Source organism: Mixophyes fleayi, chromosome 2 (genome assembly GCF_038048845.1).
Source record: "Mixophyes fleayi isolate aMixFle1 chromosome 2, aMixFle1.hap1, whole genome shotgun sequence".
Lineage (NCBI taxonomy): Eukaryota > Metazoa > Chordata > Amphibia > Anura > Limnodynastidae > Mixophyes > Mixophyes fleayi.
The window spans coordinates 78,628,926-78,773,104 of NC_134403.1; the positions used below are offsets into that span (position 1 = coordinate 78,628,926).

Consider the following 144,179-nt stretch of genomic DNA (forward strand, 5'->3'; position numbering starts at 1 on the left):
AATTTGACCAACGGCTATTGGCAGGTATCGTTTACTAACAGCCCAAAAGAAAAAACTGCCTTCTCTGTTCCAGAAGGGCTCTTTCATCAAAAAGTCCTGCCATTTGGATTACATGGAGCTCGAGCAACCGTTCAGCGGGTAATGGATAAGTTGTTAAGACCCCATAGACCAGGGGTCAGGGAACTTTTTTACTTTTTACCCCAAAATATATTTAGATACGCCACCGTTACCTCATTGATTTCAAAGGAAGGAAATCATATATTATTAATTATTGGAATTAAAAATATTATTGAATCTATTCAAAATGTCTTTGAAAGCTTCAACTTCAAAACTTCAGGTTTTGGAGAAATGATGTTGCTTCATTTTTGATACGAGAGCATCAATATTGGGGCATTTTGATGTCGGAGCAATTTGGATACAGTCTTCAGCGTCCAATCGGTTTCTCTGCTTTGTTTTTATGTTCGCAAAGGTAGATTGTTGCAAAAGGCAGCAACTTTTTGACTGCCTCCTTATGTGCAATTTTGAATGCCTTTGCAGCTGTTGACATCCAAAAATAGGACAGATCTGCTTTGTTTTGCAATGCAATACGTGCTTCATTATTGCATCGAAGCTCAAGAAGTGCCTCTGCCAACCCTTGAGGCTCTTCTGGTACAACAGCAATTTCACATTTAAAGGGGTCTACAATCCAACTGACAGCATGTGAATAGGCAGCAGTACCCCCGGGAATTTCATTTTTACCCCATTTGGGGTAATTTACCCCTGTTCCCTGACCACTGCCATAGACAATACACAGTGGCCTATATAGATGATGATGTGATCCACAGTCCAGATTGGGATACTCATTTAGATAGAGTACAAGCAGTGCTGGACTCACTTAGAAAGGCAGGGCTTACTGCCAACCCGAAGAAGTGTTGTCTGGCAATGGAAGAAGTCAGATACTTAGTCTTTACCATAAGAAGAGGTTTGGTTAAGCCCCAGTTAAATAAAGTTTAAGCTATCCAAAACTGGCCCCATCCTCTGAATAAAGAGCAAGTGAGAGCTTTTAAAACCCCAGGAGAATGTGTGTTTGTAGTAGCTCTGAGCTGCTGCAAGATTAAAGGCTTGTGGAAAAGACAGAAGGGGTCCTGTGGTTTATGGATGGAAAGAGTAGGGAGGGCTGCATCCATTAAGCTTGTAGCAGGGTCTTTCAAGTCACCTGCTAACCTGCTGCTAATTAGGAGGTGCACCTGAACAGTGTAGATAAAAAGCAGCTTCTCAGCACAGTCTCTCTCACTGCCTGGGGACTGAGGCTGGTAAGTCTCAGTGAGAGGAAACCTTGCTACTTTGCCTGTGACTGATCCATACTGTACTGTTTGTTTTGTTTTGGTTTGGCAGTCAGACTTGACATATGTTTAGTTAGAGCCGGACGGCAAGGTCTTTATTTTGAAGCTATTTTTTATTTTTGTTGCTTAATAAAACTGGCTGTGGCTAGTTGTGCTAAAATTCCTGGACTTGTGTAACATCATTGCTGCTGTTTACCTCCATCTACCCAGGGGCGGATCTAGAAATCTACAGTACCCGGGGCGATTTAGGGGGGGGGGCAATTTAGGCCCCGCCCCTTTCTAACATCTTAGGCTGCCGACGGCTGCACAGTATGTGCAGGTCAGTCCAGCCGTGACAGGCAGGGACAGTGTGCTGCCCGGCTGCTCTGATTGTCAGAGCAGCCGGGCAGCACACTGTCCCTGCCTGTCACGGCTGGACGGACCTGCACATACTGTGCAGCTGTCGGCAGCAAGTGTCTGCTAGGGGGGGGCGATCGCCCCGATCGCCCCCCCCCCCCCTGGATCCGCCACTGCATCTACCCCAGGTGATGGTATCTGATCCCCTCACACAGTCACAGCACTTTTATTTTTAATTTAAGTGTTTGAAGGGAATTGTGCAGAGGGAGAATATCAGCGTCTGCTGTTTATAGTCTATTGTTGAAACATCACTACTCTACCATTATTATCCCACTATAGATGGCTTTAGAGGACTGACACTATTTGAAGTGCAGTATATACCATATAAGCTGACCCGAATATAAGCCGAGGCACCTAATTTTACCACAAAAAACTGGGAAAACTTATTGACTCGAGTATAAGCCTAGGGTGGGAAATGCAGCAGCTACTGGTAGATTAAAAAAAATAAAAATATTGAGGGGTGGCTTCTATGCATTAGATAAATACATATACAGCTAGTACCATAACAGTGCGTATTGATAAGCACATATTCCCTGAAAGTACAGCCCAACTCAGGCTCCCAAAATGTCTCTAAGTGTACCAAAAATCATTAAATACCCACATCAGCCCACTGTCACACTGGTGTAAATGCGTCCATATTTATAGGAAGCACATGAGTTTGTGTGTCAATGCAGCAATATCTGTGCTACAGAATATGCTGGAGCTGTATAAATAAATAAATGTATATATAATTCCTGTTCCTGTTAAGTGCACTTTGCACGCTATTACCTGTGTCTAATGAGGAACATATCCACAGGATACCAATGTACCCACATTCATAATTATAGGAGTGTTTCTGAAAAAGAAATGAAAATATATAGATTCCCCAGAAGATTACAATAGAAACATATGCATTTTTTCCACGCAACTAATCAAGGGGCTATTAAACCAGAATGTTTCCCATTATGAGAGAGAGAGATCAGCCTTTTACTTACCTCCGCAGTGGAATGCATGTGCGTTCCACTGACAGGAATTTCGGCATTTAGAACGCAAATTTGCGTTCCAAATGCCGAACTTCCTATCAGTGGGACGCACATGCGTTTCCAGAGGACTGCTAAAGTATTGGATTGGAGGGGTTTCGGTCCTGAAGAACGCTCCTGGATCAATGCTTCTGATATTAACGCTCCTACGAAGGTTTCATACCAAATTTCCACACAAAATCTCTTATTGGCAGATACACGGGACTCATTAAATATTCACCAAATTTCGTGACAGGGTCGTGTCACTCAAAAGCTTCCAAAAACAACTGTTGATATCAGGTAGAGCAGGCTGAGCAGAAACACACAAAGACTGGACACTGTTTTTTTCCAGGGTTGTTTATGTCACATCTTTGCTTTAACTTACATTTCTTCATGTGTTGCTTCAAGTATTTGCTTTTTTTTGTAACATTTTATTTTTGCGAAATAGTTGGCAATTGACATTATGAGTACACAATTGAAAATAACAAGAAAAGCGACCAGCGTAGAGATGGAACTGAACACATCAACCATATATTTATAGATGAAAAAAGAGAGTGACCAAGAGATTTCCATACAGAGGGAGGAGAAGAAGAACAAGGGAGAGAATGAATAGGATATAGAGAGAGGGTAGAGAAAGGGTAGCGTTAAAGGGAGGAAGTGGGTAGATCCAATGTGAAGGACATAAAGAGCTAGGTAGGAGGATCCATTAGTTGGGTCTGCTAACCTGTATTAACTATGGTCTGCAGGGAGGGGGAGGCTGCTGTCGCCAGTCCATTGCTATTTGGCAAGTAGCCTCCAAGAGAATGTGTCTAATTAGTTTATTCCAATGACAGGTTGCCGAGGGGGCCCCAAGAGGAACAAGAAAACATTTGGGCTCCAGGGGGATATCCACCTGAAGAATTGATTGTATACATTTTTTGATCTCAGTCCAAAAGTTTGTCAGTTTTGGGCATGCCCAACAAATATGAAGGAATGTGCCCTCGTGGGAGCACCCTCGCCAGCACCAATCAGAAGAGTCAGGAAGGATTCTATGGAGTCACAAAGGTGATCCCGTTCCCAGGCTAGTTCGAGCAGGTCCTGAAAGCCCAAAATAGAGGGAGCAAGCTCATATTACAGTGTAGAGATAAGACCTTTTGTTGAAGATTAACATAGACAGAGTTGCTTCAGGTATTTTCTTGCAAACATGTTGTGTGAAAAGTTGCCTCTATTCTGAAGATGTGCAAATTGCATGCGCCTTTCCTTCGAGTATTTGAGCCCAGACAACTTCAGTCTCATTATGGTGAACATGCGCCATATGCCGGGCTAGTTTGAAACAGATTTCTTACAGTACAGGCAGTAATGCGTTTTGCTATAGTCTCTGGATCTATCACTTTTTCTGGAAAGTGTTTGGATGGACACTGTATCAGATTTTTAGCCTTCTGTGTTTAAAACACCACTAACATTAGGTGGAGAATTGTATGCAGAACAAGTTTCGTTGTTCTATCTTTTTGTTCCGTTACCCCGCAATGGTACATAACTGCTGCTGTTGCTGGTGTCTGAACCACTCTCTCTGAAGGATCAGGGACATACTCGTCTCCACTGCTCTCCAGGCTATAATAGGAGCCACCTCCCCTGGCTGTGTCATACACCTTTGGCCTTTGTCCCTACGTTCCTTGCAGCAGGAGAAAGCTGCGATAATCACTCACTCTGATTCCCGTTATGAGTAATAAAGAGGGAAAGCTGTGATCCCTTTTTCTTCTGGTGCACCGAGGACCCTGGTGATTCTATGAAGCATAATCGAATGTCAACTTAGCTTTAGAACTTAGCCCGATTAGCAATGGCCACATGACCAAGTACAAGAGAAATAATTAATATATTCAAGTTGAGTTTGTCCCATGTACCGGGATACAGTAGAGGTACTTATATGACTGGGATCTAATAGCAATTAGTAGAGCTACAAAGGAATTCTGCATAGGGCGGAACTCCAATAAACATGAAATCGTCAGTAGTAAATACAAGAGATAGCCGATTGTTCACAGAGCAGCTGGCACATTTCAACTGTGGTTCCAACGGCCAATTTACTTACAGGAACAATGAGTTATCAATTTTTCCACAGACTCTCTATGTCAGCTCCTGTACTTGTAAGTTATCTGATCCAATCACAGTAATTAAAAGTTTTCACTATGCAGTGAACGAGCATAAGATCAAATTCTCCTCTAATTGTATTCAATAGTTGCATATTTTATCAAAGTCCAGTTAAATGTAACAATTTGTATGACTAAACGATTCACACTAACTAACGCATTTCTTCACTAACATATAATGATTTCCTTAAAAGTCACTCTACTAACCTACAGAGAACTTCCTCTAATGCCCTGCAGTATCTCACTAAACTGAGAAGGCCTTTCTCCGCCTCTTGAGCCTCTTTTAAATATCTCATCCCACAAAATAAAATCATGAATTTAAATGTGAATGCTATAAGAGACACATACTTCATCATCTTCATCACCATTTATTTATATAGTACCACTGATTCCGCAGCGCTGTACAGAGAACTCATTCACATCAGTCCCTGCCCCAATGGAGCTTACAGTCTAAATTCCCTAACACACACACACACACAGAGACTAGGGTCAATTTTGAAAGCATCCAATTAACCTACTAGTATGTTTTTTGGAGTGTGGGAGGAAATTCTCAGTGAATCACGCCATTTTGGAGGGCGGGAGGGGGCGGGGCGAGGCCAATCGCGTCATTTTGGCCCCGCCCCCGATATGCAAATTATGGGGGGGTTTTTTGGGGGGGTGACGCGCTAGGCCTCGCCCCGCCCCCTCCCGCCCTCCAGCCCTGCCCCCTCTCCCGGGAGTTATCAAGTATGATGTATTTGCAATCAAAAGCAACTGTAAAAATTGATTTGATGCATATTAGACATTAATAACATCATGATAAATGTATTTGACAGAGAGAAAAAATGTTTTTTAGCATTAATAACTATATTATTAATAAATAACAATATTTGATTTTTTTTTTTTTGTGGTGGTTCTTCTGGGACTATAGTCCACATATTAGTTGTACGTATCCTGCAGTGTATCTGTCTCAATACGGCATATGCAGAAAGTACTTAGACCCTTATTCAACAGAAGATGCGTCTTCAGATCTGCTTGTTGTTGAATACAGACGTGCGTATGTCTGATTTATGTGTATTTTTCAAAAAACGCACAAAACATTGATTTTAATATTTTAAAATTAAATGAATCAGGCCTCATGTGAGCAAATGGGCCTTTACAGAGAAACACAAACTTTCTATAAGCATTCACTTTGATTACTTTCTTTGCCATTCGCACTTCCCTGAGTCATGTCACCTCATGCCTATAGATGCTTATGTGATAGACCTTCTCTGGCTCTTTCCTCTGGTGTGTGCCCACCAAAAGTGTGGTTACATCTGCACCTCATCCTTGCCTACTTTTTTGTTTTGGGTTCCGGGAGGTCCAGGGGCAGATGGGCGTGTGGGAGCCGGGCTCAGAAAATTGTATCACTAAGCCCCACCCACCAAGCGGTCATAGCCATTTTACCAGCAGGGGGCAGGCCGAGATGACGCTTGATTCGTGTCACTAAGCCCTGCCCCATCCATGTAATTTACCAATCTGTCCTGGTTCAGGGAGGTTGCTCTGCTCTCTTAGGAGTCCGGGAGGATTCTCAGAAATTCGGGTGTCTCCCGAACATTCCGGGAGAATAGGCAACTATGCTGTACCTGATTGCTGCTTGGCTGGCAATAGGAGGAACCTGACTTGTATCTCCAAGCTGCTACTGACAATCATATGCCAGGGAAGGCTTAAAGTATGCTCTTTATTTTTATGTTGTTAATATTATTATGTACAGTGTAACAGTGCCTAGTTGTTATGAGTTATAGCCCTGTTGTTGTTCCTTGTTGTATGGAATGAATGATACTGTATTTCATTGTATAGGTATATTGTGTGAGTTAAAACTAAGTACTTGTATAATGTGTGGTCTGCTATACCCATAATACTTCTATACAAATATGTAAAAGAGTTTACTAATTTACCACATCCTTAATTATTAAATCCATGTTATAGATTTTGTGCTTATGTTATAATTAGAGATGCTCACAGACCCCCGTGTCTTGGTTTTAGTTTTGGTTTTGGATCTGGATTACCCTCGTGTTTTGGTTTTGGTTTTGGTTTTGCCACACCGCCATTGCGTGTTTTGGTTTTGTTTGGTTTTGTTTTGCAATTTGTTAAAATTACATTTTTTGGACTAAAATAACATAATTTAGGTATTATTTTGTACCTACATTATTATTGACCTCACTAGCACTAATTTCCAGTCATTTCCATTTAATTTTGACCACCTCCTAGGTCACAATATGATTTTCGTACACTTTCAAAGAGAGATTGCTGCAGTTCTTGCCAGTGATAAGAAAAAGGCCATTGTCATGCATGGGCATAAGACCAAAAATCCACCTGTTAAGTGTGGAATTATTTTTACACAAATCCTGACAACAGTTGTTTAGCCATTTGTAACGTTTTTAAAGCCACACTCAGTAGAGGTAGGGACCTTAACCATCTGGGATCCTCAACCATGTAACGTCTTTTTTCAGCAAGTTTTTTGAAAGCTGTTGGGAAAATCAGAAACTTAGGTTAAAAAAAAATAACAACAAGCAGTCCAGTATCATCTGCCTCCCGTCTCTCATCTACATCCCAGCACCTGCAATCTACCCCCCCACCCAACACCTTCATCATCAATATCCCCAGAACCAATAATTTACAGTTAAACAATCCTTTGCAAGAGGAAGCAAGTATGAAATCTGTCACCCAGTCGCAAAGCGGTTCACAGATGCCATAAGGACTATGCTAGAATTAGATCTGCGTCCAATGTCCATTATTAATGCAGATGGTTTTAGACAGTTACTTGAGGTGTTCTGTCCCTATTATCAAATTCCATGATGACCCCATTTTACTCGAAAAGCTATTCCTCACCTCTACCAGAAAGTTCTTAAAAATTTAATTATTGGGCTACAAAATGACATTCTACCCACTGTACACTTAACCACAGATATGTGGTGTCACACGCCGGACTCCCGCTGCCTCCCTGGGAGCCGGCGGGTGTACCCACTAACTACAGAGGCCATCCCCACCAAGACCCGCTATTTCTTTCACTTACCTGGTCCACGCTGCTGCAGCTCTCCAGCGCTGTCTCTCCCCTTCTTCCGTTCAGCGCTCAGTGGTTCTGCGCATGCGCAGAACCGTCTAACTGTTTTATGTGTTCTCACTGCCCTCTATTGGCTGTCCAATTGGAACTGCACTATATCTACTTCCTCTGACCAGAACTCAATGCTGGTTCTTTCAGTCAGTCCCTGACTTTAAGATTGGAAACAGCTCCTGTGTTTTTAGCTATTCCCTCAAGCTTCCAAGCTACGTCTCTCCGGGGAACTCACCTCCAGGTGACTACGCTGCTAGCATTCCGGTAAAGCACTTCCAAGTGGCGACACTATCTTTTCCTGCTAACCAGCTCCCTAGTGACTACTTCGCTGAACATCCCAGCTATATTTCCTCTCTCGAGTGACAACGCTGCCAAGCCTCCCGGCTAAACACCGCTATCAAGTGACAGCGCTACTTCTACCTGATTCTACGCTCCGTCTGCTGTGTTCGCTGAGAACTTCTCCAGGGGACCGCGACCTGCAAGTGGAAGCCGCAAAAGCCCATATTCCCTTGCGGGAATCTCTGGTGAACACCTTTCACTTGTTAGACTCCGCGCCCCTCGCTGAAGTAACGTCAATCTCGGCTGAACTATCAGGATCCAGTTGAAGTCTCTTTGGTAACGTGACACTAAGAACCAGCCATGTCAGATCCTGATAGAGAACCTTCCGCCAAGGACATGCTTCAACACCTGGTTGGAAGAGTGGAGCGTCAGGATGCAGTTCAGATGCAACTTCTGCAAGGTTTGCAAACTCTGGCTTCCCGTTTAGACGCCTTACAGGAGACCCCGCCTCAGCCGGCTGCTCAACCACAAGCAGTCGAAGTCCCTGCTGCAGCCGCTTCCTCTCTGCGTTTGCCTACACCCTCCAAATTTGATGGTGATCCTAACTCTTGCCGAGGCTTTTTAAATCAGTGCTCCATCCAATTTGAGTTATTACCTCAGAATTTTCCTACTCCCAGGTCAAAAGTCGCTTATATAGTCTCCCTCCTATCCGGAAAAGCCCTGGCATGGGCCTCGCCTCTTTGGGAACGTAATGACAATCTCCTCAATGATGTTTCCGCCTTCACTTCGGCATTCAGGAGGATTTTTGATGAACCGGGACGAGTGACGTCCGCTGCTACTAGCATCCTAAGACTACGTCAAAATTCCCGTTCTGTGGCTCAATACGTTATTGAGTTTCAGACCCTAGCTTCCGAGCTCCAGTGGAACGATGAGGCTCTTGTTGCTGCCTTCTGGCAAGGGCTGTCAGATAAAATCAAGGATGCCCTCTCTTCTCAAGAATTGCCACCCACCTTAGATGCCCTAATTTCTCTCTGCAACCGGGTAGATCTTCGGCTTCGGGAAAGATCGTCCGAGAAAGACCTTCCTAGACGGTCTACCTTTCGTCTAGCTCCTCGTTTTCAACCACCAACATCTACGGATGAGCCTATGCAACTGGGGCGCTCCCGTTTATCTCCGGATGAAAGAGAGAGAAGAATGAAGAATAAACTATGCCTATATTGTGGAGATCCTGGTCACCTCCTGGCTTCATGTACCCGGCGTTCGGGAAACGACAAACCCTAGCCTGCACTGGAGAGGTCAGTCTAGGGACTCTTACTTCCTCTCCAACTTCTTTTCCAGATCTAACATGTTCTTTCCCTGTCACCTTACATTTGCTTTCAGGGCCCCAGTCGTCCAAGGCCTTGTTGGATTCTGGAGCAGCCGGGAACTTTATGTCACAATCTCTGGTTACTAGGCTAGCGCTGCCCACTGTTCCGCTGAAAAAGCCCTTGGCTACTACGGGCATTGACGGTTCCCGTCTCCCTAATGGTAGTATTCTTAAACGAACAAAACCCATCTCCATGCAAGTTGGGGCTCTCCACTGGGAAAAGATTTCCTTTCTCGTTCTCCCACTAACCATCAGTATAATCATTCTAGGTCTACCATGGCTTCATCTACATTCACCCCATCTGGATTGGCCTTCATCACAAATCATTGCGTGGGGCCCTGCCTGCTCTCGCCAATGCCTAACACCAGTCAAACCTCTCGGCTTCACACAGATTCCTTCAGAACCCACCACAGTTATGTTACCGCACCAGTATTCTTCCTTTTCGGATGTCTTCTCTAAAGCCTCCTCTGAGCGTCTACCACCCCATCGAGCTTGGGACTGCCCCATCGATCTCATTCCGGGGAAAATTCCTCCACGAGGTCGAGTCTATCCGCTCTCACTGCCCGAGACAGAGGCTACTACACTCTACATCAAGGAAAATCTGCAACGTGGTTTCATCAGACCTTCCTCCTCACCTGCCGGGGCCGGGTTTTTCTTTGTGAAAAAAAAAGATGGAGCTCTCCGTCCGTGTATCGACTACAGAGGCCTGAACTCCATCACTATTAAAAACCGCTATCCCATTCCATTAATCACCGAACTCTTCGATCGCATTAAAGGTGCGAGAATCTTCACTAAACTCGATCTACGCGGAGCTTACAACCTGATCCGGATTCGCTCTGGGGATGAGTGGAAGACGGCTTTTAATACACGGGACGGCCATTACGAATATCTAGTGATGCCGTTTGGCTTATGTAACGCCCCAGCCGTTTTCCAGGGGTTTGTGAATGAAATCTTTCGCGATCTGCTATATTCCAATGTAGTAGTATATCTGGATGACATCTTAATTTTCTCCAAAGACCTTCCCAATCATCGTTTACATGTGGCTGAAGTTCTTTCCAGATTACGTACCAACCATTTGTTCTGCAAATTGGAGAAATGCATATTTGAGGTCCCTAAGTTGCCTTTCCTGGGCTATTTGGTTTCTGGATCCGGTCTACAAATGGACCCGGGAAAAGTTCATGCTATAATCAACTGGCCCCAACCAACTACACTCAAATCCATTCAACGTTTTTTGGGTTTCTCCAATTATTACAGGCGCTTTATTGCTGGTTACTCATCTGTGGTGGCACCTCTGACAGCTCTCACCCGAAAAGGGGCAAACCCGCAAAATTGGACCGCAGAAGCATTGGAAGCGTTCCAATTTCTCAAAAGAGCCTTTTCATCTGCACCTATCCTCCAGCAACCCGATGTCTCTCTTCCTTTTTTCCTAGAGGTGGATGCATCTTCCACCGGTGTAGGAGCAGTTCTTTCGCAAAAAAGTATTCAAGGCAAGTTCCATCCCTGCGCTTTCTTCTCCCGCAAGTTCCTGCCAGCAGAGAGTAATTACGCCATTGGGGATAAAGAACTCCTGGCCATGAAGTTGGCTCTAACTGAGTGGCGTTATCTTCTAGAGGGGGCTCGTCACCCGGTTACGATCTTCACGGATCATAAGAATCTACTCTATCTCCAGTCAGCCCAATGCCTGAATCCACGTCAAGCCCGCTGGTCCCTCTTTTTTACCCGCTTTGATCTGCGGGTCACCTTCAAACCCGGTATCAAAAATAAGAAAGCGGATGCATTATCCCGGGCTTTCCCAGAAAATTTGGGATCAGACACCTTGCTGGAACGTCCCATCCTGGACTCCAAATGCATTAAATTATTCTCAACTTCCTCAAACCCCATTCCCCCCCCAGGGAAAAACATTTGTTCCTCCTCATCTACGGAAGAGCCTTCTTCACTGGTGTCATTCTTCACGATTTACAGGTCATCTTGGCTCTCGTAAAACATCCGAACTACTCTCTCGACAGTACTGGTGGCCCAAATTCCACTCCGAAGTTAAAGATTTCGTGGCTGCCTGCCCTACCTGTGCCCAAAACAAAATTCCTCGCCAGGTTCCACAAGGGTTACTTCAACCTCTTCCACTACCTACCAAGCCATGGACCCATCTTAGCATGGATTTCATCACTGACCTACCTCCAGCTAATAAATTTAATACCATCTGGGTTATTGTGGACCGTTTCTTGAAAATGGCACACTTCGTTCCACTCATCGGCCTTCCATCCACAGCATGTCTAGCTCAACATTTCATTAAGGAAATCTTCCGACTACATGGCTGCCCCGCTGAAATTGTCTCGGATCGTGGGGTACAATTTGTCTCAAAATTCTGGAGATCCCTTTGTCATCTTCTGGGTATCCGTCTGAAATTCTCCTCCGCATATCATCCCCAGACCAACGGCCAGACAGAAAGGGTCAATCAGGATCTGGAGACGTTTCTCAGGATATTTTCTTCAGCCAACCAGAGTAATTGGGTGGATTTGCTACCCTGGGCAGAGTTTGTTCATAACAATTCCTTTCACGAATCCACATCAACCACTCCGTTCTCCGTGGTATTTGGAGGCCATCCGCGTATGCCAGAGTTTTCAGCCCTCCCTCCCACCCAAGTTCCAGCAGTTAACACTCTTCGACAGGACTTTCTATCCATCTGGTCTCGAGTTCGAAAGGCCCTTCAGAAATCCTCTACTCGCTACAAGCTGGCAGCAGATAAAAAACGCAGAGCTATTCCTCTTTTGAAGGTTGGCGACAAGGTGTGGTTATCTACAAAGAACATCCGTCTTAAAGTGCCCTGCATGAAACTTGCTCCTCGCTACATTGGTCCTTATAGGATCATTCAAGTAATCAGTCCCGTGTGTTTTAAGCTACGGCTACCACCCACTCTACGTATTGCCAATGCCTTTCATATTTCCTTATTGAGACCACTCATCATTAATCGGTTCTCGGTTCCTGTCACATCTACCACTCCCCTTTCTCTCCAACAAACTGATGAATTCGAGATCAACCATATTCTGGATTCCAAAAATTCTAGAGGAACAATCAAGTATTTAGTGGATTGGAAGGGGTACGGTCCCGAAGAGCGCTCCTGGGTACGGGCTGCAGACATCCGTGCTCCTCTTCTGCTGAAAAAATTTCATTCCAAATTTCCGAAGAAACCAGGTCCTAGGTGTTCGGTGCCCACCTCTAAAGGGGGAGGTACTGTCACACGCCGGACTCCCGCTGCCTCCCCGGGAGCCGGCGGGTGTACCCACTAACTACAGAGGCCATCCCCACCAAGACCCGCTATTTCTTTCACTTACCTGGTCCACGCTGCTGCAGCTCTCCAGCGCTGTCTCTCCCCTTCTTCCGTTCAGCGCTCAGTGGTTCTGCGCATGCGCAGAACCGTCTAACTGTTTTATGTGTTCTCACTGCCCTCTATTGGCTGTCCAATTGGAACTGCACTATATCTACTTCCTCTGACCAGAACTCAATGCTGGTTCTTTCAGTCAGTCCCTGTGTCACGGGCACTAGGAGTCTTTACCCAGGGATCACCAGATGGTAGGCTTACCAGAGCAATGTAGATGGTAATCGAGTACTCTGGTAGCTAGGTGATCACGGAACATGAAATGATGGCCGATGAGATGCTCAGGGAAGTCTATGACTAGCAACACTGGTAATAATGAGGTAATAATACACAAGGAACTGTATGGACAAGGACACGTGAAGATAGTCAGTGGTCTGCGATAGCAAGTTGTACCACTGCTATAGGGAGGAGGAATGTCCAACAGAAACAAGGAGGTGATGAGAGTCAGCGGTCTGCGGGTAGCAAGTTGTACCGCTGTCTGAGTGAAGGAATGGAATCCAAGTGGAGGTATCCGGGTAGTCAGTGGTCTGCGGCAGCAAGTTGTACCACTGCTATGTGAGAGGATGATGGAACAGGTGATACCGGAAACAGGGATCAGTGGTCTGACATCAGCAAGTTGTACCACTGAATATATATGTGAGAAGGTGCACAGGGGAAGACTGCAACACAGGATATACACAGGCACCTTATACACGATCCACAGTAATATGCACAATATAGATATACATATAGATATAAATGACTGAGCAGGTCTGCAATCTAGAAAGTCTCTTGAAGTAGTCCAGCACAATTATAACACAGTCAATGATGGCAATAGACTCAGCGGATAGCAGACTCCAGAGAGAACCAAACACAGTCCAGCAAGATATGCAATACACAGCACAGTCAATGAGAAGTATGCATACCGTGGTTCAGCAGTAGCAGTCAGATGGGATAGCAGCGGTACCTGAGCGGCGGGAGGCCGCCTGGATAGGAAGTCCCTGGATAGGTGAGGCAGCGGTCTAGCAGGTGCAGCGCACAGGTGAGTAGACCAACAGGGACACGAATTCACAGGAGTCAGCAACACGTGGAACTGGACTCATAGGAGACCCAGGAGAATGGAGATGATCCAGCAGAGGGTAGTAGATGAGATACAAATCAAATGCTGACAGGAGGGTAGAGACCAGTGGAACACGTGAAGGCGTGGAGAGTGGATCAGCAGGAGATGGAGGATAGCGCTGACCACAGCAGCAGGACTCAGCGGCACACGGAGGTAACCAGTAGCAACCACAGGAACCAACAGCGATGGGAAACAGGAGTGCAGCGCAGGGCAGGAGCTGTTGATCACGAAGTGTAGCAGATGGTAATGAAAGCGGCAGGCTCGAGGAAGTCACAGCAAAGATGAGATGAGACTGTAGTGCACGGAGGCAGCGGATAGTAATCAGCTGGCAGTCACGATGTTGAACACAGGCGAGTTGAAAGCAGGAGACTGTAGTGCACGGAGGCAGCGGATAGTATTCAGCTGGCAGTCACGATGATGAACACAGGCGAGTTGAAAGCAGGAGACTGTAGTGCACGGAGGCAGCGGATAGTATTCAGCTGGCAGTCACGATGATGAACACAGGCGAGTAGCAAGCAGGAGACGGAGGCAGCGGATAGTAATCAGCAAACAGACTTGATGAGAAGCAGGTGAGTGAAGTAAAAGCTGGAGTGCACGGAGGCAGCGGATAGCAATGAGCAAACAGTCACATAGATGTAAAATAACGTAGAAGTGGTTTAGAAGACTGTAGTGCACGGAGGCAGCGGATAGGAATCAGCAAACAGTCATGATGATACAGTTGATGGTAGAAGTGGTATGGAACCACAGTAGTAGAAGTGGTTTGGAAACCACAGGAATCAGCAGCGCTGAATACACGAGTAATACAGGAACACCTTCAGAGACTCATGAGGAATGAGACTCCAAGATCAGGCAACGTGGTGTTGACCACAGGTGCTTAATATAGGGAGGTTGCCTGATCTGCCAATTGAGTTAAAGGGGTATACACTGAAGTATAGAAAAGGGCTGCGCATGCGCAGACCCTCAGGATGGTGGACGACCACGGTTCCTAAATGTCCGGGAAGAGGCACTCACGGTCCGGTGAGTGACAGTACCCCCCCTTTTAAAGGTGGGCACAGAACGCCTGGAACCGGGCTTGTCCGGATTTTTGGAGTAAAACTTCTTCAAAAGGGCAGGAGCATTAAGATCTTCAGCTTTGATCCAAGAGCGCTCCTCAGGACCAAAGCCCTTCCAATGAACGAGGAAGTGGAGGACTCCTCGCGAAATTTTTGCATCTAGTACCTCGGTAATCTCAAAATCCTCCTCCTGATGAACTTGAACTGGCTGCGGCGCTGAGGGAGGAGTTGAAAAACGGTTGATAATAAGAGGTTTGAGCAAAGATACATGGAAGGCATTAGAAATCCGAAGACTCTTAGGAAGAAGGAGTTTCACACATACTGGATTGATAACTTGAATGATCCTATATGGACCAATAAAACGAGGGGCGAATTTCATGGATGGGACCTTCAAACGAATATTTTTTGTGGATAACCAGACACGATCTCCAATTTTTAGTGGTGGAATAGCCCGCCTCTTCTTATCAGCGAAAGATTTATATTTGACAGATGTCTTCTTTAAACAGGTTCTGACCTGAGACCAGATATTTTTAAAGGTCTGACAAACAGTTTCCACCGCAGGAACTTGGGTGGGCGGGAGGGCAGGAAATTCCGGAAAAGACGGATGGTGACCGTAGACCACAAAAAATGGAGTTTTGGATGATGACTCATGGTACATGTTGTTATGGGCGAACTCAGCCCAAGGGAGTAACTCTACCCAGTTGTCTTGATTGGCTGATGAAAATATCCTTATAAAAGTCTCAAGATCTTGATTGACACGTTCGGTTTGTCCATTGGATTGCGGATGGTAAGAAGATGAGAGTGCTAATCGTATGCCCAAGGTTTTACAAAGGGCTCGCCAGAATCTGGACACGAATTGTACTCCTCTATCAGACACAATCTCAGATGGACATCCATGGATACGGAAGATCTCTTTAATGAAATGTTCAGCCAGGATAGACGAGGAAGGCAAACCAGACAGAGGGATGAAATGAGCCATCTTCGAAAATCTGTCCACTACCACCCAAATAGTGTTATGGTTCTTACTAGGTGGTAAGTCAGTAACGAAATCCATACTAATATGGGTCCATGGTTTGGACGGAATGGGTAGTGGTCGCAGCAACCCTGCTGGGGTTCTGCGAGAGGATTTGAATTGCGAACATAATTCACAGGAAGCAATGAACTCTTTGACGTCTCTCCTCATTGAAGGCCACCAGTAACTTCGGGAGAGGATCTCAAAAGTCTTGTGTTCACCGGCGTGTCCAGAAAAGCGAGAGGCATGGAACCACGAAAGGATTTTCCTCCTTAGTATAGGAGGCACAAGGGTCTTCCCAAATGGTAGCGTTCTGGTGGATGAAGCAGCCAGTGAGATACATTTGGGGTCTAGAATGGCATGGTTGGAAACCTCTTCTATATCAGAGGACGTAACAAAGGCTCTAGATAAGGCATCAGCTTTTTTGTTCTTGGCAGCTGGTTTGAAGGTAATTATTAATTCAAAACGGGAAAAGAAAAGAGACCATCTTGCTTGACGAGGGTTCAAGCATTGGGCAGACTGGAGATATGACAAGTTCTTATGATCCGTGAAGATCGTCACCGGATGGCGAGCTCCCTCCAACAAGTATCTCCATTCCTCTAGTGCGACTTTGATAGCCAGTAGTTCCTTGTCCCCGATGGTATAATTTTTCTCTGCGGGTAGGAGACCCCGAGAATAGAAGGCACAAGGGTGGAATTTTTGCTGTTCCGAGCGTTGGGAGAGAATAGCTCCTAAGCCCACATTAGAGGCATCTACTTCTAGGAAGAAGGGGAGTGTCACATCAGGCTGTCGAAGGATTGGAGCCGAAGAGAAGGACTCTTTTAATGTTTGAAAGGCTTGAATAGCCTCAGTTGACCATTGCTTAGGATTAGCCCCTTTTCGAGTCAGGGCCACAATAGGAGATGCAATGGAAGAAAAGTCTTGAATGAAGCGTCTATAGTAATTGGCAAAACCTAAAAAACGCTGGATCGCACGAAGAGTAGTTGGCTGGGGCCAATGTAGTACAGCATTTACTTTGTCAGGATCCATCTTCAGGCCAACTCCGGAAACTATATACCCCAAGAATGGAATCTGGGGCAATTCGAATGAACATTTTTCTAATTTACAGAACAATGAATTTTTCCGTAGCCTGGAGAGGACTTCTGCCACATGTTGGTGGTGAGAGGGCAGGTCCTGTGAAAAAATCAATATGTCGTCCAGGTAGACGACGACACATACATATAATAAGTCCCGAAAAATCTCATTGATGAAGCCCTGAAAAACAGCGGGGGCATTACATAGCCCGAAAGGCATTACCAGATATTCGTAATGCCCGTCTCTGGTGTTAAACGCTGTCTTCCATTCGTCACCGGAACGAATTCTGATTAAATTGTAGGCACCACGAAGATCCAACTTAGTAAAAATACGGGCTCCCTTGATGCGGTCAAATAGCTCAGTGATCAACGGAATGGGATACCGATTCTTGATAGTAATGGCATTGAGTCCACGAAAATCTATACAAGGGCGTAATGATCCATCCTTCTTTTTGACAAAGAAGAACCCAGCTCCAGCGGGCGAGGTGGAAGGTCGAATGAACCCACGCTGGAGGTTCTCCCGTATATATTCAGATGTAGCTTGAGTTTCAGGTAACGAGAGTGGATAGACCCGGCCCCTGGGAGGAGTCTTGCCAGGAAGAAGGTCAATCGGACAATCCCAAGAACGATGAGGAGGAAGACGTTCAGACTGAGCTTTATCAAAAACATCGGTAAATGAAGCATATTGAGGAGGGAGTCCTGGTGAAATAGCTGAGATGGAAGCTTGCTGTACCTTGAGAGGAATGACTTGGGAAAGGCAATGATGGTGACATTCAGACCCCCAAGACGTGACTTGAGGGGTGCGCCAGTCAATCTGGGGAGAGTGACACTGAAGCCATGGAAGGCCTAGGACAATCGGACTTGTCGTAACAGGAAGAATTAAAAACGATATCTCTTCATGATGCAGAGCACCAATCTGAAGGGTTACTGGAGACGTACTCTGGGTGATGAGACCATTGATGAGACGTGATCCATCGATAGCCGTCACAGTAATGGGAGTTTTTAAGGTAATCACTGGTAGGGACCATTGATTTACTAACGATTTGGAAATAAAATTTCCTGCTGCTCCGGAATCAATCAATGCCTGTGACTCAAAGGTTTTGGTAGCAAAGGAAATAGTCACATCAAAAGCGCAGACTTTAGATTTCATAGACGATGGAGAGGACTCCAGGGACCCTAACTTCACCTCTCCAGAACTAGTTAGGGCCTGGCATTTCCCGATCTCTTAGGGCAGGAGCTGAGGACATGAGTGGAATCAGCACAATAGATACAGAGTCTATTCTTGACTCTTCGTTTCCTCTCCTCAGAAGATAACTTGGAACGTCCTATCTCCATGGGAATCACAGCGGGTGACACTGGACGAAATTGAGGGTTAGAGCGAAGAGGTGCTTTAGCAGAAGTCGTTTTCTCAGCCTCTCTTTCACGAAATCTCATATCAACACGATGGCATAGAGAGATCAAATCTTCAAGTGACGAAGGAAGCTCTTGGGTAGTCAGTGCATCTTTAATTTTATCGGAAAGCCCCTGCCAGAAGGCGGCAACTAGGGCTTCAGTGTTCCACTGAAGTTCAGAGGCTAAGATCCTAAATTGAATGACGTACTGGCCTACAGTATGAGATCCTTGTCGCAGACGGAGGATGCTGGAAGCAGCGGAGGTCACACGACCTGGTTCATCGAACACACTTCGGAATGTAGAAATGAATTTGGCACTATCTTGTAATATTGGATCGTTCCTCTCCCACAGAGGGGAGGCCCAAGCCAGGGCTTGTCCTGAAAACAAAGAGATAAGATAGGCCACTCTGGAACGATGGGTAGAAAAATTTTGAGGTTGGAGCTCAAAATGGACTGAACATTGGTTAAGGAAACCCCTACAAGTTTTGGGGTCTCCATCGTACTTTGACGGAGTAGGCAGGTGAAGCGTGGAAGCTGTAGACACCTGGGATGGCAATGGGGAAACGGAGGAAAGCACAGGAGCTTCAGTAGTAGCTGTCACAGTCTGTCCAGATGTTCCTTGGGAGGTTAATGACTGATAACACTGAAGTAACAGCTGTTGGCGGGCATCCTGTTGCTCCACACGGCTAACCAGATGTTGCAGCATCTCTTTGGCGGTAGGTTCCACATCTGGGTCTGTCATGGCCTGATCTTACTGTCACGGGCACTAGGAGTCTTTACCCAGGGATCACCAGATGGTAGGCTTACCAGAGCAATGTAGATGGTAATCGAGTACTCTGGTAGCTAGGTGATCACGGAACATGAAATGATGGCCGATGAGATGCTCAGGGAAGTCTATGACTAGCAACACTGGTAATAATGAGGTAATAATACACAAGGAACTGTATGGACAAGGACACGTGAAGATAGTCAGTGGTCTGCGATAGCAAGTTGTACCACTGCTATAGGGAGGAGGAATGTCCAACAGAAACAAGGAGGTGATGAGAGTCAGCGGTCTGCGGGTAGCAAGTTGTACCGCTGTCTGAGTGAAGGAATGGAATCCAAGTGGAGGTATCCGGGTAGTCAGTGGTCTGCGGCAGCAAGTTGTACCACTGCTATGTGAGAGGATGATGGAACAGGTGATACCGGAAACAGGGATCAGTGGTCTGACATCAGCAAGTTGTACCACTGAATATATATGTGAGAAGGTGCACAGGGGAAGACTGCAACACAGGATATACACAGGCACCTTATACACGATCCACAGTAATATGCACAATATAGATATACATATAGATATAAATGACTGAGCAGGTCTGCAATCTAGAAAGTCTCTTGAAGTAGTCCAGCACAATTATAACACAGTCAATGATGGCAATAGACTCAGCGGATAGCAGACTCCAGAGAGAACCAAACACAGTCCAGCAAGATATGCAATACACAGCACAGTCAATGAGAAGTATGCATACCGTGGTTCAGCAGTAGCAGTCAGATGGGATAGCAGCGGTACCTGAGCGGCGGGAGGCCGCCTGGATAGGAAGTCCCTGGATAGGTGAGGCAGCGGTCTAGCAGGTGCAGCGCACAGGTGAGTAGACCAACAGGGACACGAATTCACAGGAGTCAGCAACACGTGGAACTGGACTCATAGGAGACCCAGGAGAATGGAGATGATCCAGCAGAGGGTAGTAGATGAGATACAAATCAAATGCTGACAGGAGGGTAGAGACCAGTGGAACACGTGAAGGCGTGGAGAGTGGATCAGCAGGAGATGGAGGATAGCGCTGACCACAGCAGCAGGACTCAGCGGCACACGGAGGTAACCAGTAGCAACCACAGGAACCAACAGCGATGGGAAACAGGAGTGCAGCGCAGGGCAGGAGCTGTTGATCACGAAGTGTAGCAGATGGTAATGAAAGCGGCAGGCTCGAGGAAGTCACAGCAAAGATGAGATGAGACTGTAGTGCACGGAGGCAGCGGATAGTAATCAGCTGGCAGTCACGATGTTGAACACAGGCGAGTTGAAAGCAGGAGACTGTAGTGCACGGAGGCAGCGGATAGTATTCAGCTGGCAGTCACGATGATGAACACAGGCGAGTTGAAAGCAGGAGACTGTAGTGCACGGAGGCAGCGGATAGTATTCAGCTGGCAGTCACGATGATGAACACAGGCGAGTAGCAAGCAGGAGACGGAGGCAGCGGATAGTAATCAGCAAACAGACTTGATGAGAAGCAGGTGAGTGAAGTAAAAGCTGGAGTGCACGGAGGCAGCGGATAGCAATGAGCAAACAGTCACATAGATGTAAAATAACGTAGAAGTGGTTTAGAAGACTGTAGTGCACGGAGGCAGCGGATAGGAATCAGCAAACAGTCATGATGATACAGTTGATGGTAGAAGTGGTATGGAACCACAGTAGTAGAAGTGGTTTGGAAACCACAGGAATCAGCAGCGCTGAATACACGAGTAATACAGGAACACCTTCAGAGACTCATGAGGAATGAGACTCCAAGATCAGGCAACGTGGTGTTGACCACAGGTGCTTAATATAGGGAGGTTGCCTGATCTGCCAATTGAGTTAAAGGGGTATACACTGAAGTATAGAAAAGGGCTGCGCATGCGCAGACCCTCAGGATGGTGGACGACCACGGTTCCTAAATGTCCGGGAAGAGGCACTCACGGTCCGGTGAGTGACACCCTGACTTTAAGATTGGAAACAGCTCCTGTGTTTTTTGCTATTCCCTCAAGCTTCCAAGCTACGTCTCTCCGGGGAACTCACCTCCAGGTGACTACGCTGCTAGCATTCCGGTAAAGCACTTCCAAGTGGCGACACTATCTTTTCCTGCTAACCAGCTCCCTAGTGACTACTTCGCTGAACATCCCAGCTATATTTCCTCTCTCGAGCGACAACGCTGCCAAGCCTCCCGGCTAAACACCGCTATCAAGTGACAGCGCTACTTCTACCTGATTCTACGCTCCGTCTGCTGTGTTCGCTGAGAACTTCTCCAGGGGACCGCGACCTGCAAGTGGAAGCCGCAAAAGCCCATATTCCCTTGCGGGAATCTCTGGTGAACACCTTTCACTTGTTAGACTCCGCGCCCCTCGCTGAAGTAACGTCAATCTCGGCTGAACTATCAGGATCCAGTTGAAGTCTCTTTGGTAACGTGACATGTGGGCAAGCGGAACTGGGAAAAGTATAGATTATATGACTGTGACAGGCCACTAGGTTGGTCATTCGCCTTTACCAGCAGGGACAGCAGCCGCGTGTACCCAAGTACGTCACATTTTTCAGAAGTAGGCTACTTTGTGTATCAGCAGCTTCACTAAGATGCATACAGCTGACAATCTGTTCCAAAAACTAAGGGATGTAATTGAAAGATGGCTAATCCTGCTTGGACCCTCCTGAGGATATGTAATTTCTTATGACGACCCCAATATTGTTCAAGCATTACAGCGGGGTTGAATTCCATCACATTTCCTGTTTTGCACACACAATCAACTTGGTGTTACAGAACTTTTAAAAAATGACATGCAGGAGATGCTGTTTTTGTCCGTAAAAATTTAGGGGCAATTTCAGTTATCTGCAACAGCATGTAGGAGAATGCAGCAGCTGCAAGAAGACTAGCATTTGAGGGGAATGTACTTTAGTCCAGTGAAATAGTCACCTGTGAAGAGAGTGCAGACACGGTTAGCCTGAGTCAAGTGATTGCCTTAATAATACATTTTGACAACGAGCTACAGAAATTTAACGTGTGACATAAAACAAAGTAAATGTGCTAACTATATTTTAATTGTAGACAAAATACTTAATTTGCTTCGCAAGGATCTAAGACCTATCGACATCTTGTTTGTTGTACCGAAAATTGCTTTCCCAAGGCACCCAGTGGTGATGCAAATGATTCCGCACAACATTTAGATATTTGCTCTGCTGTAAAAGAATTGCCCAAAAATCGTGACAGCTCTGCCTTAAAATGAACTACTAATTCCATTTTGAAGGACATTATCGGCAATTACATCATAATACACAGACTTCTATGATGGTGGGATGAATTAGTATTGTTTGAGGAAGATTAGCACTGAACCCTACCACCTCTCCTGTTTCTGAGTGAGCTATGGTACAATAAAATGTAACTGCAGAGTGTCAGCCCTATTATTTCTATTTCAGCAATTACAATTAGCAATGGAGCAATGGAGCTCTTCTCTTTGGGTGTTACCTATAGAACGCAGTAGAATTTGCCTGCAAATTCTACAAACAAGCCTGCTTGTCTTCCTCTTCATCAATGACTCTTAGCAATTGAGCACTCAACTTTGGGTGTATATTACACCCAAACCGTGTTAGTGCAAATTAGGAAAAATACAGTTTAATCCCTGCTAGGCCCTCCGCCATCCTTTGCATGTTAATAGTAGGATTGGTTGCAGTCATGGGCAAGGTCACACATTTTTTTGTCAAATCCTTCAAACCAGCCCAGATGTCAAACTGTTGTGGTCTGCTACCTGCGTCATCTCTGCTTGTGTTTGGAAAGTGCAAACTGGTGCCAGAACCTCACGTGCCAGAACTGCTTCCACTGGTGCCACACTGCTGCCACTGGCGCAGGACTTACACAATCAACCGCATCCTCATCAACGCCCTTGTCGGCTACCCAAATCTCCCCCTCATCCTCTTCTAATTCCAAGGTGTCATCCTCACTTGGTGTATCACCGGCTACACTCGGGCTGTTCAGGCACACATCATCAGAACTGCTGAAAGGGCCCTTCTTTATGGGTACATTATCAGAATACTCACGATTAGACATACCACTGGTGGATGGACTCTCCACAGGGATTGGTGTCATTTCTGATTCTGAGCATACATTATCCTCTAATGCCTTACTGTTTTCTTGCAGCTCGGCTTTGACGCGTAACAGTAGTAGTGCACCACTTTTAGACTCCAAATTACTTGGTCTTAATTGCTCACGAGTGACCGTACAAGAAAAAGGCTTGGTAAGATTTTTAGATCTGCCACTAATAGAGAAAGGCGAAGGCCTCATTCTTTATTTGCCACTGCGTGTGTAGAATGGCATGTTGGCAATTTTTGTTTATCGGCACTTAACTTTTCCTCAGTTACACTTCTTTTTCGCTTCAACACGGTAAATTTTTTTGGGGTGTGTGTGTTTTTTTGCCTGATTTTAAAAGACTATGTAGTTTGACATCGCCTTTCCCAGATGACGTACTGGGAACATTGCCATCAGGACTGGTGACAGAACCTGGTTGCTGATTCTGCTCATATGTGGACTGCTTTGAATCCATTATAATGAGGCCAAAGCACTTGTAGTGCTACAAATAGTTTTTTATACTGCTGAGAAATATTACTTTTGGCAGCCAGATAAATTACAGTAAAACACTGGGGAATATGAGACACCCCAAAAGCACTTGGAGTGCTACAAATTGTTTTTTATACTGCTGACAAATATGACTTTTGACAGCCAGAAAAATTAATGCAAAAGAATGGGGAACACCCCAAAAGCACTTCGAGTGCTAAATATTTTTTTTTTAGACTGCTGACAAATAGGACTTTTGACAGCCAGAAAAATTTATGAAAAATGATGGGGAACGCCCCAAAAGCACATGGAGTGCCAGAAATTGAACAAAAACCCTCCACTATCCTCCTCTTACTGCTGTAACAACTGGTATTAAGATTAGAATGGTAATGAATAGAAACAATAATGTGTCCAATTACTGCTCTGTCCCTGCGCTGATATAGCCTGTGTGACCTAACCCTGCTTTCTCCCTCTGTCAAATGGCGATGGATTACTGTGGAGGCTGGTATTTATGCTTTTCAAATCTCGCGAGAACCGAGCTCAGAAATACGAATATGTCACGATGACGTTTTGCCTCAATTTCGATTCCGAACGGGCGGGAGAGTACCGAGCGTGCTCTGCTCGGTACTCAGATAGGCTGAACTCGGATGAATTCGGATCTCTGGGAACCGAGCCCTCCCATCTCTAGTTATAATAAACATTTGTCCGTACAATAGGTCATTATAACTGGATTTACTTGTGCGCCTTGCACAGCCCAATCTTAAAAACAGAAATACTTGTATATTAACCCTCCACTGAAAAGAAGTAACATAACATTAAAAAAATAATCTTAATATAATATTGTGACAGGATGGACCGCCTATGCCACACTGTCTGTTGTTGCTGGAAAACGACTGGGCTTTTTTTGCCACCGTCCTCTTTCGTTATTCCAAATACGCCCCTCTTGCCACAGTAAGAGGAGCCTGCTGCCACCACTGGGCTCCTTTATTGCGCCCAGAACCATGTTCCTTCTGGGAAACTGTCGCTGCTAGTGTACTCCCGCGCTGGTACACTTTGGTTGGTACTCCTGACTGCTTACTATGGATTAGGGTGCTGTGGATGGATCCCCCCTGGCCTATCACACTGGCCAAAGATGCTGGAAAGCGGCAGAGCGGTGGTACTGGAGAGTTGGGTCCAACCTCAGAAACAGCCGGAGAACGAATTAGATTTAGGGTCTAATCTGCAGGTCACAGGATTACAGCAATATTGAAGAAGTTGTCAAGCAGGGTCTTGAAGCAGAGTAATGTTTATTGCTCAGGTGCCCTGACAAGGACAGTTCCACTGATTAAAAGTATCAGTGGTCAGGTCAGATGGAACATGATACATTTCACTTTACAAGACTGCTTTTTATACTGATTTGGACACAGACTATTTTTAAAATCAGGATGCAATGTGTTTACACAAACATGGATTTATGTACATTTCAAAGCTAACAATATTTACGCTTATCTGTGATATCTTAAAAATTCTGTGATGTCCTGCATCTTGTTTTTAGACACAGGAAATCTAGTAGCAAGGTCTTCATTACCAGTTGCAGAATACACATTTGCTCCAGAGAATTCCCCTGGAAATGTTGTAAACCCCAAACAAGATATTTCCTTACACCAAGATATACAAAAGGCTTTCAAAACAAAGGCTTATTGGATCAGATATATTCATCAGAAATAAGGCATTTCCTTTAGCAAGGTTAAAACAGAAAAAGCTAATTTTCTACACTGGTCTCAGAAATAACTATTTCCTTTAAATAAATTTCTACCAAAAGTTATTTGTAAGTGATCCAGTCACAAATATGATTTAAATGAATCATATTAACATATGCTTAAAATTAAACATAGTTATAGTGTCCAAATGGTAACTTTTATTACACAAACCTTTCAAAACAACATAAAGATAAAAATACATTTATGACGCAGATTACTCTTACAGTACATTAAACTGTACTTTATGACATTGACATTATGTATTATATAACTCATAGAGCAGGAGATCTTAACGTGTGGTCTATGGGACCCTTAAGTGGTTGGATAGGCGCACAAGCTATAAGAAAGGATCCATATGCGTAACTAGACTGCCAGAGGGGTCCAGGGCACAATATAAATTAACATCCCTTTTTCTAGAATAATTGGGAAACTCCAGACATTTATTTATTTCCCTATAATTTGAATATAAAAATGTAACGGTTTTCACTCACTTCCAATCATATGCACTAGATGTAGAGACTTAAATTACATTGTATGTATACGGTAGGTATACAGCAGTAACAAGCAGAAATGATAGTTCCCTGCTCCAGAGGCCTTATAATCTAAATGGTTTAATGGAAAAACTTACAGACACGAAAGAGAAGATTTGAATCTAATTTTAAAGAAGTGTTCATTCAGTGTTCTAGAATTAGTAAGTGCCGGATTAAGAGACCAATGGGTCTGCAGCTGAAAATGAAAAGGGTACGTATTGATATAACTCACATAATATATTGCACAGATACAACTCCAATTGTCAGTTATATTTTATATATAAGAGAATATATCAATTGCCAATCATACATATATTGCACAGGAATAACCCCCATTGACACCACCCTTATTAGGGTGAACAATGTCATGTGTGCACTTACATACAGACAGCAATTATATGAGCCCTTGTGTTACTCCTCAATGAGTACGTTGTATGACATAATGGTCAGTTTTGCACTCCCTGCAGTATCTGCTTCGCTTAAATTGACGAAGCTAAGGGGTATGTGGCAGAAAGAGCAGTTGGCCACAGGCCTTTAAGGGAAAGGTAAAAACTTCTCTTGCAGTCTGCAGCCTCATGCTGCAGACAGGGCTATGTCTCCATACTTCTCCACACACAAAGCTCAGAATCACAGGTGGAACACATGGGTGTGACTAATTATTTAATGGTTAAGTTAGTTAGTGGTTGGGTGGAAACTTAAATAGCTGGACTTGTGTTGTAGGCGGGGCAACCAACGCAGCCAGTGGCCGGTGACTTGTCAGGGGACTGTGTGTCTAGTTAACAGCAGGGTTGCATGGAATTGCAAACACTTTGGTTTGTTTTTGTGAATTGCTAGAACTACAAGAGATGCTGTTTCTACCATCCTGACATTCCTGAATATTATACAGTAACGTGGTTCAGCATACCTGTGTCAGCATTGATTGCTTGGCGTGCTTTTCATAGTTGATATATATGGACGGTCTAATTAATAGTATATCATTTATGTGACACCCGTCCCTTAGCAAGTGGGTGTTTTTTTCAAAACATGTGTGTGCCAGGGAGTGAAGAATTTCCTCTAACCTTGAATATCTATTAGTGCAGTGCCTCCACCTTGTTCAAATTTAGTAGGCTCTTCGTCGGGTAATATCCCTTTGTCAGTGACACCAGAGGGAAATCAAAGAAACCCCCTGCCACCTACTTTAATGCCACAGGCGCACAATAAAAGCAAAGGCAATACTACATGGTGGGTTTTGAAAGCCACGTCGGCACATTTATTGTTTAGCGCAGACCTTCAAAACTGGGTTTTGTGTCAAGTTTGACTTTTATTGCAAAATTAAAAGCTGTATTAAGAATATCTACTATAATCTATTTCTAAGAGTTACTGTAACCAGCAGACTAGCATAAAATAAGTTTCACTATAAACAAGTCACAATTTAAACTAGTTTGACAAAACCGGGCTTCTGTAGGACCCTCTTTGTTCCATCATAGAGTACGTCTCTTTAGCACTCTGGAGGCCATACTTTCCCTCCTCCTATATTTTAGAATCCCAATGAGACAGTGGGCAGGTAAACTGTGCAGCAGACGAGGCCCCCAGAGGTCTAGACCATCTGGTGACCCGACTCTGCTTCTTGATCTACCCTTGGGGCACTTCTTCGCTCATTTGCCTTTTTCAGTAGAGGGCCTAGAGCTGATCTCCACCAGACCGTAAGTTAATCCAGCACTAAAGTTAGAGATAAAAGTGTTCTCGGACCTGCCAGAATATGATATCCACTGTCCAATAAACAGTTTTCGGGAGCTGTAAAATGCAGTAACCATAGTTGAAGCCACACAGTATTTTATGACCAATATATAATTCATCTACCTAAATTTTATGAGTGTAAAACCCTAGGTTCCTGCCTAAAATTTCCCCACGAGTAACCAATACAGCACAGTTACACATTAAAAGTCAAGGAACCAAGTTCATAACATGTTATACCAACTTTGTGAGTAGACATGGTAATAGATATGTAAACATAATAATACACAGAATAATATAATACACATACGTATTATTATAATTATATACATTATAAATGATATCTTTATGTCAAATATTTAAATGGATACAATGGTTTCAGTTCCACTGCATGGACAGTTTCTCTCTTCATGCAGTCGGATGATGCTGACTGGTGGCTCGGTGCAAGAAACAGTGGGACTTCCCCAAGAGAGAGGCTACATGAAGAGGTAGCTTTTAAAATGGGGAGGTTAGAGTGGATTTATTTATTTAAGATGTTTGTTGTTTGTTATTTACCTTCTTCATCATCCCTCTCCCTTACTGGGATCTATACCATACAAGTGCCATTATGTTCAAAGTTCCTGCAAGCAGGAATTGTATTTTAAAATTATACTTGCCAAAGTAGCTATTTGAATGAAAATGTGTAACACTGATACTGTAATATAAAGTAAAAATAATAGGACAGTAAAATATCAGTCATTCCAATCTTTTGTGTATCGTTTCTATACATTTTAATTTGTAACAAGTTAATACATGCATGTAATAAGTTAAAATTATGTATGTTCTAAAATGACAGGCCTCAGTTACTGCACAAGTGCATTAATAAATTAAATTCTTCAAATACATGATAAACAGCAATGCATTAAATAAAGTTTAAAAATGCAAGTCTTCGCATATCTTTTTCAAAACTAGTTTAGTTTGCCAACCTAATCCAATGGCAATAGCTTTAAAGGCAAGTTTAAGGCAAAACTTACCTTTAAATCTATTGCCGCTTTAAATTTACCATGCAAAGTCGCCGGCTATCAGTGATTTGCAAAAATCGCTATTTGATACATTTACCCTCAGGAATAAATAATGTTGTAGACAGAAGCTTTCTGACAGTTTCCAAGGACATTGAAGAATGCAATCTACTTTTTGGGACGCAGACACTGGATATGAAGTCCGAGTGAGCCAAGAGAATTAAGTTTGTTATCTTTACATGAAGTTTATATATGTGTAAATATAACGTTGATGCTTTAGGGATAATGAGATTTCTGTTTGGGTGGCTAGAGAATAACAATGCATCAGAAAATTCCCCGCATTAACGGATGTTTGCAAAGTATATAAACGTGCTTCAAACCAGAATAATTTTTTTGTGCTTCTTGCTGAACCATATATTTACTAACATGGCACCAGAAGCACTCCACAGCATACACCATCAGTAGCTTGCAACCAGCAGCCAATGTATTCAAATCCAACGACTGCTTGATGAAACAGAAAGTGATTCATATCACCAAGTCCTTCCACCCGCATTCACTTTATGAGGAGCACAGTGACTGTAAATGGGACTGAAGGCAATTAAAGAGAGTATTCTACCTCCTATGTACCTTCTCCACTCCTGCCCTCTTCATAAAGTGATTGCAGAAGGAAGTACATAAAACTTTGCACATATTTTTGAAGCAGGGTGATATTCAGGGGCCAGGAGTCTAGATAAAACCCTTGTTTCTGCTAACCTAGAATTGCACTGTTGGTTCCATTTTAATGTACAAAACAGCCCTTTCATTAGTGCACATCTCATTCTAAACTGCATCTGGAGCTTTATTTGTGAATATAGTGCAATGTATCTCTTCACTCTTTTCTGTTCTTCTTTAGCTCTATTTATAAGGAGTTCCTCTGCATGTGATATATGTTCTCCTTATTAGACTATTTCTTCATACTACTAACGTACACTTTTTATTTGTTAAAAAAAAACAACATACAAATTATTGAAACTGAAAGAGTAGAAAATGCTTCTTCTAGTTTGTCATTGCTATTAATAACACTCTGCTAATTTAACAATAGCACAAAAACACTCATTAATTACAAATGAAGGGTCTTCATTTTTTTTAAGACTTCATATGTAATTTGACACTCGATATGCACAGGGATATTTTCTTATAAACAACTTATTAGGTTTAAAAGCATACACATATGGTTGGTTGCGTGCTAATAAAACAGTATAAAAGCCAAATAGAGCATAGTATAGACCAGTGATGGGCAAACTACGGCCTGCGGGCCAGATCCGGCCCACTTAGAGGTTCTATCCGGCCCGCCAATATTTAAAAAAATTTCATTAAAATATGCATAAAATTATTAAGGCCAACCCTGTGTGTCAGAACCTTCATTTTTATGCCTTCCCAGCTATTTCCTCCATTACACTTCATCCTCCTTCCTAAAAGGACACTTCGTATGTCAATCACTCAAACACCTGCCCGCCCCCTAATGGCTGAAAGTCATGTGAGTAGAGATGGGCTGGGCCATATACTAAGGTGGATTTTGATTGGCTGCTGTGTTGTCAGTTAGTGGCTCACCAGAAAGATGGATCTGCAACAACCTGCTGAAATAAGTGCTGTGTCTGTACGATCGCTGCACTTATAGAGGTAACACTGCTATATAACACCCTCCTGCCCCATATATGTATTATATATTTCGATATTTGAGTTTTTTAATATACTATATTGGCCCGCCTAAAGCTTTTCTTTTTTATTTGGCCAGCTCCTGAAAAAGTTTGCCCATCACTGGTATAGACTAATGGAATACTATCTTTGTTATTGGCCCATGCCTTGGTGTGTTATATACAGGAACATGTGTTCAGTATTACTTCAAACAAATCCTGGAGGCTTTTGTTCTTCTTTTTCATCTCCCTTGGATGTGAGATCACGTCAGTACATACAGCAGCTGTTCATGTCACACAGGTGTATAGAGTTTGTCAAGGTAAACAATGCTTTCATGAAAATAAATGAACGCAGGAGACGGCAGAGATGAATAACACAGTATTACAATCACTTCTGGGGAATTGTTGACTGTGTTTGCACTGAAGAAACGGTTGATATTTCAGTCAGATTTGTACTGTAATCTGGTAGGTTTGTTGCATTTGCTGGTAACTGGGGCTGGTATCGGTATTGGTATCCATATGCTCTCAGATGGTAGGTAAAATATTCCAAAGTGTACATGAGTTCAGCATCAACATAGTGATATGATATGGCCAGGTCTGAGCAGCACTGGGGACCCTGAGAAGCAAAATATTGAAGGGTTATTAGAGTGTTATTATCTAGAGAAATATTAGACATTATTGTAATTATTTCTACAATAACAGATTGATGCTTGGAACAGATATGCAGCAGTTGTGATGAAATAAAAGACAAAATAGCAGAAAAAAACGACTGTAGGAGAAATGCCATAGGTAATGCATCATAGTTACAGATAAATCTGCAACCCTTCCATATTTACTACATTTGAAAGATGGTATTGCCCCCACCACTCCTTTTATTTGGCCAGGGCTTCTCCAAGTTAGCTTATATTCCGCACCACTCCGCCTTTTCAGAGCTGGAAAACCTATGGCTGTCCATTGCATCTACTTTTCTATGTATGGAAGGTGTATGTGAATGCTGTCATTCATCGAACATTGTTTCAAACCTCCTTGCCCAGGCAGTAAGGAGCAGCTCTGAATACAGCGTAATGGGAATAAAGAGGGCGGGTTGCCACTGAAACAAAAATAAAAAAGGGGTACTTATTAAGAAGGGACCTATGCTTTAACTGTTAGACAAATCATGGGACATGCCGAATCGCTAGTTCAATAGTTTTGCCTTGACAACCTAAGAATGCTGTCTGTATGTAATGTCTCTTATAACTAAAACTTCAGACCCTGATTAAACGTAACTCAGCTCAAAATATTTTGCACACATGACCATTATGAGCACTTTTGCAGTAATTTCTGAACCTATGGGCACCATGTTGTCCCCATTGAGAAACAGACAAATTGGAGACCTTCTTGTAAGATATTGTTCCAGTTTTTATAATAGAAAAACAGTACTATGGAAGGATGTTTCTGGGCATGCATTGTTCAATCCTATGCAAAATAAGGCAGGTATCTTCCTTTACGAGCTTGTATACAAGAGATACACTGCACTTCAGAAGAATAATACAGAGGAGGCCTTGAGGCAGGACGATAAATATGTCCAGTTTAAAGAACAGCTAAGAGACCTGATAAAACAAATGGGTGTGTCACTGGCCACTGCAGATGAAGCTTAGAAAGATGAATACAAGGAGATCGCCGTCACCCAGAGCACTCCTATAACACAGTTGGATATGGTGAACCCAGTGAAAAACAAAGTATGTGGTCACACATACGAGAGAGAAACAATTGAAAGAATGATTAAAAACTTTAGAAGGTTAAATCCGCCAGTTGTCCAAAAATTGACTGTGACCCTTCTGACATGAGTATATCAGATTTTGTTCCAGATAATGCACTTTTTTGTTGACATTCTCAACAAAAAGCAAGGTCATCACTGAGCTTCGAATTGACCCCAATCCCTTTGACGTAAAGTACAGATTACAAACACTTTGTGCAATACTGATGAAACAGCAGCAAAGTGGAAGGTGTGACTAATACATATACACGTCTATTTACTCACATTTCTTCTGCAAGCAACGTTGTTATTTGCTAATAAAACTGTTGTCTTTATACCGTTAAAAAAGAATAATAATAATCCTCCACCATTCTTTGGATGTTGATAGTAGGAGTTACGGCAGAGATGTCACTACTTTTGGTCAATTCTTTTACAGTAGACCAGACCAGATGTTAAAATGTTGTGCTGAGTCATCTGCATCATCAAAGGGTGTCTTGGTGAAAGCTAAGTTTTGCAAAACAGACAACAATATATAGTAAATCTAGGTAACATTGACACACAGCAGTAGCTGAAAGACAAAGTGGTGCAAGATGGAATTGTCCTTGGACCCTCCCACCCACCGTTATGTTGGATCTTAAAAAGGACATGTACACTTTAATAAACCAAACAGTTCAGCCACAAAAGTAACACTCCTTGTGGCTGAAGTGCTTGGTTTGTTTGGGCCCCCAGAAAACAAGCTAACAATGAGCTTAGGGCACCTAAGCTAACAGTGCTGTTAATGAACTCTACTGTGGCAAGATGTTGTTGTTATCATCCTCACCCTCATCTTCACCCTCATCAGTGTGTACATCATCCTCACACATAAATAATTCATCCCCCCTGGAATCCACCATTACAGAAGTCTCTGTACATTGATGTAATTGGCGGTAAAGGCCTTCCTCCTGGAAAGGAACATCATCTTTGAACATCATCTTTTCCACATTTTGAGGAAGTAGCCTCTTAAGCTGATGGCTGACAATGTTTCCGGCTGTGCTGAAAACTCTTTCCGAGTACACACTGGAGGGTGGGCAGCTTAGGTAGTGCTAAGCGAGTTGGTATATAGGTCTACAAATTCCTTTTGCTCCTCCTAAAATGTAAAGGCGCTATCTGACGTGTCTATTTCTATACTGTCATTAAAATAATCATCCACCATTCTTTGGATGTTGTTAGTAGGATTAAGTGGAGTTACGGCAGAGGTGTCACATTTTTTGGTCAATTCTTTTAGACCAGACCTGATGTCAAAATGTTGTACTGAGTCATCTGCATCATCCCTGGGCCTCTCAGGAAAGCTAAGTTTTTTCCTAGTAGCAGTTGACTGAGAAACTGAAGAAGGAGACGCCGTCCTGTCACGTAACACTTGAGCTGTCATCTTGCTCGCTAGGAGCTCATTCCACCTCTTGAGATCTGGGTCAGTTGGAAACAAAGAAAAGACATAGCTCTTAAACCTAGGATCAAGCATAGTTGCCAAAATGTAGTGATCCTATTTCAAGATTTTGATAACTCTTGAATCCTGGTGAAGCGAATAAAGTACTTCATCTACAAGTCTGACATAGTTAGCATAATTTCTTTATTTCAGCTCCTCCTTCAGTTTCTCAAGCTAATTTTTCAAAAATCTAATTAAGGGATAGAATAGTTTCAGCATCTTACACAACACGGAAAGTATTCTGCGCTTGAGTAAAATACATTTCCCCTCCTATCCCAATATCATGGCTTGTGGAATAACTGTAGATGGCTTTTCACTGTTCCTCCATCCTTAGAAACATACACAGGCTGGAATTCAACCTTGTTACCACCTCTTACTTTGGGAAAATGCCATGATACAGTACTTAGCTCTTACGCAAAGAGCGTAAGAGCATTGCGGAACGGACCTCCTACTAGGTAGGAGGTGTTTGCGGCGGCTCCTGTTTTTTTCTTTTTTGAGCTTCAATCAAGACTAAAGATTCGGGATATTACAAATATGTGCCCCTTCTGGGCGAAGTGTTCCAGTTGGCAAAGAATCGATTTTGGAGGTACAAATGGCTGGGACTGGGGCAAGCCCTCAAGATGGATGTACAAATAATAAGGGACTGGAGCAAGCCAGGAACATTGGATCAAGAAAGAAGACATCATTGGTAAGTATTTGTTTTTTTTAATTTTTAATAAATAGTTGTGGTTAAAAAGAGGGTGGTTAGTGTCTTTATTGTGGGATTTTTATTTTTAATAAATATGTGTGGTTTGTATGAGGGTGTTGTTGTTTTGTTAACTTTTTTCTTTGTGGAACTACAGGGCCCAGCAAGCCAGGAATGTCAGGGCATGTTGGCACTTGTGGTTCTCCAAGTGCCAACATGCCCTGGCTGCCGTGGGTATGCTGGTGCTTGTAGTTATACAAGCAGCAGCATGACCACAGTTTTTAGGGCAACCTGGCTGGCTGGGACTTGTAGTTCCACAAACAAAATTGGTGTCAGTTTTTTTTTTTTAACCATTTAGCGCCGTATTACCCTACTACCCACAGCCCAGGTGTAGTAGGAAGAGCCCTAGTGCTATCAGCACTGGGCTGGTTCTTTCTAGGGGGTGGCCCGCTCATTTTTTTCGGTGGACCCCACTCCCTAGGGAATCCAGCCCAGCGCTGAACAGTCTAGGGTTGGTTAGTCATTATGGCAGGGGGACCCCTGCCGCGCGTCCCCCTGCTATAGTGCCGCCAACCCTGGCTGGTTTGCCTAGTGCTGGTAAAGTGGAAATCGGGGGAACCCCACTCAAAATTTTTCCCCGATTTTCACGGGACCAGCACTAGTCAGGCAGCACTAGGGTTAAGCATAAATAGTGGGGGGACCTCACGCTTTTTTTTTTTTTTTTTAACTTTTATCTGTTCTTTCATTTTTTAACACTGCCAGGGCAGTGTAACAGTGATGTGTTGATACAACATGCTGCTATCAAGCATTGTGTTGTATCTGGCGTGTTTAGAAGCAAACTCTCCTGAGTTTGCTAACTCGCAGCTTCATACATTGGAGACTTGTATAGCTGCAGTGGCAAACATTGGTGAGTTTGATCTCTGGCGATTTTGCAAGTAGCGATTTTGACAGAAGCAGAACTCTGGCGATTTTGTATGAAAACTCAGCTTCATACATCGGCGAGTTTCAACTCTCCCGAGAAAATCGCTGGAGTTGCAAAATCGCAGCTTGATACATTTACCCCCTGGGGGTAAATGTATCAAGCTGCGAGTTTGCAACTCCAGCGATTTTCTCGGGCCAAATATGCCTAGATTATGTCAGCAGTTTCGTTTATTTTGGCCATATTAAGCTGGTATTCTAGTATGTGTACTCTGATCTAAATCCAATCAGACAGGATGGAATGATGCAATCGTGCACATGGTACATATATAATGACACTGTCACACTGGGCCACGTGTTTGTGCCGCCCACTTGTGTCACTTAGCTTAGTCATACAGCTACCTCGGTGCAACCTTTTGGCCTAAAAACAATATTGTGAGGTGTGAGGTGTTCAGAATAGACTGTAAATTAGTGGAAATGAATGTTATTGAGGTTAATAATAGTGTGGGATTGAAAAAAATAAAAAAAAAATGGATTTTAGCACTTTTTATGCTTTTTTAAAAATAAATCAGAACCCAAAACCCTAAATCAGAACCAAAACCTTTCGTCGGGTGTTTTGGCAGAACAAATCAGAACCCAAAACCACAAGCTAATCAGAACCCAAAACACAAAACACTAAAAGTGGCCGGTGCACACCCCTAGTTTCCAAAGAGTGTCTAAAGATTTGAAGGCTGCGGGAAAGTCTGATAGGGATATCCATAAGTGGGGAGTAGCACGGGAAAAGTCTTGTAGGCAGGAGTGAGAGGTGGTTGCCAGATACGAGAAAGGCGCAGGTCAGAGTTAGATCTAAGAGGGCGGGAGGGAGAGTATTTTGATATGAGATTTGAGATGTATGCAAGGGTAGTGGTGTTGAGGGCTTTGTAGGCAAGGGTGTGTAATTTGAATTTTATTCTGGGAGTCTCAGGGAGCAAGTGAAAAGATTTGAAAAGTGACGCAGCAGATGTAGAGCGGGAGAGAGGAAGATCAGTTGTGCAGCAGCATTTAGGATGGATTTAAGTGCGGATATATGAGTGTCACGATTGCCAGATAGCAGGAGGTTCCAATAGTCAAGACTGTAGATAATGAGAGAATGGATAAGAGTTTTGGTAGCATGTTGAGTAAGGTGGAGTTGACAGGACTGGGAGAGAGTCTGGATGTGAGGAATAAAGCAGAAGGTGGAGTCAAGTGTGTCACCAAGGCAGTAAGCTTGGGAGACTGAGGAAATTGTGATATAATTGACAGTGAGGAAGATTTGAGGGCAGTTGGTGACTATGGCAGGATAATAAGCTCAGTTTTGGACATGTTGAGGTTGAAGTAGTGACAGTTGGTTACACAAGATAGTACAGAAGGTGAGAGGTCAGGGGAAGAGATATAGATTTTGGTTGCACAATCGTAGAGGTGGTATTGGAGGCCGAATGAGTGAATTTGTGCCCTAAAAGAAGAGATTTACAATGAAAAAAATATAGGGCCAAGAACAGAGGTAAGGGGAGACTGAAGGAAAGGAGGCTGTGGTTGGAGAGTGGGAAGGCTAAATTGGAGAAACTAGAGATGGAGCAGTAGGGGGAGACGACAAGGACATGCCCATCATAGTGGGTAGGAGATTAGGTCCATTGGGAGAGACCAAAGGAGAAAGAAAGTGAAGTAAGTGAAAGAAATTTAGTGTCAGAAGAGACAGTGGGATTATCAATGTGAATGTTGAAATTGTCTAGTATACGATTAGGCAGGTAAAAGGATAGGAAATAAGCGAGCCAGGCCGCAAAGTTGTCAAGGAACTGGGAAACTGGACCTGGGGGGCCGGGGCGATAAATGACAGCAACACAAAGGTGGAGATGAGATGAAAAAATAGATTGATAGTGTGGACTTCAAAGGAAGAGAATGAGAGGGAGCATTCAGAAGGTATGACTTGGAAGGTGCAGCTTGGAGAAAGTGTCCACTCCACCACTTTCTTCATCATCATCATCATCATCATCACCATTTATTTATATAGCGCCACTGATTCCGCAGCACTATACAGAGAACTCATTGACATCAGTCCCTGCCACATTGAAGCTTACAGTCGAAATTCCCTAACATACACACACAGACAGATAGAGAGGGACTGGGGTCAATTTTGATAGCAGCCAATTAACCTACTAGCATGTATTTGGAGTGTGGGAATAAACCAGAGCACCCGGAAGAAACCCACAAAAACATGGGGGGGACATAAAAACTCAACACAGATAAGGCCACTTTGTCTGTTTCCCGGTCTGGGAGTGTGGCTGAGGGAGAGTCCCCCATAGGAGAAAGCTGCGAGGGATATAGTGTCAGAGGAGATGAGCCATGCTTCTGTAATGACAAGGAGGTTGAGGATATTATATATTTAAATTTTATGAATATAAATGTATTAAATAAAAAGACACAAAAAATTTTTGTAGACAGGCTTGGGTTTGTCAATCTATTCATACAGGATCAGACGCCAATGACTGGTAGCCCCATTTACCGGCAATAATCTCTGTTCACCTGATATATCAAGGCACGTATATGCCGAATTTGTGCGTACTGCATGCAAAATCATGTGCGCTGACCCTTGTGTTTTGGTTTTGGATGTGGTTTTGGTCCTAGAACGTATTTGTGTTTTGGCTTTGTTACAGGTTTAGCTCCAAAATCATGAAAGGTTTTAGTTATTTTGGCCAAAGTTTACAGCAAGCTGGCATAGTAGACACAAAAATACATGGTAGTTTACTAAAAGATGAAAGCACCATTTCTGCTATTATTTGCTTTTAATCAATTCCATATCTCACATTATAAGTCAACGTTTCGGTCCTACATATGGACGTTTGTCAAGACAAACATATAGAACATCAGGGGGTAAATGTATTAAGCTCTGGGTTCTTCAACACCCGCGAGTTCGGCGTCTACGGCGTTTAAATTTAAAGCAGCGCTGCCTTGTAAAGGGAAACTTCCCTTTACAAGGCAGCGCCGCTTTAAATTTAAACGCCGAAGACGCCGAACTCGGGGGTTTGGAAGAACCCGGAGCTTAATACATTTACCCCCAGAGCTGATTTACGTGTGGATTAAAACAAACACATGATGCACTCAGTATGTGTGCCTTAATGACTCAGGGCCTGGGTGTTAGTGTGTGACGGATAGCTGCTGAACCCATACAAAAATCTACTTTATTGTAAACTTTTTTGTATTTTTCAATACTTGTCAAGTTGTTAAGGGTCATTCATTGATATCTATATTAGAGATGTGCGCTGACCCTTGTGTTTTGGTCGAAAACTGTATCAGCTCTAAACTGACTTTGTGTTTCGGCTTTACTACTGGTTTTGTCAAACATACGTGAAATGTTTTAGATCTGAATTTATTTAAAAATTGTGAAAAATAGGTAAATAATATAATTTTGAGCTGTTTTTGCTCCTGTATTACTATTTATAGCATTAACATCCATTTCCAGCTATTTCAGTATATTTTCTAATGATCCCTTCACAACAGTGCCAATTTTCACCAGTTTTGCCCAAAGTCTGCAGTGATCTATCTTAATAAAGGATTTTGTAACTTTGCCATCATTGAATTTGTTTTCTCTGATTCAATGTAAAAAATAATAATAGTGTTGATATCTCCCTTTTATTGCACCCAAACCTCCTTTGCATGTTCAGACTTACTATTACTGTAATTGAATAAATAAATAACCATGGACACCAATGTAAATTTGTCAACAGGTCACAGTTTTTATTTAGACAAAAATGGTGGTAGAGAGAGCAATGTGAGTCAGCTGACAAATAATAGCAAAACCCAACAGAGGAAGGTCAGATTGCTATTACACCGCTGGTCCCAGGAAACAATCCTTTGCGATGTTACGGCTTCCTAGTAACAGTCATGCGCTTTTAGAACTAGCAGGAGAGGTCTTCACCTATAGCAGCTGCCTTTCCAGAAAAGTTGGACTCACACACAGGTACTTGAATGCCCCCAGCACTTAACTCAACATAGTAAAATCTTATGAGCGGGAACCGGTAGCATAGAGATAGGAGAAATGGGTCCAAGAGCACTCCCCTAATGTCCACTCAGGAGGCAGCAATAATTTAATAACAGCCAAGCCCCCTGCCTGCCTGTCACTAGCCGTGACGCAGCAGATGTGTGAGGCGTCCTGGTTACCCTGGCATCAGGGTGTGTACACCCCTTCTTGGGGGCCGCCTCTGCTGCAAGTCTCGGGCAGTCCCCATTACCCCGGTTTGGACGAAGCTTATGCCAGGGCAATGACTTTTCCACCCTCCCTCTCACATAAATATTTACAAGTAACCTAGGTTGATTGAGAAGTGCAGCATTACGGCACAGATCTACCTCACTCCAAGGACAAAGCCATCTTGAATTCCACCATTTAACATTGTGCTCACTCATCATCGTTTAAATGTCTACTAATGTTGCTGTCTGTAGATGTCCACTGTTGTCTTAATGAAGGATTTTTTTTAAATCTGCCACTGGTGCATTTGCTTTCTCCAATGCAATTCAAAAAATAATTCACCATACTTTACTGTTCACTAACTTCATCACATAGCATAAATCATCATCCATCATAGCTCCATCTATATATGTATTTGCCAGGTCCAAAATCTGTCCTGCTAATTTCTCAGAATGTGGACTTTCAATTGCATAATTTGGGAAACCAAATCTGCATCAATGTAAGTATTATACATAATTACATGTGTGGGAAGGGCAAATATGGGCCTATCTGAGCTGTCTCTTTTACATATTTCTTACACGTCACTAACAGAACATATAAATATTATTTATATATATTTCATATTTATATACATGGGTCTTGGAGACCACTTCTGCTGCAAGTCTCAGGCAGTCCCCTTTACCTTGGGGTTGGATGAAGTATCCATCAGGGGGAATGATTTTTCAGCCCTCCCTCCCCATAAATACATACGAGTTCCCTGGAAATTAAAACAAGGTAATGAAAGCCATGCTCTTGGCAATCGATAATCTGACAATGTATTGTGTGCCTAATCTTTTAATTTTTGTAGTATAGGTGCAGGCCAGCTTCATCTTTCAGCATCCTCATTTAATTATATAGCGACAGCAAATTAGAAAGCTCTTTATTATTGGGTATGTACTTGTAAGTGACTAAGTAACTACGGATTTCTCTGTCCTTCTAATGACTTTAGATTGTTACTGCCTCTTCACTCTCCATGTAACCTGCTGTATAAAGTTTCAAGTTTAGTGTGTGCATAGCGTTTCAACATTTTTTTTCTCTTGCACCTTACACTAGTTTTTTGTTATTGTTTCATTTATCCAATGGGCTTGCTTTAGTTGTTGGCATGACAGATGACATTTATTGTGCAGCCACTGCAATGCTCTACATGCATTGAATGAATGTCAAAATGCCTAAAGAAAAACCCTCACACACCCTCACCCTCAAAATTCTGTTTGTTTTTTTGGATTCTGCTGCTAATAGTATGACCGCAAAGACACACCGTTTTCCTCCAAGAAATAAATACACTAGTTAGTTCAGAATGATGTCTATCTAACTCAGTCTGTATATAGCTGTCTAGCACTATTATATATATGAATTGCAATGCATTAACAATAACCAGTAGCCACTAGTGTGTGTAAAGTCAATTTAAGATTGAAATTAAAAGCAATGGATCAGCAAACTATTGTAGCTGACTATTCTCTACAGAACTACTTTACAATAATGACAGGATTCTATTGCTTTCCTATGTGTCTGGTTGACCCATAACACTATTTTATGAGTAGAGCACCACAGCTAACCTCCTCCCTACATGCTGTCTGTTCTAAAATGGCACATGAGAGGACTATATGCACAAAAGATGGCGATTCAAAACTCGCAAGAGTTTTGAAAAAAATAAATCTCGGAAATGACGTTTTGCCTTCTTTTGAGATCCAATGTCAGATTTCTTCTGATTGCACATAATCCAAACCGCTCATCTCTAATTTACATTAAGTGGGAAAGAAGGGTGTTTGCGTGTGAGGGGTTTTTCTGGGCATTTTCCACATTCAGTAAACGTATGTAGAATTTTGCAGTGGTTGCAAAATTAATATCATCTGCCATGCCACCAACTGAAGCTAGCCCATTAGATAAATTAAATAGCAAAAAAAAATTTGCTTCACGATACACTGCTGCCTCTTGTACTCTAACCTAAGTTGTAAATAAACTTAGAACCAATAAATAATAAAATAATGAATAAAGTGAACTAAGTGCTGTCTAAACTCTTCGTGCAAAAAAATAAAAAAATATATAATATATTTATTTCAAATGCGGTGGCAAGATCTTTTATCTTCTTATTTTCCATATATTCAGGCCAACTCAATAAACATGTGGTGCATAAAGAAAACTAAATACAAAATACCAACAATTGTAACTTTGTGACATAAATGATAATAAAATATACAATAAACTCCTATGTATTCACTAGTGCTCGAAATAAGCATCCCCAATGGTAAACAGCTTACAAGTTATTTTCTTTCTTTAGGTATCTTTAATATATTAGATCTTCATATTGATACACAGTGCAATCTATCTACCAAACCTGAAGTCCCATAGTGGTAATAAACATACAGGAACTATTCTTTGTATGTAACCTTCAGTAAATGTACGTATGAGAAAATAAAAATAACTGGTGCAATATTGTTTAAAATTCACAGATATTTTAATATTTTTTAAAAAATGTTACTCCCTTTGCAATAATTTTCACAAAATTTATATAAAAATATTTGTATATGTACGTACTCATTCCAGAATCAGAAGTAAACATGCATTGTGTTTTCAAGCTTGTTGTTAGTCTTCCAGGTGTGATGATAACACAAAGTGATACCCTCTTATTCAGATGGAAACAATCTTGGCAAGATACACCAAACAATCGTCATTGCAATCGTCATTGCTCCAATGCGTTTCAACTCTGAATGAGTTTTTCTCAAGGTGAATGGGAGGTAGATGAAACACGGCTATTTATATATTCCCTATGTCCATTCAAATCACAAAGATGTTAATATGCTTAAGCTTTCATAAATGTATCTAAATTTATTAAAAATGAATCTTCACATGAATCTTCACTTTCATCTATAAATTCATCCTCTGCATTTAACTTTAAATAAATACATATAAACCATAAGAAAGTGGCTCCCAATAAAACAGTAATTACTTCCACATTCACAGACCGCATGTAGAACATTACAGCGGCTGCAAAATAAATGTCATCTTCCAGTGCTCCAAGTGAATCAAGACCATTAGATAAATTAAATACAAAAAAAAAAAGTGCAAGAGATAAAAATACTGAATCACTACGCACACATTAAATTTAGAACGTTAGACAGTATGCATCATGGAGAGTGAAGAGGCAGTAACAATTAGATATCATTAAATGGACAAAGCATCAGTAGACATATAGACAAGTAGATACCCAATTGTAAAGCGCTACGTAATTTGCTTTCACTATATAAATAAATGTTGATGATTGTCACGGTTGACAAGGCTGGACTTAGGATCCCTAGGCTCTGCTGGGCATTGCTAGGCCCACTCACGGGCGCGGAGTCAAAACAGGAAGGTAGTTTTCACCAGGAACCCCCACAAGGAAGTATGGTCTTAGTGGCACCAAACCTGCAGGTCGCGGTCCCGCAAGTGAGTGGACAGCAGAGTAGTGTGGAGGAGCCAGGAGATGCCAGGAGGGCACTGATACCGGAAGGATTCAGCCGTGGTAACTCGGGACAACAGCTGAGAAGTCACAGGAACAGTAGTAGCCATGAAAGGCAGTAGAGAGAGAACTGATGCTGACTCAATATAGTACTCGGGAGGTAGAAACCGAGATACTTGGAACAGCAGTAATTCTATACTGGCAGTCAGAATATTTCCTTGATGAAATACTGGGCAAGGACCGAGGAAGAAGGAAGACCTGTGAGAGGAACAAGGTGAGCCATCTTAAAGAAGCGGTCCACGATGACCCAGATGGTATTGAATCCTCTGCTGAGCGGCAGGTCGGTAGCAAAGTCCATGCTGATATGGGTCCAAGGTTTGGTTGGTACACCCATAGGACCCGCACGGGAACTCTTATGTTGGGCACATATGTTACACGCGGCCACAAAGTCCTTGATGTCTGGTCGAAAAGTGGGCCACCAGTAGGAGCGGGATACCAGCTCATAGGTCTTGAGAAATCCAGTGTGTCCGGAGAACCTGGAGGCGTGAAACCAGTGGAGCAGCTTCTTCTGAAGAGAGGTGGGGACGAAAATTCTCCCGGGAGGAGGGGAGCTGGTGGTGGATAGACCTAGCAGACATTTCAGATCCAAGATGGGACGACTGAGGGATAGATCAGAGTCCAACTCTGAGTCGAAGGCCCGGGAAAGCGCATTTGCTTTTCTGTTTAAGTGGCCTGGTTTGAAGGTCACGTGGAGGTTAAAACGGGAGAAAAAGAGTCACCAACGGACCTGTCGAGGGTTGAGGCACTGAGCAGACTGTAAATACAAGAGGTTTTTGTGATCAGTGAATATAGTGACCACATGCTGGGCCCCCTCCAAGAGATAGCGCCATTCTGAGAGAGCCAACTTCATAGCCAACAATTCCCTGTCTCCTATAGTAAAATTCCGCTCAGTAGGTGGGAACTTGCGGGAGAAGAAGGCACAGTGAAGGAGTTTGTTAGAAGGATACTTCTGAGCGAGTGCCGCTCCTACTTGAATGGCGGAGGCATCCACCTCTAGAAACAAGGGCTGGGAGAGGTTGGGTGTCTGAGGATGGGAGCGGAAGAGAAGGCTTGCTTCAAGAATGTGAATGCTCCTAAGGCCTCCTTGGTATTGGCTCCTTTCTTCGTAAGAGCTGTGATGGGAGCAACTATAGTGGAGTAACCTTGGATAAATTGTCTGTTGTAGTTTATAATTTATAATTTATAATTTATAATTTGTCTATTTATAGTTTATAAATAAATATTAATAATAATAATAATAATAGTTTAAGAACCCCAAAAAGCGTTGAACAGCCTTGAGCGTGACAGGACGTGGCCAATCCAGGATCGCCCGAAAATTCTCAGGGTCCATATGGAGCCCAGAACCAGAGATGATATAGCCCAGGAACAGCATGGAAGAGGCTTCAAAGGAACACTTCTCGAGCTTACAATATAGTTGGTTTATACGGAGTCTGGAAAGGACCTCAATTACATGCTAGTGATGCCACTGGATATTGTGGGAGAAGATGAGGATATCATCAAGATGAACGAGGTCTCTGAATATTTCGTTAATGAAGCTTTGGATCACTCCCGGTGCATTACAGAGTCCGAAGGGCATGACTAAGTACTCGTAATGACCGTCACGGTTATTGAATGCTGTCTTCCCTTCGTCTCCGGAGCGTAGGCGGATAAGGTTGTAGGCCCCCCGTAGATCCAGCTTAGAGAAGACCTTGGCCCCCTTGATGCGGTCAAAGAACTCGGTGATGAGAGGAATGGGATAGCGATTCTTGACTGTTACCGTATTAAGTCCCCGATAATAAATACAGGGTTTGAGGGACTCGTCTTTCTTCATAACAAAAAAGAACCCTGCACCGGCTAGGCAAACAGACTGCCTGATGAAACCTCTCTGAAGATTTTCTTTGACATATACGGACATGGCCGATGTTTCTGGCTGAGAGAGAGGGAAAACTTGTCCTCTAGGAGGATTCTTGCCTGGGAGTAAATCTATAGGGCAATCCCTAGGTGAGGAGGCAGGAGTTCAGCCTGGACCTTGTCGAACACGTCTGAGAAAGCCTGATTTTAAGGAGGTAGGCCCAGAAGGGGAGACTCTGTGGAGAATGATAGGGTCTGTACAGGCTTGACTTGGGTTAGGCAGTTGGATTGACAATGAGGCCCCCAGGCCAGGACTTCTGAGGAATTCCAATCCAATTTGGGAGAATTTACACGCAGCCAGGGAAGACCCAAGATTACAGGTGGGGTGGAGTGTGGTAAGAGGAGGAATGAGATTTCTTCGAGTGGAGAACCCCAATGTGGAGAGTGAGCGGCTTGGTTTGGTAGCGAACCACACCTCCAGGAAGCTGTGACCCATTGATAATGGTGATGGTGACAGGTGTTTCCAAGGGCAGAGTAGGAAGGGAACACTGAGAAACTAGGGATCAAGAGATAAAGTTCCCGGCAGCACTCGAATCCACCAGTGCTTGAGAAAACTTTTCAGAAGAGTCCCATAGTTAGGAGACTGTGAGGAAGCAAGCGGAAGACGGAAAGGATTTAAGTGACCCCAATCTGACCTCCCCGGAGCAGATCAGGGCTTGGCATTTCCTGGCCTCCTGGGACAAGAATTCAAGAAGTGCCCCGGCTCGCCACAATAAATACATAATTTGTTTAGGTGTCTCCTATTCCGTTCCTTGGATATTAAACGGGCCCTCCTGATCTGCATAGGCTCCTCTGGAGTTGGAGAGGCTGACTGGGGGTGAGGAGCAGGCTTGAAGGATGAACAGTGAGAGTGTTTTTTCTCTGCCGACCTTTCACGGAAACGGAGATCCACTTTATTGCAAAGAGACATTATAGCATCCAGAGTAGTGGGAAGTTCATGGGATGCCAACATATCTTCAACCTGGTCCGAGAGACCTTCCCAAAACGCCGCTACAAGCAATATGAGATTAATGCTCAATAATACTTTTGTGTTTGAACTTGTCATTCAGAGTTAAATCATGGGAACAATAGGGTGGGGGAAGTTTCCCCTCACCCTTTGTAAGGATCAAATGAACTGACCTATAACTTGCAAGGAACTGGAATATCATTAACCCTGGACCAGTGAAGACCTCACTAAGTCTTATCTGTACAAGTATATACAAGCATGCTGGATTTTGTTCCATCTCTTTGATTCTGGCAATATGAGAGCATGGCTGCATTCATTGAACCTGGGGGAACCCTATAAGGAACATGTAATGTGTTTTGTGTTTTATACTTTCCTGCTTTTAATGTAACATCTTTAATATGTATCATGTATCGGCTATATTGTGCTGTATTTTACTTGTTTATGAAACTGCTAAACCTTTTCTTGCTTTTTGCTAAATAAATTGCTTGTGCTTTGGAACACATAAATCACTTAGACAATGCTGATTGGAAAATGATGAAATTACTTTAATAATATCTATATAAATATATCTATATATCTATATCTATATATATATATATATATATATATATATATATATATATATATATATATATATATATTGTGGCAAAAGCCCGCTACTGCAGAAGCACATGCGAACAACTTCTTCCTTTTTACGTAGTTTTATTGTCAGGATGGTAAATGTTTTGACACCGTACAGATTTCACAGCATTTCTTGGAGACCCTAAACGCTAGCTAGACATAGCTCAGCTCTCTCAAGACCTGCCAGCTTCCCCAGCGTTGATCTCCTTGAACAAATGGCACAAACAAGCTTTTACACATGTTACTCCTCCCCCAGCCTTAGCTTGATGGACAGGTGACACACCCACCTTCTCTTTAAAAGAAAACACCCATCAGTGGCTCTGTTTGCACAGACACACCCTGTCTGTTTGCTGAGAGGAAATCATGTAAGTTAACAAACGTTAAACTACACATACATTTTTACCTGGTTTAATCTCCACCTAGGTGCATAACGGTGCCAATGTTTTATTCTGTTTGTATACTTTCTCTGCCTCTTGTCAGAAAAATGCCTCCCTTTGTTACAATATATATATATTTTAGATTTTTCTGTATTGTAAGACATAGGGTGAGATTCAATTAGATGCCTCGCAACAGCGATTTTTACTGTAATTGTCTGCAGTGTTCGCGTGCCACTTTGCCGACAATTTAATCTCCCTCATATTGTTACTTTATATATAAATTAGTTTGGAGTTATGTCATTTCTCTCATCATTATTGAATTTATGTTTAAGGGTATTTGATCTCCTTTTCATTTTTTTTGTGTTTTTGTCTTTGTATGGAGTTGCAGAGCCCCTGGAGACAGTCATTTCTCTTACACAATTGTTTTATTATCAGACCATTTCCAATCATCTAGATATCTGTGATTATTTTTATCACACATATTTTGCTTGTTATATAACTATATAGTATATGATCTGTGCTGTGTTCAATAATTATTTTCCATATTTCATGTACCTATACATTTTCCAAATGGTCCCAACATTCCAGGATCCATACAAGAATCAAGTACCAGGTTGTGAAAGCTGCAATAACAGGTAGGTGAGACCCATGTATATAACCACGGAATGTATATAAATTTGCAATGTATAAATAACACAGCCCAACAAAATTGGTTTGCTGATTTCAAAAATGAAAGTCGTTTTTTTCTTATAGGCTCTAGTTAGAGATAATGGATACCCTCAATTCGGAAGGAACCTAGCCATAAGAAGTGCATATGGGAGTCTACTAGAAGATTCTAGAAGGTGAGAAACACAAAAATTCTATGTGTTCACTCCGCAATCATTCTAGAATATCCCCCCTCCATATATAAGTGATCGGTCATCCAACAAGCAGTAAGTTGACAGTTGGCTTTTTAGTCGTTGTGTTTTTGTTGTTTTTCGTCCATGTAATATGTTTGTATACATGTAAATAGTGTAAATAAGTCAAGTTGTATACATAGTGGTTGTAGTGACAAATTGTATATACATAGTGTTTGAAGTAAGAGTAAAGTCAATTGGTTGACATTGAAAATATAATTCTCCCACCATTTAATATCCAGCTGGGACTAATGAAACAATTTGTTAAGGCCTTGGACAAAGATGGTGATTGCTTCAAATACATTTGTAGGTCATTCCCTGGACTAAATATGGAAAAACTAATAGTTGGAATATTTGATGGTCCTCAAATTCATAAACTTATCAAGGATTCTAATTTCACAAAATGTATGAATGATGTTCTGCCTGGTGCAGTTATGTCAAGAACTACTTGGGTAACCACAAAGCAGACAATTATGAAGAACAAACTTTCAAAATTTGGATACTAATTTGAGCATAAAGGTACAATTTCTCCATAGCCACTTACACAGATTTCTGGATAATCTTGGTGTTTTTAGTGAGGAATAATGAGAGAGGTACCATCAACATATAACGTTGACTATTGCTGGAGCCTCCAACGGGATTGCCCCGATAACCCACATAAAAGAAAATCATTCATACAATGTTTTACTATGCATTCATTGTAATTATCTGAATCAGATTACTATATATATATATCAGTGAAGTGTACGAAATATGTAAAACAGACAGTTCAGGTGGGCCAATATTTGGTCTTTCCACACAAGTAAGAATGTATTACTGACATTGATGCAGATTTAGTTGCCAGAAACATCTATCTTAACAAGACAATGCAATTGAAAGTCCACATTCTGAGAAATTAACAGGACAAAAATTGGAACTGGCAAAGAATACATGTATAGATGGAGATATGGTGGATGATGATTTACATTATGTGATTAGAGAACTGAATAGACTGTTTTTTTTTAATTGCATCAGAAAAGCAGATGCAGCAATGCAAGCGTTACAAAATGCTTCATTAACAAGAGAGTGGACACAAGACCTCAACTACGAATATCGGCAGTAGTAGACACTTAAAAGATGATGAGAGGTCACAATGTTAAATGGTTCAAATCAAGAATGCATTGTCCATGGGAACCCACCCATATGTTGAAAAGGACATGCACATAGTCTAATAAATCAAGCACTTCAGCGACAGGGACTGCCGCTTTGTGGCTTGAGTGCTTGGCTGCTCTTTTTTTTTGGCCCTCACAAAAGCCAACATTTTGGTTGTTGAACTGGAGAATATATAGGGATGTTAACAAATGAATCATGGGATTTTTGGATAACAGTGGTCACTGATGTCTAAGTCGTATAATTGGATGAACGAAAGTATATTGGTTGATATTGTTTTATTGGTCGATTGCACTCAGTATGCCACGCTACACATGGCATATTGCGATCGCGCTGTAAAATACGCACGTACACACTCGCATTACAACATTTAGTTATTTATGTAATTCATATTCATATTGGTTCCGTTACACAGTCATTTATGAGCAGATAGTATTTAGTTTATTATTAGTTTATATAATATGATTATATGTACACTTCAGTGTTATTTAAGTTTCAGGTTATAAGAAAGGTGTAATGTCTAGTATCATATTAAACCCCTTTTCACTAGCTGCTGTCCGGTGCATTTGGCGAAGAGATCGCACATTGCATACTCTAGTTATTGATGTTAGGGAATAAACCTTTAATATGATACTGACCATAAAATGCTAATAGACTAATTGTAACTGGAGAGTCAGGCGGGAAAAACAGAGCTCATCCCCTGGAGAGATGACCCCCACCTTTAGATTCCTTAGATTGAACCAGCCTATGACCTGTTTACCCTGGACCCATCTGATGTCTGGACCTATAGAAGCAAGCCACGTCATCTCTATTGTTCACTCTGTAACACTGACTGTATATATAATCATAGCTGCACCCCCACTAGCCTCAGTCTACTCTGAACACAGTATTCAAGGGTGAATTACTGTTCACTGGTGCCCGTGGTTAGCGCAGCGGTATGTATGTATCTTTTGATATTGGCTGTACTGTACTGTATCTTAATATAATAATGTATTGAATTGTTAACTATTTACATCTGCTAAAATAAATCACTTTGTGCGTTGGAAACACAATCAAATCGCTTATGCAATGCTTATTTGAAAACGATAGAATTACTTTAATCCTGATCATCTTCCTCAATGGTGACAAATGATAATGTTATCATCACCCTCGTCATCATCCTCAAAGATGTTTACATCAATTACATTTTCATTTTTAAAAAAGGAAAGTACACCAAGTAGGTAACTGTCAGCAGCAATACTTTGGCCAAAATTGGTGAAAATTTGGACAGCTATGAAGAGATCATTAGAAAATAGACTGTACATGACTGTTAATGCTATAATTAATAATATAGGATAATATAGATTCCTAGGTGAGTCACTGGGACAGATATGTATTCCCCATGTGTACCTAAGACATGTACCAAGGAGGTGCAATAACGCACCTCCACTATCAAATGCACACTCCGGCAGTATGCGTTCCAGCTTGTATAGCAAGTGTTTTATTTCCATATTTTCCTGGAAATTACGAGTTGCCACGTTTTGAGATCCAATTTTGTCATGAAGAATCGAGTCATGTTTTGTATCCACTTGGAACCCCAAATCTCGGATCTGTTGGATTTCTATGAATATGAACCGCTCATGTCAAGTAGGGAAAGAAACTTAAACTAATGAACTTAATAAAAATACAATGCTATTTTAAGCTGGAGACTATTGGCATGATGCAACAATATACATTTAACACATTACTTTAAAATTTCCACAATACAGAGGCCTGAAAACATACATTAAATCAAATAGTACACTTTTCTCAATTGGCATGCTTAAATAAGATACCTATTTTTCTATATTTATATAACCAACTTAATATTAGATTTGCGACAGCATGAGAAAATTCATATAAAACTACATTTAAACTTACATTTTTACAGAAAAATCTACAATTGAAATAGCTATTTCAGGACAAAAGATTACCTTAAATGTCCCAGAATTCATTTTAGCAACTTTCAACTAATGGACAAGCCTTCAGCTCTTCAACAAATAAAACAATTTCTTACCATTTTCCTTATCCCACTCTCTTGTTGATATGCTAAGTATGGCCATAGCAGAAAGATTGAAGAATCCTTTAGAAGCCCCCATCTTGTTGAGTTAATTTCCAGAATAAATCAATATTGTACAGCCCAATTGTAGATTTTGCAATAAAAATAGATTTACTTCATTTTTAAATCTTAAGTTACATAGTTACCATACAGCCTGCAGACCAGGATTCTTAGCAGAGTGCCTGCACTCAGTTGACTGCAGGTCAATTTAAAAACTTTTACAATGGTGGGTGTTTACAAAATTATGTCATCACAGAGGTCAATGGCTTACAATGAATAAGGATTACCTTCACGGATCTACTTTCTCAGAAGAGATATTTGCACAAGATATAGTTCCTAGCCTTTTCACAGTATTATACCAGCAATTCCTCAAATTAATAATATGTATTATAACAATAATATATAATAATATTGCAAATCAGGTTGCTGACAATAAATGTAATTATTATTATATATACATCTTCAACAAGGGGCAGCACGGTGGCTAAGTGATTAGCACTTCTGCCTCACAGCACTAGAGTCAGGAGTTCAATTCCCAACCATGGGCCTGATTCATTAGTGATCTTATCTTGTGCAAAATTTAAGATGTTTATTTTTAAGAAGAAACGGGGAGATAAGAGTGAAGTTAAGATGGATTTTTATCTTAACTTAAGAAATTCTTCACTTACGCGGTGGATTTAGCTTCTTATCTCCCTTTTCTGAGCATGCACAGAGTGGATTTGCTTAAGATAAGCAAAAAACGACAGATAAGATCGCTAATGAATCAGGCCCCATGGTCTTATCTGTCTGGAGTTTGTATGTTCTCCCTGTGTTTGCGTGTGTTTCCTCCAGGTGCTCCGTTTTCTTCCCACACTCCAAAAACATACTAGTAGGTTAATCGGCTGCTATCAAATTGACCCTAGTCTCTATGTCTGTGTATGTGTGTTAGACTGTAAGCTCCAATGGGCAGGGACTGATGTGAATGAGTTCTCTGTACAGTGCTGCGGGATTAGTGGTGCTATATAAATAAATGGTGATGATGATGATGATGATATACATCTTCCAAAATCACAAGACTACCCAGAAAGAGAATGAAACAGATTTCAGTAACAATTCCAAGCGGTTTCTGAGAGAAGGCTTTTTCTGAGGCCCAGCACACAACGAGAATAACATATCCAGTTTACAGAGCAGTTATACTAATAATGTCCACTCAGAGTCCTGGAATTCAATATATTTATAACAATCAAATAATATGAATACAGCAATGATGACACAGTATCACTGAACATAGAGGGTATTGAATAGACGAATGTGATTCCGTCTTGTAAATGTAAAATGCGCTTTTGCCTACTGTGCGTGCGCAATAGGCAAATGTACGTCTTAGTCTGCTTCACACTTACAGAGATGGTACGGGGGATGTAGTGGGCATGCAGGCGTAGACATAGTACAGTAAGGACGTGTTAATTTTAAATACTATGTAGAGGGGGATGTAGCCGCAGCTTGCCTCTCTAAGGATATAATTTGCATCAGCTTCCCTCTTAGTAATGACCATCGGCATGAATCTTGTTAGTCTATAAAAAATAAAGCAATAATAATAAAAAAAATTGTCTACCCACGCCAAAAGTTCAACCATCGCTTTTTTGCCAATCTAGGCTGTTACTTGCAAAATCAAGAAGATGAAAAACATTGCATCCCCCCCAAAATTGCAAGGGTCAGCACTAGGCGTTGCCAGCCCAGGCCAGTGGCACTATAGAAGGGAAACCTGCAGCGTGGGATCCCTGCCACAGTTTCAAACTAAAGCTGGGTACAAACCTATGCCATCTTACTTTAGATGCAATAACTGTAACAATTTCACCAATGATTTAAAGTGCTGATTCATGTGTACCCACTTTTTCTTCTGAGTAGAGATGGGCGGGCTCGGTTCCCTGAGATCCGAATCCATCCGAATATCGCCTTTCCGAGTACCGAGCCGAGCAGGCTCAATACTCTCCCGCCCATTCGGAATCGAAATCGAGGCAAAACGTCAATGTGACGTATTCGTATTTCTGAGCTTGGTTCTCACGAGATTTGAAAAGCATAAATATCAGCCTCCACAGCAATCCATCGCCATTTGACAGAGGGAGAGAGCAGGGTTAGATCACAGGCTCTATTAGCGCAGGGACAGAGCAATATTTGTATACATTATTGTTTAAAATCTATTCTATACAATGCTATTATCATTAATACCAATTCTATTAGCAATTGTTAGAGCAGGAAGAGAGGAGGATAGAGGAGGCTTCTTTTTTTTTTTTTTTTTTTTCATTTTTTTGCACTACAAGTGCTTTGGGGTCTCCCATATTCCCCAGTGGTTTAGACTAATTTTTCTGTCTGTCAAAAGTGATATTTGTCAGCTGTATTTCTAAAAATGTTTTGCACTACAAGTGCTTTGGGATGTTCCATATTCCCCAGTGTGAAACACTAATTTTTCTGGCTGTCAAAAGTGATATTTGTCAGCAGTATTTCTAAAACATTTTTGCACTACAATTGCTTTGGGGTGTCCCATATTCCACAGTGTGAAACATAAATTTTTCTGGCTGTCAAAAGTGATATTTGTCAGAAGTATTTCTACTATTTATTGGCACTACAAGTGCTTTGGGGTGTCCCATATTCCCCAGTGTGAAACATTAATTTTTCTGGCTGTCAAAAGTGATATTTGTCAGAAGTATTTCTACTATTTATTGGCACTACAAGTGCTTTGGGGTGTCCCATATTCTGCAGTGTGAACCAATAATTTTTCTGGCTGTCCAAAAAAGTCATATTTGTCAGCAGTATCTGTCTAATACAAATTTTGGAACTACAAGTGCTTTGGGCTTATTAAAATGGATTCAAAGCAGTCCACATATGAGCAGAATCAGCAACCTGGTTCTGTCACCAGTCCTGATGGTAGTGTTCCCAGTACGTCATCTGGGAAAGGCGATGTAAAAGTACATAGTCTTTTTAAATCAGGGAAAAAAACACACACCAAATTTTTTTTTACTGTGTTGAAGCGAAAAAGAAGTGTACATGAGCAAAACTTAAGTGCCAAAAAAAAAAAAATTGCCAACATGCCATTCTACAAACCCAGTGGCAAAGAAAGAATGAGGCCTTCGCCTTTCTCTATTAGTGGCAGATCAAAAAATGTTACCGAGCCTTCTTGTACGGTCACTCCTGACCAAGCAAGACCAAGTAATTTGGAGTCTTAAAGGAGTGCACAACTACTGTTGCGCGTCAAAGCCGTGCTGCAGGAAAACAGTAAGGCATTAGAGGATAATGTATGCTCTGAATCAGAAATGACAACAATCCCTGTGGAGAGTCCATCCACCAGTGGTATGTCTAATCATGAGCATTCTGTTAGTGTACCCATAAAGAGGGACCCTTTCAGCAGTTCTGCTGATGTGTGCCTGAACAGCCCGAAATGTAGCCGGTGATACACAAATTGAGGATGCCACTTTGGAATTAGAAGAGGATGAGGAGGAGATTTGTGTAGGCGACGAGGGCGCTAATGAGGATGTTGATGAGGATGAGGTTGTTTGTGTAAGTCCTGCATCAGTGGCAGCAGTTCTGGCACATGACAAGAAAAAGGCCATTGTCATAAAACAAAAAAATCCACTTCTTATGTGTGGAATTATTTCTACCCAAATCCAGACAACAATTGTATAGCCATTTGTATGTCAAGCCACAGTCAGTCGAGGGAGGGACCTTAACCATCTTGGAACCTCATCTATGTTATGCCATTTAACGAGAGTTCCTGGCAAAGTGTTGGGAAAAGCTGAAAGTTTTTCCAAAAATATTACAAGCACTCCATCATCAGCTAGGACCCTCCGGTCACCGACATCCCGACGGCTACAAAACACACCCGCAACACCATCCTCATCAATATCTTCAGTAGCGCTCTGAGTTAGCCCTGCATCCCACTTGTTAAGGTTGAATGATTCCTGCACTATAATTGTTTCCTCTGAAGAAAGCGTTAGTCCCACTGCTGCTGCTGTTGCTGCTGCTGGGGGTGAATCGTCAGCTCAGAAGAAGGCCAAGAAAAAGAGCAGTCCTACATTTCAACAATTAACTATGAAACAATCATTTGCTAGAGGAAGCAAATATGACAGCAGTCACCCAGTCACCAAGCGAATCACAGATGCCATGGCTGCCATGTTAGTGTTAGATCTGTGTCCAATATCCACAATAAACGGCAGGCCACTCTTTGTATCACTGGCTTTACTAACAGGCATACAGCTGACAATTTGTTATGCAAACTAAGAGATGTGATTGATACATGGCTTATACCACTTGGACTCTCCCCAGGATATGTCATTTCTGATAAGGCCAGCAATATAGTGCGAGCATTACAGCTGGGTGAATTCCATTGAGTAGGTTGTGTGTTGGAGAGCTCCTGCAAAGCCAAATTAGCTTCCGTTTTATCCAGCAAGGGTGGAGGATCCTGGGGGAGGCAAGAAGGAAAGCCCCCCAGGCTCCCAGGCCTAGTGCCTCCAGAAGGCCCAGCTTAGATCCAGGGTCTGGAGTGGGTTCCACTCCCAGTCAGCCTACTTCCAACTTGGCTGGGAGTGTGGAATGCCCTAGCCTTATGAAACAAGCAGATCCCCAGGCAGAATTTCCCTGCATGCAGGGATCCCGTGCGGCCAATCTGTGACAAAATTTCCGCTATGCACCGTGTCCCCAGTAAATCAACTGGAGGACAGTGGGTCAGAAGTACCTGTGCACATTAACATGGTAGCTTCAGCCAAGGCCAGACTGAACAAGGACTTACCTGCCCCAGTGATGAAACAACTGGGGGAGGATGGCTCCAGGGCACCTGTGAAGAGCAACAGAGAAGCCTTGACTAGACTCGTGCCGGGAGATGTGAACTTAGCCTCAGTGACGGTACAACTGGAGACAAACGTGGCATGTGTGCCAGTGATACCAAACAAGGCACCCCCGGCAGATATGGGTGAGTCCCTAATGGAGACACAACTGGGGGCCAACAAAGAAAGTATGACCATAGAAGACAGTAAAATGGGTTAGAAGCCCCAAAAGGAGGCAGCAGTTTCTGTGGTTAGCGGTTAGGTGGCTGGTATAGGAGAGGCGGATGTTGACCCAGGAGAAGTCAGCTTACCTGACTCTGATGAAGGGGAGACGGAGGAACCTGCCATAAAGGCACAGCTGGAGAGGCTGTCTTTGGAAATTCCAAAATTGAAAAGACAAATCGCGGCATTGAAGAAGAAAAGTAACGGTGCGTTTAGTACAGAACGCGCTGTTATGCGCCTAGAAATTGAGGAGTTGAACTTTATCCTCCTAGATAAGGTAGAATCGATGCAGCTACTTACGATAAAGCTACAGGAGATTGAGCAAGTGACCTGTTCGGGAATGGAGGTTTCTGCTAACATTGACAGCTCTGAGCGCTTGCCGGCAAACTTTCCCACAGCCCGGTCTAACAGCGTACCTGATAATCACCTGTATAACAACATAAGGCAGCAGGAGGGGAAGCCTCCGGTGAGGATGCCCGTGGGGGCTGCAGGTGATGCGGGGGGGACGCCGGTCAAGCTGCGATTCCCGTGGTGGACTCAGAGTCTCCATCTCCCGCGACTTCTCTGGGCTACGACTCCTCTTTTCTAGTTAGCATGATTAGGGAGGCTGATCTGGTAGATGGGCATATTCGCCATTTCCCGGACCACACGGGGTTCACTTACTTTAGAGGTAGTTGTAGGTCTAGGATAGATAGGTTTTTTGTTAAAGAGATCTCAAAAACCTTGGCTCCGGAGCTGAGGCCAGTAGAGTTCTCTGATCATGTTTACCTCTCTATGTCCTTGAATGCCTCGGTGACTCTTCGGAAGGGTAGGGGCCTCTGGCACCTGAACTCTAACCTCCTTGATGAGAATGTGATAAGACAGTCCTTTAGGGACTTCTTTGAATCCCAGGAAACTCTCTTGGAGGCAGGTTGGAGTAGGTCCGAATGGTGGGAGATACTGAAGAAGAGGACCCAAAGCTTTTTCCATGGCCTAGTAGCTAGAAATAACTTGTTAAAAGTAAGTACCTACATGGCACTAAGAAGAAAACTTGGATTCTTGATTTCTGGCCAGGGGGATAGTGGGGAGATCCCCCGGGTGAAGGCTCAGATGAGAGAGATACAATATGACCGGTATGCTTCCTTGATTCTGGAGAGGGACTATAGGAAGTACCATTCGCCCCGACCCCTTCCAGAGCTGTAGGAACTCCGTAGATATTAAGGAGGTGAGAGGCTTGCGTGATGCTGAGGGTGTCCTTAGGGGGGATAAGGAGGGCACCCTTGGTGTCGTGCGGTCTTTCTACTCCGATCTCTTATCGGAGAAGTCACTTGTCAGAGAGAAGATGGACCGTTTTTTGAGGGAAACTCCTGGCCTTGGAAATTTTAGCGGCCTGCTTGAGTCCTTGGGCGATGAAATAACGGTGGACGAGGTCAGGATGGCGATAGATGGTTTATCTATCAAGAAAGCCCCAGGCCCAGATGGCCTTACATCTGAGTTCTTTAAAATCTTTAGGGACATCCTGGCCCCGCGTCTCGTGGAGGTCTTTAATGAGTGGGTCCATCCTTTGAGGTCAGCTCTGGAGTAAGACAGGGTTGTCCCCTGAGCCCCCTCCTGTATGTGTTTGCCATAGATCCCTTCATCAGAAGGGTTTGTGGCAGCTCGTTGGGAGGAGTGCTGTTGGGTCCGGAGAGTCTTTTGAAGGTAGTGGCCTACGCTGACGATGTTACTGTTGTCTTGTCGAGTTCCGCAGAAGCAGAGAAGGTAACAACTCTGGTCTGCGGGTATTCTGAGGCCAGTGGCTCGTTAGTAAACCAGGAAAAGAGTAAAGTTTTCTGGATGGGGGAGGAGGGTTGTGAATTCAACCTTCCAGACAGTCTTCCCCGGGCTAGTGAGAAGATCAAAATTTAAGGGATTCATTTCGGCCCCGGCAATTATGCCAAGCAAAATTGGGAGTTAAGGCTGGAGGAAGCTTCCCTGAAGGTAGAGAGCTGGAAGAGGTGGAAACACTCTCTCCGGGAAAGGGTGGACCTGGTTAAGACCTTCCTGATCCCGGTATTCCTGTATATCAGCTATGTGTGCCTCTTGCCAGAGTCTTTATGGTCTAGGGTATATGCAGTTTTTTTCCACTTACTCTGGGGGAATAGGCTGAACCTGGTCAAGCGGGCTATGACCTACCGACTGAGGAAGGATGGTGGCCTGGGTATGATTAATCCAGTGCTCTTCTTTATGTCAACTTTTCTGAAGTTACACCTGAGTAGTCTCCTAGTTGAGACCCCTCCTCAGTGGGTGGTGGGCTTCAGGGTATGGGTGGATCCCTTCCTCAGTGCATGGTATGGGGGGGGGCATTGTGAAAAGTTTCAGGGTCTGACATGGGTCTCCCGACCTACGTTTCCTTAAGATTGAAGGTGACAAGGCGTTTGGGCCTAGGGGTGGGGGAAGGCGGGAGCTCTTCTAGAAGGGAGCTGGAGAAGAGAGTCCTGCACTCCCACTTCTGGGTTCCGTTGTCACTGAGGGACTGCCCAGGTAATGTAAGTTCTGTGGGGCTTTCCCTTATTAATTCAGGGAGAATCCCGTTGAAGCTTCAGGACATTGCCTGGCTCTTTTTTCACGGGAGACTTTACGTGAGAGGGAACCTCAAGTACAGAAATGCTGATGATCGTGGTTGCCCACGGGAGGAATGTCTGGGGGTGGAGGAGACTATGGACCATTTCTTGCTTCAGTGTCCCTTTAACGTAAAGGTTTAAAAAAGAGTTTCCTGGTCGCTGGGGATCCCCTTCCTTTCGGGGCTTAGTTAACTTGAATAGGTTTACGGGGCATTCAAGGCCAGGTGGAGGGTTTTTAATTTCTGCACCCTTTTTTTGGTCAGTCTAGTGGTCAGATATTTCACGTGGAATGCACGGTGTCAAGTGTCCATCAGGCATAAAATCCTTCCCTGTGAAGAAGTGATGGGTAACATTCTCCACGAGGTGTGGAAACTGAAGGGTATGGAGAGACATCGGATGTCCAATGCCAACTGTCTCAGGCTGTGGCGGGGCCTGAGACCTCCTTAAGTCTGGCGCTTTCTTTTCTAAATTGCTTTTCTTGCTGTCCTTTCACTCCCCTAGATTTTGAAAGCTAAGTATATTTTCAAGTATGGCTTACATGCACCCACAGCTTGTTTCTTTGTGGTTGTGTTTGTGTTAGTAAGTTGAAATACGTTTGGAAATTAGTTTCGGTTTAGTGGTGGCACCCTCTAGTTTTATGTGTTTTATCTTTTTGTATATTTATATTTAGGTTGATGGACTTTCCTGTGAGCAAATAGCCCCCCTTTCTTTGGTCTTTGAGATTAAACCTGATATTTTAAGAGAAGAAGGTGCCACCCTTGTAGAGTTTTTGTAATAATGTGTTGCAAGATCAATCAATAAAAATATTTCCATCACATTCACTGTTTTGCTCACACCATCAATTTGGTGGTGCAAAGCTTCCTACCAAATAACCGTGAGGTGCAGGAGATGCTTTCGGTGGCCTGCAAAATTTCAGGCCATTTCAGGCATTCTGCCACAACATGTAGGAGATTGCAGCAGCTCCAAGAGCAGTTTAACTTGCCCTGCCACCAACTTAAGCAAGAGGTGGTAACTAGGTGGAATTCCACCCTGTACATGCTTCAGAGGATGGAGGAACAGCGCAAAGCCATCCAAGAGTATTGCACAAGCCATGACATTGGGAATGGAGGGGAATCCTTTCAGTGCTGTGCAAGGTGCTGAAACCATTTAAAGTTGTGACATTTGAAGTGAGAGCAGATTCTGCTAGTTTGAGCCAAGTCATTCCTTTAATTAGCCTATTGGAAAAGCAGCTTGAGAAACTGAAGGAAGAGATGAAAGCAAGCAATTCCACAAAGTATTTTGGCCTTGTAGATCAATGATCCTCGAGTTATTAAGATCTTGAACTCGGATCAGTACGTTTTGGCCACTGTGCTTGATCCAAGGTTTAAGACCTACATTAAGTCTTTGCTTCAAAATGAACGAGGTGTGAACTTTTGCAAGGAGCTATTGCTCAGTAAGTTGTCCGCTGAACTGGGCCTTGGCTTGACAACATGTCCTCCTTCAGTTTTTAAAGCAGCTGATGCTCGTAAAACATGAAATTTTCAAAAAAGAAGCAGGGAAGATGCAGAGAGCAGACCAGAACAGTTTAACATCTGGGCTGGTTTGAAGGAGTTTTCAATAAAATGTGTGACCTTGCCCATAACTCCCTCAAATATGAGTATTAACATGCAAAGGATGGTGGAGGATTTTTTTCAAGAGTTAATTGATATGGAAATGTCAGACAGTCCCTTTCCTTGCTGGGAAAAAAAGCAGGCCATTTGGAAACCCATGTACAAACTTGTTTTGCAATACCTAAGCTGCCCACCCTCCAGTGTGTACTCTGAACGAGTGTTCAGCACAGCCGGGAACTTAGTCAGTGACCGCCATAGAAGGTTACTTCCCAAAAATGTGGAGAAAATTATGTTTTTAAAAATGAACTACATCTTCCACGAGGGAGGCCTTCACTCTCAAAGACATCCAAGCACTGACTGTTCTCTAATGGCAGATTCAAGCGGCGATGAATTGATAGTCTGTGATGATGACGTACACACTGATGAGGGTGAGGATGATGCTGAAGATGATGACGATAACATCTTTATAAAACTTTCTATGTAAGTGTAGGGGCAATCTACCCCCAAAGAGGAAAGGGACTTGGAGCATTTCTATATCACGTACCGTCTTAAAAGGCTGCTGTTTGGGCAATTTCTCATTAAGAGTACGGTGTCATACACAGACTGACCCCAAACTGGCTTTGTCCATTTCAATTAATATTGTGCAGTCTATAACGGCTGAATTTTTGAGTATTTTGTAGAAGTGGAGGGGGGCCCAGAGAGACAGAAACCAAACTGCCTTTGTCCATTTCTATTAAGGGTGTGCACCGGCCACTTTTGGTGTTTTGGGTTCTGATTAGCTTGAGGTTTTGGGTTCTGATTTGTTTTGCCAAAACACCCCACGAAAGGTTTTGGTTCTGATTTTGGGTTTTGGGTTCTGATTTTTTTTTAAAAAAGCATAAAAAGTGCTAAAATACATATTTCGGTTTTTTTTCACTCCTACACTATTATTAACCTCAATAACACCTCACACCTCACAATATTGTCTAAGCAAAGCGACACAAGTGGGCGGCACAAACACGTGGGCCATCGTAGGTGGCTGTGTAGGCTTGAATGGCTTTTTTGCTGCTCCTCCATCCTCTGCAGCATATAGAGGGTGGAGTTCAAGCACGTCACTACCTCTTGTTTTAGTTGATGGTAGGGCAGGTTCATGCTTTTTTGATGTAGCAGGAACAGTGAACGTAGTGAATATCTGATACTATTATTTCTGCACTGCAGGAACAGTGAACGTAGTGAATATCTGATACTATTATTTCTGCACTGCAGGAACAGTGAACGTAGTTTAATATCTGATACTAATATTTCTGGACTTCCTATTGAAGTGGAATCTGGACGGGATTTGGTACTGGGGACACAATACCTCCATCAACCGTCTAAATTCCACTGCACAGAAGGCGGACTCCGGACGCACGTCTAACACCAACATAGCTGTTACGGCCGCAGTTATCCGCTTTGCCATAGGATGACTATATAGGAGTGACACTGCAGTGGCAGACAGGATGGCAGTTTGAAAAACTAGGCCCCAAAGAGCACATAATGCCAAAAAAAGAGTTGCAAGATGGAATTGTCCTTGGGCCCTCCCACCCACCCTGATGTTGTTGAAATAGGACATGCGCACTTTAACAAACCAATCATTTCAGCGACAGGGCCTACAAAACTGTGGCTGAAATGTTTGGTTTGTTTGGACCCCCACAAAACGAGCTGGAAAAGAAAAAAAAAGAGGTGCAAGATGGAATTGTCCTTGGGCCCTCCCACCCACCCTTATGTTGTTGAATTATGACATGCACACTTTAACAAACCAATCATTTCAGCGACAGGGCCTACCAAACTACTGTGGCTGAAATGATTGGTTTGTTTGGGCCCCCACACAAAAAAAGCTGTTCATCTCTCCCTGTACAAACTAAACTGGCTCTACTGAGGCAAGATGTCGTCCTCATCCTCATCCTCTGATTCCTCGCCCCCTTCAATGTGTACTTCCTCATCCTCACACATTATCAATTCGTCCCCGCTGGACTCCACAACCACAAGTCCCTCTTTAGTCTCTGGAGGGCAGTGCTGTTCTTGATTGAGGAATTGATAATTCATTTTTATGAACATCATTTTTTCAACGTTTTGCGGAAGCAACCTCCTTCGCCGCTCACTGACCAGGTTCCCTGCTGCACTAAAAACTCTTTCCGAGTACACACTGGAGGGAGGAAAACTCAGGTAAAATATAGCCAGTTTGTACAGGGGCTTCCAAACTGGCTTTTTTCCTGCCAGTTAAAATAAGGACTGTCTGACATGTCTACTTGGATGGTGTCAGCAAAATAATCCTCCACCATTTATTCAATTGTGACAGCATCCAATGCAGCGACAGTAGACATGTCTGCAATGGTTGGCAGGTCCTTCAGTCCGGACCAGATGTTCTCAGCATCCCCGCCAGTGGGTCTTTTAGGAAAACTGAGCTTTTTCCTCGCAGCCACAGGTGTTGAAGAAAATTAAGGAGGAGCTGTTGGCATGTAGCGGTCCTCTTCAGAGGACAATCTCCTGACCAGCAGGTCTTTGCACCGCTGTAGACTTTTGTCCGCCGGAAACAGAGACACAACATACGCTTTAAACCGAGGATCCAGCATGGTGGCCAGAATGTATTCCTCTTATTTTAAAAGAGTGACCACCCTCGGATCCTGGCAAAGCGTATTAAGGCTACATCCACAAGAGCTACATGCTTGGTGGAATCGCAATGCTTTAACAGCTCCTCCCTCACTTTCTCCAGCTGCTTCTGCAACAGCCTGATCAGGGGAATCACCTGACTCAAGCTGGCAGTGTCGGAACTGACTTCTTGTGTGGCAAGTTCAAATGGCTGGAGAACCTTGCACAACACGTAAATCAGTCTCCAATGCGCTTGACTAAGGCGCATCCCCACTCCTTTTCCTATGTCGTAGGTGGCTGTGTAGGCTTGAATGGCCTTTTGCTGCTCCTCCATCCTCTGCAGCATATAGAGGATGGAGTTCCAGCATGTCACAACCTCTTGTTTGAGGGGATGGCAGGGCAGGTTCAGCCTTTTTTGATGTTGCTCGAGTCTGCGGTAGGCACTGGCAGAATGCCGAAAGTGTCCAACAATTTTGCGGGCCACCGCAAGCATCTCCTGCACACCCCTGTCACTCTTCAGGTAATGCTGCACCACCAAATTAACGGTGTGCAAAACATGGGACGTGCTGGAAATTGCCCATATGTAATGCCCGCACAATGTTACTGGCGTTGTCTGACACCACAAATCCCCAGGAGAATCTAAGTGGGGTAAGCCACTGCGAGATTATTTCCCTCAGTTTCTCTAAGAGGTTATCAGCGTTGTGCCTCTTATTAAAACCGGTGATACACAACGTTGTTTGCCTTGGAACGAGCAGCAGTTGTGGAGATTGCTGCTACTGATGCAGCTGATACTGTTGCTGCGGAAGGCGATGCATCTACCCAGTGGGCTGTCAGTCATATAGTCCTTCGTTTGCCCTGAACCACTTGTCCACATGTCCGTGGTTAAGTGGACAGTGGGTACAACCGCATTTTTCAGAGCACTGAGGACACTTTTTCGTACTTCTCTGTACATCCCGGGTATCGCTTGCTGAAGTGGAATCTAGACGGGATTTGGTACCGGGGACACAATACCTCCATCAACCGTCTAAATCCCACTCCACTGATAGCGGACACCGGATGCACGTCTAACACCAACATAGCTGTTACAGCCGCAGTTATCCGCTTTGCAATAGGGTGACTACTGTCGTACTTTGTGCTCATGGCAAACGACTGTTGGACGGTCAACTGTTTGGTGAAAGACGTAGCGTTCTTGCGACTTCCCTTCTTGCGACTACCAGCAGCAACAGCAGCAGCGGCAGTAGTAGGCGTACCGCTGCAGGATTCCTCGGATGAATCCCGGATTGAAGAGGACTCAGTCTGGCTGGTGACATGGCCTGCAGGACCAAATCTGATGGAGATTGTGGAGGAAGTTGATGAGGAGGGTGTTGGTGGTGTGTATTCAACAGGACCAAAGGATTTAGGTGTCCCTGGACTGCTGACGGTCCTAGCCACAGTTCCTGAACTAAACACAGAATTATGAAGGTTCTTCAAGTGACAAATAAAGGAGGATGTCCCTAGGTGGCCAAGATCCTTACCCCTGCTTATTTGAGTTTTACATAAGCTACATATGGCCATACATTTGTTGTCGTATTGGGATAAAAATAACTCCAGACAGAAGAGGTGGATTTTTCGGTCTTCTGACCAGGCATGACGATTGGCTTTTTCATCCCATGGACAACAACTGTTTCCCCCCCTGGTGCCTCATTTAAGATAACCCCATCAGCATCCTCCTCGTCAAGTTCCTCCTCAGCGCCAGCTACATCAATATCCTCCTCCCGGTGTACAACATTCACACCTTCATTAGCCAAATCTGTAACTGGACTGTGGGTGATCCTTCCAGCATATGCAGAGGGCGTGCTGCAAATGGAGAAGGAGCCACCTCTTCCCGTACAGTGATGGGAAGGTCAGGCTTCGCAACCACCAACACCCTTGGACTTGCCTTGGGGATTTGTGATGACATCTCTCTAGAAGGCAGAGTTGTTTGCTGTGTTGTTGATGACAGCTAAAGTCTCTTAAATTTTTTAGAGGGGTGGGGAGGAGGAGGGCTTAGATCCTTGGGTGAAGCTGAACCACTAGTCATGAACACGGGCCAGGGCCTAAGCCGTTCCTTGCCACTCCGTGTCATAAATAGCATATTGGCAAGTTTACGTTTCTCAGATGATTTGAATTTTCTTTTTTTACTAATTGTAGTGAACTTTGGCTTTTTGGATTTTACATGCCCTCTACTAGGAGATTGGGCATCGGGCTTGGCAGACGACGTTGATGGCATTTCATTGTCTATGTCATGACTAGTGGCAGCAGCTTCAGCATTAGGAGGAAGTGGGTCTTGATCTTTCCATACTTTATCCTCCAAATTTTTGTACTCCATTATATGCAGCACAAGAGAGCGTACCCCTAAACCACACACACTTTGGGACTGCAGAAACAGTGAACGTAGTAATATAGATTGCAGTTCCTATTTTTTGGGACTGCAGAAACAGTGAACATAGTAATATAGATTGCAGTTCCTATTTTTTGGACTGCAGAAATAGTGAACGTAGTAATATAGATTGCAGTTCCTATTTTTGGGACTGCAGAAACAGTGAACGTAGTAATATAGATTGCAGTTCCTATTTTTTGGACTGCAGAAACAGTGAACGTAGTAATATAGACTGCAGTTCCTATTCTTTGGGACTGCAGAAATAGTGACCGTAGTAATATAGATTGCAGTACCTATTTTTTGGACTGCAGAAACAGTGAACGTAGTAATATAGATTGCAGTTCCTATATTTTGGGACTGCAGAAACAGTGAACATAGTAATATAGATTGCAGTTCCTATTTTTTGGACTGCAGAAACAGTGAACGTAGTAATATAGATTGCAGTTCCTATTTTTTGGACTGCAGAAACAGTGAACGTAAAAATATAGATTGCAGTTCCTTTTTTTTGGGACTGCAGAAACAGTGAACGTAGTAATATAGATTGCAGTTCCTATTTTTTGGGACTGCTGAAACAGTGAACGTAGTAATATAGATTGCAGTACCTATTCTTTTGGACTGCAGAAACAGTGAAAGTAGTAATATAGATTGCAGTACCTATTTTTTGGGACTGCTGAAACAGTGAACGTAGTAATATAGATTGCAGTACCTATTTTTTGGGACTGCTGAAACAGTGAATGTAGTAATATAGATTGCAGTACTGCAAGAACAGTGAACGTAGGTAAATTTAGCAGTACTAATAATTCTGGACTGCAAAAACAGTGAACGTATGTATTACAGTACTAATATTTCAGGACTGCAATAATATATTGCTCTAGAATTTTTTTATACTTTTTAAATTATTTTTTAATATTTTTTTTTTAAAAAAATTGTATAATTTTTTTATTTTTTTATTTTTTTAGGAGTTTTTAATAATTATAAAATTACTATGGACTTAGCACAACAAAGCACAGGACTAAAGCACCACTGGACTCAACAGGACAGAGCACAGGACAAAAGCACCACTGGACTCAGCAAGGACAGAGCACTGGACACAAGCATAAAGCACCACTGGACTCAGCAAGGACAGAGCACTGGACACAAGCATAAAGCACCACTGGACTGATCACGCAGGAGCACCACTACCCAGCGCCGGTGCTAGGGTCCTTGGCGCCCTAGGCACAGTGTGAAAATCGCCCCCCCCTTTAAAAATCAGTGCCCCCCCTTTAAAAATCGCCGCTGCGCTTCCCTCCCCTCATCATCACGGCCTGTCACTGTCAGTGAGCGGAGGGGAGAAGACAGAGCAGAGAGGAGCAGCTTCATGCAGGTAAGATTCAATAGCCCCTTCCCTCCTCTCCTCCCCGTGGATTTCCGTCTTTTTTTAATTTTGAGGCGCCCTGCAGAGCCCGGCGCCCTAGGCAATTGCCTAACCTTGCCTAATGGGAGCGCCGGGCCTACCACTACCCTACAACCTCCCTCTTCCCTGATGTCAGCCGAAATGAAGATGGCGGCCGCAAGCTGAGAATTTTTGACATCCGAGTCTCGCGAGATCAGACGCGAGACTTGGATGTCATAGCCTCGTTTCTGATCTTTTTGCCGGGCGGAAGAACACGAACAGTGCTCGGATCCCGTCGGATCCGCACTGTTCGGGTGGGCTCGGATTAGCGGAATCCGAGCCCGCTCATCCTTAATTTCTATTAATATTGTACAGTCTATCACAGCTAAATTTTTGAGTATTTTCTACAAGTGGAGGGGGCCTATAGAGACAGAAACCAAACTGCCTTTGTTCATTTCAATTAATATTGTACAGTCTATAACGGCTGAATTTTTGAGTATTTTCTATAAGTGGAGGGGGGCCTAGAGAGATAGAAACCAAACTGCCTTTGTCCATTTCAATTTATATTGTACAGCCTATAACGGCTGAATTTTTGAGTATTTTCTACAAGTGGAGGAGGGCCTAGAGAGACAGAAATCAAACTGCCTTTGTCCATTTCTTTACATATTTAACTATAAGTGTAGGGTGTAATAAACATCCAAAGACGACGGCTGCATTGCCAATATGCATAGATGGAGAGGAAGACAATCTGGTTTGTGTGTAGAATTAATGAAGGCCTACCAGTAATTAAACAGTTTTTTTGATAATTTATTAGCTTTACAATTACATTACTTATCCAAGAAACAGGTGGAGCACTAAATTTGGTAATTTTATGCCCAAACAAAATAGCAAAACAAAACCAAAACCAAAACACGCAATGGCAGTTTGGCAAAACCAAAACCAAAACACGACGGTAATCCAGATCCAAAACCAAAACCCAGACACGGGGGTCAGTGAGCATCTCTACTTCTGAGGGACCTTATGTGATGAAAAGAAAATAAGATTGGCAAACTCTAATAGCTGCTAAGAAAAGTATGTAAAATATACTATTTCTTATGTTGACACATTTAATGCTTTCTTGTTATTACAATTATGTAATATGATGTAATTTAGTCATGATTACTAAAGCAATAACATGAACTATTCATGTGAACTTATATGCTATTATGTCGCATTTAGAGTGGAGTGAAATTTGGAAAACTGTAAAGTTGAATAATAGCCTCATTCTGTGTTTGGCTGCAAAATAGTTTTTTTGCATCATCAATTATTTTTATTGAAAATAACTTTTCAGCAATAGCGGTATAGAAAACAAACGGGAATAAGGAGAGGTAATAACAATTATCAATCAAAAGGGGTGGACATTTGCAACTGTAGATATGTACTAAAGCAACATTACATCTTAACTACTACATTCTGTGAATAGCAAAGAAATGTGACAATCAGGGTTTTTTGGCTGCAGAATTTCCCATGCTAATCTGGAGGATATACCACAGAGCAGGACGAATTGAAGCCGTTGTCGACCCAGCTTTGTAGAAAATACAGATAAAGGGGCTCATGCTGAGTTGGGCATACGCATTTTGAGATGTCTACACCTCAGGATATGAACATAATTAGACTATTTTTACATGCAGCATTTTAGAGTTTAGTACTTACTAACACATCTTATATTTATTATTCTTCAGTTTTAACAGTTCCAAATTAATAAAAGGCACAAATAAGACAAAGGACAAATCTGCCAAGATCACACCCCAGCAACCGAGCAGCAGTGTCGCCTGATGCCAGGGGTGACATGAAAGTATCACTCCTAAAACAGCGCTGGGGGCTCACTCCAGGGAAATCCTATGATTTGTCTCCTGGTTCTTATAGGGCAGGGATAGCAGAACCTTCCTGCTTGTGATGGTTTTCATGCTGCTGAACCACCTGCTGCTGAACCTGCTATTATATTTGTGCTGTTTGTGACCTCTCGCTTGTGATCTGTATTATTCTCTGACCACAACTTGTCCTGACCTCTGATTTTGCTACTGGACTCCTCTGATTGCTGGCCTTAGTATATCTAGGCTTGTAATTTTAATAATTTCTGCCAGATTCCAGACTGCATTCTGTATGCATTAGTGCGGTAGTCATATGGGAAGTTCTGTGTCGGCTATTAAATCTCATACCAACTCTCCAGTCTACTCATTGTATTCCTGTTATCTGCTATACCAGTCTACTGGATACCTTCACAGAGCCGGCACATATATAAGTTCCTACTAATGAGAGTAAAGTTCTTGGGGCAGCCAAGTACCAGTGAACATATAGTGCTTCTATAGGAAGGGTGACTGCTATAGGTGAAGATCTCACCTAGCTGGTTCTAGGAACTTATGTAGTGTCTGGCATCTGTCCTTACATTGACTGCCCAATTTTTCAACACATGCATATTTATATTCATCTCCCCATGTATTTTATGATTTGTAGTTTGTGATAGTAGCGCAACCACTCTTTTCATCTGAAGGTATGCTCCTTTACTGTAAGCAATGTTTGTTTGATTTTATGTACACATTGTGCAGCGCTGCAGTATATTTTCCTGCTCTATAAATAAGACATTACATTGGTGAGAAGGTGTAGGGAGTTTCCCCATCTGTTCCTACCTCTTGCTCTGGTTTCCCTCAATTTTGCTCAATTCTCGTTCTCCTCTATCTTTCCTTGTGGGGTTTAAAGTTTGAAAAGACCCCTACATACCATATAGGTTTACTAATCATTTTAATAGTTGAGATGACAGGTTTAGTGGTAGTGCTGTAGTACAAAGCAAAAATGTTAGAATAGGTGCCAGAATCTCGATGAAATCACACTACCTTATTTACTACTACAGCACTTCACTTTGTTGCAGGTAGAAAATAATGTAAGGTTTATATCAGAGCTGACACTTACCGGCCTTGTGGATTGTTCCTCTGCCATTCGATCTTTTTTCTCTCTCTCCCAAAACTGTGTCATTGTTACCCTCATATCACTTTCATTGCCCCCTCCATATCTCACTCATTGCCACCTCTCCCATTGCCCCCTCCATTTCCCTCCATTTCTCTCACTTTGTCTCCTCTATGTGTCTCTGCATTCTGCCCCCTCCATGACTCTCTCATTACCGCTCCTTACATGTCTCTCCCATTGCTGCCCCCTCCATGTCTCTTCCATTGCTGCACACCATGTCTTGTCCATTGCTGCCCATTCCATGTCTCTACCATTGCCCCCTTCATATCTCTACCATTTCAGTCACCTCCATGTCTCCCCCGTTGCAGCCACCTGCATGTCTCACCTATTGCTGTCAACTTCATGTCTTTACCATTTGCAACCACTTCCATATCTCTCCCATTGGAGCACCTTCCATGTCTCTCTCATTACAGCCCCCTTCATGTCTCTCCCATTGCAGCCCGCTATATGTCTCTCCTGTTGCAGCCCCCTCCGTAATAAATAATGTCAGGTTTATATTAGAGCTGGCAATTACTGGTCTTGTGCATTGTTCCTCTGCCTTTTGATTTTCTTTCTGTCTCTCCCATAACTGTGTCATTGTTACCCTTATATCTCACTCATTGCCTCCTCTCCCATTGCCCCCTCCATGCCTCTTACTTTGTCTACTCTATGTCTCTCTCATTGCTGTTCCCTCCATGTTTCTCTCATTGCTGCCCATCTTGTGCCTTTCCAATTGCTACCCACTCCATGTCTCTCCCATTGCTGCCCACTCCATGTCTCTCCCATTGCAACCCCCTCCACGTCTCTCCCGTGGCAGCACCCTCCATGTCTTTCCCATTGCAGCCTCCACAATGTCTCTTCCTCACTGCCCCCTCATTGCCCCATCCATGTCTCTTCCTCATTCCCCCCTCCACAGATTCCCTATAACTCTCATTGCACCCCGCTCACTACAGCTCTCATTGCAGCTACCTCCCAATGGTTCTGTTTATTGCCTCCTCCATATAGCTTTGCTTCATTGCATGTTACTTACCTTTAGTGATCACAGGCACCCTTCTGGCTGTTCAGACAGGAAGTGAATACACTTCCTATCTGAGAACTGGATTGTGGGGCTGCCTGACGTCTTCTTGGAATGCTCAGACAGCGGTCCGAAGAGTCTGTGAAATCCATTAGTTTATTGTATTGGAAAATACATGAGGAAAATAACTGGCTCCGGCAGTAGGCAATGGGGGGGTCCCTTCGAGAAAGGAAACCAGGTCAACAGAGTAGATTTATATATTCTATAATGTGGCAAAAAAATTACTTGACTCACCCCATGGTGGGGCTTTTAGTTAACCTAAGTTTACTAAACAGTGGTCCATGGACCTCAGAACTTTAAATATGTAAATCTAATAAGAAATGTCATCTAATAATAATGATAGATAATCTATATATACATTAAATATGTAAAAATCACACTCCAGTTCACAGCTGCATCTAAAAAAATAGTTTATATTTTGAAACATTTATATGTATATTTGTTTTACATATTTTTGTTATAGAAGGCTACTTCAATTACATTTTGTATTTGGAGTAAATACTCAAAAGGGGTTCAATTGCATTAAATTTGTCAGGAGTAAGTTCACAAAATAGTAATTTATTGACCTTTAGGAGTACCGTACTGACCGTTTCATCCTACAGACTTCAACACTGGATAGATAAAAAATGCCGCCTTCTACATTCAGAGGACTGACCATGCTGTTTTTACCTACCATGTAATGCAAAGTCAAATACCATAGTAGGCTGTGCAACCGTCCATGAGTTTAAGCTTTTCAGGTGAACAGGCAGCTGTGGCAATGGATATCTTCTGGTGATGCCCTTTAACCCTACATATATACACTAAAAGGACATATTTAAAGTTAATCTGTTATCTATACAAAGTATAAGCATCCATTGTATGGACTGAACCAGTTTGTAGCCGATCTATTTGCTGGGAACCAGTACCATAACTGAATCCCTACCTAAGTAATATTAATGTGGTACTGATTCCATGGGAAATGCTAGGCTATATTTTGTATTTGCCATGAATAGATTACGTTTTTATATTTGCATGCATGCAGTTTATCAGTTGATAACCTTTTGTAGAGGAGGCTCAGGTGTTTATAATGGGATAATGTGAAATGTGTCTATATGATATACTGTATGTTTTTACATTCTGTACCATAACCTGTTCAATTAACAGTAACAAAAATAAGTTAGAATGGTAATACCCAATAATAATGATGAATAACTTACCTCTATTATAGGATAAAAGCAGTAGCTATCATAAGAACTGCCAACATCTCCAGTAATATGAGATTCAGGTGTAAATGGGTGGAAGGTCTCTCTTTTTTCACTGTCCCTGGAATCACCAGGTATTACCCCCATCTTCTCCATACACCGACCCAGTTCCAGATCTTCCACAGATGATGTGTGAGTACAGACCCCTGTCCGAAATCCTTCTATAAAACGTTGCAAGGATTCCTTGTTCAGCACATAGCCAGCTCCTCCGCTCATGTAGCCCTGGTTAACAAAGGGTTTAAAGCGTTTGCCAAAGTAGACTGGCTCATATGGTGTATAATTAGAGAGCATCCACCGTAAATTGTCCACCACAACATAGGTGTCATCATCCGCCTTTAAGAACCAGTCAGCCTCATCAAAATGATGTTTATGTATATATTGGAATGCTCGGATGGTCTTCCAGTAGAGTTGATCTCTGCCTTCGGTGGTGTTTAGTCCAATAGTTGGGAGGCCCTCAGTGGATATGGAACTCATGAATAAAATCTTATTGCAGTGACGAGTCCAAGAGTTCTTCACATGAATGGCTTTAGACTCTAAGTGAACTGGTGCTGTCATGACCCAACATAGCACTCTTACTTTGCGCGAAAGCTCTTCACTCACACGTTTATCTGCAATTTTCAAAGACAGTAAATTATTATATGATCATTATCAACTTATTAGCGTTTCCCCAAATAATACACTTAGATTAATCAAAACATGTATTTTCTTCCCATTCAAAGGGATTGGGCATCTCCTGCCAAATCACTACAATTGGTCTTTGTCCAGGAAGCTTTCAGGGCACCCTGGCATCAGGGTGTAGCTGGCTGAAATGGGTATCCCAGAAATGGATTCAAGCGCTACATGGTCAGCTCACATGAGCTTAAACATTCATGTGACACCTTATTTGGTTGCATATATCCTGCTGCTGTTAAACATTACAGCCAAAAAGCAATAAAAATTGTGATCCACCACCTTTAAAGAAAAAGAAAAGTTATGTTGGGAGAAATTTGATTGTTATCTGCTTGCATTGTAAATTTGATGATGAAGCTGATTATAGCAATCCAATCAGGTTCATCGACAGCCTTACAATGGATGCAATGGACTTTTAAACCTCTCCAGGCTCTTAACCTTTTAGAAGCAACAAGTGCAGTGCAAGAGGTTGTGACGAAACACAACTTGTTAAACAAACTTCACTGATCAGCCACAGCCACTGGCAAATTACATGAATAACATTGCTTATCTCGTTACAATGGCACCTGTCCAGGAGCAGCAAGTGAACAGTAAGTTCTTGAAGTTGATGTGTTGGAAGCAGAAATAGTGAATAAGGAGCAAGCTTAAGGATCTGAGCGACTTTGACAAGGGCCAAATTGTGATGGCTAGACGACTAGTTCAGACCATCTCCAAAACAGCAGGTCTTATTGGGTGTTCCCAGTATGCAGTGGTTAGTACTAAGGGTGTGCACCGGCCACTTTTAGTGTTTTGTGTTTTGGGTTCTGATTAGCTTGAGGTTTTGGGTTCTGATTTGCTTTGCCAAAACACCTGACGAAAGGTTTTGGTTCTGATTTAGGGTTTTGGGTTCTGATTTATTTTTAAAAAAGCATAAAAAGGGTTAAAATCAAGTTTTTTGTTTATTTTTCACTCCTACGCTATTATTAACCTCAATAACATTCAATAACAATCATTTCCACTAATTTCCAGTCTATTCGGAACACCTCACACCTCACAATATTGATTTTTGGTTCAATATTTGATTTTTTGGTACAGCCGCAACAGTGAACGTATTTTGAAATAGCAGTACCTATTTTTTGGTACAGCAGCAACAGTGAACGTAGTTTGGAATTGCAGTACCTATTTTTTGGTACAGCAGCAACAGTGAACGTAGTTTGGAATTGCAGTACCTATTTTTGGGTACAGCAGCAACAGTGAATGTAGTTTAATATCTGATACGCATCTATGTGGACTGCGTAGTGGAGTGGCCCCGGTACCCAATTTGGGTACAATATATCACCCTCAACTGGTCTGAATTCCACTGCACATATGGCTGCTCCTACATCCTCTGCAGCATATAGAGGGTGTAGTTCGAGCGCGTCACTACCTCTTGTTTTTGACGACCATGGTACAGAGCATTCATCATTGAGATCCCATCAAGTATGTCAAAGACAGACAGCGTCGAAGTGTTATTTGTTGACTTTTTGAACAAAAAAAACTGTCCCTGTTGCAAATCTTCATGCAATGAAGAGTGACTTTTTCATTTAAAGGCTCAAGCTTTCAAGTGTAGTGTTTATAACATCATTACACCGACAGGTAAAAATCCTTTTAATTGGGATAATGGAGCCACAAAGGAAATTGCACATATGTAATGCCCGCACAATGTTACTGGCATTGTCTGACACCACAAATCCCCAGGAGAGTCTAAGTGGGTTAAGCCACTGAGAGATTATTTCCCTCAGTTTCTGGACTGATGCACCACTGGACTCAGCAAGGACAGAGCACTGGACTGATGCACCACCGGACTCAGCAAGGACTTTTTTGATTTATTTTTTTTATATTATTTTAAAAGGATTTTTGTAGAATTATTCTTTTTTTTTTCTTTTTATGGAAGAATTTTTAATACTTTTGAAATAAATATGCACTTAGCAGAACAAAGCCCAGGACAAAACGCACCGCTGGACTCAGCAAGGACAGAGCACTGGACTGATGCACCACTGGACTCAGCAAGGACAAAGCACTGGACTGATGCACCACTGAACTCAGCAAGGACAGAGCACTGGACTAATGCACCACTGGACTCAGCAAGGACAGAGCACTGGACTGATGCACCACTGGACTCAGCAAGGACAGAGCACTGGACTGATGCACCACCGGACTCAGCAAGGACTTTTTTGATTTATTTTTTTTATATTATTTTAAAAGGATTTTTGTAGAATTATTCTTTTTTTTTTCTTTTTATGGAAGAATTTTTAATACTTTTGAAATAAATATGCACTTAGCAGAACAAAGCCCAGGACAAAACGCACCGCTGGACTCAGCAAGGACAGAGCACTGGACTGATGCACCACTGGACTCAGCAAGGACAAAGCACTGGACTGATGCACCACTGAACTCAGCAAGGACAGAGCACTGGACTAATGCACCACTGGACTCAGCAAGGACAGAGCACTGGACTGATGCACCACTGGACTCAGCAAGGACAGAGCACTGGAATGATGCACCACTGGACTCAGCAATGACTTTTTTGATTTATTTTTTTTATATTTTTTTAAAAGGATTTTTGTAGAATTTTTCTTTTTTTTTTCTTTTTATGGAAGAATTTTTAATACTTTTAAAATAAATATGCACTTAGCAGAGCAAAGCACAGGACAAAAGCACCGCTGGACTCAGCAAGGACAGAGCACTGGACTGATGCACCACTGGACTCAGCAGGACAGAGCACTGCACAAAGCACCACTGGATTCAGCAGGACACAGCACGGGGCGGGGCATCACTGGATTCAGCAGGACAGAGAGAGGAGGTGTTTTGTTTCAGCTCTGACTTCCAGAAGCCTGCAGGGTAAAGTTCTGTGCCTAGCCCAGCCTTGATGGAGGATCCTGGGGGGGGGAGTGGAGGAGAGCCCCCAGGCTTCTGGGCCTATGGAGTTATGTATGGAGAATAATACTACCAGCCGGCCTGATATCAACCGGGCCACGGATCTGGTCCCTCCAACTGAAGGGGTTTCCCCGGGATCTGTGGATGTGTTTTCCCTAAGCATGATGGAGGAGATGGACGTACACCCAGGGCCTAGTGAACTTACCAGGCCTAAGCTTTCCCGTATGAAGTCTAATACGGGGGGGCAGGAGGTGGAGATGTGTACCCTGACTCCAGTGAGGAAACTGGGGCCCGGGGTGAAACTGTCAGCGGGGTTGAACATGCAGCCGTGTGTGGACCTGGAAACCCTGCAGCCTGTGCTGATACAACAGGCTAGGGGAGGATCCTCCCGTACGGGACCCAGGATGGGGTCTGGAGGGGCCCGGGAGATCCAGGCATCTGACTCTGGTTTGCCTCATGATCCGGTTAAGTTGTTGGGAGCAGGGCCCCTGGGTGGCGGTGATCCTGGTGGGTCAACGGGTAGGATGCTAGGGTCAGGCGGAGTCCCTCCCTTGGGGGAAGAAGTTGTCCTCAGGGGGGAGGAGTCTTTGCAGGCAGGCCTTAGTTATAAAAGGTTTGGCTCCTCTGATGAGGATTCAGGGAGGAAAATAAAAAAGAAGTGAGTTGTTACTACTGTCTAAAGCTCTGAAGGATGGCTTCCCAGCCCATTAGATTTGCCACTATTAACGTGGTATCTATTCTTTCCGAACGAGCTCGTTATCTGGCCTTTGATTTTTTCAGCACGGTTGAGGCTGATTTTTTATTTTTGCAGGAGACCAGATTAGGTCAACTAGCCGACCTACATAAAGCCAAAAGAGAGTGGAGGCGTGGGCCCTCCTACTGGTCTCTTGCGGCCGAGCCGTACGGTGGGGTGGCGGTGCTTTTTACCGGCATGATAACCATCCAGCGAGTCATTGAGCTTGAGGTAGGTAGGTGCATGGTGATAGATGTCAAACTGAGGTGGCATGACTTAAGGCTGATTAATATTTATGGACCCCAAACAAAGTGGGGTCGGAAATGCCTCTTCAGCGCCATAAAGCCATACCTTTTTACAGCCCGGCAGATAGTCTTTGGTGGTGATTTTAACACCGTTACTAGGACAAAAGACAGGGGAGGTTCAAGGACTTCTCTGGGCTATGACTCCCTTTTTTTAGTAAGTATGGTCAGGCAGGCTGGTCTGGTGGATGCACACATTTGTCATTTTCCAGACCACACGGGTTTCACTTTTTATAGAGGTAGTTGTAGGTCTAGGATAGATAGGTTTTTTGTTAAGGAGAGCTCGAAAACCTTGGCTCCAGAGCTGAGGCCGGTAGAGTTCTCCGACCACGTTTACCTATCTATGTCCTTGAATGCTTCGGAGACTCTTCGGAAGGGTAGGGGTCTTTGGCGCCTGAACTCTTAGCTCCTAGAGGAGGAGTTGATAAGACAGTCTTTTAAGGACTTCTTTAAATCCCAGGAATCACTTTTGGAGGCAGGTTGGAGTAGGTCTGAATGGTGGGAGATGCTGAAGAAAAGGACCCGGAGCTTTTTTCGGGGCCTTGTAGCCAGAAATAACTTGTTAAAAGAGAGCACCTACATGGCACTGAGGAAAAAACTTGGGTTCTTGATCTCTGGCCAGGGGGATAGTGGGGAGATCCCCCGGGTGAAGGCTCAGATGAGAGAGATACAGTATGACCGGTATGCATCCTTGGTTCTGGAGAGGGATTATGGGAGGTACCATTCGCCCGATCCTTTCCAGAGCTGTAGGAACTCGGTAGTTGCTAAGGAGGTGAGGGGCTTGCGCGATGCTGAGGGTGTCCTTAGGGAGGAGAAGGAGGGCATTCTTGGTGTTGTGCGGTCCTTCTATTCCGATCTCTTATTGGAGAAGTCACTTGACAAAGAGAGGATGGACCAGTTTTTGAGGGAAACTCCTGGCCTTGGTGATTTTAGCGGCCTGCTTGAGTCCTTGGGCGATGAAATAACGGTGGACGAGGTCAGGATGGCGATAGATGGTTTATCTGTCAAGAAAGCCCCAGGCCCAGATGGTCTTACATCTGAGTTCTTTAAAATCTTTGGGGACATCCTGGCTCCGCGTCTCGTGGAGGTTTTTAATGAGAGCCTGGGCAGAGGTTTATTGCCTCCCTCCATGAGGGTCTCTGCCCTTATCTTACTGTCCAAGGGGAAAGATCAGTCATGTATTGAGAACTGGCGCCCCATTGCTCTTCTCAATACTGACAGGAAGATTCTGGCGAAGGTGCTTTTTAATAGAGTGATGCAGGTTTCCGGCCAGTTGCTCTCTCCTTCTCAGCACTGCACTGTGAAGGGCCGAAGCACTTTCAGTGCTGTCCTGACGGTGCGGGAGGCCTTTGAGCGGTGCCGTGCGGAGAAGTGGGGGAAGTACCTTTTAGCCTTAGATCAGTCGAAGGCTTTTGATAGGGTAAATCATGAGTACCTTTGGGCTCTACTTCTGTGGTATGGTCTTCCAGTGCGGGTGGTGAATTGGCTCCGTACCATTTATAGACAAGCCGAGAGCTTCCCTCTTGTGAATGGTTGGGTGGGTCAGTCCTTTGAGGTCAGCTCTGGAGTAAGACAAGGTTGTCCCCTGAGCCCCCTCCTGTATGTGTTTGCCATAGATCCCTTCGTCAGAAGGGTTGGTGGTAGCTCGTTGGGAGGTGTGCTGTTGGGTCCGGAGTGCCCCTTGAAGGTAGTGGCCTACGCTGATGATGTTACTGTTGTCTTGTCGAGTTCCGCGGAAGCTGAGGAGGTAATGACTCTGGTCCGTGGGTATTCTGAGGCCAGTGGCTCATTAGTAAACCAGGAAAAGAGTAAAGTTTTCTGGATGGGGGAGGAGGGTTGTGAATTCAACCTTCCAGACAGTCTTCCCCGGGCGAGTGAGAAGATCAAAATTTTAGGGATTCATTTTGGCCCTGGTGATTATGCCAAGCAAAATTGGGCGTTAAGGCTGGAGGAAGCTTCCCGGAAGGTAGTGAGCTGGAAGAGGTGGAAACACTCTCTCCGGGAAAGGGTGGACCTGATCAAGACCTTCCTGATCCCGGTATTCCTGTACATCAGCTATGTGTGCCTTTTGCCGGAGTCTTTATGGTCTAGGGTTTATGCAGTTTTCTTCCAGTTACTCTGGGGGAATAGGCTGAATCTGGTCAAGCGGGCTGTGACCTACCGACTGAGGAAGGATGGGGGCCTGGGTATGATTAACCCTGTGCTGTTCTTTATGTCAACCTTTCTGAAGTTGCACCTTAGTAGTCTCCTAGTTGAGACCCCTCCTCAGTGGGTGGGAGGTTTCAGAGTATGGGTGGATCCCTTCCTCAGTGCATGGTATGGGGGAGGCACCGTTAAGAGTTTCCGGGTCCGGCATGGGTATCTCCCGACCTACGTTTCCTTGGGATTGAAGGTGACAAGGCGTTGGGGCTTAGGGGCGGGGGAAGTTGGGAGCTCTTCTAGAAGGGAGTTGAAGAAGAGAGTCCTGCACTCCCACTTTTGGGTTCCGCTGTCACTGAGAGACTGCCCAGGTGATGTGAGTTCGGTGGGGCTTTCCTTGATTAACTCGAGGAGAATCCCGTTGAAGCTTCAGGACATTGCCTGGCTCTCCTTTCACGGGAGACTTTATGTAAGAGGGAACCTTAAGCACAGAAATGCTGATGATCGTGGCTGCCCACGGGAGGAGTGTCTAGGGGTGGAGGAGACTATGGACCATTTCTTGCTCGAGTGTCCCTTTAATGTAAAGGTTTATAAAAGAGTCTCCAGGTCGCTGGGGATCCCCTGCTTTCGGGGCTTAGTTACCCTGAATGGGTCTACGGGGCATTCAAGGCAAGGTGGAGGGCTTTTGATTTCTGTACACTTTTTTTAGTCAGTTTAGTGGTCAGGTATTTCACGTGGAACGCACAGTGTCAGGTCACCATCCGGCAGAAAGTCCTTCCCTGTGAGGTAGTGGTGGAAGATATTCTCCACGAGGTGTGGAAATTGAGGGGCATGGAGGGTCGCCGGATGTCCAATGCTAACTGGCTCAGGCTGTGGCGGAGTCTGAGACCTCCTTAGGGGGTCAAAGTCTGATGCCTCTCCTTCCTAAGTGGCTTCTCTTGCTGTCCTTTCACCCCATTAGATTTTGTGTGGTGGAAAAGTTTTTCAAGTATGGCTTACATGCACCTACAACTTGCTTCTTAGTGGGATACGGTGATGTTGGGTTTGTTGTTTGTATGGTGGCACCTTCTTGTTTTATGTGATTTTATCCTTTTGTATTTACTGGACTTATGAATTGGGCAAATAGCCCTTCTGGACTTTCGGTTAAGTTAGGCAAATCAGCCTTTGATTTCAGTTGGTCTTTTCTAATATAGGGTGGTGCCACCTTTAGTAAAGTTTATTGGTTTTATTGTTTCATATGTAATGTTATGTTGCAAGTTTTAAATAAAAAAAACATTAGCAGGACAGAGAGAGGAGGTGTTTTGTTTCAGCTCTGACTTCCAGAAGCCTGCAGGGTAAAGTTCTGTGCCTAGCCCAGCCTTGATGGAGGATCCTGGGGGGGGAGTGGAGGAGAGCCCCCAGGCTTCTGGGCCTATGGAGTTATGTATGGAGAATAATACTACCAGCCGGCCTGATATCAACCGGGCCACGGATCTGGTCCCTCCAACTGAAGGGGTTTCCCCGGGATCTGTGGATGTGTTTTCCCTAAGTATGATGGAGGAGATGGACGTACACCCAGGGCCTAGTGAACTTACCAGGCCTAAGCTATCCCATATGAAGTCTAATACGGGGGGGCAGGAGGTGGAGATGTGTACCCTGACTCCAGTGAGGCAACTGGGGCCCGGGGTGAAACTGTCAGCGGGGTTGAACATGCAGCCGTGTGTGGACCTGGAAACCCTGCAGCCTGTGCTGATACAACAGGTTAGGGGAGGATCCTCCCGTACGGGACCCAGGATGGGGTCTGGAGGGGCCCGGGAGATCCAGGCATCTGACTCTGTGATGCAACAGGAGTCGGGATCGGGTGAGGTGGAGGACGGGCCTAATATGGCGGTGGATCCGGCAACAGTGTGTCTGCCCGATTCGGAGGACAGTGAGCCAGATGAGATGGAGATTGGTGCTCAGATCAAGACACTGGAACTGGAAATCAGCGGTCTTGACAGACTTATCACTAAAAAGAGAAAGAAAAGGAATCGCGCTTTTAGCCGCGACAGAGCGATGTACTCGACGGAGATTGAAGAGCTAGCCGAAACCCTGAAAGAAAAGGAAGAATTGCTGGTTAAATTAAAAGTGATTAAACAGGCAACGCTCCTAGAAGACTCAGCGCCGCTGCCTCCAAACATGGCGGCCGGGTCGCAGGAGGTAACCGAAGATGGCGGTCTCTACAGCGAGATCCGTGTGTTGGAGGGTGAGAAAAGGTCGGTGAAGGGCCAGGTAGGAACCGAAGGTGTCCCCGGTGGGTGTACAGTGCGGGCTTCTGTAGGGGGGACCGTATTGTATTCCCAGCCGCCCGCGGCTTTTCCGGAAGATACCAGAAGTGACAAATCGGCCCAGAGACCGGTAAGCTCCATGATCCCTTCGGACTCAAAGAATGTTAAGATTAATGTAATAAAAGCAATACCTAGCGGTAATGTGGCAGCAGCTGAGGCGGGGTCTGATCCAGGGAGTACCAGGGTGGTAGCCTGTGACACAGCAGCTGTGCTGTCCTCCGTGGCGCAGTCTCGCTGTCGGCCTGACCCAGCGATCCCGATCAGTACATCCGTTGCTGACAATGCTAATGCTACTGATAATGCTAATATTATTGATTGTGCTAATGTAGCTGATAATGCTAATATTACTGACAATGCTAATGTCACTGGTAATGCTTGCGTTACTGATAATGCTAATATTATTGACAATGCTGGTGTAGTTATCAATGTTACTGACAATGCTAAAATTGCTGATAATGCTAATGTCGCAGATAATGTTGATGTTACTGATAATGCTAACGTAGCTATTAATGTTACTGACAATGCTAATATTGCTGATAATGCTAATGTCGCAGATAATGTTAATGTTACCGATAATGCTAATGCTACTGATACGGTTGGAGTAGTTAAAAATGCTGTCTCGGTGTGTACAGATGAGAGGGTGGTTGCGATTGAGCATAAGGAGCGGGGGGGTAATTTGAGGAGTGAACTCAGCCCGACTCAGGCCAAAATCATTGATACTACATACGGTCCCTTATGCATAACAGACAGAGCCAGGAAAGCGGCTGCTTTAATAGAAAGTGCGTCTAAGACTATGCCTAACATGTTGGTTGGTGGTGATGTACTAGTGAGCAGTTCTGGAGTCTGTATGACAGCCTCAGAAGAGGCAGGCCCTTCATCGCGTCAAAACTTGTGGGGGGGTAGCAGTCTTAGGGTACAGGGAGATATTGTTGTCCAGGGCTCGATTATGAGGTCAAAAGATCCTCTCCCGGGGCCAAGTACAAGTTCTCTCCCGGGGTCAGGCCAGGTAGATCCAAGTTCCCTCCCGGGGCCAAATACAAGTCCTAAGAGTCCTCTCCCGGGGCCAAGTATTCACCCAGGGCTGATGTCATATGCGGGTGCAGTATCTAACTTAGGTTTAAGGCCCAGTATGAATACCCAGAATATAGGGCCTGGCCCAACGGCGGCTCAGCCCTTCAGGCGTCGCAACGTTGTACAACTAAAATATATGGGGAAAGACCCCCCTAACAGACCAGATTTTTTAAAAGTTTTCCTAGAGTCATTTAAGTTTGTCCCAGCGGATCTCTTTGCCTGCATCCACCCTGTTAACACTGCGGAGTATGATGTAAGCTTCGTGTCATATCAGGGCCTGTAGACTTTCTGGAGCAGGTGGGGTGGGTGCAGGTCGAGAGATCCATGGGTTAATTATAAGGCTATCGCCATAACTCGCCAGGAGCGAGTTAAAATTACTATATTGGTAAGAAACGAGTCTATACCAGCAGCGGACCTTGGGTTTTGGGTGGGGAGATTTGCAAAGATGGTTTCGCCTCTGGTCAAAGTGCCAGACCCAAGTCATGGCGTCTGGGGTGGCGGATGGTCCACCACAGTAGATCTAAAATGCACGGAGGCTGGCCTAGTACACTTGCCGTCCGCGGCTTTCATTGGTCGCGATAGGATCCAATGTTTCTACCCGGGCCAGCCGAGGATGTGCCACAGATGTGGGGACTTCCGCCACCTCAGTGCCAACTGTCCCCAACAAAAGTGTGGGCATTGTGGGGGCATGGGCCACGAAACCAGGACATGCAACCAAATCAGGTGCAATTTATGTGGCACAATAGGCCACCCCTTCAGTAAGTGCCCCCATGCGGCTCATAACGCCGCGGTTACAGATGAAGAAATAATGAGGGCAGTCGAGGTGGTAGAAAATGTGGAACCAGTGGAGAAACCGGCAGAACCCGTGGAAAGTCCTGCTCCTCCGCCAAATCCCCCACCCCTTGTAACTAAGTTATCAGTACCTTCGATGGCCAAAGTTCAGACAAATGAATGGTCCAGGCAAAAGAGCAAAAGCAAGAAGAAGGGTACGGGTAAGGAAGGGTTAGTTCTATCAAACAGGTTCCAGTTCTTGTCAAGCGAGGAAGAAAGTATGGAGGAGGGGGAGATTAGGGTGAATAGGGAAGGTGCTTTAGTCCAAGTAACCAGGCAAAATAGGAAATCACAAAAGTCAAGGGACCTGCCTTTAGGGGAGATAGCGAAAAAAATGAGAAAGACCAGTGTCAGGAAAACTGCTAGGCACTATTTGAAGGATAAGGTGACAACCCCATCTGGGCCTCCTTCCGTAAAAGACCTAGTTCCCCCCTTGATACAGGATCCCCCCCCTGGCCATCCCATAGAAGCCGGCCCCCCTAGTGGGGTGCCAGAGTCCCCGGTGGTGAGAGATCGGTCTTCAGGGAGTGACCCGGTCCTTGTTCCTCAGAGTCAGGATCCTCCCGTGTGTCCTGTACCTCCTAATCAGAAACCCCTTGAGGTCCCCCATAGCAAATCCTCTGGTTTGCCTCATGATCCGGTTAAGTTGTTGGGAGCAGGGCCCCTGGGTGGCGGTGATCCTGGTGGGTCAACGGGTAGGATGCTAGGGTCAGGCGGAGTCCCTCCCTTGGGGGAAGAAGTTGTCCTCAGGGGGGAGGAGTCTTTGCAGGCAGGCCTTAGTTATAAAAGGTTTGGCTCCTCTGATGAGGATTCAGGGAGGAAAATAAAAAAGAAGTGAGTTGTTACTACTGTCTAAAGCTCTGAAGGATGGCTTCCCAGCCCATTAGATTTGCCACTATTAACGTGGCATCTATTCTTTCCGAACGAGCTCGTTATCTGGCATTTGATTTTTTCAGCACGGTTGAGGCTGATTTTTTATTTTTGCAGGAGACCAGATTAGGTCAACTAGCCGACCTACATAAAGCCAAAAGAGAGTGGAGGCATGGGCCCTCCTACTGGTCTCTTGCGGCCGAGCCGTACGGTGGGGTGGCAGTGCTTTTTACCGGCATGATAACCATCCAGCGAGTCATTGAGCTTGAGGTAGGTAGGTGCATGGTGATAGATGTCAAACTGAGGGGGCATGACTTAAGGCTGATTAATATTTATGGACCCCAAACAAAGTGGGGTCGGAAATGCCTCTTCAGCGCCATAAAGCCATACCTTTTTACAGCCCGGCAGATAGTCTTTAGTGGTGATTTTAACACCGTCACTAGGACAAAAGACAGGGGAGGTTCAAGGACTTCTCTGGGCTATGACTCCCTTTTTTTAGTAAGTATGGTCAGGCAGGCTGGTCTGGTGGATGCACACATTCGTCATTTTCCAGACCACACGGGTTTCACTTTTTATAGAGGTAGTTGTAGGTCTAGGATAGATAGGTTTTTTGTTAAGGAGAGCTCGAAAACCTTGGCTCCAGAGCTGAGGCCGGTAGAGTTCTCCGACCACGTTTACCTATCTATGTCCTTGAATGCTTCGGAGACTCTTCGGAAGGGTAGGGGTCTTTGGCGCCTGAACTCTAAGCTCCTAGAGGAGGAGTTGATAAGACAGTCTTTTAAGGACTTCTTTGAATCCCAGGAATCACTTTTGGAGGCAGGTTGGAGTAGGTCTGAATGGTGGGAGATGCTGAAGAAAAGGACCCGGAGCTTTTTTCGGGGCCTTGTAGCCAGAAATAACTTGTTAAAAGAGAGCACCTACATGGCACTGAGGAAAAAACTTGGGTTCTTGATCTCTGGCCAGGGGGATAGTGGGGAGATCCCCCGGGTGAAGGCTCAGATGAGAGAGATACAGTATGACCGGTATGCATCCTTGGTTCTGAAGAGGGATTATGGGAGGTACCATTCGCCCGATCCTTTCCAGAGCTGTAGGAACTCGGTAGTTGCTAAGGAGGTGAGGGGCTTGCGCGATGCTGAGGGTGTCCTTAGGGAGGAGAAGGAGGGCATTCTTGGTGTTGTGCGGTCCTTCTATTCCGATCTCTTATCGGAGAAGTCACTTGACAAAGAGAGGATGGACCAGTTTTTGAGGGAAACTCCTGGCCTTGGTGATTTTAGCGGCCTGCTTGAGTCCTTGGGCGATGAAATAACGGTGGACGAGGTCAGGATGGCGATAGATGGTTTATCTGTCAAGAAAGCCCCAGGCCCAGATGGTCTTACATCTGAGTTCTTTAAAATCTTTGGGGACATCCTGGCTCCGCGTCTCGTGGAGGTTTTTAATGAGAGCCTGGGCAGAGGTTTATTGCCTCCCTCCATGAGGGTCTCTGCCCTTATCTTACTGTCCAAGGGGAAAGATCAGTCATGTATTGAGAACTGGCGCCCCATCGCTCTTCTCAATACTGACAGGAAGATTCTGGCGAAGGTGCTTTTTAATAGAGTGATGCAGGTTTCCGGCCAGTTGCTCTCTCCTTCTCAGCACTGCACTGTGAAGGGCCGAAGCACTTTCAGTGCTGTCCTGACGGTGCGGGAGGCCTTTGAGCGGTGCCGTGCGGAGAAGTGGGGGAAGTACCTTTTAGCCTTAGATCAGTCGAAGGCTTTTGATAGGGTAAATCATGAGTACCTTTGGGCTCTACTTCTGTGGTATGGTCTTCCAGTGCGGGTGGTGAATTGGCTCCGTACCATTTATAGACAAGCCGAGAGCTTCCCTCTTGTGAATGGTTGGGTGGGTCAGTCCTTTGAGGTCAGCTCTGGAGTAAGACAAGGTTGTCCCCTGAGCCCCCTCCTGTATGTGTTTGCCATAGATCCCTTCGTCAGAAGGGTTGGTGGTAGCTCGTTGGGAGGTGTGCTGTTGGGTCCGGAGTGCCCCTTGAAGGTAGTGGCCTACGCTGATGATGTTACTGTTGTCTTGTCGAGTTCCGCGGAAGCTGAGGAGGTAATGACTCTGGTCCGTGGGTATTCTGAGGCCAGTGGCTCATTAGTAAACCAGGAAAAGAGTAAAGTTTTCTGGATGGGGGAGGAGGGTTGTGAATTCAACCTTCCAGAAAGTCTTCCCCGGGCGAGTGAGAAGATCAAAATTTTAGGGATTCATTTTGGCCCTGGTGATTATGCCAAGCAAAATTGGGAATTAAGGCTGGAGGAAGCTTCCCGGAAGGTAGTGAGCTGGAAGAGGTGGAAACACTCTCTCCGGGAAAGGGTGGACCTGATCAAGACCTTCCTGATCCCGGTATTCCTGTACATCAGCTATGTGTGCCTTTTGCCGGAGTCTTTATGGTCTAGGGTTTATGCAGTTTTCTTCCAGTTACTCTGGGGGAATAGGCTGAATCTGGTCAAGCGGGCTGTGACCTACCGACTGAGGAAGGATGGGGGCCTGGGTATGATTAACCCTGTGCTGTTCTTTATGTCAACCTTTCTGAAGTTGCACCTTAGTAGTCTCCTAGTTGAGACCCCTCCTCAGTGGGTGGGAGGTTTCAGGGTATGGGTGGATCCCTTCCTCAGTGCATGGTATGGGGGAGGCACCGTTAAGAGTTTCCGGGTCCGGCATGGGTATCTCCCGACCTACGTTTCCTTGGGATTGAAGGTGACAAGGCGTTGGGGCTTAGGGGCGGGGGAAGTTGGGAGCTCTTCTAGAAGGGAGTTGGAGAAGAGAGTCCTGCACTCCCACTTTTGGGTTCCGCTGTCACTGAGAGACTGCCCAGGTGATGTGAGTTCGGTGGGGCTTTCCTTGATTAACTCGAGGAGAATCCCGTTGAAGCTTCAGGACATTGCCTGGCTCTCCTTTCACGGGAGACTTTATGTAAGAGGGAACCTTAAGCACAGAAATGCTGATGATCGTGGCTGCCCATGGGAGGAGTGTCTAGGGGTGGAGGAGACTATGGACCATTTCTTGCTCGAGTGTCCCTTTAATGTAAAGGTTTATAAAAGAGTCTCCAGGTCGCTGGGGATCCCCTGCCTTTCGGAGCTTAGTTACCCTGAATGGGTCTACGGGGCATTCAAGGCAAGGTGGAGGGCTTTTGATTTCTGTACACTTTTTTTAGTCAGTTTAGTGGTCAGGTATTTCACGTGGAATGCACGGTGTCAGGTCACCATCCGGCAGAAAGTCCTTCCCTGTGAGGTAGTGGTGGAAGATATTCTCCACGAGGTGTGGAAATTGAGGGGCATGGAGGGTCGCCGGATGTCCAATGCTAACTGGCTCAGGCTGTGGCGGAGTCTGAGACCTCCTTAGGGGGTCAAAGTCTGATGCCTCTCCTTCCTAAGTGGCTTCTCTTGCTGTCCTTTCACCCCATTAGATTTTGTGTGGTGGAAAATTTTTTCAAGTATGGCTTACATGCACCTACAACTTGCTTCTTAGTGGGATACGGTGATGTATATGAGTTGGGTTTGTTGTTTGTATGGTGGCACCTTCTTGTTTTATGTGATTTTATCCTTTTGTATTTACTGGACTTATGAATTGGGCAAATAGCCCTTTTGGACTTTCGGTTAAGTTAGGCAAATCAGCCTTTGATTTCAGTTGGTCTTTTCTAATATAGGTTGGTGCCACCTTTAGTAAAGTTTATTGGTTTTATTGTTTCATATGTAATGTTATGTTGCAAGTTTTAAATAAAAAAAACATTAGCCGGACAGAGAGAGGAGGTGTTTTGTTTCAGCTCTGACTTCCAGAAGCCTGCAGGGTAAAGTTCTGTGCCTAGCCCAGCCTTGATGGAGGATCCTGGGGGGGGGAGTGGAGGAGAGCCCCCAGGCTTCTGGGCCTATGGAGTTATGTATGGAGAATAATACTACCAGCCGGCCTGATATCAACCGGGCCACGGATCTGGTCCCTCCAACTGAAGGGGTTTCCCCGGGATCTGTGGATGTGTTTTCCCTAAGTATGATGGAGGAGATGGACGTACACCCAGGGCCTAGTGAACTTACCAGGCCTAAGCTATCCCGTATGAAGTCTAATACGGGGGGGCAGGAGGTGGAGATGTGTACCCTAACTCCAGTGAGGCAACTGGGGCCCGGGGTGAAACTGTCAGCGGGGTTGAACATGCAGCCGTGTGTGGACCTGGAAACCCTGCAGCCTGTGCTGATACAACAGGCTAGGGGAGGATCCTCCCGTACGGGACCCAGGATGGGGTCTGGAGGGGCCCGGGAGATCCAGGCATCTGACTCTGTGATGCAACAGGAGTCGGGATCGGGTGAGGTGGAGGACGGGCCTAATATGGCGGTGGATCCGGCAACAGTGTGTCTGCCCGATTCGGAGGACAGTGAGCCAGATGAGATGGAGATTGGTGCTCAGATCAAGACACTGGAACTGGAAATCAGCGGTCTTGACAGACTTATCACTAAAAAGAGAAAGAAAAGGAATCGCGCTTTTAGCCGCGACAGAGCGATGTACTCGACGGAGATTGAAGAGCTAGCCGAAACCCTGAAAGAAAAGGAAGAATTGCTGGTTAAATTAAAAGTGATTAAACAGGCAACGCTCCTAGAAGACTCAGCGCCGCTGCCTCCAAACATGGCGGCCGGGTCGCAGGAGGTAACCGAAGATGGCGGTCTCTACAGCGAGATCCGTGTGTTGGAGGGTGAGCAAAGGTCGGTGAAGGGCCAGGTAGGAACCGAAGGTGTCCCCGGTGGGTGTACAGTGCGGGCTTCTGTAGGGGGGACCGTATTGTATTCCCAGCCGCCCGCGGCTTTTCTGGAAGATACCGGAAGTGACAAATCGGCCCAGAGACCGGTAAGCTCCATGATCCCTTCGGACTCAAAGAATGTTAAGATTAATGTAATAAAAGCAATACCTAGCGGTGATGTGGCAGCAGCTGAGGCGGGGTCTGATCCAGGGAGTACCAGGGTGGTAGCCTGTGACACAGCAGCTGTGCTGTCCTCCGTGGCGCAGTCTCGCTGTCGGCCTGACCCAGCGATCCTGATCAGTACATCCATTGCTGACAATGCTAATGCTACTGATAATGCTAATATTATTGATTGTGCTAATGTAGCTGATAATGCTAATATTACTGACAATGCTAATGTCACTGGTAATGCTTGCGTTACTGATAATGCTTATATTATTGAATGCTTATATTATTGACAATGCTGGTGTAGTTATCAATGTTACTGACAATGCTAAAATTGCTGATAATGCTAATGTCGCAGATAATGTTGATGTTACTGATAATGCTAACGTAGCTATTAATGTTACTGACAATGCTAATATTGCTGATAATGCTAATGTCGCAGATAATGTTAATGTTACCGATAATGCTAATGCTACTGATACGGTTGGAGTAGTTAAAAATGCTGTCTCGGTGTGTACAGATGAGATGGTGGTTGCGATTGAGCATAAGGATCGGGGGGGTAATTTAAGGAGTGAACTCAGCCCGACTCAGGCCAAAATCATTGATACTACATACGGTCCCTTATGCATAACAGACAGAGCCAGGAAAGTGGCTGCTTTAATAGAAAGTGTGTCTAAGACTATGCCTAACATGTTGGTTGGTGGTGATGTACTAGTGAGCAGTTCTGGAGTCTGTATGACAGCCTCAGAAGAGGCAGGCCCTTCATCGCGTCAAAACTTGTGGGGGGTAGCAGTCTTAGGGTACAGGGAGATATTGTTGTCCAGGGCTCGATTATGAGGTCAAAAGATCCTCTCCTGGGGCCAAGTACAAGTTCTCTCCCGGGGTCAGGCCAGGTAGATCCAAGTTCCCTCCCGGGGCCAAATACAAGTCCTAAGAGTCCTCTCCCGGGGCCAAGTATTCACCCAGGGCTGATGTCATATGTGGGTGCAGTATCTAACTTAGGTTTAAGGCCCAGTATGAATACCCAGAATATAGGGCCTGGCCCAACGGCGGCTCAGCCCTTCAGGCGTCGCAACGTTGTACAACTAAAATATATGGGGAAAGACCCCCCTAACAGACCAGATTTTTTAAAAATTTTCCTAGAGTCATTTAAGTTTGTCCCAGCGGATCTCTTTGCCTGCATCCACCCTGTTAACACTGCGGAGTATGATGTAAGCTTCGTGTCATATCAGGGCCTGCAGATTTTCTGGAGCAGGTGGGGTGGGTGCAGGTCGAGAGATCCATGGGTTAATTATAAGGCTATCGCCATAACTCGCCAGGAGCGAGTTAAAATTACTATATTGGTAAGAAACGAGTCTATACCAGCAGCGGACCTTGGGTTTTGGGTGGGGACATTTGCAAAGATGGTTTCGCCTCTGGTCAAAGTGCCAGACCCAAGTCATGGCGTCTGGGGTGGCGGATGGTCCACCACAGTAGATCTAAAATGCACGGAGGCTGGCCTAGTACACTTGCAGTCCGCGGCTTTCATTGGTCGCGATAGGATCCAATGTTTCTACCCGGGCCAGCCGAGGATGTGCCACAGATGTGGGGACTTCCGCCACCTCAGTGCCAACTGTCCCCAACAAAAGTGTGGGCATTGTGGGGGCATGGGCCACGAAACCAGGACATGCAACCAAATCAGGTGCAATTTATGTGGCACAATAGGCCACCCCTTCAGTAAGTGCCCCCATGCGGCTCATAACGCCGCGGTTACAGATGAAGAAATAATGAGGGCAGTCGAGGTGGTAGAAAATGTGGAACCAGTGGAGAAACCGGCAGAACCCATGGAAAGTCCTGCTCCTCCGCCAAATTCCCCGCCCCTTGTAACTAAGTTATCAGTACCTTCGATGGCCAAAGTTCAGACAAATGAATGGTCCAGGCAAAAGAGCAAAAGCACGAAGAAGGGTACGGAGAAGGAAGTGTTAGTTCTATCAAACAGGTTCCAGTTCTTGTCAAGCGAGGAAGAAAGTATGGAGGAGGGGGAGATTAGGGTGAATAGGAAAGGTGCTTTAGTCCAAGTAACCAGGCAAAATAGGAAATCACAAAAGTCAAGGGACCTGCCTTTAGGGGAGATAGCAAAAATAATGAGAAAGACCAGTGTCAGGAAAACTGCTAGGCACTATTTGAAGGATAAGGTGACAACCCCATCTGGGCCTCCTTCTGTAGAAGACCTAGTTCCCCCCTTGATACAGGATCCCCCCCCTGGCCATCCCATAGAAGCCGGCCCCCCTAGTGGGGTGCCAGAGTCCCCGGTGGTGAGAGATCGGTCTTCAGGGAGTGACCCGGTCCTTGTTCCTCAGAGTCAGGATCCTACCGTGTGTCCTGTACCTCCTAATCAGAAACCCCTTGAGGTCCCCCATAGCAAACCCTCTGGTTTGCCTCATGATCCGGTTAAGTTGTTGGGAGCAGGGCCCCTGGGTGGCGGTGATCCTGGTGGGTCAACGGGTAGGATGCTAGGGTCAGGCGGAGTCCCTCCCTTGGGGGAAGAAGTTGTCCTCAGGGGGGAGGAGTCTTTGCAGGCAGGCCTTAGTTATAAAAGGTTTGGCTCCTCTGATGAGGATTCAGGGAGGAAAATAAAAAAGAAGTGAGTTGTTACTACTGTCTAAAGCTCTGAAGGATGGCTTCCCAGCCCATCAGATTTGCCACTATTAACGTGGCATCTATTCTTTCCGAACGAGCTCGTTATCTGGCCTTTGATTTTTTCAGCACGGTTGAGGCTGATTTTTTATTTTTGCAGGAGACCAGATTAGGTCAACTAGCCGACCTACATAAAGCCAAAAGAGAGTGGAGGCGTGGGCCCTCCTACTGGTCTCTTGCGGCCGAGCCGTACGGTGGGGTGGCGGTGCTTTTTACCGGCATGATAACCATCCAGCGAGTCATTGAGCTTGAGGTAGGTAGGTGCATGGTGATAGATGTCAAACTGAGGTGGCATGACTTAAGGCTGATTAATATTTATGGACCCCAAACAAAGTGGGGTCGGAAATGCCTCTTCAGCGCCATAAAGCCATACCTTTTTACAGCCCGGCAGATAGTCTTTGGTGGTGATTTTAACACCGTCACTAGGACAAAAGACAGGGGAGGTTCAAGGACTTCTCTGGGCTATGATTCCCTTTTTTTAGTAAGTATGGTCAGGCAGGCTGGTCTGGTGGATGCACACATTCGTCATTTTCCAGACTACACGGGTTTCACTTTTTATAGAGGTAGTTGTAGGTCTAGGATAGATAGGTTTTTTGTTAAGGAGAGCTCGAAAACCTTGGCTCCAGAGCTGAGGCCGGTAGAGTTCTCCGACCACGTTTACCTATCTATGTCCTTGAATGCTTCGGAGACTCTTCGGAAGGGTAGGGGTCTTTGGCGCCTGAACTCTAAGCTCCTAGAGGAGGAGTTGATAAGACAGTCTTTTAGGGACTTCTTTGAATCCCAGGAATCACTTTTGGAGGCAGGTTGGAGTAGGTCTGAATGGTGGGAGATGCTGAAGAAAAGGACCCGGAGCTTTTTTCGGGGCCTTGTAGCCAGAAATAACTTGTTAAAAGAGAGCACCTACATGGCACTGAGGAAAAAACTTGGGTTCTTGATCTCTGGCCAGGGGGATAGTGGGGAGATCCCCCGGGTGAAGGCTCAGATGAGAGAGATACAGTATGACCGGTATGCATCCTTGGTTCTGGAGAGGGATTATGGGAGGTACAATTCGCCCGATCCTTTCCAGAGCTGTAGGAACTCGGTAGATGCTAAGGAGGTGAGGGGCTTGCGCGATGCTGAGGGTGTCCTTAGGGAGGAGAAGGAGGGCATTCTTGGTGTTGTGCGGTCCTTCTATTCCGATCTCTTATCGGAGAAGTCACTTGACAAAGAGAGGATGGACCAGTTTTTGAGGGAAACTCCTGGCCTTGGTGATTTTAGCAGCCTGCTTGAGTCCTTGGTCAATGAAATAACGGTGGACGAGGTCAGGATGGCGATAGATGGTTTATCTGTCAAGAAAGCCCAAGGCCCAGATGGTCTTACATCTGAGTTCTTTAAAATCTTTGGGGACATCCTGGCTCCGCGTCTCGTGGAGGTTTTTAATGAGAGCCTGGGCAGAGGTTTATTGCCTCCCTCCATGAGGGTCTCTGCCCTTATCTTACTGTCCAAGGGGAAAGATCAGTCATGTATTGAGAACTGGCGCCCCATCGCTCTTCTCAATACTGACAGGAAGATTCTGGCGAAGGTGCTTTTTAATAGAGTGATGCAGGTTTCCGGTCAGTTGCTCTCTCCTCAGCACTGCACTGTGAAGGGCCGAAGCACTTTCAGTGCTGTCCTGACGGTGCGGGAGGCCTTTGAGCGGTGCCGTGCGGAGAAGTGGGGGAAGTACCTTTTAGCCTTAGATCAGTCGAAGGCTTTTGATAGGGTAAATAATGAGTACCTTTGGGCTCTACTTCTGTGGTATGGTCTTCCAGTGCGGGTGGTGAATTGGCTCCGTACCATTTATAGACAAGCCGAGAGCTTCCCTCTTGTGAATGGTTGGGTGGGTCAGTCCTTTGAGGTCAGCTCTGGAGTAAGACAAGGTTGTTCCCTGAGCCCCCTCCTGTATGTGTTTCCCATAGATCCCTTCGTCAGAAGGGTTGGTGGTAGCTCTTTGGGAGGTGTGCTGTTGGGTCCGGAGTGCCCCTTGAAGGTAGTGGCCTACGCTGATGATGTTACTGTTGTCTTGTCGAGTTCCGCGGAAGCTGAGGAGGTAACGACTCTGGTCTGCGGGTATTCCGAGGCCAGCGGCTCATTAGTAAATCAGGAAAAGAGTAAAGTTTTCTGGATGGGGGAGGAGGGTTGTGAATTCAACCTTCCAGACAGTCTTCCCCGGGCGAGTGAGAAGATCAAAATTTTAGGGATTCATTTCGGCCCTGGTGATTATGCCAAGCAAAATTGGGAGTTAAGGCTGGAGGAAGCTTCCCGGAAGGTAGTGAGCTGGAAGAGGTGGAAACACTCTCTCCGGGAAAGGGTGGACCTGATCAAGACCTTCCTGATCCCGGTATTCCTTTACATCAGCAATGTGTGCCTTTTGCTGGAGTCTTTGTGGTCTAGGGTTTATGCAGTTTTTTTCCAGTTACTCTGGGGGAATAGGCTGAATCTGGTCAAGCGGGCTGTGACCTACCGACTGAGGAAGGATGGTGGCCTGGGTATGATTAACCCTGTGCTGTTCTTTATGTCAACCTTTCTGAAGTTGCACCTTAGTAGTCTCCTAGTTGAGACCCCTCCTCAGTGGGTGGGAGGTTTCATGGTATGGGTGGATCCCTTCCTCAGTGCATGGTATGGGGGAGGCACCGTTAAGAGTTTTCGGGTCCGGCATGGGTATCTCCCGACCTACGTTTCCTTGGGATTGAAGGTGACAAGGCGTTGGGGCTTAGGGGCGGGGGAAGTTGGGAGCTCTTCTAGAAGGGAGTTGGAGAAGAGAGTCCTGCACTCCCACTTTTGGGTTCCGCTGTCACTGAGAGACTGCCCAGGTGATGTGAGTTCGGTGGGGCTTTCCTTGATTAACTCGAGGAGAATCCCGTTGAAGCTTCAGGACATTGCCTGGCTCTCCTTTCACGGGAGACTTTATGTAAGAGGGAACCTCAAGCACATAAATGCTGATGATCGTGGTTGCCCACGGGAGGAGTGTCTAGGGGTGGAGGAGACTATGGACCATTTCTTGCTCGAGTGTCCCTTTAATGTAAAGGTTTATAAAAGAGTCTCCAGGTCGCTGTGGATCCCCTGCCTTTCGGGGCTTAGTTACCCTGAATTGGTCTACAGGGCATTCAAGGCAAGGTGGAGGGCTTTTGATCTCTGTACACTTTTTTTAGTCAGTTTAGTGGTCAGGTATTTCACGTGGAACGCACGGTGTCAGGTCACCATCCGGCAGAAAGTCCTTCCCTGTGAGGTAGTGGTGGAAGATATTCTTCACGAGGTGTGGAAATTGAGGGGCATGGAGGGTCGCCGGATGTCCAATGCTAACTGGCTCAGGCTGTGGCGGAGTCTGAGACCTCCTTAGGGGGTCAAAGTCTGGTGCCTCTCCTTTCTAAGTGGCTTCTCTTGCTGTCCTTTCACCCCATTAGATTTTGTGTGGTGGAAATTTTTTCAAGTATGGCTTACATGCACCTACAACTTGCTTCTTAGTGGGATACGGTGATGTATATGAGTTGGGTTTGTTGTTTGTATGGTGGCACCTTCTTGTTTTATGTGATTTTATCCTTTTATATTTATTGGACTTATGAATTGGGCAAATAGCCCTTCTGGACTTTTGGTTAAGTTAGGCAAATCAGCCTTTGTTTTCAGTTGTTTTTTTTTAATATAGGTTGGTGCCAACTTTAGTAAAGTTTATTGGTTTTATTGTTTCATATGTAATGTTATGTTGCAAGTTTTAAATAAAAAAACATTAGCAGGACAGAGCACTGGCCAAAGCACCACTAGACTCAGCAGGACAGAGCACAGGACAAAAGCACCACTGGACTCAGCAGGACAGAGCACTGGCAAAAGCACCATTGGACTCAGCAGGACAGAGCACAGCACAGCACAGCACAGCATGAGAAATAGCAGGACAGAGGACCACCTAACACACCCTCCCTCTTCCCTGATCAATGCCCGAGTGAAGATGGCGGCGGCAAGCGGGGAATTTAAAGGTTCCGAGTATCGCGAGATCCGACAGCGGGATTATGACTCAGAGCCTCGTTTTAAGTTTCGGAATTGGCGGGAATACCCGGACAGTGCTCGGATCTGACTCGGATCCGCAATGTTCGGGGGGGCTCGGATTCCAGGAATCTAACTGCGCTCATCCTTAGTTAGTACCTACCAAAATTGGTCAAAGGAAGGACAACCAGTGTACCAGCGACAGGGTCATTGGTGCCCAAGGCTCATTAATGCGCCTGGGGAGGGAAGTCTAACCTGTATGATTCAATCCCAAGAAGAGCTACTGTAGCACAAATTGCTGAAAAATTTAATGCTGGCTATAAAGTTGTCAGAACACACATTGCATTGCAGTTTGCTACGTATGGGACTGCGTAGCCGCAGACTAGGTAAGAGTACCTATGCTGACCCCTGTCCACTGTGACTGCAGTGGGCATGTCAGCATCAGAACTGAACCATGGAGCAGGTTGTATACCTGTGGAAGATATGGCAACAGGATGCACTATGGGAAGAATGGAATCCGGCAGAGGCAGTGTAATTCTCTGGGCAATGTTCTGCTGGAAAACTTTGGGTCCTGGCATTTATGTGGATGTTACTTTACATGTGCGAGCTACCTAAACATTGTTGTAGACCAAATATATCCCTTCATGGCAGTGGCATTCCCTGATGTCAGTGGCCTCTTTCTGCAAGATAATGTGCCCTGCCACACTGCAAAAATTGTTCAGGAATGGTTTGTGGAACATGACAAAGAGTTCAAGGAACATGACAAAGAGTTGACTTGACCTCCAAAATCCCCAGATCTCAATCCAATTGAGCATCTGTGGGATGTGATGGAAAAACAAGTCTGAGCCATGGGACTTAAAGGATCTGCTGCTAACGTTTTGATGCCAGATACCACAGGACACCTTCAGAGGGCTTGTGGAGTCCATGCCTCGACTGGTCAGTGCGGTTTTGAAGGCACAATATTAGGCAGGTGGTTTTAATGTTGTGACTGATAGGTGTATGTAGTTACATGGTGACATCATTATGGTCTCCTTGAGAGGCAGGCCCAGGGTCATATTAAGGGGGTTAAGGACGGTGCGGCCGCCCAGTGTGCAGTGCTGTGGAGTCACAATGTTGGCCCGCTATATGCAGTCCCCTGGTGGATATTAATCCCTGTGACACTCACTGCAGGACTGTCATTTCTCAGTGACAGACAGTCGGCACAATGAGGAAGGTGCCCAGCTCCCTGCTGATTGTAGTGTATCTGACTTGCAGCCATAACATCAGGACAACGTATAGAGGAGTCAACGCGGAAACAAGAAAAAGCAGGTAGAGGACAAATAAAGAAAAGAGAGGGGGGATGAGGGGGCTGGAGAGTACAGGGGAAGAGGGTCCTGGGGGTTGTAAAGAAGAGGGGGTTTCTTTGAAATACATAAATAAATGCTACATTACAATAAAACATAAGTCATTAATTATTAAAAAAAAAAAAGACTATATTCAAAAAGCTGGTAATGTGTTTGTTAGTAATAATAATCTATTATATGTGGTGTAATTTTGTAAGCTATTAATTTGATTATGAGGCTGGTGGGACAAATACGTATTTATAGTAAATGGGAATGCTACTAATGCCTGGGCTGGAGGGGTAAAATTGGTCGGTTAATTAAATGTGAATATTATTAATCTAATGTTGTGGTTGGTGAGGGGGTATGTTTATTAAATGGGAATGCTAATAATTTAATGTCAAAGCTGATTGGGGGAGAAATAGGTCTGTTAATTAAATGGGAATGCTATTAATTTAATGTTGAGGCTGGTTGGGGGAAGGAGGCTTATTTATTAAACATGAGCTCTATTTAATGTCAGGCTAGTTAAGGGGAAGGAGGCCTAATTAGTAAATGTGGGTGCTATTAATTTAAAATTCTTTTTATTCTAGTTCTTATTTGATAAATTTTAAAAATAAAAATAAGAATTTACATTTGAATTTAACCTGAGTTTTTCAAACACTAAACACTAAATTTGAAATAATTAATGTTCTTAGATGTGTTCTAGTATTTAAAAACATTGCATAAAATTGAAAAAGACAAACAAACAGGAGCTGGTTATATCTAATACCTTCATCTCCTACCAAAGAGTTCATTTTATAATATATTTTCTTAAAATGTATGAGGGTATTATATTATACCGGGATATGTAACTTAGAAATAGATTACATAAAAATGTATGTATGTAATTTCAGAAAGTTCTAGACATTCCAGTGTCGATCTGTAGGAAGAGAAAGAGCATAATTCCTGCATAAATTAGAGGGAGTATCTGATTTGTCTATACCAGAGCTGTTGATTCAAACGCTTCATTATCTGCAAATGTTGGTTCTCTTCTAATTTTTCTATGTATAAACCTCATTTCAGATTTTTAACTCCTTTTTCCATTTCTGGTAATGTTGCCCATCTATCAAATTCTAGGGATCTAATTTTATACTGTTAATCTGTGTACCTGAAATGTCAAGGAAACATATCCATTTCCTGTTATTTGTTATTGTACAAGGTAGATTGAATTTGTATTAATTCATCTGGAAAGACAAACTTTTTAAGGGATTCAAATTGGTAATTCCCTGTTACCAGATCGAATGCTATTTTGGGCATCTAATGACAGCACAATATTAGGATCAGCCCCCCAGATAAACCCAAGGATTACAGTGCTGTCATTATTGTCCTTATATTAACAACAGAATGTCTGCCCCATACAAAACCTGATTCATTCTGACTTGGTCTATGAGTATTTGAGGGTCTTGATAACTTTGTTAAGTCCTTCAATTGTTATAGGGGATTTGAGTGTATTCGATTATTGGCTGGTTATTTGTGGGAGTTGTGTTTTTTCCTAAAATATCTTTTAATTTTTATCAACAATGGTATCTTGTTTATATAGTGTTTCATAATTTATGTATCTAATATATCAGATCTGAACCAAACCTTCTTGTTCATTACTTAAATCTGCAATGTTACTTGGCTTTCTCTATCCACCTGGAACATTTCAAAAGCCTTCATGATTTGTCACCTAGCTTCTAAAATTGGTATTTTCGGTTTGATTTGTACCTGTCACCAATCTGTAAAACTGTAATCTGTTTTGTTGATATGTGTGTTCCCTGGAGGAGTGGTTTACAATTTTTTGGAAGGCTTCTGTCAATTCATTTTGGGCCTGTAAATACAAAGGTGAATATTTCTTATTGTGCAGTTTGACATAGGAAATAATATCACCTCTTAATTATACTTTTGCTGACTGCCATAGTAGTAAGTGTATCTTCATGTTCTTGGCTGTTTTTAATATTTGTTTGCCACACGGGTCCAGCATGTTTCTAAATTTAAAAGACAAATAAGATGACAATCTCCGTTGTTTATTTGAATACAGTCACCAATACGTTCAAGTTCTGTGCTAGTTTTTTAAACGCAGGTTGTGTCCAAAGAGGAATCAGGACCATTGTGTGTCAAATGGGTTTCTTGAACTAATGTGATATCTACTTCCATCTTGTTTCTTTCCTCTTAATAGGGGAATTTATCTCTCCCACATATTTTTAAATTATTCATCAAACAAGCCCGAGATTAGGCTCACTGTTCTTATGTAGTAAGAGAGTTACTACCCAGTATTTGATTAGAGTAAACATTGATCTGTAATATATTTCTCTTACTCTTCTTCCTTATCCGACCCGGATTATAATGTATTACTGTATTAAGTCTAGGCGTGGATGACACCATATTAATATTTTGCGAACATGTAAATTTAAATCAAAATCAACATGTCAATTTGATACAGACTTCATATATATAAACTTTTAGTATGAAGGTCATTACATTTTTAAGTTAATTTTGCTCCTTAGCGGCCATGGCAGGGAGCCTTTATATCAGAAATATTTTTTTTACAGTGTGTGAAAAAATAAGGAACAAGACACCTAACAGTGTAACACATACTTGCTGATTTTCAAACTTTGGCGTCCAGGAGCTGTGTCAGTGAGGTGGGCGTTTCGGGGTCGGGACTATGCAGAACACAACATTTTGGCCCCGCCCCGTGATGTAATGACGCAACAGCGTCATTTTACATCGGGGGCAGAGCCATGGAATCGTGGCATTTTTTATCTTATTCTGCCCACTTCACTAGGAAGTGGGCAGATTCTGGAGGCTGCCATACACTCCCGGGAGTCCGGGTGATCCTGGCGTGAGGTAGCAGCCGAGCACGTGCATTAGTTTCAATACACTGTTATATTTGTGGAGGTTGTAGGGACATCCTCCAACTCCAGGGGGAGCTCTCGCATGATTCTATTTGTCATTCATACATGTTCCTGGTTGTGATATGACCTATGCTAGTTCCCAGATAGTAATTAATTAGCAGCCTCCTGAGGCTGATTGTCAACCCTGTCCTCCTCCTTTCTGATTTGCCCATCATAGTATTTAAGGCAGTGAGGACTGGGCCTCACTGCCGGTTATAGTTCCTTATCTGTGCATACTTACCTGCTCCCCGCTCTGTTCCCCTTCTCTGGCTTTGGATTGATCTTGCTGTGTATGACCTTGGACCATGTACTGGACTCTGCTGAATTGCCTGTGACCTTGATCTCTGCCTGTTACCTGGATTCGTTGTTTGCCATCAGCCCTGACCTTTTGCCTGGACTACACGACCGCTGCCCGCTGTACCTCTTGACCTCGGCCCGTTTGGACTTTGCTATTCTTCCACCTAGCCCTCGCCTGCGCTGCGGTAGGATTATAAACTTGTACTACTTTGAGCTTAAGACCTGGGGGCATTCGTGTACCTGTGAGCACGTTCAGCTCTACGGGAAAGGTGGCTGCTATAGGATAAGACCTCTGTGACCTGTTCTACAAGTTTATAACACTTGCCGTCAGCCATAACATTATAACCGGCCTAAAAAGAAATACTGGTGGAACCTAGGATGGAGCCTAGTCCAGCCCAAGTCCTTGCAGGTCAGATCCAGACTATTTCGCAGGTAGTCCAAGACCTCTCAATCAGATTGGCTGCCCAAGAGGAAGCTGCCAAGGCCTCTCAAGCAACCCTGTCACCTGCCATAGAACCTAAACTGAATCTTCCGGATTGGTTCTCCGGGGACAGAATCCAATTCCGGAACTTTAAAGAAAGCTGTAAGCTTTATTACCGTCTCAGGTTCGGAGCAGCAGAGGGTGGGCATAATAATTTCCCTGCTCCAGGGTGATCCACAGTCCTGGGTCTTTAGCCTGGCCCCAGTCAGCCCTGCACTGCAGTCCGTGGATGCCTTTTTCAACGCCCTTGGTCTCCTCTATGACGACCCAGACCGAGTGACTTCAACAGAGTCGCACCTAAGGGCACTTAGACAAGGACAGCGTACCGCAGAAGAATACTGTGCCGAATTTAGGCGCTGGTCCGTTGATAGTCAATGGAACGACCCTGCGCTGAAAAGTCAATTCCGTATGGGCATCTCAGAGCAGATAAAGGACTCCTTAGTCCAGTACCCCTCATCTGCAACCTTGGAGACACTTATGCAACTTGCTATCAAAATTGACTGCAGAATAAAGGAAAGGAAAGTGGAGAAGAACACGTCTGTACCATCATGCCCTCCTCCGGTCTTTTTCCCTATTTCTCAAGACCCATCTGAACCCATGCAGCTAGGAGCCTATCGCCTTTCTCCAGAAGAAAGATCTAAGCTGTGTTCTTTGGGGCTCTGCCTGTATTGTGGAAACAAGGGTCATCTTCTGCTCACCTGCCCTAACAATACGAGAAAAGATCTGGCCTAGGTGTATGTGAAGAGGTGCGCCTAGGCCTCCAAATGGTCTCTTCTAAGAATTCTGTCCTGATTTCTGCCCGGGTTGCCTTTGAGAATAATTCCGTTTCAGTGTCTGCCTTTCTGAATAGCGGTGCTGCAGGTAAATTCCTTGACGTGGAATTTGCCAAGTCCCTCGGCATTCCTGCAGTGAAACTGGAATCTAGCATCACCGTCTGTGGATTAGACGGTAGACCCTTGATCGGAGGCAGGATCCACTCCAGAACCCCGCTGTTGCAACTCTGTGTAGGAGCCCTTCACTCCGGAATTCTTTAATTTTTTCTTATTTCTTGTTCCTCCGTGCCTTTGATCCTAGGGCATCCCTGGCTCCAACATCACAACCCTCATATTGATTGAAGTAAGGGGAAGACCTTATGTTGGGGTACAGCCTGCTCTTCAACCTGCCTGACTCTTCCTCTCTCGGTTGTTCAGCCTTGTTCCGAAAAGCTTCCTTCAGCCTACAGGGAGTTTCAGTATGTGTTCTCCAAGAAAGAAGCAGATTCTCTTCCCCCTCATCTGGACTATGATTGCTCTATTGAACTTATATCTGGTTCTAAGTTCCCCAAGGGGAGATTGTATGCCTTATCCATTCCTGAGACCAAAGCTATGGAGGAATACATAGAAGAAAACCTTTGATTCATCATGCCTTCTAAATCACCGGTGGGAGCCGGTTTCTTTTTTGTGTCTAAAAAGGACGGAAGTCTTAGGCCATGCATAGATTACCGTGGCCTAAATCAAATAACGGTAAAAAACATTTACCCTTTACTACTCATCTCTGTTCTTTTTGATCCGCTTAAACAAGCTGCTGTTTACTCCAAAATTGATCGGCGAGGAGCATATAACCTGGTTCAGATCAAACGGGGGATAAGTGGAAGACGGCCTTCAACACCTATTCAGGTCATTACGAGTATCTGGTCATGCCCTTCAGCCTATGTAATGCCCCTGCCATGTTCCAAGATTTTATTAATGATGTGCTGCGAGATTTTCTGGGCAAGTTTGTTGTGGTCTACCTCGATGACATTCTAATCTACGCCAATTCTCTGGAACTTCACCGATTACATGTCAGGGAGGTACTTCTCAAATTACGTCAGCACCATCTCTTCACTAAATTGGAGAAATGTGAGTTCGAGGTTACCCAAGTCACATTCCTGGGATATGTCATCTCCCCTGATGGCTTTTTGATGGACCCAGTAAGGTCCAAGCAATCCTTGAGTGGGTACAGCCTACCAATCTGAAAGCCATTCAGAGATTCTTGGGGTTCGCCAACTACTACAGGCGATTCATTTGTTCCTTCTCGGTATTGGTGACTCCCCTTACAGCCCTTACTCGCAAAGGGGCCAACGCCACTAAGTGGTCTCCCTCAGCATTGGATTCCTTCAGGGCACTCAAGAATGCATTCATTTCTTCACCGGTCCTTCGACATCCAAATCCAGAACTGCCATTCATAATCGCAGTTGAATCCTCCGATGTTGGAGCTGGTGCTATCCTTTCGCAAAAGGATCCCTACGACCATAAATTGCACCCCTGTGCATTCCTCTCTCGAAAATTTTCTTCCACCGAAACCCACTATGATGTCGGTAATCGGGAGTTATTGGCAGTAAAGTGGGCATTTGAAGAATGGCGCCACTGGTTTGAGGGAGCAGCTCATGTGATTACGGTATATACTGACCACAAGAATCTTCAAATCATTCAATCCGCTAAGGTCATAAATTCCAGACAAGCCCGGTGGGTCCTGTTTTTCTCTCGTTTCAAGTTCTTCATCACATTCCAACCAGGAAGCAAAAACACCAAGGCTGATGCTTTGTCTCGCACCTTTATCTCCACACATCTTCCTCTCGCTGAACCATCTTCTATCATCCCTGCCTCTGACATTGTTCTAGGTCTGACCCAGGATTTAGTCACGATCCTTCAGGACATCAGCATTTGGCACCACCAGCAACTCCCACAGGTAGATTATTTGTACCGGACCACCTGAGGAAGACTGTCCTCACCGAATGTCACGACAACAAGACCTCGGGTCATCCTGGAGTATTTAAGACCATTGAACATCTATCTAGTTCGGAGTATTGGCCTTCTTTATCCGCTGATACCAGAGAATTTGTGCTTTCCTGTGAAAGTTGTGCTACGAAAAAGTCCTCTCGCAGTCTTTCTACTGGTCCTCTCATGCCGCTATCTGTTCCAGCTAAACCATGGACACATATATCTATGGACTTTATTGTAGAATTGCCTCGCTCATCTGGCTTTAAACACCATCTGGGTAGTCGTTGACTGGTTTAGTAAGATGGCCCACTTCATTCCACTTACAGGGTTGCCATGTGCCATGACGCTGGCATCCTTGTTCATCCAACACATCTTCTGACTCCATGGACTCCCCATCAATATTGTCTCGGACCTTGGCTCCCAATTTGTCGCCACCTTTTGAAAAGCCTTTTGTACCCAGCTGGGAATCAAACTCTGTTTTTCTTCAGGATATCATCCACAGTCCAACGGACAAACCGACAGGGTCAACCAATCCCTTAAGCAATTTCTTCGTTTGTATGTATCCAATTGTAATAACGACTGGTCCTCTCTGCTTCCATGGGCAGAGTTCGCTTACAACAACGCATACCACTCTTCTACACAGGTGTCTCCATTCTTCTGTAACCTGGGATTCCATCCATGGTCAAACTCCTTATACATTCTGGCATCCTCCAATATCCCGGATTCTCATCACTCTGCTGGCCATCTCTCACGGATATGAAAAAAAAGTCCATATAGCCCTCCAACAAGCCTCTTTTAAGTCCAAACTTTATACAGACCTGCATCGCAGACCATGTTCTTTCAAAGTTGGTATAAAGTTTGTATACAGCACCGCCGCGGACGCTTCTTTGACAGCGCTGCGGCTGCAGTATAGTACAGTGCTGCCGAAACGGGGCTGCTGCGCATGCGCTCTCTCGGGTTGCTTTGGGGTTTTTTGGGTGGGGGAATAACCCTCCCAAAAAAATCCTGCATGCGCCCCTGTCTAGGACACATTGGCACACAGTAGGGGCAGAAAATAAAAGTTGTGCAAGATGGAATTGTGCTTAGAACCTCCCACCCACCCTTATGTTGGATCTTAAAAAGGACATGCACACTTTAACAAACCAAACACTTCAGCCACAAAAATGCCACTCCTTGTGGCTGAAGTGCTTGGTTTGTTTGGGTCTCCACAAAACAAGGTAACAATTGCCTTCAGCCACCTAAGGTAACAGTGCTGTTAATTAACTCTACTGTGGCAAGATGTTGTTGTCATCACCCTCAGCCTCATCCTCACCCTCATCAGTGTGTACATCATTCTCACACATTATTAATTAATCACCGCTGGAATCCACTGTTACAGAAGTCTCAGTATTTTGAAGTAATTGGTGGGAAAGGTCTTCCTCATGGAACTTGAAGTTCATTTTTTTATTTTATTTTTCCAAATTTTAAGGAAGTAGCCTCTTACGCCTATTGCTGACAAGGTTCCCAGCTGTGCTAAAAACTCTTTCCAAATACACACTGGAGGGTGGGCAGCTTAGGCAGTGCAAAGCGCGTTGGTACATGGGTCTCCAAATTAGCGCCCTCGTCGGCTACACAAATATCCCCCTCATCCTGATCCAATTCCAAAGTGACATCCTCAATTGGTGTATCACCGGCTACACTCGGGCTTTTCAGGCACACATCAGCAGAAATGCTGAAAGGGGCCTTCTTTTTGGATACACTATCTGAATGGTCACGATTACACATAGCACTCATGCATGAACGCTCCTCAGGGATTGGTGTCATTTCTGAATCTAAGCATACATTTTCCTCTAATGCCTTACTGTTTTCTTCCAGGTCGGCTTTTACACGTAACAGTATTTGTGCACCACTTTTGATATTCAAATTACTTGGTATTGCTTGGTCACGAGTGACCTTACAATAAGATGCCTCAGTAACAAATTTAGATCTCCCACTCATAGAGAAAGGCTAAGGCCTCATTCTTTCTTTGCCACTGCGTGTGTAGAATGGCATGTTGGCACTTTTTTTTTTCGGCAGATAACTTTTCATGGATTCCAGCTCTTTTTTTCTTCACCACGGTAAAAGGTGTTTTTTTATGTTTTTTTCCCTGACTTAAAAAGACTATGTACTTTTTCATAGGCTTTACCAGATGACGTACAAGGATTACTACCATCAGGACTGGTGGCAGCAGCTGCTTGCTGCTCCTGCTCTTCTGTGTACTGCTGTGAATCCATTTTGATAACACAGTACACTTTTTGGTGCAAATTCAGAAAAAAAGGCTGCAAGGACTTGTATATTTGGATTTCAGCAGTGACAAAATTACCAACGCAGCTCTTTTCTTTGGGTGTATATAACACCCTACACTTATTGGTGCAAATTCTGGCAAAAAACCGGCAAGGACTTGTATATTTGTATTTCAGCAATGGAGCTCATCTCTTTGCCAGTCTATCCTACCCCTTCTGTATCCCTCTCTCAAATGGCGCTAGATTGCCGTGGAGAGCGGTATTTATAGATTCCAAAACTCGTGAGATCCGAGATACGACGACATCACAATGATTTTTTTCCTCGTTTTGGAATTCGAAATAGTGCGAAATTACCGAGCCTAGTCGGGTGGGTTCGGTTTTCAGGAAACCGAGCCCACCCATCTCTAATATATAATGAGTGTTACAGCTGCAAAATAATTCATAAACCCCTTAGCCCTTAAAGACTCTGACGAAGTCGTATAATTGGATGATCGAAAGTATATTGGTTAATTTTGTTTTGCCATGCGATTGCGATGCGTACGCCACGTAACACAGATCCGTACGTCACCTAACACAGCGCGTGGTGCAATCGCACGGTAAAATACGCACGCACACACTCGCATTACAACATTTAGTTATTTATATAATTCATATTCATATTGGTTCCGTTACACTGTAATTTATGAGCAGATAGCATTTGGTTTATTATTAGTTTGTATAATAAGATTATATGTGCACTTCAGTGATATATATGGTTCAGGTTGTGGGAAAGGTGGCATGTCTGGTATCATACTGAAACCCTATTCATCAGCAGCTGTCCAGTGCAGTCGGCGAAGAGATTGCACATTGCATACTTTAGTTATTGATATTAGGGAATAAACCTTTGTATGATGCTGGCCATGAAAGGAGCAGACCCCCTAGAGGGACGATCCCCACCTTTGGATTCCTTAGATTGAATCAGCCTATGACCTGTTTGCCCTGGAGATACCCTTTGTCTGGACCTATAGAAGCAAGCTACGTCATTTGCATTGTTCACTGTAACACTGAATGAATATATATGATCACAGCTGCGCTGCCAGCCAGTCTACTCTGACCACAGTTATCTAACAGATATACTGTTCCATTGGGACCCATGGAAGCGCATGCGATTGCAGCGGTATGTATGCATGTATCTTTCGGTATTGGCTGTGCTGTACTGTACTGTATTATTTAATAATGTATTGAACTGTTAACTTTTTACATCTGCTAAAATAAATCACTTTGTGCTTTGGAAACACATACAATTGATTGGGCAATGCTTATTTGAAAACGATAGAATTACTTTAATAATTTGGGGGCTCTGAGTTTAGGAGGTTACGTTATCTGAAGGTACGCAACGTTTGCGGACTTCGGTTGCTCAACAAAGGGTGGATATTGACGGACGCGTCTCATATGGGAAAGAACGCAATGTGTTAAAAACCTGTTGTCCATTTTGTGTTGAGAAGCCGAATGTCCGCAGTTGCGTAAACTGAAGGAACGCTAACTAGAATCTAGGGACAAGAAAGAAAAATGTTTCTTTTTATTGTCGTTTTGCGTTTTAAAGGGTACTGCATTGCCTAGTGTATGTGTGCTTCCTTTTTAGCATGTATACTTCCGGTATTGTTTCCACGTGTGTAAACAGTCATGATCATAGTCTGTTATATATACATAGTGTAATCACTTGGTTAAATCTCTGAAAAGATAGTGCCATTGTTTGGGAAATTTAATTTCTGTACAGAAAACAAAGGTTATATGTGTGTATATGGATGTTGTTGATACATAAAGGCAAAAGTATACTGGTAACGGAATATAGGGTTTTGCACGCGCACCCAATACTAATCACGACATTTACTGATAAAGGGTATTGTTTGCTGGAAGGGACAGAGCACTGCGGTGTTATCTGTGGTCCGCATAATGAACCATTGAGCGGTTAGAATCGACCGCATGGCAAGGCTGTGATTAAATATTGGGAGGGCAGCGGCTAATTGTTCAAAATTGATAGCGCTTTGGTTCAGGTGTGTCTGACGGGGCACGGTAAAAAGGGGACCTGACAACAAATGTTCTGTTCGCAGGGTGAGCAGTTTATAAAGAGACTTTTGTGTGAAGTGGTGTTCTGTTCTAATTAAGAGCAGGTGATAAAGAGACACCGCAGAGTATACATGGCAGGTATACTCGAAGCGAAAATAACAGCTTTTCGCGGCATTCCCAAATATTAATCGCAAAGCTTACCGATAGTTAGTATCCGTAGGCGGTGCGATCGGACCGCATGGTTGATTTAGTGCAGCCGTGATTGCGACTTGGGAAATGTGGGAGGAAATACGCTGCAACCACTGATATTCTTGATTGATATCGGTTGCTAACAGTGGTAAAGTACTCAAACTAGGAAGGGCATTGATATCTTTAAGGGGACGTACCTGTTGAAATCGTCCACGGATAAAAATCTCTAGTAGGTTCTGTTTGAAAGGAGAACAGGTAAAAAGTCTTTTTGTGTAGCATTGAGAAATAGGTTGTTTTTACAATGGATACGAAGCAAACGCTAGAGATAGTCCATGTTGTGCTGCCTAATGAATGGCCGGTTGGTTCGGCGAAGTATGTTATGTATAATAAGTATGGTGCGTATGCAACGGCGTACTGCGATAAATGGGTCAAGGTGACCCGGGAGTGTGTGAAACCTTTCCCAAACATAGGTAGTCTTGACTCAGAGGTGTTAAATAATGTTAGAGATAAAGTACGGTTGATTAAACCAACAAAAACGAGAATTGAACATGATGACTGTTTAAAATTGTGGAAAATGGAAGTTAACACGTGGCCGAGAAGTGTGCGCACAGCGTAAATAAGCGTACCGGAAATGAGCGTTCCGGAAGTGTGCGTAGCAAAGCGTGGCGAACTGAGCGCAAACACGCCCCCAACAAATTCGGTCGGGCGGAAAGTACAGCCAATACCAAAAATGTAAAAACTGTAACTATTAACTTGTATGTTGTTTTAAGTAATGTTAAAAGTAATGTTTCAGGACAAAGAAAAGGAATGATCCCACCAGCAGGGGCAGCGGCTGAAAGTGGTGAGAATAATGTAAAGGTTAACACAGGGGGAGACATCCATTGTACTGCAGCAGCAATTTCAGCAAATAGTTATAGTGATTTGGTAGACTTACATCCTGTCTGCACAACAGCAGTTCCCAATGGGAAAGTGGACAGAGATGGTGATGTTCCCTTAAAACATGTAGCAAAGCATGATTCATGCACTAGGTCTGAAACATTTTCAATTTTGTCTGATTTCCCTGATCCTAGGAAAGATTTAACCAAATGTCAGAAGTTTATTAGATATTATGGTAATGTGTACGAGCCAACTAATAACGATTGGCGAGTATTATTAAAGACCTGTCTTCCCCTCAATACTGATATAAAAAAGTTCATTAAGGACTGTATGTTGGAGGAGGATGAATCCTTAACCGAGGAGGATAATCGGGACAATATTAGACATATAATCACACAGTTGGCCATATATTTTCCAGTAATAGTGGACTGGAGTAAAATTTTTACTATCAAGCAAGAGGATAGTGAAAATGCAACAGACTATTTTTGCAGGGCTCTGATAGAGATGGCCAAATATACTGGGGTATCAGACATAAAAGATAATGTATATTACAGGGAGGTTGCTATTTCAGTTCTAATGGATGGCCTCAGGGAAAACTTACAAAGAAGGGTGCAAACTTCATTACCATACTGGAGAGGAATCACTGTAAGTGCTCTCAGGGAGTCAGCTATAGGACATGATAGAAGTATGAATAAACAGAAAGAGACACTAAGTGATAGGGTAATGATGGTAAGTATCCCAGGACTAGAGGGTCTGCACACCCGACCACCAGTATACAACCCACATAATAAGAAACATAGAATAATCAGGTGTTTCAAGTGTAACAAAGAAGGCCATTTTGCAAGAGAATGTAAAAAGGAAAAAACACAGAGTGATAGGTTAATGATGGTGAGTATCCCAGCATTAGAGGGACTACACACACAACCACATCATAATAACACCTGGTTTAAGGAAAAAAAACAACATGAGTTGAGGAAGTGTTTTAGATGCACTAAAACGGGACACCAAGCAAAGGACTGTACAATAACAAGAGCGGAAGCAAAGAGACTGGGCCCATCTTAGGGGGAAACACACAGACACCCACAGAGATGGCACACACAAGTCTCAGAGACTTCTCAACAGTTTCCTGTGCACCCCATAGCAGCTAATGCTTTGGGGAAGAACCATAGCCAAACCTAGAGGTTAGGTCAGACCTGTAGTCCTACAACCAGATGGGGTAAATGTTAATCTGTGGTAAGTATTAATATGAAGGTTTAGAAAGAAACTGATTTTAAAAGGTAATCTTTGTTGTTTTTTTATGTTGTCAAATGTTTGCTTTCCTAAATCGCTGGCCGATGGTAAAGAATGAGAATGTTTGGTTTGTTTGTTGTTTAAAAATAACTATCTTGTCTTTTCTTCACAGATAAAGGTACATGAAAGAAATATAGACTCAGTGTTTAAAAAGGGGGGATAGAGAAATAGAAAGATAACTCTTGAAAGACTAATTAACAATAGACAATTAGAACACTCTTTGTTTCAGGTTGCAGTGACTCATGATAATTTGTTTGGCTGAGAATCATTATCCAAAAATGAAGTATGTACACACTTTGCTCCAAAATATCGTTTTATGTATCTCAGATGAGTCATCAACAGCTAATTTTTGCATTTCTCTATCATAAGTTAGGAAAGTCAGTTGAAAAGGTATGTAGTCAATGTGATACCGAGTTCTTAATAAACAAATGACGGACGACACTGGATTGCACGGTTTAGACCCCCTAGTCAAGTATGGGGAGGGGTCATAGTTAGCAAATAGCTAAGGGGAGCAGTGGAATGAATTCAGCCATTTCCCCATAGAGTCCAATCCAGCTGTCATTTTTTTGCTGTAAAATCTCCCTTTCTACATGTATGTTTGTATTCAAATCTTTGTATTCCCATTATTCATTGCTTTCTTATTTCTCATTCTTTACAGAAATGCTAGTACCCCTCTATCTTTCTTTTTTTCTCTCTCTCTCTCTATATTTCTTTTTCTCTCTTTCTTTCTCTTTCTCTCTCTCTCTCTCTCTCGCTCTCTCTCTGCTCTGGTAGAGATAAAATCAGACACAGTCTCATCAATGGGGCTAAGACATATTTTTTTTTTTACATAAGACAAATTCAGAGATACACACACTAGATTGACATGAGTCACAGAAACAGTCAGGGGTTTGGTTTTCATGTGTATAGAAACTGCTGATTTTAAGCAAAAAGGTTCTGTTGTGGAAATACGATTCATGTTTTATAAATCGCATATCTGTTTTGTTGTTTGTTTTATGATTCGTTCCTCCTGCACAAAAATGTGCCTTTATATGGATGCACAAAGGGTGGATAGGAGATTGCTGGAGGTTAGGCATACAGATATGCATCTCTGTATAGAACATTGGAGTAGGATTTTTTACCACAAGATACGACATAATGTGAAACCCTAGAAAATGTAGAATTTTCATGTTTTATATTTTTTCACTGCTAGACAGACATGTACTGGATAATGTTATATTTGAAGAAAGTGTTATAGAAATAGACCCCTTTGCCTTTCCCACTTAGTCAAGTAGCTGAATGTGAGGTACTGAGAATGACATGTGAGTTGGCAGAGGGAAAATCGATTGATATACATTGGTCTTCAGCATTTTTCTAGTCTAGGGGGCGATGTTGAGGTGACTGAGAAATCGTTTTCTAACAATACCAGCACATAGAGGACTTTATACAGTGACACAGTTACCAACTGATGTAGCTGCTAGTAAAGTCCACACTTACACACACGACCATACATGGCTGTCACACCAGGGCGAACATAGCTGTCAAATAGACAGCAGGGTTTTACGTGACAGCTAACAAATCTATGTTTTGTTTTGTTTTTCGTTGTATTGTTTTTGTTTTAAAATGTGAACACACACACACAAACATGCACACATACACATATTGGTTAATATATGAAGATTTGTGTTACCTGAGGAATAAACTGTCTGGAAGGTGAAGAGATGTGGTGAGGAGTCTGGTGAACTCTGGAAAGATGGACAAGGTAGATCAGAAGCTCCCAGAGTGTATCTCCCAGTCCCAGAGGAGGCAGCAAATGGTCTGGCTCAGCTGGGTACAGAAGGTATGTGCAAGCTGGTAAGAGTATATTGGGGTGCACCAGATATTTCGTCTCAAGCTAGTAGGACGGCAACGTCCTATCTTGATTAAGAGAATGTCAGGAAATTGATACCAATAGAGCCATCCCATATCCCTCCTGCTGATGGGTTTTCCTCCAGGTAAAACAAATACACGTCATCCAATTACCACCATGCAGGATCCTCAAGTATACACTGCTGTACCAATGAAATATGTCTGGGTAAAAGGTGCATTAAAATGTGTCTAATGTATTACTGTGTCATACTCAAAGCTTTTGTTATTCAATGTGATAGTCCTAGAGTTATAATAGATGAGGTTTTCGTTGTTATTGATGTTATTGATAATAGAGGTATAATGTATGAGTAGTGGTAACAAATCACATACTTTCAATTATCCATAACCCAGTGTGAACATAAAGTAACGGTACTCGGTAGAACGAATTGAATAGAATGAGGGTTGAAACTTGATTGAAGGGACTGATAGCTTTGGCCACTAGTCCTTCCCCACTATCAAGATCACTTCTGGGCTGCCTCTTAACCTGTTGACTTTTGAAATGTTCTTGACCCCTCTTGGGATAAGAGACTAGTTTAGACCTTGAGAGGGAAGGTAAATGGTGAGACGGCAACCGAGAATGTTCAAAACACTGTTTCCTGAAAAGTTACACTAACTGTCAGGATGTTGGACCGGGAGAGTAAGTTGTGGAACAGTAAGTTCTTAGGCTCAGGTTATTTGAAAGACAGGTACCAGGTGTAGGCTACCAGCATCACGACTTCAAGGGTAGCAGAGACACATTAGTGCCCATTTCACCCACTGCAGAGGAGTCAAAACCCAGAGAAGGGTCCAAGTGCACTTATGAATCTGTTCTGGGAGGCCTCGAATGCAGTTAGTAGCACCTGAGCCAAAGGCTAAGACAGTTGTCCAGCATGAAGTTGTAGTTTTCCTGTTCTATGTTTCTTTCATCACATTCTCTTTTCAGGACGGTCAATTCATTTGATTATTGACAGGTGACAGAGGCTGGTTCAGGTAATGATATTGAGGAATTGGGGATGAAGGAAAAGTTAGTAGCATAATCGGTCCAGCCAATTACTCTATTCAATTCAGGGATAAAGGAAAATTTGGAAACCTCGGAGCTGGGAGAAAGTGCGAGGGGCTATTGTCTGAGTAGCATTACGTCTGTAAGTACGTTGACCACATAGTTAAAAGGAAGTACACCCAGCGATGCCAGTCCAGTAATATTCGGACTTGAGCAGGCATCCTTGAGAATGATTATCATTCTTGGGAGGGTAAGGTTTTAGACCAAACATAGTGCTGGGCGTGCTCTCACGTGCCTCAGTAATTATATCAAGTAGGATTAGTTCTCTTTCCACTAAATATTCTTGAGGTACCCGAATTATGGGTGGGAGGCCACAAGGGGAAAAGTACGACACCTAGGTCCCTTAGTCTGGAGTCTCCCAATATTTTGCAAGCCGACCACTGTTTCACGTACAAAGAAACCTGAGTATTGAGAGACTGGGGAGAACGAACAGACAATAAGCCCACAAGTGTTGGTGAAAAGAACTGATGACATTATCAGAAGTGTGTATATTAACGCTAGCTGAAGGAGATTGTATATGGCATTATTGATAGACATAGGATGATGCTATTGATGAACATGAAGTGTTTAAATGTATTCTGAGCTTAAAGACATGCGTTTGACAGAAGAACCTGTTAGACATGAAGAACTGTAGTAGAGTATTCTGTATAACTGATACATGTTCTATTGTACTCTGTACCTTTCCGAATAATGTATTACGTGTTTTACTGCACCCTTGAAGGGCATACAAAATGTTATCTCCAAGCTCCAGAAGTGTGCGGTCTATAGTAAAAGAAATCATTTGAGGATTGAGACTCTCTCCTATGATAAATTGTTTAGAGCTACAAACAGCGTGGTCATACACCTAGGGGGACTTGTATTACATAACAATGAAACGTGGTACTGAGATCCTGCATATAACATCTTTAAGGTGATAGTTTATTATACTATCAAAGGGTGGAAATGTCGAAGTCGTATAATTGGATGAACGAAAGTATATTGGTTAATATTGCTTTGCCGTGCGATTGCGATGCGTACGCCACGTAACACAGATCCGTACGTCACCTAACACAGCGCGTGGTGCGATCACACGGTAAAATACACACGCACACACTCGCATTACAACATTTAGTTATTTATATAATTCATATTCATATTGGTTTCGTTACACTGTAATTTATGAGCAGATAGCATTTGGTTTATTATTAGTTTATATAATAAGATTATATGTGCACTTCAGTGATATATATGGTTCAGGTTGTGGGAAAGGTGGCATGTCTGGTATCATTCTGAAACCCTATTCATCAGCAGCTGTCCGGTGCAGTCGGCAAAGAGATTGCACATTGCATACTTTAGTTATTGATATTAGGGAATAAATATTTGTATGATGCTGGCCATGAAAGGAGCAGACCCCCTAGAGGGGCGACCCCCACCTTTGGATTCCTTAGATTGAATCAGCCTATGACCTGTTTGCAGTGGAGACACCCTTTGTCTGGATCTATAGAAGCAAGCTACGTCATTTTTAGTATTATTTTGAGACTATCCATAAAAAAATTGAACTCAAGGCAGGTCCTTTTAATAATTCAGAAAGTCCCATAATGCAAAAATGATTGCTCCTGGACCTATTCTCCATGTATTCTAATTTATTCCACATCGGTTTCTGCACTTTGTGGAGCATAGAAGTGCCCCTTTAAAGGGATGCTATGTCTTGATTTGCTTCTTCTAATCTTTGATTGTTGGAGTTAATCTTCTGTCATCTTATGTCTTCTATATCCTCTACACATATACTTGCTTGTACCTGCATAACGGGCGCTATAGTTTTTTTTTTGGCACAAACAACTTCCCTATATGACACAGGAGTAGTGGGATAATAATTTCAGAGGGTTGGCACTGGATTGCCTAAGATTCTCCCACATGCTTTATCTCTGCAAGGCCATTTTGTTCTAACTAAATTTCTTCTTCCCTTTGCTGTTTTGCAAGTATCCAGGACGACAATAATCTCTCTATTACCTGGAGAACACCAAGTGCTGTCAGGTAAGTATCAGGTTTCCACTATTATGAGCAGAGAATTGGCATTAATCTGCAAGTCCCAGCGAGATAAGCCTTTGGCAGCTTTATTTTAAGTTTGCTTAATTTTTTTTTTTTTTTTAAAGCAACACAAATAATTTTGTCTCCTATATACCGTTTTATTATTTTTCTATATGGGACAAAACCACGTTTTCTAGAAAAGCATTTAGCACATTTCTGTAAAAAAAAAAGGACTTGAAGATATTACTGTTTTAATGAATTGAGCTAAATCATTTTTTCATTGTGTTATGTTGGTAGATTTTCATACATGATTAGATAAATTTTTATGACCTTAGAAGAAACCAATGCTGCAAATTACTATAGAGCTGAAAATGAGAACTGAGTACATACTGTACCTCGAGAAGGAATAAAATCTGTTTTCCATTTCCACGGAGGGATTGGATTAACCTGCAGAAGTTGGTTGAAATCCAATATTTCTCCAACCGAGAAGAATGTAATGAGAAAACCGACAATGAAACCAAAGCAGCATTGTAAGCATGACAAATTACCCAAAACACATGGCATTGTCCAGTTCTGTAAAACAGATACAAAGTCATTGATGTAGACAGAATATTTCAGAGGTTCATTAGGTCTTACAGTGAGAATGGAAGGTCAAGTGATCAATTTAAAATGAACATTTTCCAGCAGTTTTAATAACATACTAACACTTTAGACACTTGGACCACACTTGATTGACTCTTTGTGTTTGACATGGATACTATCTTAATAAGTTAGTAAAACGAGGAAACCTGCTTTATAGGCATAGGAGTCTAATTATGACCCCAGCAGGGCCTGACTAAGCTTCAGCCTAGGACACAAGGCTTTTGGGGAGGTAAGGGCGCAACATTTTTGGGTTTGCAAAATTGTGACAGGGAGAGATGTAAACTGAAATGTATTTTACAATTGTCACGGCTTGAGCCACCGCTGAGACTCACTGGGTACTCTCAAGCCACTTCCCAGCCGTCACTATGACGACCAGGATGTCACTTTCTCTTTGTCCCGGCCATTGCCAGGGCAACCATCGGGATACTCTCTTTGACAACGCTGCATCTCTGCATGTTTGAAGCTGGGCGCATGCACAGGAGGTGTATTCATTTACAGCTTTCTGATGCTGATTAGGTGTGCATGTGTATCTCCCTTCTTATTGGTCATCTATGTATTTAAGGCCGGGAGGGCTTAGCCTCCCTGTCGGTTATAGCGTCCAGTATTCTGTTGCCTGCTCCTGTCTGTTTTGCTCAAATCTTGGATTGATTCTCTATGTATGACTCTCTGCTTGATTTCCTGGATTTTGGATTGTTTGCTTACTGCCTGACTTCTGCTTTTTTATCTCTACTCCCTTTGGTTACTGCCAGCCCTGACCTTTTGCCTGTATCCTACCAAGCTACGTGCTTCAGACCCTAGAGAATAGCTGGTTTCCAAAGTTAAAAGAAAACATGAAAAAAAAATGTAGTAAGGATTTAATCTGACAATATGACAATGAGGCATCCTTGGGCGGGGGCTTGTGGAAAAGTGAGCAGAAGAGACAAAGATTGGGGCAGTCGCTCCCCCCTTCACAACTTCACTCATAATCGCGCCGTTCATGCCTTTGGTTTGCTATAGAGTTCTGATTTTAATGAATACTAAATGAGTGTCTGTGACCTTTTTAAAAAGCCTAGCTAAGCTGAGTTTAGAAAACATAGGAACATAAACATTCATCATCATCATCAACATTAATTTATATAGCGCCAGCAAATTCCGTAGCACCTTACAATTGGGAACAAACATTAATAAGACAATACTGGGTAATACATACAGACAGAGAGGTAAGAGAACCCTGCTCGCAAGCTTACAGTCTATAGGACAATGGGAGTTTGAAACACAAGGGCATGTGCTACATCATATTGCACAATGGACCAGCTAGAATGCAAAGGTAAAAGTATTGAGTGGACTGTGTGTGTGGCATTGTTGGTCAAAGGGTTGTTGTCTTGCGTTAGCAGTGTAGAGGATGGTAATAGGGTAATCTAGGGAAATTAAAATGGTGGTTGAGGAATGTCATAACCTTGTCTAAAGAGGTGGGTTTTCAATGAATGCTTGAACGTTTGAAGACTAGAGGAAAGTCTTACTGTGCGTGGGAGGGAATTCCACAAAGTGGGTGCAGCCCGGAAAAAATCCTGTAACCGAGAATGGGAGGATGTGATGAGAGTGGAAGAGAGACGTAGATCTTGTTCATAACGGAGGTATCGAGTTGGGAGATAGTTTGAGACAAGTGAGGAAATGTATGTCGGTGCAATTTTGTTGATGGCCTTTTATGTTAGTAGAAGAATTTTATATTGGATTCCTTGAAATACAGGCAGCCAATGTAGAGACTGACAGAGTGGCTCAGCAGAGGAATAACGGTTTGCAAGGAAAATCAATCTAGCCGCTGCGTGCAAAATAGATTATAGGGGTTCAAGTCTGACTTTGGGAAGACCAGTAAGGAGGGAATTGCAATATGCGGGAGATGATGAGTGCATGAATTAATGTTTTTGCGGTGTCTTGTGTCAGATATGTGCGTATTCTGGAAATGTTCTTTAGGTGTATGTAACATGATTTAGATATAGAGTTGATGTGGGGAATAAACAACAGTTCTCAATCAAGGATTACACCTAGGCAACGAGCTTGCGGGGTGGGATTTATGGTCATGTTATCAACAGAAATAGAAATGTCAGGCAGGAAGCTTCTGTTTTTGGGTGGGAATATTATTAATTCAGTTTTTGAAAGATTGAGTTTGAGTTGGCGAGAAGACATCCAAGATGAAATGGCAGAAAGACAGTCAGTAACGCGAAACTGCGCAGATGGTGAAAGATCAGGAGAGGATAGATAGATTTGTGTATCATCTGCATAGAGATGATACTGAAATCCAAAGGAGCTTATTAATTTTCCAAGAGAAGTGGTGTAGATAGAGAATAGCAGAGGACCTAGGACTGAGCCTTGTGGTACTCCAACTGATAAAGGAAGCGGAGCAGAGGTGGATCCAGAGAAATTAACACTGAAAGAGCGATTAGAGAAGTAGGATGAGAACCAGGATAGGACAGTGCCATCAAAACCTAGGGATTATAGCGTTTGTATGAAGAGAGAGTGGTCAACAGTGTCAAATGCAGCAGAGAGATCCAGGAGAATTAGAAGAGAGTAATGGTTATTATTTTTTGCTGTGATCAAATCATTGACAACCTTGGGGGATAGATGGTGAAAGGAAGAGGGATTTTAAATTAAGGACGAGTCTGCTTTTTCTAGAGATGTGCGCTGACCCTCGTGTTTCGGTTTCAAAAGCGGTGTCGGTTCTAACCCAACTTCGTGTTTCGGCTTTGCAACCATTTGTTAAAATTGACACCCTGAATATAAATTTGTGTCAATAACTTAGGAACTGACCTACAGGAGATGTCTTGACAATGGTAGGTGAGCGTAACCTCAATATAGCTATATTGTGCATAAAATTCTCCTTTATGTACATGCTGACACATAGTGATTTTTATATATTGTTTGCTTCTGAGTGCCAGTCAACATTTTTCTTTTATTTGCATTCGTCGAAGTTTCGCAAAAATTTGTGAAAAACATGTAAAATAATTGCATTTCGAGCTGTTTTTGTTCCTATATTACTATTTATGGCACAAACTTTCATTTCCAGTCATTTCCAGTCTATTCTCTAATGATCACTTCACAACAGTGTAAATTTTCAATTGTGTTAATGAAGGATTTTGTTACTTTGCCATCGTTGCATTTGCTTTCTCTGATTCAGTTCCAACAAGAAAAAAGTGAACAGTGTTAATTTCTCCCTTTCATTGGACCCAAACCTCCTTCACATGTTCAGCCTTACTATTACTGTAATAGAATAAATAAATAACCACACGGACACCAATGTAAATTTGGAAAAAGTTCAGATATTTAAACAAAAATGGTGGCGGAGAGAGTAGTGCGAGTCAGCTCACAACTAATAGCAAAACCAAGCAGTGATGCCAGGATATAATCCTTGATGATGTTACAGCTTCCTAGTAACTGTCATACGCTTTTAGAATTAGGAGGAAAGGTCTTCACCTATAGCAGCCGCCTTTCCCGTAGAGTTGGACACACTCACAGGTACTTGAATGCCCCCAGGACTTAACTCAATGTAGTAAAAGCTTATGAGCAGGAACCGGTAGCATGGAGATAGGAGAAACTGAGCCAAGAGCACGGCCCCAACGTCCATTCAGAATGCAGAAATGATTTTATTTAAAAAGCTGTGCCCCCAAGCTGCCTGTTACCAGCTGTAAAGCAGCCCTGGTGTCAGAGTGAGTATACCGGTTCTTGGTGGACTGTTTCTGCTGCAAATCTCAGGCAGTCCCCTTTACCCCGGGTTGGACGAAGTTTACCCCAGGGCTATGATTTTTCTGACCCCCTCCCATGTAAATGTTTACGAGTCCCCTAGTTTAATTCGTAAGAGCAGCATTATAGCACAGATCATATAAGGCTGCTGTTACAATGACCTTAGCCTGTCTTGATCTGTATATGTGTGTGTGTTAGGGAATTTAGACCGTAAGCTCCTATGGGGCAGGGACTAATGTAATTGAGTTCTCTGTACAGCACTGTGGAATTAGTGGCGCTATATAAATAGCTGCCGATGATGCTATAAGGAAAACAAGGGAGGAAAGCCCTGCTCTTGGCTACCAATGAATGCTCTAGCAATGTATTGTGTGCCTAATCTTTTTATTTTTTATAGTATGGGTGCAGGACACCTTTGTCTATTTACTTTCCAAAATTTCTAACTTTATTCATTCATACCAGTGTGCATCTAATGACCTCTGTCTGTTAATTTAATTACAGCCATGCACTCCGGCTGCCTGTCACTAGCCGGGACGTAGTGGCAGTATGAGTAGTATGAGCTGTCAAGGTTGCCCTGGTGTCCGAGTGAGTACACCCCTACTTGGGGACCAAGTCTGCTGCAAGTCTCAGGCAGTCTTTAAATGAAAAGCTTTAATACCTTCCTATGAACCCGATAGCTAGAGACCTTACGTCTAGGAGGAAAGGGAAGATTGATACTATAGTAGGAACTAGTTGTATTTGACCACAAGTGGTTTGTACTCATAGGATTTTCCCTGTAAATGGAACTATGTGACTAAAATAACGGCACTATAGAGAGATACAAAATTCAGTCTTTGATACTAACCCCCCCCCCCAGCCAATGGCAGAAGTGCTTCACATTGGCCAATGCCAGCACCTGAGCGCTTTTTTGTATCAAAAGTGGCGAGTGTGCTCATTTCTGGACACAATCTGTCTTAAGCTCCTGTGGTCTTGCTAGACTAAAATTGTAACTGACCAAAAAAAGCCCCCTTGGTACTCTTAACAGCAGGGGACGGTTGCTTAATTAACAGCCACAAAGGCAAGTTTTAAATAGGAGTGTCAGTTGTGTACAGGCACTGATGCTGTGCCCACGTTAAGAGCCATTAATGGTGACTACGGATGATGCAGCGCTAGCAATATGGTACATACAGGATGGGGATTCTGGGATCCTCCTTCATTTTCTCTCTCATTAGCTGTATAGATCTGTACATTAAACAGTTAACTGAATTTAATGTCAAAATTGCTTACTGTTTGTTCTTTTAGCAAAACACTTTTTATCTTTTCCCTGACAACTTAGCAATAGGTGACTATTTAGTTGACAAATGGCTAACGCACGCAGTTTCAGCACAGGATTAATTTGTAATCCTCAAAAGGTTTAAACGCTCGTATTCTGCACATCCAAAGAGAAATATTTTTGAAATTTTCATCTTTGAAGAGAAATGCATTCTGCATAAGAAGTCACAGCCTTTACTACAATATGGGCTTTGATTCTGTCTAATACGGCAGCTCTGTGTTTAATGTAATTCTGTGGCTTGTGCGCACAAAAAATGAAAATGGAACATTTTCATATACAAAGGAAACCCCAAATCTTTCATTATGCAGAGTATTTATTTCCCCCTGAATCTGCTGCAGGGAAAAGGGAAGAATCAAAGTCATTAAGAGGAGAGAATCACAACCTGGTACGGTTTTAAAATGGCTCACTGATCCCTTATATTCCAGTATTATAGGCAAGCATCTCCCCGCAACAGTCACACAAACAGTATAATGCTGCTCACTCAGGCATTCCCCTTTACCCCGGGGCTAGATGAAGCTTACCCTGGGGGAATAATTTTTCCTCACTCCCTCCCCATAAATATACATTCCCCTGGTTTGATTCAGAAGGGCATCATTATGGCTAAGAGCATTTAAGTAGAAAAAGGTAATGAAAGCCATGTTCTTGGCAACAGATTCTGACAATGTATCGTGTGGCTAATCGTTTAATTATTGTAGTAGGGGTGCAGGCCACATTTATCTCTTAGCATTCTCATTTATTTATATAGTGGCAAGGTATTTAAAGTCATGATCTTGGTAACCGATATTATCTGGCAATGTATAGTGAGGCTAATCTTTCAATTGTTGTAGTAGGGGTGCAGGTCACACTTATATGTCAGCATCCTCATTTATTTATATAGTGAAAGCAAATTAGGTACCTCTTTACAATTAGGTATCTATTTGTGTAAATATCTACTATTGCCTCTGTCCATCTAATGACAATTGTTAATGCCTCTTTACTCTCCATAATTGCTATATAAAGTTTCAAATGTAGTAATATAGTGTGTGCGTAGCATTTCAACATTTTTTGCTCTTGCACCTTCCACTAATTATTTTGTGTTATTGAATTTATCCAATGGGCTTACTTCAGTTGGTGGCATGACAGATGACATTTATTTGGCAGCGACTGCATTGTTCTACATACGGTCACTGAATGTCGAAAATGCCCAGACAAAACCCTTTAACAAAACTCCCTTTTTTAAATATAGATTTCATGGAATGGCCGTTCCAAAATATAAATGTATTGAGAAATAGAAAATATTGCAATATAGCTTTTTTTTAGGGGGTATAGCTGTGTGCTGACCCAGACTAGCAACCTTCTTTACATATAGATTTCACTGAATGACCCCTCCAAAATATAAATGCATTAAGAAATAGAAAGTATTACAATAAATTGCTTTTTTAGGGGGGATGCAACTGCTACTGAATCTCACACGCAAACACAATTTTTTTCTAAATTATTTCACTTGTCACTGCCCTACACAAGAAAATTTTTCAATTTAAAAGAAACAAAATTCCTAGCCTAGCGGTTTCGAAATAGTAGGCAAGTATGGCGTATATGCATTTAACTTTTTTTTATCAGCCCATTAGTAACACAAACTTTAGAATCTCCTTGAGCTGTTTAGTTTTATGGACATTATCAAAGGGTTTTATATTGTATATCAGCAGTCACATGAGCAGGAGTGACCCTGAGCAGTGTACCTTGTGCTGCCATCATACCAGAACTGTTGCAATCATTCCCACTCCCAAAGATAACATTTACCAACTGCATATTCCAATCACCACTATGATTTATTAGAAGCAGGGCAGAACCAATGCACTTCATATAAAGTGAGAATTGCTACCTCTTTTAAAATGCTGTCGGATTCATGGATATCAATGAATACTAAGAAAAGAATTCTAGATGAATTAGCTCTTAGAACCAATTAATGATACCAATTCATTAGGTAACATGCAGAAATCCCCAATTGTCATAGGCCTGATAATCTTAGTAGTTTTTATGTTTTGCCTTTTCTAACCCTTGAATGCAAAACAAAATCAATTTTAAAGACTTTCAGTATAATGCAGCTTATCTATAATACTTAGAGATGTGCGGACTCGGTTCCCCAAGATCCGAATTCTACCGAATTTATCCTATCCGAGTACCGAGCTGAGCACGCTCGGTACACTCCCGCCCGTTCAGATTCGAAATCGAGGCAAAACGTTATCGTGACGTATTCGTTTTTCTGAGCTCGGTTCTCGCGAGACATGAAAAGCATAAATACCAGCCTCCACAGCAATCCATCGCCATTTGACAGAGGGAGAGAGCAGGGTTAGGCCACACTGACTGTATCAGCACAGGGACAGAGCAGTAATTGGACACATTATTGTTTCTATTCAATACCATTGAAATCTTAATACCAGTTGTTAGAGCAGAGAGGAGAAGAGAGGAGGGTTTTTGTTCAGTTTCTGGCATTCCAAGTGCTTTTGGGGTGTCCCCCATTCTTTTGCATACATTTTTCTGGCTGTCAAAAAAGTTCTATTTGGCAGCAGTGTCAAAAAATATATTTAGCACTCCCAAGTGCTTTTGGGGTGTCCCCCATTCTTTTGCATACATTTTTCTGGCTGTCAAAAAAGTCCTATTTGGCAGCAGTGTCAAAAAAATATATTTAGCACTCCCAAGTCCCAAGTGCTTTTGGGGTGTCCCCCATTCTTTTGCATAATTTTTTCTGGCTGTCAAAAGTCATATTTGTCAGCAGTATCTAAAACAATTTGTAGCACTACAAGTGCTTTGGGTTCAGAATGGATTCAAAGCAGTCCACATATGAGCAGAATGAGCTACCAGGTTCTGTCACCAGTCCTGATGGTAGTGTTCCCAGTACGTCATCTGGGAAAGGCAATGTCAAACTACACAGTCTTTTGAAATCAGTCAAAAAAACAAACACCCAAAAATTTTTTTACCATGTTGAAGTGAAAAAGAAATGTAACTGAGGAAAAGTTAAGTGCCGATAAAACCAAATTGCCAACATGCCATTCTACACACGCAGTGGCAAAGAGAGAATGAGGCCTTCACCTTTCTCTATTAGTGGCAGACCCAAAAATGTTACCGAGCCTACAAGTGGTGCACAGCTACTGTTACGCGTCAAAGCCGAGCTGCAAGATAACAATAAGGCATTAGAGGATAATGTTTGCTCTGAATCAGAAATGACACCAATCCCTGTGGAGAGTCCATCCAACAGTGGTATGTCTAATCGTGATCATTCTGTTAGTGTACCCATAAAGAAAGGGCCTTTCAGCAGTTCTGCTGATTATTATTATTATTATTATTAAATTTTATTTATAGGGCGCCACTAGGTATCCGTAACGCCGTACAGGGACAGACAGAAACACGATAAAGGGTGAGACAGCACGGTACAGTTAGCAAAAAGCACAGTAACTCAGAAGCTCAATGTACAGCTAGATGAGAGGTGAGAGCCCCGAGCGGGGTAGAGAGAGGGGTAGGAGGGCAGGAGGACCTCACGGAAGAGACAAGGAGCTGGAGAGCAGAGTTAAGGTGGTGGAGAACAGAAGGAGAGGAGGCCCTGCTCGAAGGAGCGTACAATCTAAGGGGAGGGTAGGACGGACAGAGACGCAATGGTAGGAGGAGGGAACGGGGAGAACGGAGGCAGAGACGGAGAGGGGGGAAAGGAGAATGAAAAGGAGGGAGGAAAGAGAGAGACAGGAGGGAGGGCAGGAGTGGGAGGGGGGTAGAGAGAGACTGGGAGGAGGTCAATTAGGTGGGGGACTGGAGTGCTCCATGCATGAGGGCTATGTGTAATCGTGACCATTCAGATTGTGTATCCAAAAAGAAGGCCCCTTTCAGTATTTCTGCTGATGTGTGCCTGAACAGCCCGAGTGTAGCCTGTGATACACCAAGTGAGGATGACACTTTGGAATTAAAAGAGGATGAGGAGGAGATTTGGGTAGCCGACGAGGGTGCTGATGAGGATGCGGTTGATTGTGTAAGTACTGCGCCAGTGGCAGCAGTTCTGGCACGTGAGGTTCTGGCACCAATTTGCACTTTCCAAACACAAGCAGAGATGACGCAGGTAGCAGACCACAACAGTTTGACATCTGGGCTGGTTTGAAGGATTTGACAAAAAAATGTGTGACCTTGCCCATAACTGCAACCAATCCTACTATTAACATGCAAAGGATGGTGGAGGGCCTAGCAGGGATTAAACTGTATTTTTCCTAATTTGCACTAATACGGTTTGGGTGTAATATACACCCAAAGTCGAGTGCTCAATTGCTAAGAGTCATTGATGAAGAGGAAGACAAGCAGGCTTGTCTGTAGAATTTGCAGGTAAATTCTACTGCTTTATATATGTAACACCCAAAGAGAAGAGCTCCATTGCTTTATAACTAAATGTAATTGCTGAAATAGAAATAATAGGGCTGACACTCTTGGTCTAAATCTGCAGTTACATTTTATTGTACCATAGCTCACTCAGAAACAGGAGAGGTGGCAGGGTTCAGTGCTAATCTTCCTCAAACAATACTAATTCATCCAACCATCATAGAAGTCTGTGTACTATGATGTAATTGTCGGTAATGTCCCTAGAAATGGAATTAGTAGTTCATTTTAGGGCAGAGCTGTCACAATTTTTGGCCAATTCTTTTACAGCAGAGCAAATATTTAAATGTTGTGCGGAATCATCTGCATCACCACTGGGTGTCTTGAGAAAGCAATTTGTACAACAAGCAGTTGCCTGAGAAACTGAAGGAGAAGACGTCTAAACAAGATGTCGATAGGTCTTGGATCCTTGCGAAGCAAATTAAGTATTTTGTCTACAATTAAAATATAGTTAGCACATTTACTTTGTTCTATGTCACATGTTCAATTTCTGTAGCTCCTTGTCAAAATGTATTATTAAGGCAATCACTTGACTCAAGCTAATTGTGTCTGCACTCTTTTCACGGATGACTACTTCGCTGGACTAAAGTACATTCCCCTCAAATGCTAGTCTTCTTGCAGCTGCTGCATTCTCCTACATGCTGTTGCAGAAAACAGAAATTGCCCCTAAATTTTTCTGGACACAAACAGCATCTCCTGCATGTCATTTTTTAAAAATTCTGTAACACCAAGTTGATTGTGTGTGCAAAACAGAATATGTGATGGAATTCAACCCCGTTGTAATCCTTGAACAATATTGGGGTCGTCATCAGAAATGACATATCCTCAGGAGAGTCCAAGCAGGATTAGCCATCTTTCAATGACATCCCTTAGTTTTTGGAACAGATTGTCAGCTGTATGCCTCTTAGTGAAGCTGCTGATACACAAAGTAGCCTACTTCTGAAATATGTGACGTACTTGGGTACATGCTGCTGCTGTCCCTGCTGGTGAAGGCGAATGACCAACCCAGTGGCCTGTCACAGTCATATAATCTATACTTTGCCCAGTTCCGCTTGCCCACATATCTGTGGTTAAGTGTACAGTGGGTAGAATGTCATTTTGTAGACCAATGATTTCATTTTTAAGAACTGTCTGGTAGAGGTGAGGAATAGCTTTTCGAGTAAAATGGGGTCCTCAAGTAACTGTCTAAAACCAGCTGCATTAATAATGGACATTGGATGCAGATCTAATACTAGCATAGTCCTTATGGCGTCTGTGATCCGCTTTGCAACTGGGTGACAGATTTCATACTTGCTTCCTCTTGCAAAGGATTGTTTAACTGTAAATTATTGGTTATGGGGATATTGATGGTGAAGGTGTTGGGGGGGGGGGGCGTAGATTGCAGGTGCTGGGATGTAGATGAGAGAATGGAGGCAGATGATACTGGACTGTTTGTTGCTATTTTTTTTAACCTAAGTTTCTGATTTTCCTAACAGCTTTCCAAGAACTCGCTGAAAAATGACGTAACATGGATGAGGATCCCAGATGGTTAAGGTCCCTACCTCTACTGAGTGTGGCTTTAAAAACACTACAAATGGCTAGACAGCTGTTGTCAGGATTTCTGTAAAAATAATTCCACTCTTAAGAGGTGGATTTTTGGTCTTATGCCCAGGCATGACAATGTCCTTTTTCTTATCACTGGCAAGAAATGCAGCATTTTTTCTTTGAAAGTGTATGAAAATCATATTGTGATCTAGGAGGTGGGCAAAATTGAATGGAAATGACTGGAAATTAGTGTTAGTGAGGTTAATAATAATGTAGGTACAAAATAATACCTAAATTCTGTTATTTTAGACCAAAAAAAAGTAATTTTTTTAACAAATTGCAAAACGAAACCAAAACCAAAACCAAAACACGCAATGGCGAATTGGCAAAACCAAAACACAACGGTAATCCAGATCCAAAACCAAAACCAAAACACGGGGGTCAGTGAGCATCTTTAATAATACTCTACAATCTCTTTCATGACCATTATGTATAAGGGCACAAATGGCAACATTTTAAAATAGTTACAGCAGTTACACGTCAAAAGCGATACTATCTTGGCATATCTCGTAACTTTAAGATATATCAAATCGGAACACTAAATGCAGGCCACTGCAAAGGGTGTATCCACACTACATGGGCAGATTGGGGCTTTCAGTTCCACTAATGTGTATATAATGTTAAAAGAATATTTAAAAACCTTTATTCATCAAAATAAATATTTATTCAAAGAATATTGCCTTTTTAAAATTATTTAAATCTATCACCATTCTAAAAGAACAGGTATTGCGGCAGTACCAGTACCGCCCCAATTCTTTCTAAATAGGCTTTTCACTCTGCATGGGAAAGTCTTCACTGGTTTAAGCCAGAGTAACTTATGGCAGTGTTATCACCAGGAGTAAACCTTTGATGTACAGTCAAGTCCATAAATATTGGGACATCGACACAATTCTTATATTTTGGGCTCTATACACCACTACAATGGATTTGAAATGAAACAAGATGTGCTTTAACTACAGACTTTCAGCTTTAATTTGAGGGAATTTACATCCAAATCAGGTGAACAGTGTAGGAATTACAACGGTTCCTATATGTGCCTCCCACTTTTTATGGGTCCAAAAGTAATGGAACAAACTAAACAATCCTTCATCAAACTTTCACTTTTTAATACTTTTAGTACTTGCAAATCCTTTGCAGTCAATTACAGCCTGTAGTCTGGAACACATAGACATCACCAGACGCTGGGTTTCATCCCTGGTGATGCTCTGCCAGGCCTTTACTGCAAATGTCTTCAGTTCCTGCTTGTTCTTGGGGCATTTTCCCTTCAGTTTTGTTTTCAAGTGAAATGCATGCTCAATCGGATTCAGGTCAGGAGATTAACTTGGCCATTGCATACCATTCCACTTGTTAGCCTTAAAAAACTCTTTGGTTGCTTTTGCAGTATGCTTCAGGTCATTGTCCATCTGCACTGTGAAGCGCTGTCCAATGAGTTCTGAAGCATTTGACTGAATTTGAGCAGATAATATGGCCCGAAACACTTCAGAATTCATCCTGCTACTTTTGTCAGCCGTTACATCATCAATACATACAAGGGAACCAGTTCCATTGGCAGCCATACATGCCCACGCCATGACACTACCACCACCATGCTTCACTGATGAGGTGGTATGTTTTGGATCATGAGCAGTTCCTTTATTTCTCCATACTCTTCTCTTCCCATCACTCTGGTATAAGTTGATCTTTGTCTCATCTGTCCATAGGATGTTGTTCCAGAACTGTAATGGCTTTTTTAGATGTTGGTGGGCAAACATTAATCTGCTCTTCCTGTTTTTGTGGCTCACAAATGGTTTACATCTTGTGGTGAACCCTCTATATTCACTCTTGTGAAGTCTTCTCTTGATTGTTGACTTTGACACATATACACCTACCTCCTGGAGAGTGTTCTTGATTTGGCCTACTGTTGTGAAGGGGTTTATCTTCACCAGGGAAAAAAATCTTCTGTCATCCACTACAGTTGTTTTCTGTGGTCTTCTGGGTCTTTTGGTGTTGCTGAGCTCTCCGGAGCGTTCTTTCTTTTTAAGAATGTTTCAAACAGTTGATTTGGCCACACCTAATGTTTTTGCTATCTCTCTGATGGGTTTGTTTTCATTTTTCAGCCTAATGATGGCTTGCTTCACTGATAGTGACAGCTCTTTGGATCTCATATTGAGAGTCGACAGCAACAGATTCCAAATGCAAATGTCACACCTAGAATCAACTCCAGACCTTTTACCTGCTTAATTGAAGATGAAATAACGAGGGAATAGCCCACACATGTCCATTAAATAGCTTTGGAGTCGATTGTCCCATTACTTTTGGTCCCTTAAAAAGTGGGAGGCACATATAGAAACCGTTGTAATTCCTACACTGTTCACCTGATTTGGATGTAAATACCCCCAAATTAAAGCTGAAAGTCTGCAATTAAAGCACATCTTGTTTGTTTCATTTCAAATCCATTGTGGTGGTGTATAGAGCCCAAAATATGAGAATTGTGTTGATGTCCCAAAATTTATGGACCTGACTTTATACGGCGAACCGTAAAAAGCTCTATCACTCTCCAAAAATATATTTTCCCCCTTTGATTAGTCCCCACATTTAGCAAAAAGTCAAATAGGCACCTATAGTAATCCTAATATTCCACTTCTTGATTATGGCTCCATGCTTTTTAATGTTTTATTAAAGCTATGTTGAAATAAAAACTACTTTAACCCCTGTCCTTGTGTGGGGTGCATGGGTAGGTAATTGCATAGGTAGGTAATACACCTACACACCTGCACTTTCTTCTCTGTCCTGGCTAGCTCTTGGGTGTGGGTAAATGTGACCAGAGCATCCCTGCATATGCGGGTTTTCCAGAACATCCATTCTCTCATGCAAACTAGGGTTTCTTTAGCCACACAAAAGCTATTAATAATTGGCAATTTGCTTATTAATAACATTTGAGCATTTGTTCAGTGGGCCAAACCACTTTAACCAATGTTACTATGCACACAGGTTTCCAATCAAGGAAAACCATGAAGTCCTATTTTGTTGATGCACCTGTCAGGAACCCCTCCAGCCAGTACAACAACACCTGGAGTCTGCTCTGACAGTCTGGTTTTCACTGGAGCAGCTAGTGGCGGGGACAGACTTGGCCGCAGACTACAGAGGGTCGTGTAATGTGTACCAGCTGTGGAGAACCCAGGAGCAGAGGGTTGTGGCAGACAGCGAATCCAGAGAACAGGGCGAGGTCAGGGGTCACTTGCTAGATAGAATCGTCAGGAAACACGCCAGGGGTCGGGGTCACGAGCAAATCAGCAGAAACGATGGTACAAGCAAAAAGGTCAAGGGCACAGGCAAAAAGGCAAATCCAGAGTACAGGCAGGGGTCATACACGGCAAACAGAGGTCCAAAAGATTTTACACCAACAGCACACAGCAGGCAGCAACACAGAGGTCTGGTAGCTATAACCGGCAGGGAGGCTAAGCCCTCCCTGCCTTAAATATAGAAATGGACCAATGAGAGCCTAGCTCTCTAATTACACACAGGCTGCCCCATAATTAAATAAATTAGCCCGCAGGCTTGCCATAGGATTGCGCACGTGCCCGGCTGCACCATAGTGCCGGGACGCAGCGCTGATCAGAGAAGCCCCCGGAAGTGATGTCCCGGTCATCATAGCGATGGCCGGGACGCAGGTAGGAGAGTCGCGGCTGCTGGGCACCGCCACGGCTCGTAACAGCACCTTGAAGTCACTCTGAGCCACTCATAAAGGGGTTCAGGCTGTCCTAGGCTAATACACTCGTTGCGCCCTTCGCCTGTGTTTTCGAAACTCAGCTCCACTTGTCTTTTTTAAAGAGTCACGGTAATCCTTGTCACTCATTTAGCTTTTATTCAAATCAGAATTGTATAGCAAACCTGAGGCATTAAAGAGCACTACTGAGGGTGAAGGTGGAGGGGCCTGTCATGTCTGCATCTGCGCTATCCATGTCTCTCCTACTCGCTTATCCTCAAGCACCCACCCAAGGATGACTCATTGTATTCAGTCTTTACTATGGTTATACTTCAATATTAAAACGTTTTCTTAAATGTTTTCTTTTTACTTTAAAGAACAACTATTCTCTTATGTTTTAAAATTAATTTCAGTGTATATCTCTCCCAAATATTTTGTGTGCCCCCCACCCAAAAAAGGCCATTTGCCCTAGGCTGCAGTCTAGTCAATCTATTGGATAATCAGGCCCTGCTTATGAATGATAGATACATTAGTACATTTTAAGGAAAAAGTGTTTCACTGCTAACAGGCAAACAATCTAGCGTAGCCTCCTAATCCTTTCTGTGTGATCCCCTGTTGAGTAGTTTAACGTCCACCTGCTCCAGGTGGGAACCCATAGAACTAGAGATGTTCAGGCTCGGTTCCCCGAGAACCAAACACACCCAAACTTAGCAGATTTGATACACATGAATCAGTATTTGAATTGCAGCTGATTAATAGTGAATGTTTGTTTGTGCTTCCCCATAATTTAAGGGAGGGGATAAAACATACAATCCAAGGCACAGTCATTATGAGAGATTCTAATAAATGTTCATTTTTTTTTTTTACTTATTTTTTTGTTATTGCCACTTTTATACAACAATTAGCGTTGTTGTGAATCGTTTCACGTTTGTAATAAGAGAGCACACCATTCCAGAGAACTTCCTGAATTTTCACACGGATGTTGTACATTACTTTGAAATGTGATATTTTGTCACTAGGTTTAATGTGTACATTGCTGCATGTGATAGAAGCGCAGGTCAATATAGAAAAAAAATATATATATTTTTTTATAATGCCATCGTAAAATATGTTCAGAGAGTACCAACACCATACTTTGTGCCAACATACAAAAAAAAACCTACTTTTCAGAATGTTGTGATAGAAAGATATTGCATTCTATAATGTACATAACATTTGTAGCTTGCATCCTACATGCTATACAAGTAACTAAATATCTCCTCTATTAGACCTTAATCTACTTCTCATTGTGCAGAATAATACAACATATTTAATTTTAGTGTATTTTATATTGTAGCTTCCTCAAAAGCATGCTAAAGATCTCTCCCTACCAAGCAGTATTCATAAGTAGACAAATAATGTATATGCTCCATTATACAGTAGGTTACTGTCATAGACCATCATTGCGTCATATAATCTAAGAAGAAATTTATAATTGATGGCTTGTTTTCCAACAACTTTTTCAGCATGTGATAATGTCCCATTAAACAGGTTAATTGTAACAATAAAAATACAATAAACTAGTCACATGATATTCGGGATATTCGTTGGGGATTTATAATAACATACTAATTTGCTCAACATGCAGCACAGTATTCTTACAGATGATGAAATTATGTACAAAGTGAAAAATCAAAGAAAAAGTGTGCCCCAGTTTATGGCACTTTTGATCATTATGTGCCCTAGACCTTAAGTAACGTACACACATTTAGTGTCTCTATACTCTGTGTTATCTTATAAATATTCATGGTCAATTTGGAGAAGAATTAAGGAGAGTGAAGTAAAGTGAATAAAACTGTATAAAATGTACTTACATAAAGTAAGAACTGTATCATAAAATGAAGCATATTTTGTCCCATTTATTATAGTGAAGACATCTGACCGAGAGAAAAAAATAATAATATGGCATTGTACTTACATATACTCCACACTGACAGGTGCATAGGGAAATTATCATGCTAGAACCAGAAAATATTTGCTTAAATGATTCCCATTTGTTATTTTTATGCTTTCCACTGATTGATTTCAGATTGTTGGGACAGTCCACCAATCAGCTATCCCAGGGACAATGACTATTAATCATTCATTGATTGAGGAAGACACTCCCAGTTTGAGAGATTAGATGTTTGCATAATATCCTTTGCAAATTGACAAATTCAACTGTATAACAAAATGCTTGTAGAAAGTGTCTCACCTGTCTTGTTGGCTCAGGTCTCTGCAGCCAAAAAGACAGGAAATATATATTTATTTCTCTATCTCTATCTCTTTTTTCTCTCTCTCCCTCTTTCTTTTAGTCTCTCTCTCTGTCTCTCTCTGCCCTATTAGACATGCTTGAAAATCATAAACTCTCTTTGAAATTCAATAAATTTATAGGTTTGATTCAATTGGCAATAGATCTTGATTCAAATTTGTGTATTGAAACTTGTGGCGTGCATTTGATTGTCAGTTCTTGTTTGACATTCAAGGTTAATTTATTTCATTCGGCATTAACCATTCGTATATGTGAGGACATTGGTGTTGGAACTGAAGTTCTCTAGATACCCAGCCCTCTAGGTTCACAGACCACAAAGGTTAGGAGGGAAGACAGAGATAATAATGTCTTTATTTATCAAATGTGTACCAAGTGTCGGTAAGTTCACCAGTGTCAGTAAAAACCCCAACAAAGTCCCTAGCAGGTTACCACTCAGCTCAGAGTCCCAACAGCAGAAATTCCTGGCAACACAGTTCACAGTTGAACAATCCAAGAGGGCCAGTGGGCCGAGGGTTCTGATCCAGTCAGTGGGTCTGTATGTCTTGCTGTTCCCGGTCGCTTGGCCAACTCTCCACCAGCTTGGTGGGACTCTGGGTATCAGATGTAGGCTTACCAATTCCCCAGAATCTGTGAGTATCTCCTGGTGGAGTGATGACAAAACAGTCCAAGAGGTTCAGCATCCGATCTGGCTGAGTAGGTTCCTGGTTCAAATAATCCTCTCTGACACAGATAGAGTATCGATACTCAAAGTCAGCCCAAGTTCTCTCTCTCCAAATTCCCCAGCAACAACAACCCATTTACTCTCACGGTTTCCCTTTTGGTCTCTCTCCAAAATCCCCTGATCCTTGCCCCCACCTTGGGCTAACCCCCAGGTCATAATCTATTTTCATTGGCGGTGGATGGAATCTAGGTGGTACCAGTGGTAGAGGTAGAACAGGAGTACCCCACCTACTGTTTCCCTGCCAACAAGTCTGGTTTGGGATCTGCTGGAACAATGGTCAGTCATTAGTCAAAATCCCACCCTCTGATCTTAGATACAATAGAGTCCAGACCCTACTATTCTTAACCCCTTCCACTTCTATGTGATGCCACAGGATCCCCAGCTGTTCTACACTTCCTGTGGGCTGCCTCCCCTCCCTCTTGGTCATAAAAAATATCCTGGATCTGGCCACCGGGTGCCATTTAATAACTGGTTGGGCCGATGTCACACAATTTTCCCACTGACCGACAGACCAGGTTGGCATGATATTACCACTGTGGTGCCATGTCTCGTCACATATTTACCCTCAAATGAAGGGAACAGTTGAAATCTTGTGATCAGGGTCTTCGTGTTCTCCTTGGCTCCAGACTGAGCAGGTGACCTGCCCCTTTTTCCAAAATGTCCAGCACATCAGAAGGTCTGTACAAGCAGCAGAGAGGAGTGACCCTTTCCCTGCAGGCACCCCCTAGGGGAAGGGGCAAAGTGCTGCCCCCCACTGCAGGCTCACCGATTAGCGGGGGGCGCTTGTACCGGCATGCCTACTCCATCCATTTCAAGGTATATTCAGTGTATACAGAATTCCTATGATATACTAGACACATAAACGCCAAAGCAGGGAGATTGATTTCCTTTAACCAGACCCTCTTTTATTGCACTCCCCCATGAGGGTGTTCCCACCCCTGCATTGGCGCCACAAATGATTCACGCCCTTTTCATCTCAGAGTGGGTGATTGCATAGGGTGGTCACATTTAGGTGGTTGGGTAATTCAGGTATTCATGGCCACCTCCAGGTGGGGCACAAGCACCACCTTCCCAGCCCCATTTTTTGCAGCTGCACTTCGCCTCCCGATTCCCCTCCCCTTTCCTTCCTGGTGTCCCCAGGTTGACAGCCTCTTTTACTGGGCTCATAGAACTTCAGGAACATACATTGCCGGGTTCTAAAATGTTTCCCGCTTCAGTGCTGGAGATGCTACACAGTGAGGAAGATTTTCAGGCGGCGCACTGAAGTTTCACAGCAGATCAAGAGGAGCAGTAGTAGATGTACAACACCATTCTGCATGACATTCAGAAGCAAAAGGTCACCACGGACGGCGGCCGGTGTGTATGATGTTTTCTGTACACACCATGCAGTTCACATAATATAGTTCTGGCTTTTCATACGCTGCCCTGGGCCCACTTAGCCTGTTGATGCTATTACACACCTACCTGTCCTGCTGAGTAACAGCAATGCTCAATAGGAACACTACTGCACAGTTGGAGTTGCAGAATGGTGCTGTCACTAAGCAGCGATTACATCCGTAATGATGGTTATCTGGATAGAGGCTTATCAGTGTTGCAACAATTTGGCTGCCTGTAGTTTTTATATTGTAGCGGCCTACAGACCAACATGACTCATGGCAGACTAGAGTGTACATTGTTATTTCCATATGAGAAGCAACAGTTTATCTATGAGGAGGAAATAGTATGGTGTCTGTAGGACGACCAATTTTGGTTAAGCTCAGTGGCCAACCCAGCTTATGTAGAAATCAGTTTGGCATTTATGAGACTCAGCAGAGTCACAGTGCTTACTAGCAATGAAATTACATTTCCTACTCAAGAACACTCCTCACCATGGGCAATCTGAGGTTTTTCGCATCTACTGCAGCCAACTAGCTATATACTTTTGCACCATTAGCACTCAGGTGTTTGATATGAATGAAATATTTCTTTCTACGTACGTAGATGTTTTTATTTTATCTCTTGACAATTAATCTGTACTTCCTTGTGAGGATCCTTTATAATATACATTTAAACATATACATGGTTGGCAGGGGGAGGGTCAAGGTGCACTTTTGACTTACAGCAATTTCTTTCCTTCGCTGGCCTGATATATTGGTGTTATACTATAGGTTTACATTAGGAGCAAGGAGTACCTGAGGTTTACCTCATGTAACTTTAACGATTGCTTCCAGCCCCTTTACGATGGTGCACCACTTTGGACCTCTTGTGTATTTTGACGCTGTACATGGCATTATACTAACAGACTACTCCTAATACTCTTATATAGAGCAATTTATGGAATTCGATTACAAGAGTTGCATAGATAAAGCTGAAGCGATATTCTGACTGAAAGTTATGGGTCACAGACAGACATATATCTAACGGGCTTGGGGGTTTCATCAACTCACCTACGACCCCGACCATATGTCTGGTTGCCTTAGGTGAGCAGTATTTTAGCACACAGGGGTGGTTGCAAATTTTGTGGCGCTTGGTTTCTTACTTGACTTTTTTCAATGCTTTAAAAGTATCTTCCATTGCTGCATTAAAATAGGTCATTGGATTGATATACTTGCATAGGGGGCCGTGACCATCTGCCCAGTCGCTTTGGTACTCAATTTTATGGGGGTTAGACCCCTTGCGGGTTTAGTTCATGTTTCCAGGCCCCTCCCACCAAAATTTAGTTTAACACACTATTTCAGTGTTATTTGTGGTTTGTGGGTATTGATCCATCCCTCTGCGGCACCCACTACTTTGGTATGGGGTGGCTACAGCAGCGGCCAGGACAGGTTCTTCTGTTGCTGTATATAAGTCCCGGGGAAGCTGGAAGTTTGGAAGCAGCTGCTTTGATCTTAAACAAAGGAATTTGGAAAAGGCCGTTGAACAAACTTGTCTGTACACAGGGACTCCAGTATATGCCCAGTAGCTCTGAGTACCCAATTTGCAGAGGTTCAAACCCTTGAGGGGGATCTATGGTCAGTACACGCCAGCGCATCCTTCCTCATTAAATTTCAATTTAGCTCTCTAGTCATACATTCATTGCATACGCGGGCCTTGACCTTTACGGCACCCACTTCTTTAGGATTGGGTCGGCTACTGCTGCGACCGAGGCGGGAGTATCCATTGCAGCCATTAAATCCCTGGGAAGATGGAAGTCCGATGCCTATAAAACCTATGTACAGCAAAGAAAATAAGGATTTATTTTGTGGCAACTTCCCCCCCACCCCTCTTCTCCTTTGGTAATCCTGGGCTTGGCTGCTCATCGCTTTTAGTGAGAGCATAAAGGTTTTTTTCCTATTTTCTTCTGGGATCAATGCCTGATTAGCTACATTCCTCTAGGGTTTTATGGGTTTTCACCTTCATATGGGTTACTCCACCCCTCATCCCTAACCCCCTCTTTTCCCACCCTATTGGGTCTGTTGCCGCCTGTTTTGTTGATGGTGGACAGTATCAATATCATGGATGGCTATGGCCGCTTTCTGATATACACTTGCCTTGTTTGCTTCTAGGTACTCGCATGCAGAAGATACAGATAAGGGTGGTCGGTCACATACGATGGCTAGGTTAGAGGGGATTGGGGTGAATGTCCCTCATGCCTTTCTTTTTGTTAGAGGTGGAATAGGCTGGTCCCCCTGACATTTTAGTCCTTCAGTTAGGGGTAACGATCTGGGGAAGGGTAAGTCCCTTGATTTTATTATCTCTTTTAGGGAGGATTTGAAGATGCTGGCCAGCGGTAAGCATATGTTGGTTAGAGATGATACTGGCCTGAAGGTGTCAGATCCCAGCCCCCATAATGCGGAGTTTAATTAAAAAAGTAACCCGGTCCAAGTGTTTTGAGTGCTGGGAGATGTGTGCATAAATCACCCATTAATCACTAAGGACCAGAAACACTTGAATAGGGCGGACAGTGTACACCTCACGGGAGACAGTTTATTTTCTTTTCATAGAACAAATCTACTGAAAGTTTGGGGGGGGTGGTCGTTTGGTCACTTGGTGGTGGGCTGTAGGCCTTTAATGGACTACAGCATGGCAGGAAGGCATTTGAGTCGGCAACTAATTCATATGGTGCTTCCACTGATTCACCACTGGTCACTGCCCTCTTCGAAGATGTGGTCCCTTAGTGTGAGGTTTCCATTGACCTGCTTTGTGAATGTACATCATTGTGAGTCTAGATGAGGTGTAGTCACGCTGATGCCAGATTTAGCACCAGCCAATCGTAAAAGGTTTATATCCTGGGACCAGTGGTTAGTGCTGGATGGCCATTCACTGGTTACTGCTATTAGATGCTGCTGACTCGCAATTTGACTTTTACTCCATCATGTCTTGTTTTTAATAAACTCTGATTTTCAATTGCCAACAAATTTTCGGAGTCAGTGTCTTTATTTATTATAAGTACAGTTTAAGTCTTAGGGCTAGATTTACTAAGCTGCGGGTTTGAAAAAGTAGGGATGTTGCCTATAGCAACCAATCAGATTCTAGCTGTCATTTTGTAGAAGGCACTAAATAAATGAAAGTTAGAATCTAATTGGTTGCTATAGGCAACATCCCCACTTTTTCAAATCCGCAGCTTAGTAAATCTAGCCCTTAATGTTTGAATGGGGTTTGGTGCAGTGAAAGTGAAGCATCAACAGTCTGCAGTTTAATACAATGTGTGTGCTTATCAGCAACAATGTATCATACCTTCCACCAAAGCACATATCAGATGATACATACATGGCCGGCTTCCATACTCCTACTACTTTTCCAATTTCCTCTTGGGACATGTGTCCTAAAGTGCAGTTTGTATAAACCGCTGCTTTTTCCGCATTTTATTGGCAGTTTTCAAAGCTGCAGCAGAACCACTGGAAAGCGCCATTTTACAAAGAGCTACATTCAATGTATGCTTCATCAAAAGAGGCCCAAAATCCTGCAGATAAAATAGATGACTGCGTGTCTTTGAAAAGTACACAAATACATATACATCAAAAATGCAAAAAATCCCAACCCTACCTCCCTGTATGTAACAGACAGTGCTTCTCAGATTTGGACCCAGTCTTCTAGTCTCCACCCACTGAAGTTTGCACCAAAGTTGAGGCTTCACTGCGCATACACCTCCCTCCATACCCACGCGGCAAATCCGATTTTGTTCAGAGTAGGGAATCTGATGTGAAAGGGATAGTAGTCCGCACCCACAAACAATTGTTTTTTGTAGTGGGCTGGCAGGGTGCTATTGAAGTAATTCTATCGTTTTCAAATAAGCATTGCCCAAGCGATTGTATTGTGTTTCCGAAGCACAAGCAATTTATTTAGCAAAAGCAATTTGTTTAGCAGTTCAATAAATAAGTACAATACAGTACAATATAGCTGATACATGATACCTATTAAAGATGTTACATTAAAACAGGAAAGTATGAAAACACTGAATACATTACATTTTCCTTATAGAGCTTCACCGAGGTCCATGGAACACAGCCATGCTCACATGTAGCCACGTTCAGAGAGAGAGCTAACAAAAGCCAACATGCTTGTATATACTTGTCCAGCTAACACTTAGTAAGGTCTTCATTGGTCCGGGGGTTAATGGCATTCCAGTTCCTTGCAAGTTATAGGTCAGTTCATTTGATCCTTACAAAGGGTGAGGGGAACATCCCCCACCCTATTGTTCCCATGATTTGAATCTGAATGACCAGTTCAAACTGACCCACACAAAAGTCTTTTTTTAGCATTAATCTCATATTGCTTGTATCTTGCGATCGCTGGATGCGATCACTATTCCGTCAACACCGGGTTAATGCTGGTGAAATAAGCTTTAATATGAAACCAAACTCTTTATCTTTTAAAACACCTGAACCATAAAAACCTTTACTACAGTATTATATATAAATAAATATACAATCTAATACATTTTACTAGTAAATGAATGTGGATTGGAACCTTTAATAAATATGAAAAATATAATTAACCAAATGTTGTAGTGCGTGTGTGTGCGTGCGTATTTTACCGCGTGATAGCGCCATGCCCCATGTAACGTGGCATGCTGAGTGCAATCGCACGATAAAACAATATTAACCAATATACTTTTCGTTCATTCAATTAAACGACTTCGACAGTGTCCCAGTAGGCGTTGCCTTCTGCTGCACTTGGAAGGTTTACAGTGTTACACTGGCCCTGAGGGGGACCATCGCACCTAGATCTCTTAATGCTAAGGTTCATTGGGACTCTCCTGCTACCCCTTTCTGGTAGATGCCAAGAAAATTAAATAAATCTTATACCCCTTATATTTAAAAATAACTGAGTGTACACCTTGTCTGTAATAATAATTAATAGTACACTCTTATATTGGTTAATAAATAATAGAGCCCCTTATATCAAGTACATTAGAAATATTTTATCTGTTTTTTTTTATTTATTGTTCTCCTAATTTTTTTATATAGTGCAGTGGTACTAATATATATTTACCTACGATATTCTTCTTGTTTTGATGCAATGTAGTCTGTAGGGAGAAAAATAAACCCCCACAGAGACAAAGCAGACTGCTCCAAAGGAACTCTGTCACAATTCTAAGGAATTAGTTGATTCTGTTTTGCAAAAAATTAATTAGCACTGGCTCGCAGAGCCAGAGAGTTTGGGTATAAAGAAGGGACTGCTCAATGGAGCCGGAACTGGTACAGCGACGGACTGTGTAGTGTCAAATTCAATAAAAAGTAGGAGCTGCAGAACAAACCAGGTTAACAATGGAGGCATAATCAAAGAAGTATCAAATCAGCATTTTAAATGTAAGTCAAAGCACAGGAGCACAGGAATCAACCATAAGAAACTTCGACAAGAATGCTAAAGTTAAGTAAAGGTATGGAGCCTAATACGCTGCCAACATACTGTGTGCCAGAGCAGGTTTTGGCAAAAGACAGGATAACGAATGTGTACTTTATTGAATAGATTCCTGTCCCCATAGGAGGACAGAGATGGTAGGATACTTGCTATTTGTTTTTGTACATACCCTTTGCTCTAGAAGGTTGAAAAGTAGATGCTACTCTCATTCATGGAGGGGTTTTCTATATTATCAGCATTTAAACAGGTTATACAATCTGTCCCCTTGAAGGAATGGAAAATGTATGTATAAATGATGGTTATCGACATTCATAGCATAACGAGGTGTCTTACTGGTGATCTTTGGTAACGACCTTCGATCTTTTATGCCTCTCAGCTCTTAGCATAAACATGACCACGAGGTTACTACGAAATCTCGTGGCCATTTAAATTTCTCTCAATGCAAAGCATACTATTAATACACCTACTTAAGAGCTGCGACTTTGAGGCTATTTATGAAGCTATCATTAGGACTTATTCATTTCCAGACGAGCCAGTGACTGTTTTTTTGTCACCCTTTTCTTGCCCAATCCTCTAGAATCCAATATTTTGACATCAGTAATGCTGTTAGATAGATATGTTGTAGTTACAGTATGATTCATATGTTAAGGGACACCCTCAGAACTGATCTCTGTTCATCGCATATCTGTCCTGAGTTTGTTCAGTCAGCTACCGCCATTGACTATGGTATAAAGGCAACAAGGAATGTGTTAACACTACAAGTTCTACCTGACCATATGAAAACAAGGAAACTATAAATTGAGACAACCGAATAAAAAAAGGCAGTCAGGCCACTTACTGTGGAAAGGCTGGCCATTGGGCTAATGTTTGCAGATAGTAACAAACAGACTTGGGGGTAAATGTATGAACCTCCGGATTCTTCAACTCCGGCGAGTTCAGCGTCTTCAGCGCTTAAATTTAAAGCGGCGCTGCCTTGTAAAGGGAAGTCTCGGACGCTTCTTTCCGCCACGGACGCTTCTTTGACAGTGCCGCGGCTGCTGTATAGGACAGTGGCCACTTAGTTAGCGCAGGAAGGGTTTCTAGAGACTCAGTAACCCCCCCTGCGTGCGCCGCTGCCGGTGTTAGTGGTGCGGACACTATTGGGTGCGGAGGTGAGGGGAGGGCCCGACAATGTCTATGCTCTCCACTCTGGGGCCCCCTACTGGAGATTCCTTGTCCTTAGGCCCCCAAGTCACCCTCAAGGCTACCACTCTGCTTTGAACAGAGTAAAGTCCCCTGAGTAGTGCATTGCACTCTTTCTACTATATAAATGTCCTTATATTATTATACTATGCAGTTTAGTTGCTAGAGGAAGAAGTTCAAAGTATAAGTTTCATCGAGTTTCTCGCTCAATTTCACTTTTCTCCAGCAACACACTAAACTCGAGCTTAAGACAAGCTCACATACTGCCACTGAATGGTCGTCATGATAACGTTACCATGTGTTTCCTTTCATCCATTGGCAAATAAAAATGCATACAAACACATGGTTACAAATGAAATATTCTGCAGAATGTAGTCAGAAATTAAGTCCGACAGGGAAAAAAAACAACATATCTTTCTTTCTTTCTATCTATCTATCTATCTATCTATCTATCTATCTATCTATCTATCTATCTATCTACAAACAGTATTATCAAAACATCTCTAGTGCAGGTGGAAAGTGAGAATTAATCTCATTATTTTTCACAGATATGTGTAGTCATAGCACTATCTAGATACTCTTGCTCAGGTTAAGTACTGACATTCACACCTACTCTAGATATGCTTGGAGTGTACTCCATTACTGAATGCAATAAGTCTATCCAGTATCAGACTGGAGCATGAAGGGCCCACAGGGAGAAAGCAATGGTAGGAGCCTATGAAATAGCGTGTACCAAAAGGGTGTGTGACCTGCCACCAGAGACGTCGCCAATCACTAGAGGGGGCGAAAGAAAATAAAAATAGTTTCCCCAGTGTGCTCAGCTGAGTGATTCCACTTCTCTTCTGGTACAGTGTCAGAAAGAAAGAAGAATCACTCAGTTGACCAGGGCAGTGGTCTGACTGGGGCCCAACAGTTTGACTCTGTCTAGAAATTAGCGACAAAGGTGAAAAAAAAAAAAACGCCTAGTAATCGTATGAATGTGAAGACTGTAAAATAGAAATAAGATTTACTTTGCACATAATATAAAAGGGTTTGTGTGAGTAGGTTAATGTGAGTAATTAATACTACATGCATGACTCTCTGAAAATGGTGACATTTAGGTGTTGCATATAGAAAACATTCTGACCACTGTCAATAAGATTTGCCGTTTCCCTAGAAAATATGCTTTGTGTCCCTCACATCATGCCATTACTCATGCCATCACTGCACACTCTACCAATATACAAGTACTATTCCCACTGCTACTGCCATTTATTTTGATTTTGGGATTGTTAAATTAAGTTTTGTTATTAGTTTTCTATCCCTATATTTCTTTATTTTATTTTGTATTTTTTTATTTTTAGTGAATCTGGAACTGGAAGGCCAAGTCCGGGTTGCCATTTCCAGTGCGTATGCATAAGCTGACAAGTCATGACTCCACTAGACTGACCTGAAACTGGTAAGATTACTGTTACTGCTGCTGGCCAGGGTGACATTTTTTTTTTTATAAAACTGGAGAATGAAAATTGCTTATTGCTGCAATAAGCAGCAATTGCAAATCTTCAGAATGGAGAGGTCTTGATAAATAGACCCCCAAATGTATTTATACTTTTTCTAATTGTTCTTTACAGGTTGCAGCCCACTACTATGCAATGTAAATTTTTCTAGAATATGACAAGATAAAACTCAGCCTGTCCCATATCCAATACCACATACCTTTCAAGTCATATTTTTTAAATGAAATTAATATTTCAAGCATTTAATCTATATCAGTTGTGTCTCTAGTATGTCTCACCTTCCAGACACATGTACTGAAGCTAAAATAACACTGAGATAACAAGACAGCATTGTCTACAGAGAGCAAAATAAACAAACTATAAAACAGATAATGTGATTTAACTAGAGATGGGCGGGCTCGGTTCCCCGAGAATCGAACCCACCCGAACTTTGGGTATCCGAGTACCGCTTGGAATCCAAATCGAGGCCAAACATCATCGTGACATCATTGGATCTCGGGGCTCGGTTCTCGCGATACCTCAACATTATAAATACACGCTTCCACAGCAATCCATCGCCATTTGACAGAGGGAGAGAGCAGGGTGTAGTCACAGGCTGATTAGAGCAGGGACAGAGAATACAATATTCTGATTCCAATTGTGCTAACAAAAATCGCTAGAGAAGAGAGGAGGATAGAGGATTATTATTTTTTTTTGCAATATTTGGCACTCAAAGTGCTTTTTGGGTGTCCCCCATTATTTTGCCTAAATATTTCTGGCTGTCAAAATTACTACATACTTGCCAACTCTCCCGGAATGTCCGGGAGACTCCCGCATTTTGCGAGAGTCTCCCGGACTCCCGGGACAGTGTGGCAATCCCCCGCATCTGGCATAATTCTGCCCACTTCCTAGTGAAGTGGGCAGAATTAGTTCAAAAACGCTGCGATTCTCCGCCCCTACTGTCAAATGATGCGATTTGCGTCATTACGTCATGGGGCGGGGCCAAAATGATGCAACTTTTGGAGCCCCGCCCCATCGCGCCCACCTTCCCTGGCAGGCTCCCGGAGCAAGACTTCAAGAAGTTGGTTAGTATGAATTACTATCTGTCAGCAGTATCTACCAAATAATTTTTAGCACTCCCCAGTGCTTTTGGGGTGTCCCCCATAATTGTGCATAAATATTTCTGGCTGTCAAAGGTCATATTTGTCAGCAGTATCTACCAAATAATTTTTAGCACTCCCCAGTGCTTTTGGGGTGTCCCCCATAATTGTGCATAAATATTTCTGGCTGTCAAAAGTCATATTTGTCAGCAGTATCTACCAAATATTTTTTAGCAATCCCCAGTGCTTTTGGGGTGTCCCCCATAATTGTGCATAAATATTTATGGCTGTCAAAAGTCATATTTGTCAGCAGTATCTACCAAATAATTTTTAGCACTCCCAAGTGCTTTTGGGGTGTCCCCCATAATTGTGCATAAATATTTCTGGCTGTCAAAAGTCATATTTGTCAGCAGTATCTACCAAATAGTTTTTAGCACTACAAGTGCTTTGGGCTCAGAATGGATTCAAAGCAGTCCACATATGAGCATGATGAGCAACCAGGTTCTGTCACCAGTCCTGATGGTAGTGTTCCCAGTACTTCATCTGGGCAAGGCGATGTCAAACTACACAGTGTTTCAAAATCAGTCCAAAAAACACACACCAAAAAATGTTTTACTGTGTTGAA

The 144,179-nt window shown here is 43.3% G+C and overlaps 1 protein-coding gene across 1 annotated transcript; it reads right to left on the bottom strand.

The window, feature by feature from the left end:
- Positions 1 to 30,928: 30,928 nt before the first annotated feature.
- Positions 30,929 to 72,502, bottom strand: LOC142139831 (glycoprotein-N-acetylgalactosamine 3-beta-galactosyltransferase 1-like; the record flags this gene model as incomplete). The annotated part of the gene is made up of 2 exons (XM_075197700.1): positions 30,929 to 31,156; positions 71,843 to 72,502. Coding segments are annotated over 2 exons (888 nt in total), but the record flags the coding sequence as incomplete, so codon positions are not given.
- Positions 72,503 to 144,179: the final 71,677 nt, after the last annotated feature.